Raw genomic sequence first — 102,648 nt, forward strand, 5'->3', positions numbered from 1 at the left:
TGGAACACAAAATGCATTGAAGAAGTGGACAGCCACTTTGAAATCTATAAGATGAAATTCAGTAGGCACAAGGCAGTAGTCAACCAAGTGAACAAGTGACTAAGTTGACTGCACAGAGGAGAATCAGTGACTACAGCAGGTCACAAAATGCATGTGATGACATAAATGGGATGTTGTTGCAGAAAGGGAAGGTCTGATACTGGAATGTTACTCAGAATTGCTGTGCAAAGGAAACCAGTCATTACTTCAATTCACTTCATGCTGGTGCTACAGCACAGATGATTATTGCCTGTTTTGAATGAAGTTTTCGGAAAGAAAACTAAGATGAAAAGTAATAAGAAAGATACAATGATGAACAGACATTGCTTATGAGGAAAAGCTAAAGGAACTGAAATTGTTTAGGCTAAAAAGACTGAGTGGAAAAATATATTAACATTATTCTATTTTACTATTAATGGCTATAAAAAGCAGACCAATTGCTCTCTAGCCAGTGAAGATAAAAGATAGCGTAGAAATGTTATTTGGTTTTAGAAAAAAAATCTTCCAGTGGGACACCAAAGGAAATCTAAACCATATAGAAGCCTGGGAAGACTTTCTAGGGAGAGCTGCAAGAGGCATTTCCATGGACCTTTATAAGAATAGGTTGAACAAATATGAAGTAGTGATGTTCTCAGTATATTTTGTGAGATAAAGAAGAGAAGGACATTTTAGTCTCCTGAGGTCTTCACTCATTTTGTATTTCCATGATTCAATGTTCACAGCTATCTGGAAGATTACTCTTAATCACAACCTGTCAGCTTGGGGGTACATTCAAAATTATTTACTGCTTTAAACAATATATACTGGTCACCTCATGCAGTAAGTGGTCATATACATACTACGGTATTAACTCTGTTCCTTGATGATTCAACATTCTCAAATATTGTTCAGTCAGCTTCTGCTAGAAATGCATTTTCTGTGTGTTTGAAATTGCTTCTCAGAGCTGATCAAAATGGTGAATGTTATCTATGGATTAATTTACTTTTAAAATTCTGATGAATTTTAAGTATCTCCATAAGTTGTTTAAAAATTATCCTAGATTATCAAATTCTTATGTTTCAAAAATATCTGATGCATTTTTAATGAAAAATCAGCATGATTGTACTTGTTTGATTTAATTAAATTAAATCTATATTTAAATTTATTTTTAAATTAAATTAAAAAAAATAAATTTAAATTTAATTTAAATTAAAAGTTTAATTTCATTTAATTAACATTTAGGAGTATTTTAAATGGAAACAAATTTCAGCTCTACTTCTTGTAACCAGAGCATTTCTCCCATGCAAAAAAAAAAAATAAAAATTGCTACTGGCATAGCAAAAGCAGAATGTTACTTGCTCTAGATGCTTCCAATTCATTTCTTCCCCTATTAATCCAGTTTTCTTCCTAGCAGAAACAACAACTGAAACAGTAGAAAGAAACAAACAAAACTGCCACTGCCTGGGGGAATTTAGGTTTTCCCTGCTTATACTTTTGAAATGGTATTTTCGTAAGCTGTATTGTTATGTCAAAGCCAACCCCAAGAGTGTCTTACTTTTAGCACACAGAAAAGTGCTCCTGCAAATGTGTATAGATTTGTAACAGCACAATAGAATAGTCTATTATGATAGAAAAAGACACAGTTTTGCTGGTATAGCTAGATCAACTGCCGGATGAATGTTAGCAGAGCTAAATCTGCTTGGGATCTCACTTCTTCCCAGGACTAATCTACACAACAGTGCTAGCAGGAGCCTGAGGTGTTGATTTGGCTTCAGACATTCTGCAGTAGGCACCTGGTTCATGATCTGGAAGTATCTATCTATCTCAATAGCCTTAAAAGGAAGCTCAGTATGACTGAATTGGAGTCACACAGCAATCTTTTAGATACACAAACAAAATTGCACTCTTTTCACCACTCTGAAATGGAACTAGAATTGCCGTCACTGTCTCAATATCAAACCTCACACAATGACTGTAAAATCAGAACAAAGCCTTGTGGACTCTTAGAAATATTACCAATGGAGTTGTTTCTTGATGAGGTGTGCAATCCTTGATATCGTTAGAGTGAAATAAGAACAGACAATTTCACTAAGATACCTGAAAAGTCATTTGCATTGTTAACACTGATCCTCTAAAAATAACAACAAAAATGGTTTCAAAGAAGATTCTGGCTCCCTTCCTTTAAAATGGAAAGGAGAGAGGTCCAAGGCCACAAAAGATACCTACAATGTACCCAATGACTGTGACGTCTGAGACTGCAGATCAGTCCTATCTAGTGCTGCAAGAGAGAACAGGATTGTCTACTTGAGTCTAAGCCTACCAAGGCGTACTTGTAGAGGCTTCTCCCTTTCATGCAGCAACAAAAGAACATTGTACTTGCAAGAAAAGACCCATTGCATTCATTTTTACCACACAGTGCCTAAAACTATACTCAAATAAAACCACCTTAGGATTCTGACTGTTGGTGAAGACAGTGTCAAGAAACTTACCAGTCTTAATGAAGGCCCCTGATGCGAGTGTTGCACATGGCAGTTGAGCACAATAAGTTATTTAACATGAAACACTTGAGTGCACTGAGCATTGATTTATTCTAAAAGCAGTACAAAAGGGCAAGTCAAATACAGCCCTGGAGAGCGGGGGAAAGCTGCCACTTCACACCTTCACACCCTTCATTCCTCTGCACTGTAAATGTCTGTTCTATCAAGAGTCTGACCTGGCATGCCTGCCAGCTCATGTGCTTTGAGATCTCTGTCAGAAACACTTGATCCCAGAGATTTAAATCAAAAAGCCTGCCATGTTTTGTGACAGGTGAAATTGACTTATTTTGAAGCCTGGTCAATTTATCAAGTTGTTGGAATGGCAAGATTGTCACTTGTTATTATCAACGACATACAGTTCAGAGCAAAGCTGGCCATCAAGTTAACTGCAGGCAAATTCATTGGGATGCCAGCCTCAATACAAACAACATCCACCACCCTATTAATTGAGGTTTTTAAATGTAAGTGGCTTCTGGCTGAAAGCATAAAGAAAATCATAAAACTCAGGTAACTGAGGAAGAGAAGGAGAAAAATTTGACAAGCTTGTTTTATTCAGAAGTCCCTTTACTATGTCTTGTTTAGAAAACATTGGTCATGGCAGAGGACATCAGCACTAGATAAGGTTGTGTTCCCCTTGTGTTACTCCACCTATAAGTCTCTGCGATACCACAGATGTCAAGGAAGTTTCATGAGTGCAAGGCAGTGAAGGCCAAACAGCTCCATTGGTTTTGTTTTGATGCATTTAAAAGGCTTTATGGGGGTCTTTTTTACCCAAGTTAAATATATTGCCATAAATTTTTCATCTGTAAAATATGCAATTCAGTGGAAAATTAGATCTAAATATCTCCGGTATTTTGAAATGTAAGTTAGCCAAATATTTTGGTTGTCAAAGAGCACAGTAGCCTTATTTGTAATTCCCATCCCAGGCACTAGTGACTAGTTGTGAGGTGTAGGATTTCACACACACACACACACACACACACACACACACACACACAGGGATCAATAGACAACAAAACATGCTTTCAAAAATGACATGACTGCTTCACTTTTCTCTGGCAGAGATAATAAATTACTAGTCTTAAAAAGATTTATGAAATTTACTTATTCAAGTTAAAGGGCTTTCAAATCTTCAGGAAGTTGAAGCATAGTTATTGCTGAAATAAATGCAGATATAAAAGAGCTGAGAAACAGCTTGTTAGAGAATATTTCCCAGGTAAAGAGGCAAAAAGGAACAACCTTCCCTCTCAAAGGATTCAAAATATTCAGTTCAAATAAGGTTTCATTGTAGAAAGCTTAAAATTCCTCACACTGATAGGACTGGATAACTTATCCTTCTTTTAATGTTAGAGATGGTATTGAAAATGATGAGGAAGTTCCCAAATCATACCAATAAGTTTCCAGAACAGTGGGAGAGAAGGACTACACCCAAGACAGGTGCAAAGCTGCAGTAAGTGACACGTCTAACAACAACACCAGAACCTGAAGAGCAGGGAAACAGAACATGACATATGAAAAGGAGACATTTAAAATTTCGTTCTCTTGAAGTCATCTCTCAGAAAGCATAGCCATGCCAAATAAGGAGACATATATGGTCACAATATTTTCAAAGAAAAAAGGCACAACATATTTTTGTTCTGGATTTAAAATTAAATCAGAATTGCTCATTTTTCTTTTTCTCTCCTCCCTCCCTGCTTTCCTTTTTTTCAAATGAAACTTCATAGGAAATAAAACAATATGTTGCTGTTATGTATTTCTGTGTTTGTCTGGCTTAAAATATCTGAATTGCATTGGATACAAATCAGTGGGATCTTCCACCTCTAGTTCTTTTTAAGACTTCATTTTAAAAGCAAACTATTATGCATACAGGTCACTTTTTTTTTTTTTTTTAATAATTCTCCCTCCCACATGCTGTTGTTACCTGTCACCCCCACCTCCTCTTGAAGTTCTCCACTTTTATTTTTTTTATTTCTGTTTGACAACTACAGAAACTTGTAAAGGACATTACCATGCTGTTTGACTCTTATTAGAGGAGACGTTGCCAAGGTAAGAAGAAAAAAGTTGCACTTTCAAAGTCAAGAAATCAAGCTCTTTTCCTGCAAAAACAGTTTGATTGCCCCGTACTAATACTTCCACTCTTTCCTTGTCCAGCTAGCATACGAGCAAGAAAACAGCCTGGCGAAGAGGAATCAGGTTGAACCCAAATCAATAAATAATTGCTCATCAGCTAGAGTTGAAATTTATAGTTGACATTTTCATTAGTATCTTGTTTTCTTTCATGTACTGCTGCATGTCATTAATTACAAATGCCACATGGATTTGTTACCATGGGTGTCTCTCCAAGCCCCAGATGATTCTATAGGTACCCATCTTTAAAATAAATCCCTTTGACATCTGAGAAGATTTTTGGGATTCATCATAGTGTGCTATCACTCAGCCATGCTACAAAGGCCTGAGGCTCAGCCCTTTTTCCTTCTTTTTTCCCCTAGTTAAAACTCCAAGCACTTGGGGTCCATCTGTCCTGTCATGGGAATATTTCAGATAACCCTTAGCTAGCTTGTTGTGGAATCCTGCTCCCACTCTTCCAGCTCATCCCTGTGATGGGGGGAGGAAGATATCCAACTCTTCTGTTGGAGACTCTCACAGCATCATTGTTTCAGACTGACAGATTGCCATTTTTGAGTGCTAGCCAGACAGGAGAGCAGAATCTCTTCCCTCTGGATATGTCTTTCCTCTAGCTGGAGCCTAAGATTAGCTACCCATTTCAGAGGCTTTCTTCCTGTTGCCAACCTTCAGATTGTATAGAGAACTAATCTGTTTTAGGCTGTTGAAGATGCAAACAGTGTTCCGTCAGGAACACACACTGGCAAGGTGAGGAATGGTTTTTCCTCATAACCTGATTGTGCAGAATTATTGTACACTGTGTTTTTTGCTTATATATGTCAGTACTGCTATATCATGCTTTTTAGCAAAAGAAGAAAACTTATAGGTGTTTATAACAGTTGAGCTCTTATTCTCAAAAGAAGGCAAAATTACCGACTCTCTCCTACCCAAGAGACTCATACCGTTATGAGTGAAAATAAATGTAAATTTCAAAGGAAAGTATTCCTGCATTAGATAATCACAGTAGCTAAAACACAGACGGGTGCAGAGACTAACTAGTAAATCTTTTACTTTTGTTCTAAAATAGTCACCTCCACCAAAGCAGAGGATGCCACAGTTGTTCTGAGCATGCATCATCAGTTGGGAGATGCTCATTTGATAGAGCTGCTCAAAACCAACAGCGACACTCAGTTTAAAAGAGAACTACAAATTTTGAAGACATTCTTGGTCCTTCAGAGCAGCTCTATCTTTACCTGCATGGGACACATGGGGAACATTAAGACAGATGATTGATTGTTAATATTTTATATGGAAAAAAAAATAGTTGTAAATATCTCCTGTTGATCAAGGCCTAAGGAAAGAACAAGGACAAATTATTTCAGTCTTGCAGATGTTCAGCTTCCATGGGTTGTTCTTCTGAAATATGTAAGGTATGACAGAGAGATGATCTAGATGTGGGTCAAGGATGGCCAGTATATAGACTATGATACTGCCAGAAGACTTTTATGTCTGTCTACTGAATTCAACACCCTTCCAGGTGATGAGCCATGTTAGGATATTAAAAAGTACCTTGTCTATATTCTCATTAACATGTCATGCCTAGAAACCTACTGAAAACATTTCATTTCTGGCCACAGATACATGGACAAAAAAAGTTTCCTTGAAGACTAGAATTTTTTTTTGCTCCCCCTCCCCTGCTCCAAAATCCAAATCTCCAGTTAGGTATTTCAGAGGATTTTCTTTTTCCCCTCTCAGCTGAATTTTGTACACACAATATGGACATCTTCCCATAACCCCAGATCTTTGTGAGGCTGGATTAATTTATCAGTCATTCAAAGAAACTGATCTATTCAAAGAGGGAGGGGTTCTAAGCATAACAGAACAGGTTCACAATAAATATTACATCACTCTGGTAGAAAGCTTAAAGGTTTTTTTCCTTTGTCATGGTACCATTAAAAGAAAACAGTATCAAGAACACCAGCCATGCATTGAATCTGTCCCCATTTAAATGCATTTTTCTGACTCAACAATGACTCATTTGTGCCTCACAGAGCAGGCAGGTACCATGCTCCATTATCCAAAGGAAAGAACTGATAAACAGTTTTGCTCTGCTCCAAGGCAGGGCCAAGGGACTGGGATGACATTCAAATATACAGCAAGGGGAAGAGGGTGAAGAGAGAAATGGGAGGAAAGCAGAACTCTGTATCTGTAAGTGGAAGAAAGAGTTGTCTCATGAGCAAAGCATCAGTGATACATGAGGGGGAGCAGAATTGTCCAGAGGCAGCTTGGTGTGCAGCCATTCACCAAATCACCTGAACTGCTTATAGTAGAACTTGGACTTCACTACTCCCTGTCCTCCACCTTCCTACCACCAGCTTCATTCCTTCTCCTTTGGGCTGGATTTCCTTCTACCTATAGGTTCCTTGTACAGAGAAAAACTAAGACTTTCTTCTGTAAAATACCACAGCATATTAAATATCCCCTCAGGAAGCAGCACACATACTTTCCTCTACCCCTTAAGGTTTGATACAATGCCCTTTCTACAGATACTGTTCTATTAATCCACACAAACACACCATGCTTCTCATTATGACAAGACAGATGAATCATTGAGTGCCAGGAAGACCTACAGAAAGCAAGACCTATGCTTTAATATGTGCACATGAGAAGGATTTGGGTAGCAGCAATGAAAAGGCTTTCTTCCCATCTCATCCCCACTAAACCCTTAGGCTGGAAGAGTTGTGAGTAGGACACAACTCAGGGAAAACACATTCTCACAGCCTATATGTTGATCCTTACTGGCTCTTCCTGAGCAAATAATGTTTTTTCATGAAAATGCATATACCTGCTTGTGTACATCTATCGTATGATTAATATTTGCAACCTGCAAAGAAGATTAACTGGAAACCTTGCCTGTGAATCCAGTGTTAATCTCCAATGAGCTCACACTTCCTCACCTTGTTAACCTCAGCTTAAAACATCTAAGATAAAATCCTGCCTAGCAGGCCATTTCAGCTGGGTGGTTAATCCAGGCTTCTCACATTGAAGGTTTAGGTTTAGATGAGGTCCTTATTCAGTACATCTGAAGTAATCTACCTAGGTAAAGGACTTTGGAAGCCCTTCCTCAGCCTGAGGGTAGGACTCTTCAACCACCTATTCATCTCAGCATCCACACTTTCTTCTCTATAGAAGAAGTTCTTTTATAAAAATATTTTTATTTATTTAAAAAAAAATAATCCACTGACATTCTGTTTAACAACCTTTTACAGCAAATGTGGAATGTATCATTTGCCCTACAGAACTACAGCTATACTAAAGAGTTCCTTCCTTATAGATAAAGGACTCAAATAATCCCTCACACATGCTTTTCCTTTCTGGGACAACAGAAAGTAAAAGCCAACATATTTAAAACTTTCTTATTTCATCATATTTTAAGCATTTATTAAGTAAACAAATAATCCTTCTTATTATTCCTTACCTTGGGTTCCTTACCACTTTGATTTTTCCTGTTGCTAGGAGGTACAAACCAATATTTTTTTTGACACACATTTCTAAATAACCAAACTTTTTGGATTGTTGCCCTCACCTTTTGTAAAGAGTAGAGATGCTAATTGATTTTCCACACACCTTGCCTTACCTGCCTCCTAGAATAATCTAAGGCAACTGCATCTCTCCATAACAAATAAAAGATTAACACCACCACCACCACCCTATTTTCTCCTCAGTAACCTGTGCAAGCAACATGGGTTGTACTTTCTGTGAGGAATATATTACATTTTGCAGGATAAATGCCAAAGATCAAATTTCTTTCAACCACAGTAGCTGGGGGAGGTGGTTCATATTCTATCCCCTATCTTCTTTTTTTTTTTCTTTCTTTCCTTTTCTTCAATTGATAAAATTCACATATTGATGGAATCTCAAATTTAAACTTTTGAGAGTTTTTCATTGTTAAAAGAAAACTCTCTCGCTTTCCTTGTGTGCTGTAAGGGATCATCTGAAGTCAGGGAGTGCTCCTTCAACTGGAAGAGTGAACAAATAGAGAGAGGAAAACAAATATATGTTAGGATATGTTTTACCTTTTGAAGGTTTGACAACAGCAGCAGCAGAGAGTTTTGGCTGACAGATATCCATGCAACCAGCAAAACTGTTCCAGAAGTTCCTTCTCACAACATCTTTTGTCTTAGAACGTTTCAGTGCTATTTGTTGGTAGTCAGTGATAGATAGAAGGTCTCCCTTCCTGTCATGAGTGAAGCAGAAAAGACTACATCCAGATATATAACCATACCCCACGTGGAAGACCATCCTTTTCATGCTATGCAAGGGGAGTCTTTCATGACATCTAAAGGCAGTAGATTTATAATGGAGAAAGGCATTATTTTCTAGCACAGCAATCAGTAAAATTAATCTGCTTATTATGCTGCTCTCAGTTCCACATTGTTATTTCCCTCAATAAGGCTAAAAGCTTTGTAAATTTGAAGAAAGGATTTGGCAGGTAAATGCATAAGATTAGCATCTGCTAACTGTTATCCAGGAACATATCACAAGAGAAAATATCACCACTCTATGTTTCAAGACACAAAACTGACTATCTTTGGAGGTCGGGGAGAATTTTCTTTATATTATTACATAGTTACAGAGCATTATTGCAGTGGCTTTTATATGAGGACTGGTCATGTATATTCAAAATGTGCAATTTTGATAAAGCATTCAAACAAACTGTTAACTCCACAAAATAAGCATTCCAATGAAGACTATTTTCCATTCTGTTAAGATTTGCTAAATTTGACAAGAAATCCCTGTATGTTGTATTTTTAGATGATTTTATAACATATCAGAATACTTACACAAAAATTGAAGATGTGGTGGTGGTTTTACTCAGCTGGGCAGCTGAGCTCCACCACAAATGCTCTCTCCTTCCCCATCCTCAAAGGGAAAGGGGGAAAAAATACAATGAAAAGGGTTCAAGGGTTGAGATAAGGACAGGGAGATCACCCATGTCCTCCATGGGCTGCAGGGTTGAGATCTGCTCCACCAGGGCCCTCTCCAAGGATGCAGGGGAACTTCTGCTGTGTGCCTGGAGCACTTCCTGCCCTCCTTCTGCACTGACCTTGAGGAATGCAGGGCTGGTTCTCACTCCTCTCTCTCCCAGCTGCTGTTGTACAGCAGCTTATTTTTTTCCCCCTTTCTTAAATCTGCCTTCACAGACGCTCAAACAACATCGCTTATTGGCTCAGCTCTGGCCAGCGGTGGGTGAAAATGGAACCAGGTGAAACTGGCCCTTATCGAACATGGGTCAGCTTCTGGACTCTTCTAACAGAGTCTACCGTGCAGCCCCCTGCTACCAAAACCTTGCCACAGAAATCCAATGCAGAATATTTTCTGCAGATTATTTTGCTCCGACTACTGAATGTTTACACAAAGCTTTGGAGACAGGGTGGCCACACAGTGACTCTTTCAGAACAGATTACTTATTCTGTCTTTTTCAGGAGTATGTCTTCCTGCCTTTAAACCTGTTTATGTATGTACCTCAAAATCTACTTGCATATCTGCATACCCTACAGTAAACACATCAGTGCAAGGACTGGTGTAGGTTTTGGCTTTACGTGTCTGATTAAAGGCAGTAGGCTTTAGCTTAGCATCAGGTTATCATTAGTATTTATAGCTTACTATTGTATGCTAATAACGTCTATCTTCTATCTTCTGCAGACCCCTAAAGAAAAGTGAGAAAGACAAAAAGCCAGTAGGGGGGGAAAACAGTACATTAGCATTTTTTCCTATTTTCTTGTCAGTTATGACTGAAGATTATTTCTGGTTTTGCCTATATCAGCATTTGTAATTATTTCAATTCCATACCTTGTTTGCTCTGTCTTTTGATACAGCTGGAAACAGACCATATCAAAAAGTATAGATTGGCTAACCCATTAAAGGAATCCTATGCTTGCTTGTAACAAGCTTTTTTCTTAGCAGATTTCTGCTAAGGAATCCAAAGGACAGTTGGGGTCATATCCTTATAACTGATAACTGATATGCATATGATATAATTAATTACTGAAATGCACCCAGTAGCATGTATCCAGACACTTTTGAACTTGGTATTTTCTGTATCATATGTTCTCCATAAAATTACCTGGATACTAAATGGTAAATATATATCTTGAAAGATGAATGACTTCTAGGCTTGATACCTCTGATTTCTAGAAGTAGGAGACACTGAAGTTTTGCTGTGAAGAAAATTCAGCTTTTAAAATATTGATTTCCTCTTGAACTCAAACAAAACTGTCATATATTCTCATTTCTGATAGATACACAAATTTCTGAGGCTTTTGGAACTATCAAAATGTTTTATTTTGGTAGTGTCAAATTGTTTTGGTTTGCTGGTGTTGAAATGTTTCATTTAATTATGTCAAAATAGTTTCTTTTGTTAATGTGAAAACACCATGGCATTATCTTAAATCTTCAGCATAAAATACTGCTTAAAATTTCATATACATTCAACATAAAAAATTAATAAGTATATAACAAAAATCAATTAATCAAAATGGTGCAGTCAAAATGAAATGTTTTTACCTTATCAAAACAAAATGTTTTGACATTACTAAAATAAAACAAGACAGCTGAAGTGATTTGTTTTAGCTTTTTTCCAATGAAAATTTCATCAAAATTGACATATTCTCGAGGAACATTTTGACGCTGATGAAACAACATGTCACAATGAAACACTGTTCTATTTAAAATGTTTTTGTCGTCCTTCATTTTAGGAAGGGGAAAAAATGCATCCAAAGAGCTAGCCACAATGACACAGCAGATTTTGCTGCCACAGTTTTACATGTGCCTGGAGGTACCAGCAAAGTATCTCTGGCTACATATGCTTTGACTTCTTCCAAAAATAACCCAATGGGCTTTCTAGGTTGTTTCTTAAATGAAGACGATTCTAAAAATCCTGCAAAGGTTTATATTTCTCTGTTCTTTGCTACAGTGAAAGAGCACAACTATAGCTGTAAGCATTTCATGCCATCTCTCTCTTGTCTTCTTTACTTTATGATTGGAGGTGATTTTCCCTCCTGCACACTTACCCTTCATGCCCCTTTCTTTCCTCATTTCCATGGTACAAAGGCTTGGGCACGCTCCCTTTTACCTTCTCCATGAGTATTCATAGTTCTAATTAAGTTAAATTCAGCTTGTCTGATTTGAGAATTCTTATCAGGAATACTTAACCTGTGCAAATAATATGCATAGACTGAAGTATTCATTCTGAATGCTAATTAACTATCATACAAGACTTCATACATAATCAAATGACAAAATACACGAAAAGCCTTAAAGCAAAAAATAAAGAAAAAAGCTTAAAAAAGGTAACAAACAGAAATCCTATGCTGGCACTTGAGCACCTTTCTTGATTTATGTTGTGACACTGGCTTCTAATTTTAGCTGGGAAAAGAGGGAGCCTAGCCATTCCTCCACCTGGATGAAGTGATTAAAAAAAAAAAAAAAAAAAAAAAGCTATGAGGGTCATTTAGCCTTCTTCATTTTCCAGGACCATATTTTTAAACTGAGTCTTGCAGAAAGTAAGTGATAATTAATTCTGTTTAGCTCTTTTTAGAGTGACTGCACTCCCAGCTATATTTTCACTTCAGTCTTTTTTTATCCTTTTAGAGCTTCTTGCCTTATAATATGTCTGTCTCAGGCCATAGCTTCTTCTTTTCATGGGATAGTCCTAATATTCAGAGAGGGGTCCAGCCAGGCAGACTAAGACCCAAGGAGCAGGCTGCCATGAACCTGAAGATCACTGAGGAGACCCCTAGAACTTAGCCACCACCACCAACTTGCAGGGGCACTTTGAGTGTGGCAGTGTGATTCATCTTGCCAGACTTAAATGTGTATGTTGTACATGTCAAAACAGAGCCTTTTGTTCAGGTGATGCCTACAACAGGAAAAGATAAATTTTGGAGCAGGAATCCAGACAGCCTGTTTCTCGTATCTGTATGTAAGTGAGCAAATCATGCTCCCAAAGGCTTCTTTCTCTTCTGTGGTTATATGGGACCTTAGCACAAATGTCTTCGAGAATTATAGAATAAAATCTGAGAATGCTTTGGGTTGGAAGGGACCTTAAAGATCACCTAATTCCAATCACCCCTTGCCATGGACAGGAATACCTTCCACTAGACATGGTTGCGCAAAGCCGCATCCAAGCTGGCCTTGAACACCTCCAAGGATGGGGTACCCACAGCGTCTCTAGGCAACCCATGTCAGTGCCTCACCATCTTCAGGGTAAAGAATTTCTTACTAATGAGTAATCTAAATCTGCCCTCTTTCAGTCTAAAGCCATTCCCCCTTGCCCTATCACTATGCTCCCTAACAAAGAGTCCCTTCCCAGCTTTCTTGTAGCCCCCTTTAGGTACTGGAAAGCTGCTGTAAGGTCCCCTTGGTGCAACAACCCCAACTCTCTCATAGGAGAGGTGCTCCAGCCTCTCCAGATCATCTTTGTGGCCCTTCTATGAACTTCTTCTTATACATTCATGTCCTTCATGTGATGAGGGTCCTGGAGCTGACATAACAACTATAGATACCTACAGTGTTAATGCGTGAAATCAGTCAAGATAATTTCTTCATCAGGCTTACTAACTAGACCTATAATGATCCATGGACCTATATTTATCCACGCTGTGCCAAGCAACTTCAGTCACACCAGGATCAGGCATAAGCATGCCCAGGCTCTCAGTGTCCCCGTGCATGAGGTCTTCTTTGAAAACAGGATGATGGATATGAAATGGATATGATGCATGTGAAAGGGCTGACACACAATGGGGCATGCCCGAATATGAAGTCAGAAAGTCAGGGATACAGTGTAACAGCTCTTTTGGACCGTCACAGACTTGTATATCCTGATGCATGAAAACCTGGAGCACCAAGAGTTACAAAGTACTTCAATCAACATGCCTAAAACACCCGAAGTCTTCTTTCTATGTATGTTTCTCATTATTGTCCAATTTCTTTTACTGTTAAGTAGGTCAATTGTTCCTCACTGTTAACGCTCCATCTAATTTCAGTGGCTCTGTACTGTAAAAATTCAATTTACAAATCTTTTGCTACTATCAACCTTATTTTTTTTCCTTCCAGAGTTTCCAGCTGTTTCTTCTTTATCCTTTCATCTTTTGATATGGTGAATTAGTGAATTAGTTTTTCCCTTCCATCATTTATATTGCTATTACGAATGCATCAGGTTATGACCACATCCTTTTCACCTTCCAATTTTATCAGCATTTCTTTTGTCTAAATCTGTATTTTTTCCCTTTTTTAAAACCATTTATTCTTTCTCGATCAAAGCATGGAAAAAAAAAAAAGGATTTTTGCAAGGCTACACAGGTCACTGTTATCTCCACAGCTTCACAAGAGGGCCTATAAAATGTATAATCCAATCTATATGGTCCAGATAGAACTTTCTGTGTTCTGTTACATCCTCCCCATCTTCGGGCACAAAGAATCTAGTTGTCTTTTATGATATTCTTCCAACAACATAATTTTTTTTTATTGTAATTCTTCAGTATACAGACATAATTGCCCATTACATCATGAGACAAAAGAATATGTTAAATTTTATTCTGATGGAAATTTTGTTTTTGATTTGTTCTGCTCTAAAGATTGGCTTCTTCAGAGGTGAATTCTAAAAATCACGGTAGGAATATACTATGGGAAGACCTACCATCTCATTTTGAGCAGGGACTGCTTGGCTTTATGTTCAGTTTTCGTTGCTGTATGTATTTCTAATTTTGCACCTAGAAATAATCCTTCCTTCTGTCTTCCTTTCCGCCCTTAGCTCAGTAAATGTTCTAATATGTAATGGTTTTAATCACGGAGAAATGTACATAATTAAGTGTGAACTAGAAGCATACAATATTACTGTGCATGAATGCTGATATATTAAGAGCAACTGGACAAAGCCTACAAAAATATTGACTGATACAAACATGGATGAGAAGACTTTGACTGATGGCTATATGTGAATGACTAATATATGGATGCATTAAAGGGATTAACTGTAAGTACAGATGGATGAGATGAATCAACAGACAAATGGATTGAAAAATGGACTGTAGCTGTACTGAAGGCAAAGACAGATAAATAAAGGAATATTAGAGAGAAAAGGAGTGCAAGCATCCTTGTGGAATTTGTTCTGCTAAAATGATCCCTGTTGGATCTCTTTGGAAATCAGCTAGTTAGCAGTGAAATTGGTTTCACTTCACAGAGGTGTGAGGAAGATAAGAATAACCTTTGAATAGTAGAGGGAATCAGAATTTAGAAATGAAAGCACAGAAAGGTCTTAATGAAAGGAACACTAGGAAAGGATTACATCTTAGCAGAAGACTTAAGGACATAATGAAGAAAAAATTTAGAATAAAATAATAAAGTTTCACATAAAATGGAATTCCTTTTTTTTTTTTTTTTCACAGTCACATGTTACTGACATTGAAGCTTGTCAAGAAACTGTGCCTTCTGTTTATAAAGGTGATGCAGTAATCTGTCTGTAGTAACACCAAGGGTGCAAGAGATAATATGCTCTTATTCACCTTGATGCTAGTGCTTGCAGCTAACCATTTCAATTAACAGAACTATATAGCTCAGGAAGCTGAAATTTAAAAAGCTTCTCCTCTAAGTCTCTGCTTTACATCTCCATGGTGTCATAGGATTGTAACACTACATGTATTGATTTATCATGTTTTGTTTTTCAATATGCATTTCTTCTCTGTGCACACAAATTGCGTAAATATTTGCAAGAATTTAGCATCCTAGGTCACAAATCCTGAATATCTCTTACTCAAGTCAATCACATGAAATAACCAGAAGTTACCACTCCTTAGAAACAGTAGCCTTCCCTGTGTAGGACCCTGCTTGTAGCTCTTTAGCAATCCACTTATTTATGCTACGGATAAAGTACAACTTCAGCATTTAGTAGCCAGTGACTGGTCAAAGTCATTCTGCACAGAACTTTTCATAAAGCTCAGAGTAACTATTATAAAACCAAAATATTTTTACATATTTAATCCAAGTATGTGACTCTTCTATTGCAGTGGATGTAGTCTTTGACCAGTATTTACCAAAAGACAGATGTATATGGGGTTGGCTATGCCAACTCACAGTAACAGAAGTTAAAGGGCAAGTTTCCTTCTACACAGAAGAGCAAGTAGACCTTTGAGGGAATAAATATACAATGGCAGAAATAACATTTTTCAGCTGACTTTGCTGAATTTATTCTCAGTTACTGTCAGACAATGTTTGAGGCTATTAATTTTAACATCATTTTAACATCTGGTTAAATGTGAGAAGCAACACTGCAGAAATGAACCATGGTACTTCCCATTATGTGTTCTCAGTATGTCTTCTGAGTCATTTCTGATTAGCTTGCTGGAAACATTATATTGTCAACAATGCAGAGAAAGCCAGCTGAGTTATCTTTTTGTCTTCTGAGCAGTGCAGCATCAATAATGACCAGCTGACTTCTGATTCTTCTCTATTTTTCACTGCAGTAGGGAGGTGGTGTGCTTTTCCTGCACTTGTCAAGATTACATTTCTAACAGGATGAAAAAATTAACTTTGAGCTGCAAACCAAAGCATCAAATTCACTGAGAAAGTATCCAGATAAAATGCTGTTCCATAGCCTCGCTTTTTGGCTTTAACTACAAAGAAGGGGAAAAAAATTTAAAAAAATATTTTTTTAGGTCATATATTAAATGTAATTTTACTGATGTTCCTGTGATTGCTGTGACTACAGATATCTTTTTCTTCTTCACAAGTCAACAACATCAAAGCTCTCAGCTTTGGCATCTGTTCCTTCATTGAAAATACCTTGTTCTCTTCCTCAAAAAAAAAAAAAAAAACAAACTTATTTTCACCAACATAGTTTCTCTTCTTTGCCTCTATTCTGCTATGAATGGACTTCTTCCCATCTTGGAAGAATAATTAGAATCTCATATTCCCAAATATTTATGTCCACCATTTATTTACAGTCATACCATAATTCATAAGAACAAATCTGTTAACCACAAAGTTGTCTGTGTATAGAAGCTTATTTCTGTTACATATAAAAAGCTATCAGACATTAATAATTGCCCCCACAGAGCTGACTCTTAAACTGTCAACTAAAATATCACTGAAAATTATCAAAAATACTTTTAGTTTTTATGGAAACTATGATGTTGTTGAGTTTTGAGATTTTACTGTAAAACTCAAAAACAAAATATTTCCATTTCACATTGGATTCCCTTTTCCACAGAGAATATGTTGTTGAGAAGTCTTTAGTTCCTTTTTTTCCCTAGTTGGACTATTTTTTCTTATTACTGTGGTCTTCCCTTTTGGCAGAAGAATTTGTCCATAATTTACTATGCCATTTATCACGCATTTATCTTAAACCTAAATGAAGATTTATAATATTTTTTATTTTCCTTCTCAAAATTTATTTATTGATTTTTAACAAGATTTTCTTCAGGGGTCAGACAGCAAACATACACATACATGTATATAAACAATACTAAAAGAACACCACCTAATCAAAAATCCACTTTCCTTAGATATTTCGAAGACTACTTTTCAGGGGAAAATTAAGATAATTTCAAATTTTTCAGTCTTCCTGAAAATGTCAGTGCCTGCCCAGCCTGGCTTTATCTGAATAACGCTTAGAGCTGAATGCCATCAAAGTGATTGCCAAGACTGGCAGAAGCAATGGTGGCATCTGGTCAACCTCTGGTTTTAAAAATGAATGAGTAGTGGAATAATTACACTTTATTGTACCTGCTAATTTCTCCTGGAAAATGCCTTAATAAATTGATTGCATGTTTCAAGCAAACCTGTAATGAGAGGATTATTTACAAAGGCCACGCAGAAGCTGCTATTAAAAAGCAATCAGAAAGAGAGAGAAACAATGACAGGAGGGCTCAGTGGGGGAACCTTAATAGTGGGGGGTTTAGTATTTGGTTTGTATTATCTTGCTGACATTTTAATTAAAATGTATTTCTCTCATTTCCTTACTGTCTCACACTTTATCTGAATTAACTTTCACACTTTGTTAAGGAGGAAGACATTTTCTTTATGCACCAGGACGAGGCAGTGCCAGTTGCTTCACTATCATTTTTCAGACCTGAGCCTGTAAAATCTATATTTTCAAACATGGATTCTGTTGACATTGAATTTGAGATTGCTGGGTGAAGGGTTTTCCTTGGGCATCTGCAAGCAGAAAGGTCCAACAAAGGAGTAGACTTATTGCTTGTCAAATGGCTCCTGCAATCCTGAAAGAAATGGAGGCTTTAGCCAGACCTTTGCAGACACTGAGTTGAGACTATTAGTTGATAGTATGGAGAAGACAACCAAATTATTCAACCCTGATCTGTTTTAAATGTTGAAATTTTCAAATGGTGACTGAAATAGACTTTACACTAAATAAAAATGACACGTTATTCCAAATTACCCTCTCTCCCCCTTCCAAATTGTAAATAGGTTTAAAAAAAAAAAAAGAAAAAATAGCAAGTTGAACAATTCGAAGTGTAAAAAAGAGATTAAATAAAGATATATAATTAGCTATAATTAATTAGCATATGTTTGCACTGGCCCCAATAAACTCAAGCACTACATAATTGTGATGGGGGAAGGAGGTCTAAATTATTAAGATAACTTTTATCTTAAGGGTTTATCTTAACGTTTATCTTAAGGGTTTAGGATAGTGTTACCAGCATCTGAAGAACTTAAAATTCAAGGAGGAAGAAGTATACAGGATATGAGTAATGTTCCCAGAAGAAAACAGCAGAAGGACTGGAGCCTGAACCCTGTGTGGATGCCAGACAGGCTCGAAGCCACTTCCCTGGGCAGTGATCTCACTTCTTTCCCCTGCAGTACTGCCACCAGATGGGCAATGATAGCTTACCCTGGGCCTACATGTAGAACTAGCATAAAGGATTTCTTGAATTCTTCTCAATGTGTATTTGTAGGGCTCACTAAGGAAATTCTTATAAAACATTTTTGCTTTTGTTTGAAAATAGTTGGAGGAGGGCTTCAGGGGTCAAAACAAGAGGGTTTTAACAGTGAAGTGATGACGCAGCATCTCATGGGAGTTGCAGATCAGTTGTGTCCTTTTCGTGTACATGCGTAAGACTGACAGGGCAGATGCTTGCTCTGGTAGGACACCATAATGAGAAACTGCCACTTCTTCGCTCAAGGAAAAAGACAGCAGACTATCATAGGAAATATGCACAACCACCTGCTCCACTCACAAGGCTGAGAGGGACCGTGAGGCCCCCAGATATTCTGGGGGACATGACAACTTTCCTGTACATAGTTGGCCAGTCTGTGTTAGGATATCTCTCAAGATAAATGGTAAGGTGACAATATCTGAATCATTTAAAAAGAGGCTGCATATAGTACTCTGTCACCACCAAGACCATTATCAGTCCAGCACTTTTTTTCTTATCCATTTCTAAGTTGATGTCACACTGTTTGTGATGCTAAAAATAAAACAAAGCAAAACAAAACAAAACAAACAAAAAAAGGTAGACTATAAAGCCCATAAAGTGAAAGCGAAAGAGTTGCTGTATGTAATGAGACCATTACTCATAAAACTCATTCTGTGTGTAGCATCCTTCAAACTAACTGTTGTCTAAAATGATTCAGGATTATAAATTGAGAGACAGCAGCGAGTATAACATATAGGTTACTTTAAAACAGTCTATAAATTGAAAAATTAACATATCTTTCCCCTATGAGTCTAATAAGAGACTGAAGAAAATGAGAAAAAAAACAGAAGGATGATGAAGCACAGTCCTAGCAGAGACTCAAAGTATGATAAAGACACAGCAATGTGAAGAGAGACAGGACCTTCTTCCAGGTAGCAGGAACTACAGAGAAAGAGCTCGCATTGAGAGCAGCAAGCCAGGAACAGACAGTGGTAAAAATAAGGAGGGAGAAGCCCTGGAGGGCTGCTGCAGCAGATCATTGGAGGACAGGTTTGTGTGGAGACTGTCAGCAGACAATAGTGTTGTTTCCCAAGCCTAAGCTCCTTCTGCAATGCCAGGTCTGAGTTATAGCAGCAAACCTGCCAGATATTCAGAGCTGCAGTAGCATCAAAGCCATCTGCAATCTTTCAGCAGCAGTTTGATAGACTATGGGTGGATGAAGTCTTGAGATATTAGAGTCTTGGCAACTAAATAAAATTGGAGGTTGAACTCAATGAAGATGACCCTCTCTGGCTCTTTTGATGCAGCTTTTCCCTCCAGTATACCTGCAAGCATATTTCCTGGCTACTTTCTTTTTTTTTTTTTTTGTTGCTGTTGTTCTTTAAGGTGAAAACAAATTTCACACCAAAGCAAATGTCACTCCCACTTGCATGAGTTCCCTTATCACCAACAGCAATTTTTCCAACAACCTATAAATCCTCAGAGACACTAAATGTGACAAAACCTTATATCTGGCAGTTTTCTTACAAAATGCACAGGCTTCTGGCAACTAATATAGTAGGAAATGATTATCATCGTTACACTGCTTAGTTTTATGGTATGTTAAACTACTGATATACTGATTCAGGAAAAATGCCCTTAGTGTATATTTGCATGCTGAGGCATTCTTTGATTTACAGAAAAGCTGATTGTACCAAGGATCTGCAGTACTGTACAATAAGCTCTAATCTTTACTCATATTAGAATCTGTCTATCTACTTCTTTACTGTAGTATCTAGGCATCTTTTATCATACCAAATGTGTAGCAATTTTTCAAATACGCATGACCTGTATCACTCTACACACAATATTGTATATAAGCCTAAAAATCACTGTGCAACTTCCCCTCTCCCTAAAACCTGGAGGGATGGATTGCAGGATATTAAACCGAATCATTGTAAGTCCACACTACTACTGCATGACACTTCACATGAAAATACATTTAGTGGTCAGCGCAGTTTGCTGAACACTGATACAATCTTCTGGTCTTAGAAAATGTAATTTTGACTTCTGGGGAGCTTCATTCATTCCCAGGTAGTTTCAGGAGCAGAGGAAAAGTACTTAATTAGTACACAATGATGACAAAGGTTTGACTATCTGGGACTAGATTTTCTACTGAAAATGCCCCAGCTGGCTTCTAAGCACCAAATAACATCATTGTCCAGCCAGGCCACTGATTCTGGCCTAACAACAAATAAACAGTAGGGTCATGAAGGGGGTTAAGAAATGCAAATATCCCCCTCTAGACACATTGCCTCCATTAGTAGTGGCAGAAACACAATATTTCAGGTTTCCAGGTTTTTGAGTTTTCAGGTAATACTGACATTTCAAGATTTCACCTGAAACCCTCTCAAAATGGTCAGATGTGACAGCTCCCCACCATCCCCCAGATTCAGAGTTGTCTGCAGCCAAAGATCTACATGTGACAGATCTAAGCTGCTGCTTCTTTTCTAAAAAAAAAAAAAACAACAATAACAACAGCTACAACAACAAAAATCCTTGTATTCTAGAAAATTGCATTTTTCTGATGCAACTTGATTTTGTTTGCTAAATTGTTTTCAGTGATTTCCTCTGGCTGTCTGCCATCCCCTGTTAGACAGTGAGCACCAATGTTAATGGCTTGTTTCGGACACCTCTGAGGGAGACAGCAATCACCTCATACGGTTCACTGAGTGCTCTCTTCATGTGCAGCAAGTAGTATCTTGCCAATTGCAAAGCCCTGGCAGTGATGGACCATCACACAACTTTTCCTCTTGTCCTCCTGCCAGCCTGCATGTCTGTGCTGACTTGGCATGTTGTGCTATCCTTAGGATTTACACTGAGTGATCCTTTTTAAAAGGGGAGATGATAAAAAAGAGGCTGCCAAGTAGTGTGGAAACACAGTTTAGGGCACTTCTACAAGTGAGACAGTGCAGAGGTGTGTTCTCAGCCCAGGCCTCTTGAGCCAATGTAGACCTTTAGCAGATTCCTTACCTCCTTCCTTGCACCTCTACAAACATCAAAACAGGCTAAGCTGCAATTCCCCTTATCCAAATAAATAAATAAATAAATAAATAAATAAATAAATAAATAAATAAATTGGATTAGCCATTAAGGTATGTTGGAGGGATACAAAATGCACTAACAGAGGTATAGGAGCCCACCCAAAATTACTCCACTGTCTTAATTGTGATATGGAAAGTTTCAAATATTTCCTTCCACATTCATAACTAGTAAATTCAAATAACCGTCTTCTCTCTCTTCAGTATCTTATGACTTTACAAAACAACCTCAAATCCTGCTAGGTATGTATGTATTTTGGTCTGAGAGTGTGTGTGAGTGCAGGCTATTTCTTTGTAAAATAAAAAGAGGTGTATACTTGCAAGTATATGTACAGATACATGGATCCAGATGTGTCCACGTCTTTTTTATAGCTTGTTTGTATACATACATGTCCAAGCAGGATCATATCTATCCACAAAGGCTAGATTATCAAAGTGACCAACAGCTCAGTTGTAACCCTTCATTTGTAACCCTTTTTAAAGTACCTGGAATTTCTAGACAATGATCCTTTGAAAATCTACCCCTTTTCTGATTTCTTAAGGCTGGCATTCAAACAGATAAAACCAGGATCAATAGGTCTTTTGTACAATGAATATTTATTCAAAAGCGCACGTAAGCAACACAATGTTTATGTGTATTGATCAATGTGCTAGTATATACATGTATGAATACCGTTGTGTGTCTATGATTTCGATCATGTAATGACATGATCTTTTAACTGAAATCTTGAAAGCTCAGGAGAAATATGGATGCATTTTATTTTACCATTTTAATGAAAAAAATGGTTGTGACTTAAGGGGCACACAGCACAACAGAGAAAGCTCTTGACATACAGTTCAAGCCTCCATCATTTTACAGCTGTCTGTGACTTTATAGTACAGCTAAATGGACATGTAAATGAAATGTAAATGAAATGATTAATAATTACAGTTGCAAGTTTACATCAGCATAGAGGAAATACACAGAAATTCCTGGATTTGAAATGCTCAGGAAACCAACTTTTTTAAAGCTGTTAACTTGCTGCAGAGTCAACACCACCCAACAGTTATGGCTACCCATAAGAAGATAACATTGGACCATTTAGGAGCTGTTTTGTTGTGATTTCTTTTTTCTATTTCCATTTACCCATATTAACAGTTGCTCCTTTAGGGACACCTGCAAGTTCTCTCTTTTGTGATAATGCATGGGCATGTGTGGCTTTGAGAGCTATTTATGTGATATTTCCATTAACAAGCTGTAATTAAACCATCTAATTAAAAAAGCAGTAATCTATTTAACAGGTTTTTTGTTGTATTTTTTTTAAAGAAAGCCTAGCAGAACGGTGATTAAGTTCCTCTGTTAGATGAGCATTATGGCTTTTCATAAGGCTCTTAATTATTCAACACAAAATGTTAAATAAATTAAATTAAAGGCATAATTTTATTTTTCTGGGAAAAAAAAATAATAAAAGAAAGAAAAGAAACAACAAAACACACTAGAGTAAAAAGCTGTTCCAATATGTCCATTAATACAGTAGGGATTATTTTTAATGTGTTGTGCATTTTGGCCTAGACAAAAGCTGATTAGAGATGTAAAATACAGTGAATAAAATCTTGCACTTACTAAACAGGGAGCTAACTGTACTTTTATCCCCAAGATGTATTGGAGCATAGGAATGGTCCTTCTGGGCCAGAGTGGCAGTGCCCCAGCCCAGCAGTCTGCTCACAGTCTGCTGGGACACAAGGAGAGGCTGTCCAGGGAGAGTGCACAGCCCCGGCCTCTTCCCTTTCTCTTTCCCTTACATTTCCTCAGCATTTACCTTTGTTGGGGCGGGATTCCCTTTAGCATCCATTTAGAGATTTGTTGTCTGGGAATTCATCTATTCCCATTTGGAGCCTGCTGATGCTGTTTGCTTCTGGAACCTGCTGGGCCAGCAGCTGCCAGAAGTCCCCTAGCCACTGTGTGGAGAGGTGCTTTCTTTCACTGTTTTAAACTGTTGTCCTACTAGTTTTTGTCAAGTGTTCTGTAGTTCCATTGTTGGAGGATTTATTGAATAACAACTCCACATTTACCTTATCTGTGATCTGCATTTTATCATAACTCTATCAGAAATACTCATTTTCTTTTGCCTCTGAAATGAGATTCTGTTATGCGCTAATATCAGCCATACAATTCCCACCTCCATGCCTTGTATTCAAACTGAAAGACATTGAGAAGGCCAAAACTTCTACCCACTGTAAAAAATAAAAATAAAAAATCCTTTAATGTGTTTGCTCAAGTACAAAGCTCTAGGAACCATGTTCAGATCATTTCCATCTATGTATTCAAGTGAATATCCTAGAAATATAAAGTTGCAGTAGACAAAAGAGAGGCGTCAGGTTGCACAATTGCACGCACAAACAAGAGAAACCTGCCAACTACACTGGACATCAGGTAACTGAAAATAAATTCTGACTGGCTTTTAGGATTTGTCAGGGACCCTGGAGCTAATTTTGCTAGCTATTAAAAACAAAACCAAACAAAGCAAAACAAAACAAAGAAAAACTTCTATAACTGTTATAATTTATTTCAACGGTCTCACATTGACTTCTGAGCATTACTACTAAAGCTGATAGCACTGTCTAGGATGAAGATAGTGGAATTCTTCCCAGTAAAAGTCCATGCCAAAGAGAGCGTATTTTCAGTTTTCAGTTACTTTCCCTAAGCATGATCACTTTCGTCAGTGTTTCTCAGGCTGATCATCTCCAGCCTCATTCACTCACTTTCACTAAGACAAAAGTTTCTGAGGCCAAAAGTCCATCAGCAAAAATAAGGTGCTGCTTCCAGGAAGGAAATTATGTCTTTTGCTCAGTCTAATAAATAAATAAATAAATAAATAAATAAGTAAACAAACAAACAAACTTGTACTTTACTAAGATACTTCAGTACCTCTGCTTTTTTATTTTTGCAAAGTTTAACAGGAATTAATTGCCTTACAGGAAAAATGCCTGCCTAAATCTCTCAGGCTGGTCATACTCAATACTGACATTGTGGAGCTCGGTGTTTTAATTTGCACAGGCTCTTAAACTCCTTGTGTGTTTGAAGGGCTCCTTGTGCTGCACCCAGTCACATGCTGCCTGGGGCTCTGGGAGCTGTGGTTAAGATGGAGTTTTTTGGCTGATGCAAGGCACAGTACTGCAGCAGACCCAGGGGCTGAGAGGAATTGGTTTCTCTCACCGCTTTCAGTCTGCCTCTGCATTTTACACACAAGTAGCATGGAAGAAAAAGAGAGATCAGCCTACTCAGAATGCAGATGGGAGAAGAAAGACAGAAAATGAAGAAAGAGGAACTACAACGGGAATTTTCAGAAACAAAGAATAACCCCAGAGCTCAAGTATATTTATGCGCCTGCTTGGTTGTGGTGGTTTTACCGTACTGGGCAGCTAAACCCCACAACCGCTCTCTCACTCCCCCTCCTTTAGATGAGGAGGGGGAGAAGTAAAGCAAAGAACAACTCACGGGTTGAGATAAGGATAATTTAATTAAAGGGAAATAATTATAATAATTAAATAAAGACTACCATGAACTAACAATTTAACTAAGGGGAAAATAAAAAGGGAAAGGGGAAAGGGAGGGGAAAAAAGGAAAATAAAAAGAAGGGAGGAAAACAAACAAACAAAATAAATGAAGGCTATATGGAAGTGCAGAGGAAAGAAATTACTCTCTACTTCCCACAAATGAGCGATGATTGACCACGTCCTTGAAGCAAGGCCTCAACGCACGCAGCCGGTGTTCGAGAGGAGGACCGATGTCTTCCAAACGAGAGCCCACCCCTCCCCTCTTCTTCCTGTTCCCACCTTTTATTGCTGAGTGTGACATCACATGGTATGGAATATCCCTTTGATTGGTTTAGGCCAGCTGCCCTAGTGATGTTTCTCTCCTCACCTTTTGCCCACCCCCTAAGAGGGTTAGAGAAAGGCCTAATACTGTGCCACTGCTGCTCAGCAGCAGACACAACACTGGTGTGATAACACTGCTGTTCCAGCTACAACTGCAGAGTACGGCACTGTATGGGCTGCTGCTGGGAAAGTTAACATTCCAGCCAGACCCAATACAACCTCCACCCCTTATTCCATAACATTTGTGTCACACTCAGATCCCCATACTTTAGCATACAAGCATCCTCATCATTATTCCTTGTCTTTTAACAGGACAAGGATTTAATAGGACAAGATTGATAGGCAGGTGTATCTTCTCATTCCATAGGTCTTTCTTGGAAAACGTTCATAAGAACTGTTGATGATTAGGTCTTCATCTGCCAAAGTGGCCACTCAAGGCAGGTGGAGTTGGATGTCTGGACGCGAGCACCAGCTTAGCTCAAGTCCTTGTTGCACTGCCCGGCTCCTTGCAACGTTGACCTGTCGTTGATCCTACAGCATCTTCCTACAACATATAACTTAGATTACAGATTAGTTTTCTCTCAGTGCCAAATCTCCTTGAGGCACACACTTGATATCCCCATTCCTTTGCATGACCCACCAGGTATACCCTGGTCCTTGGGCGAAGACAATCCCACGAGTGGGTTTGCCTTTTCCCGAGGCAGGAGCAACCCACGCTGCCTTCCCCATCCACCTTCCTACATGCACTACGGGAACTTTAGCTCCTTTCACAGTGTGTAGGGGTTTTGTTTCGGCAGGACCAGCACGGCTGTCAGACCCCCTATTGTTAGCTAGCCAAGTGGCTTCTGGTAGATTTGTGTCCCATTGTTTCCATGTCCCAGCACCTAATGCTCGTAACATAGTCTTTAACAGTCCATTGTACCTCTCAACCTTCCCAGAGGCTTGTGGGTGATAAGGACCCATAGCTTTTGCAGTGTTAGGGTTTGCCTCATCAAACCCCAACAAGAACAAAAAAATTAGGCCAAAGAAGGGTGTTTGCTGTTTAATTTGAGCACAAAGCAGCGATATGTAAAATGAATTTCTGTATACTTAATCTTAGCCAAATGGGGCTGTCAGATGTTTTTTTCTCTAACCTGCCTCAGCACTTTATAGCACGACAAAAATGTTCCCAGAGTGTAAAGCACAAGCAAGTGGAAAAAAAAATATAAAAACACCAAGAATGCAAATATTTATCATTTTCTTTCTCATTAGCATCCCTTGCTTAAAAACCAGAACATGCTGCTTGTGCCTCCTTCATCTCTGTAAAGGTCTGGCTCCCCTCTCGCTCTTCCTACAGGCAGCAGATATTTGAGGCCATTGTGCAGGCTATTCCAGTGCTCAAGGGGAGTATGACAGGGTGCCAGGGTTGCCCTGTGACTCTCACCCAGACTTCCAGAATCTGGCACTTGCCTTACCCTGCAGCAGGAAATTGGGTTGTGGTTCAAGCCACATGCTCCCACTTGGTTTCAGGAATATTGGCCAGGCAAACAAGAAGATGGTAGTACCCCAGGCTCTTGAGTGGTCCTTCAGTACCAGCTAAAGCACACACACACACACAAAAAAAAAAAGATTCTTAGGTGCAGCTCAAACTGAGGAATCCAGTTCAGTCAGTTTTCACTGCTGACCTTGTGCAGGAGATTGGGATGAAGGATGCAAATGCAGTCCTTGACAGGTTCCTATTCTCCATTACAAAACAAGAGTACCATTTATATAGGACTGATCTACTCACTTAGGCATAAATTCACTTTTCCCAGTATGAACTTTCTGATGCCAAGTGAATGGCAGGTTGGTTTCCAGTTCAGCCTGGGTCTTTATCCATATTGATCCCTCTGGAGAGAGACCTTCTCCTACAGATCTCCCACACAGGGGGATATCACATCTTCTGTATGAACTGAACCATGGAAGCCACATCCAAAACATCACAACTGTTTTCTCTATGCATTTGCCCCTCCAGAGAAATAAACTTGGAGTGAAATGCAGAAGATATTGCTGACCCAGCAATGTCCTATGTTCTGCTGCCAGACAACACTGAAGAGAACACAGCAGAGAGTGAAGCATAGAATAGCTTAGGGTGGAAGGGACCATAAAAGACTAACTAGTTACAAGCCCCTTGACATGGGCAGGGACACCTCTCACCAGACCAGGTTGCTCAAAGCCACATCCAACCTGGCCTTGAACACCTCCATGGATGGGGCATCCACAGCTTCTCTGGGCAACCTGTGCCAGCACCTCACCACCCTTGAGTACAGAATTTCCTCCTAACATCTAATCTAAACTTCCCTTCTTTTACTTTAAAACCATTTTGCCTTTTCTTACCATTCTCTGCCTTTCTTAGATTGCACTCTCCATCTTTTTTGTAAGTTCTCTTTAAGTATTGAGAGGCCATAATGAAGTTTCCCTGGAGTCTTCTCTTCTCCGGACTGGATATCCCCAGCTCTCTCAGCCTTTCTTCATATGAGAGGTGTTCCAGGACTCTCATAATCCTCATGTCTCTCCTCTGGACCCACTCTAACAGGTCCAGAACAAAAAAAAGGCCTGTGTTTGGATGGTAAAAGAAAAACAAAAACACACACACACACACAACAACAACAACAACAACAAAAACACACACAAAAACAAACAAACAGAAATGTAGTTCACATGTTCTTTATTCTCTCTCTCTCTCTCTCTTTTTTTTTTTTTTTTTTTTGTATGTGGGAAGACGAGCTTGTTCCAGTTTCCTGGGTCATCACAAATGAGCACCGAAAAGCCTAATCTAGACTAGTGAATCATAATGCAAGAGTATCAGCTATATTGAGTTTTGCTAGATATCTCAAGGACAAGAATACATTGTACCTCCCCATGTCACAGAAGGATTCATACAGCTCATGTACTTAGGAATCTGCTCTCAGAAATTGTTGTCAAAAGCAATTGTTGTGTTACTATACTTGTCCAAGCCCCAGTATAAGACTCTTATTTCCAGTGTGGTATTACCTCTTTTAGCATTACTGGGAGAATCTTAAAAGATAATGGCCTACTTCTCAACTTGTTATGGTTTCACACTGTTGATTTCAATTAAGTTATTGAGGTTTGAACTGATGTGATGTGAGGTTAGGGCAAAACTACTCCCCTACAAAAACATTTAGACACAGTACAATGAAAGAAATTGAGGTTAAACACCAGGAAATAACCTTATAACAATAAAAAGACTGTACAGGAACAGATTGCCTGAGGAAGTTGTGGAATATCCAACAGTAGAGACTTTAAAGCACATATTAGCTAACATTTTCCAAGCATAAGATAGTTAGATGAGATTCTGCATTGGGGCAGGAGCAACTGTATTCCTGAGGTCCTTTCCAGACATGTTTTCTGTAATTACTCACTTTGTGTTAACCATATTTAACCAAGTTGGATAACAACTTTGGCAATAAGTCAAATTTCATATCTGACATTTGAAATTGATGGACTGCTTTACTGTCCCTAACTCCTCCTGCACCGTTTCCTCAGCCTAAATCTCACAGACCTGTATACAAATCTGATTAATTAAATTCTTCCAAGGATCCCAAGGAGATATCCTTTTAAGACCCAGCAGTGTAGCGTTTGAATTACTTTGTGAAACTTCCATTTTTTTAGTAGCAGGCAATAAAAATATGTCATCAGAGTCTCACATCAAAGAGAATATTGAGGGAGAAAATGTCCACACCGCCAGCTGGTTCTTTCCAAATCTCATTCATATACTCCGTATGTGAGTGCTTGGGGGAAAAAAAGAAAGTACAAGGAAGGAAGTTTTAGACGGAAGCTGAAAGTTACATAAATCTGGAAAAAAGATGAGAAATAATGAAGCTTTTAATGCTGCCAAAGTCAGGAAACCTCATAGAAGGCAGAGATGAGTTTGGAAGTTGTAATTATATCACTGTGTTGCTGAATATGAATTCTTCCTTTTCAAATACGTTGGTATTAAAATGTACAGGAAATGGGAAATGAAACAAATTGCATACAGAAGGTGAAGCAGGTTTGTCAAGTTTCTTTGTGCAAAAATGTGAAATAGAAAATGAGAAAAGATTTGACAGTGGGGAGGGGAGGGGAGGGGAGGGGAGGGGAGGGGAGGGGAGGGGAGGGGAGGGGAGGGGAGGGGAGGGGAGGGGAGGAGAGGAGAGGAGAGGAGAGGAGAGGAGAGGAGAGGAGAGGAGAGGAGAGGAGAGGAGAGGAGAGGAGAGGAGAGGAGAGGAGAGGAGAGGAGAGGAGAGGAGAGGAGAGGAGAGGAGAGGAGAGGAGAGGAGAGGAGAGGAGAGGAGAGGAGAGGAGAGGAGAGGAGAGGAGAGGAGAGGAGAGGAGAGGAGAGGAGAGGAGAGGAGAGGAGAGGAGAGGAGAGGAGAGGAGAGGAGAGGAGAGGAGAGGAGAGGAGAGGAGAGGAGAGGAGAGGAGAGGAGAGGAGAGGAGAGGAGAGGAGAGGAGAGGAGAGGAGAGGAGAGGAGAGGAGAGGAGAGGAGAGGAGAGGAGAGGCTACAATAGAAATAAAACATAAGTTGTAGAGAAAGACAGCCTTCCTTCCTTCCTTCCTTCCTTCCTTCCTTCCTTCCTTCCTTCCTTCCTTCCTTCCTTCCCTCTCTCTCTCCCTCCCTCCCTCCTTCCCTTCCTCCCTCCCTCCCTTCCTTCCCTCCCTCCCTCCCTCCCTCCCTTCCTTCCTTCCTTCCTTCCTTCCTTCCTTCCTTCCTTCCTTCCTTCCTTCCTTCCTTCCTTCCTTCCTTCCTTCCTTCCTTCCTTCCTTCCTTCCTTCCTTCCTTCCTTCCAGTTCCTTTATATTGTTAGGGAAAGAGTAATTTTTTGCACTGGTAGCTCACAGTGTATAGTAACCGCATGCATGCATGGTTTCTGACCATTAGTTTACAACACTATTGTTTTTGAAGACAGATTTCAAGCTAGCTTATTAAATGCATGTGTTGTTGTTAGCATTATTTCTTCAAAGGAAATTAAACCTTATATCTGAATTTCAACTAATTCTTTACAACAACAACAACAAAAGACACAATTTGATCCAATTCTGCTCCTAGAACGTCTGGACAAATCCAAATGCACATTGTTATTGCAGATTTAAACTAACTGAAAGCTCTTGACATGAAATGGGAACAAACATTTTGTTTCCATAGAGGGGATAGAGAAACAAGACATTTGTGCATTACAAGATGTTTTCAGTCCTACCTGGAGCCTTAACAGAAAGGTGCACTGAAGACTGAGAGTTCTGCTTGTCTAGGGAAGGGAGCTGGGGGAAGAAAAGAGAGAGAAAAAGACAAGGACTCTTTTGGGGAAGAAAAGAAGAAAGACTGTCAAGCCTGCATACCGATTCATTTTTTGAAGAGCACTGCTTTTGCAAAGAAGTAGATGTATAACTCTAGGGAAAGTATACAAAGGTGCAGGAATCAGAGCAGTGTCTTTTTCCTTCTTATTTTCTCTGAGCTGTCACAATAGAATTTTATATCTGGACTCTGATAAATGAAAAATCCATTTCCCCTTGGATTAATGACACAGAAAACACTTTGGCTTGGTACCTAAATCTAAATAGGACTTTATTCCATATGTACTCAGGAAGTAGGAATAATCAGAACAGCAGTAGCAAAGCTAATAACCACCAGACCACACCAATGCCTTTGCCGATGCGAGATCTCCATTACTGATTCTGCTGCCATTGCTTTTCTTGGATTTGGGATACTGTAGAGAACTGCAAAACCATCTAAATTTGCTTATTTTGGAGGTGCTACATGTTTCATAAGCAGATGACGTCTGAAGCAGGGAAGCTTTCAGGGCAAGAATAATTCTTCTGCAATGTCTGCACGGGGTCTGGCACAGTGGGTCCACAGCCCAATTAGATCGCTTGCAGATACAGGAATACTGCACCAAGTGATAAGTAGGATGTGTGAGTGACACCCACAATATTCTTCAAATGCAGATTGATCGCTAAGTTTCATTAGTGTTAATGGTTGCTGCCTACAGAGAACGATTTATACCCTTAAGCCAAAAAAATCTTTTAGTTAGATCACGGAACAGTAATAATGTAGAAATGTACTGAAGTAAAATACAATAGCACATACGTGACCCACGTGTGTTTTCAGTCACAAACTGCCTGTGCTTTTTCAACATAAAATGACAGTTGTCTCTGCAGATGACAGAAATGAAAGAAAAAAAAAATATGAAAAAGCCTGATACACAGAATGCAAAAAATCATAATACTTGCCTAGCTTCATACTGCAAAATCACATCGTGTCACATTCCAGCGTTTCTCCTGGGTCCATAGCTGAGCAATTTTTGTCTATATTCAGCTACCGCAGCTGCAACAGAAGGATACCTGTGATTTGAACCTCGGCTTTTGTCATAGATGAGAAATATGTAGCTAATAACCCATTTACTTAAAAACATACATGGTAGGTAACAGAAGGGTCATCATATTTTTCTTCTATCACCTGGCCAAGGGATTCCAACACATTGTCATAAAACTCATTTTATTCAGTTGACTATAGAAAAGTGGTAAAAAAATGTCCATTGAAAACATTCCTTATAATCTTAATGAAGTATGGGGAGATAACAAAGACTGCACCCTTATCAGAATAATACAATTAAGCAAATTCGGCCTGCAGCAGAACATTATTTTGCATTTTGAATTATTTTTAAACAGCTTCCTCTCCTGCCTAAGGTATTAGTTGATAATTAAATGGTCATTCCACATGGTATCATGAAAATAACAACAGAGTGAGTACTGGAAAAGTTTTAGACCTCTTCATTTTGTGCCAGAAAATTGGTTCCTGTCTTTGACAACATAGTGGCCTTAGAGAGGTGTATTTTCCACAGCCAGCCAACACATCCACCTTAAATTGTCAGTTCTTTAGGAGGCCCCATTGCCTTCAGTAAACATAAAATGTGTTTCTGAAAGGTCTGTATTGATTTTTCATTGCATTGGAACTGAAGTGACTCATTGCTTGTAAAATTTTGATTAGTCAGACTTATTTTTTAATAATGGTAGGCATACATGCATCTTTCCTGATTTTTTTTAATAAAATCATGTAGGGAGACACCCTGAAAGTTAGCTAAATGGGACTAGTATAAAACTGGAACATCAGCATCTTCCTGCATAAATTTACAAGCACTGATTCCAAAAGGTTAACAATACGGCAGATGGATATCAAGATGTATCAACTCAGAAAAGTGAAGAACTCAAGGTTTGGTTCCAAAAGCACTTATAAGTTCAAGCATTTCCCCAGTCCTCTTGAGCAGGCTTTCTTGACTCATGAAAACCACCTGCTGCTTCAGTTCAAGCCAAAACCAGCCCAAGAACGGCACTTACATGTCTTCTGCTCTTCATCTCATTGAGAATGTGAAAGCATGAAAGCAGAGGCAAAGATGCACAAGTGTGAGCTCCCCATTTAAACTAATAAATGTCAGCCTCTAGAAAAAAAAAAAAAAAAGTTAATCTAGTGTCCTATTTTGAGTTAAGGTCTAGTGTTTTCAGTACTCATTTTATGGTGAGATTCTTTCACTTGGAGAAACACTTTTGTATACCAGGAAAAATGTATTTTCTAGATTCTCAGTGCAGAAGTTGTTCCTGCATCCACATACCTATGATTTCACACTGTGCAACTTTTCTTCCTGTGGATGCTCTCTTTTCATATGGACAGCCTGAAGCAAATGCAGAAAGCTAGAAAAAAATGTTGAAGCTAAAGAAAAAAAAATATTTTTCTGATTTTCCTGTACTTTTAGTGTATTATATTGCTGTGGTTTTGTATTGTCATCAGGAAGAGCAAGGGTAATTCTCAGTTACCTTGGGTAAATAATTGCTGGTAATATGAGGACACAGGATAAAGCTGTGCTTTGCAGATGCCAAGGTGGGTATGAATGAATGGTAATGAATGGTCTAACTATACTCTCTAAGCCTCCATATATCTTGGTCTTAGGTTGTGTATGAAGTTGAGTAAGATTAGCATCTCAGGCACCATGGAAAAGGAAGTCCTGGAGAAAAAGGCTAACAGTTCTTAGACAATCACGTCCTCCACAGAGTAGACTTACCAATACATTTCAGATTTTCCACTTCAGGAAAGCCAAACATGTTACTCCTCCTCCTCAGCATGGGGCTGTGTTTCCCTCTGATGGTATCTGGGCCACACTTTCAGGCAACTGAACATATTGATGTCTTGCATTACAGAGGAGTTCTTAGCTCAGTTCATGGATATATTTAGATCAGAGGTCCTAGGTTTAAAACCTACTACTCCATCAAAATGGGTTTTGTTTTTCATTCCTCTAGTGAATGAAGTCACAGGGACAAATTTTCAGAAGGCAGAGTTCTCAGCCAACAATTTAACTGATTTTTTTTTTTCCAGCCCCACAATGATAGAGGGACATTTAGCAGTCTGTACTTACCAGAAAATCTGTAAGGACGTTAGACGTTTCAAAGTGAACACTACCAGGCTGCTCTGAACATCCAGTCTGTCTCAAGACTGTAAAACTACTATAAGAACCTATAATGTCCCTAAGTCCCTCAGGACTTCACAGAGTCACAGAATCACAGAATGGCTGAGGAAGGGATCTCTGAAGATCATCTAGTCCAACCTCACTGCAGAGCAGGATCACCTAGAGCACGTTGCACAGAATGGCATCCAGGAAGGTTATGAATATCTCCAGAGAAGAAGAGTCCACAAAGTCTCTGGGAAACCTATTCCAGTGCTGTCACCCTCACAGTCACCTGACAGCAGACTTAAGGTTTGAAAGTCTTCCTAGTTACCTACAGCTTGTAATTGGTCACCTGAGGACCCCAAAGAAGCTTTTCAGCCACCATGTGCTGCTTTACTGTTCTTCACACACTATATCCTACTTACCTTTGAATCACCACTTCATCACAGCTGGCTGCAGAGAGGAGTTCATTGGCAGTAATCTCAAGATTATTACTTTGTTTAAAATCCAAGTATTTAAACCACCTCTCAGTCAGTAGTAGCTCAGCCCAGCATGATAAAGAACTAGTTAAGTTTGTTAAGAAAAATGAACTGTGTGCATTTGCTGGTGATCAGAAGACTTAGCCATGAAGTGTTGAACCTTAGGAGAATGGTCGCCTTAAGACCCACTTGAATATTTTTCTGTGATTAATACTTCTCAACAGGTCATAATACGAAATTTTGACTAGTAAGTGTTTTTTCATTGGTAAAATGGTTGTTTTGGCTATGCTGAAAACCAACGGTATGTTGAGGACCACATTGCTTTATTCCAAGAAGAAACTATGTTTATGTAGTGTTAAAAATGCCATCTTCTTGTATGATGAAAGTACAGCACTTAGCAAAATGTCTTAAGGTACTAAAAACAACAGAACAGTAATAATCTTCACATAATGAAAACACTTATTAGTCTAGGATCTGGGGATAAGGATGAAGCAAGTATTTCTTGTTACAGGACTCATCATTGGTATGTTCCCAGAAAAAAAAAAAAAAAAGGAAAAAAAGGAAAAAAAAAATAGCAAAACGTGATTAAGATTAGCGGCATCGCCACTGATTTCCATAAAGTCAATCATATTTTTTATTATTTTGAGGAAGTACCATTGAGCTTCAGACTGAACAGCAACATCCTAGACCTGCTTCCTCTAGGTCTGAAAACTTTCATCAAATCTGAATCTATACTACTCCTTAAAAATAAATAAATAAATGAATAAATATCACCAAAAATAACCTTTATAACACAAAAGACTGATATTATTAAGAGGAGTTTGGAATGCTAGAAATGTCTCTGCAGGAATCAAGACTAGTGCCCTTTTATTCTGCTGGGGGCATTGATACAGAAATTCACAGGAAACTGTCTAATCAGAAGTAAATGCTCTTTCTGCAGAGCATTATTTTGTTTCTCTAAGCTATGTGTTCATGGAGGGGTGACTGCCTGGTGCTAATGATTAAGCCCAGTGGGGCTCAGCGTCTTCATTTGTGTACCCATACAAATTTCCCAATGAAGGCGGAGTCTCCTTTAGAAAGTTCACATACAGAGATTGCTGCAAGCATGTATGAATCTACTTTTCTTTGCCACTTCACACAGAACACACAGAATTAGTTCATTGAGCACCTTATTGAAAAGTACTCTGATGGTGAATGTTTTTGTATTTTGCAGGTGACATAAGCTTGTTTTTCCCCTGCTGTGAGGGAGAGGAACTCCCTTGATTTATATTCAAGCTGCCTATGAGTTGAATCCTGCAATTAGATGTTCACAGCAGCCTGACCATTGCTGTGTTTCTGACAAATGGCATTGGTCTCTGTACAGCACCAGAGACATGCAGATGGAAATGTGTTCCAGTTAGGGTAAAATTTATGCCTTGGTTTAAGATCTCCCTCAAGACTGCTGATGCTTAATTGAAGAAACTGTTTCATTGGCAAAGGTTAAGACCAGTGAGTCTTCACCTAAGCCAGAGTGTTTTTAACTCTAGGAATAGCAACCAAGACCTGGATTCCTTCCCTGGCTGGGCCACTAGTTTGGATGCTTCTCTGGAGATATCAGATACTCAGTTAATGATGTCAGGATTTCTTCTGCAGTTTGGGTTACTTTGTATAAAAGTTTATCTATATCTTCCTCTCCCTAAATTAAATAAACTTAATTTTATCTTCTGTATGACAGGCACTAGTAGGCTTAACTTGTGAACAACTTTATGATGATCATAGACTGATATTTGGAAATGTAGGACATAGAAATGATGACAGGCAGTAGTAATGAACTTGCTCTGGCAGGGCAATAATAAAAGTCTTTTGTGTCTTCCAGTCATTTGTTCTGCAAAAAGTATAAGTACAGGAGCATTGTGTAGGGTACAGCTGAGGAAACATTAGCATTTGTTAGGCTACCAACCCCTATCTGATTAACCTATTGCATTGAAGTGATAGAAGACCAAGGTACACATAGCAAGGAAAAGAACAGCTACAAGAAGCTGAGCACCTTGGAAATTGGGATGAGCTAGTTTATTTTGCTCAGATAAAAGGAAAATATCACATCAGGTAGCTTGTGAGTCAAAATACCACCAAGAAGAAGGAACTGGTCAGAAACTGCAGGACCAAATTAAAGAGGGATCCTTTGGGTCAAATACCAGCAAACACTTCCGGTCAGGGAGACATAAGGAATTAGGCTGCCAATCTAGATCTCAGCTTTTCTGCTCAGAGCATACCATATCCTCCAGTTTTATTCAGAACAATGTATGCCAGGACATGAGGAGAATATGTGTCCCCACTGGAAACCACAGGATTTCGTTATTCACTTAGTGCACCAACATACGCATATTTATCCTGTCACTTTCTCTGCTGCCATCTTTCTCTCTTTCATACACTCACCACAATAAATAAATAAATAATTTAAAATAAATTAAGTAACACACATAATAATCCCAGTTTTTGAATATATGAACTGTATGATAACACAGGGTACAAAAGGCTTCTGATGAAGGCTGTCTTGGTAAGAGCAAAGTATTGCTCTGTGCACAAAGGCCATTAAGCCATAGGAAGGCGCACATATGGGGGGCACTAGGCAGGCTTACACATTTGGAAAGAGAAATATGTACAGGCTGCCTTAAAGGGAAAAGCAAAGAAAGCAAACCCTAGAAATAAAATGTGAAAACTTCCGAGCTGCATAGCCCAGGAGACCACGGTTGCTATAGCGTAAGATGGCACTGCTGCTTTCACAAGTAACGATTAAGATGAGCTCCAGTCTAGATATGAACCCTTGAATTACTGTGCATTGTCACAGTGTCAGTGCCTAAGCAATCCACCCACTCATGCTTTATAGATTGTACAAGAACAAGGATCACATTGGTCTGTTTCAAACCCCTGAACAGTTAATCTAACTGAGGTTTTTAAGGTTTTAGCAGGTCCTTCTAATAGCTGCCGTGGTAGTGTGCAGTTAACCTTTATTGCCGTGAGGGCCCTATTAAGAATGAGTTATGTTCATCTCCTTTAAGGAAGGAAGGATTATGTTTCCAGATGTGTTGATACACTTGACATATGCCCTGTGATTGCTAGGACTCTCAGGCACCAGAAGACTGCTGTCTTCACAAGTCTGCAATTTTTGTTTATACAATGTATACACGTTTGTAATGGTAATTTGTGCACAGCACTTAGAAATTGAGTAATGAAACTCCAGAGAGAGAGAGAGATTGAGCGAGGCAGTAAGACCACACTGTATATAACATTGCATACTGAAAACCCATCCTCACAAGCACAGACTATGTAAAACTGGTTTCTTTTTGCTTGTTCCAATTAGAATATCCATAAACATTTTCAGTTGTTGCTATCATCACATCAGCTTGAACACATAGAATAGCTTGATTTGTAAGTATATGCAATTATATTTGTGAATGAAAGCATCGAATTTGGTTCATTTAGGCTAGTAGATGCACATTGTGTCTTGCTGTTCACCATTCAGAAAGCAGCAAGTCAACTGCGTGACTGTTGATGTTGCAGTTGTTACCACTAATAATTACTCATCCAGAAATCCATACCCAAGCCAAGGGATTTTTTTTACCCTACACTTTTTAAAAAACATTCTCATCTTTCTATGAGAAGAAATATAGTGGCTACATGCTCTACTCTGTAGGCTGAGGAATCTGGGAGTGACCTGAACCCCAGAGTCCTGCCATCTCATCTCCATATTTCTTCTATAGGAAACATAAAATAAACCTAAGTTCATTCAGCTGACATCTCCCACCCTGGTGTGCTTCATGGAAGGATCCTGGGGCATCCTCTGTGCTTAACACCAGGCACTTAACAGTAACAAAAAGCAGCCGTAGACAATGGCTGCTGAATGAAGCATGGGGTGTTAGGTAACATCCATTGAGGAAGAGCACATATCCAGCTTCAGACAGGGGAGGACCCAGGAGAGGATTTCATATGGGTCATCACTGGGTTAGTCATGAGATCCAAAGTTCATGTGGATGTATAACTAATCTAGCCTCCAGACTGTCCTTGCCCAGCTATAATATGTCTATATGTCCTCCATAACATGGTAGACACAACTAATGGGACCTCAGTGATCAATAGACAGTATGAGTTGGTTAATAAAGAATACGTTTTGCAGGCAAATCTGTTCTTCAGCTAGCTCCATAATTTATCTTAGTGCAAAAAATATTTCCAGACAAAGAGCAAATATGCTTTCACAAATCTGGATCAGCCCACAAACAATGTGCTAAACAAAACAAAAGAGAAGGCAAGAGAGAAACGTATTATGAATCCCTTATTGATGGTACCTGATCAGCTGAGATAAGCATTAGAATAGGAACTTGAAGGTAGACCCTTTTATGAAAAAGATGGTCCTCTGCTATACAAGTACCATATTTCTATTTATGTTTCTACCTCCTCACTTCCCTGTATCTCTTCCTTGTTTATTCATTGTTTTATTGCTTGGTTTTATTTTAGTCATTCTAGTTTGGTTTTATTTTAGTCTATGTAAACAGAACATCTGTGCTCCTCCAAACTGCTGCTGCACCACAGAATAATGTATGGGTAACAAGCCTGCTTGGGATGGCAGAATCAACATCAGCTGCCAAAGGTGCAGGTCCATCAGTCTCTAACACTCCCAAGTGAGAACTTTGAGCCAGCAGCCCAGCCAAGTAGCAATGCCATTCCTGAAGAGTTGTGGGCTCCTGCTGCATGCACCATGCAACCAGCAGAAGGGGAAAAACTGTGTGGTGAATAGATGAATGAAATGAATCCATGCTCCCAGAGATGCTTTTGAAGTGAAAGTATGGAGAGCACAACGTTTCCTCATGTACCCAATTTTTTTCAGCTGCGTGTACTTCACTTCTGCAGCATTAGCCCTGTTGGAACAGCACTGCAGCAAGATAGTATTGATAATATCATATGACATATTTTGAAACTAAAACAATGAGCTGATATCAGCATTGGCTACATAGGGCTTGCAGGTTACCTTCACATATCTATGACACCAGTCATATGTTTGCTGTGCCAGGGCTCCAATCTGTGAGTGCAAAACAGCTCAGTCTTGGAGGCTTTGTGAATAGGTTATCCCTGCTGAAGAGCTCTACTGTCTCACAAAGCATACCTATCCAGAGTAAGATTGTTACCATTGCTCTGCCTAGATTTGTCTCCAGAGACCCTCTGAAGTATAAAGCTGGCCTGCAGGGTAAATAGCAATGACCTGGAACTCAGGGCACAGTGCTGAGCTGTGACCACAAACAAGCCACTTACAGCTAGGTTTGAAGTCATTTAAGTTCCCATCAACAGGAATCAAGAACTTCTATTTTTCTTTTCCTGTCTGCAATTATGGGTATAATTACGCTATTTCATAAAATCATAGAATAATTTAGAGCAGAAGAGACCTCTGGAGATCCTCATATGGAGTTTAAATTGTCGTACATAGCTAATTAAACCCACTTCTTTTTTACGTTCAAGCTCAACAGAGACAAAACTGTCTTGTACTGCCCCAACACACAAAAAAAAAACTAACCTCAATTAAATGTTCCTACAAGTAGTGAATAAATAAAAACAGGAAACAGGAACAAAATAGTCTCAGGGGATCTACCTGGAAGACTTAATACTTTTTGAACTTATCTTCCATCTGCAAACCCTACTATTTTTGTCTCACTGTGTCACTTGGAATGATATTTAAATGTCAATGCAAAATCTGTGGTTGTAGTATAGGGCAAAAATACCCTACCTTATTGTGCCTAACCTGACAACAGCCAGAAGACAAACTGAAAAATGCTGAATAACATAGCTCACAAACAGCAACACAACTGTTGTATGAACTGAGAATATGGTTGAAAATTATAAACCTGACTGACCTGTATGAAGAATAGCTACTCATTATGAGAATGAACTTGAGAGAAAAAGTACCATACAGCTTAGGTGCTGAGTCAACAAAAGGAATCCAAGGCTGTTTAATTGAAATTACCTTCTGAAATCAATGCAAAAAAAAGCCCATCTGATTCATTTTATTTGGAAGCAAGTAAAAGCTGGGGGATCACTGCAGTTTTGTCATCCTCCTGTTAAAGACAGGCATATCTCGGCTGTGTGAACCTCTGCTTTGCAGTAGCCTCTCCACTCAGAGGCATGTAATGATGGATCTCATCCCACAGTGGGGACAGAGTGCTTGGAAGAGCCCAAGGAAATATTCAGACAAGCAGTATCTGAGGAGTTAATGATTCTGCAATATACCCATGGAAAGGTCAAATGCATATGACCATTTTACTGATTGATCAATGGATTACAGGTACTGATTGCAAACAGTCTAAAGAATATGATCTCTCCTGATTACAAGACAGCTGCAAATGATGTAAAAGGGTATTAGAGAATATGAGTTCACAAACGTTATTTTTTGATTCTCCTGTACCTCAGCTCCACTTAGGATGACAACACTGAGTCATAGCCTTTGCTTTATTTTAAACCCTGTGACATTTGTGATTTTCCTTGTAGCTCAATGGATAGTAGGCAAGAATTGCATGAAGAAAAGCCTGAGAAGTCAGATATTTAACAGGCTGTTAAACCCCAAAACTGCTCAAAAAGTCCCTGTGACTGTGGGGCTGGGAGTATGACCATACTCTATGATCACATCTTCCTACCGTCCTAGGAAGGACAGTAGGACACCGGTAACGTAGAACGTAACCGTCATAGGATGGCAGGACGGTAGGACAGCAGGTAAGACACCATCCTAGATGTCTGAAAGGGGCCGCTGATGTAGATATTTAGCTAAAGATACTTTTGGCTAGGTCATACTCTAGATGTTATTGGAAGTTTTGGCTGGCTCAATTTCTCTGAAAACCAAGAGTTGTATTCAAGTCTGCTGAGCAGATTTTGGGTGCTCATTTTAAACTATGGCTTTTAAGAATATTCTATTCCTATTCTGACCCTCCCTCTTTTTACTGTGTTGGCAAGTCCTGTTTCTTCCATAGTGCCTTCCAGAGAGACCAGGTTAAGGTGCATGTTGATAAAATAGTGGTTGTTCCAAAGCAGAACACGCATGCATATATGTATCTTTCACACTTAACTATAGTTCTTCCCTTTTTATCTCTTACTCTGCTTTTAAATCCTAAGACAAAGATTCATACACGGCAAGTGTGTATGAATGTGAACATCAGGTGATCAGGTGGGAAAAAAAAAAACAAAACACAATAGCACAAATACCAAATAATTATGAGCATTAATAATTTGATTAAATTCCAGTCCAGTCACCTCTCACTCTTCAGCAAGCTCTGAAGTGTATTTCTGATGCTAGAATGAGCATAATTCATTTGCTGAATAGAAGTAGGCTTAAAGCATGTTTTAATGTGTTCCTGACTAACAACCACTACCAGTATTCCATATTAGAACCATGTGTTTTTTTCCTTTTTTCCTGAACAAAAGTAAAAGAAAAAAAAATAAATCAATCAAATGGTAAAGCTCTTCAGAGTTTTTAGATAACTTAAAGTATAACCCTCAGAGTTTTAACCTGAATATACTAAAATAATTTTTTCACCTCAACACAAAATATTGTTCTGTTTTTGAGTAACTTGCTCTTTCTAATATTTTTTCTTTATTTTAGACTTTTGTTTAAAATGAAATAAAATGTTCAAAGTAAAAAGGAAAAAATCATTTATAAAATGAAGAAAATTCTATTTCTAGGATTTCTATACTTGCTTTTTTTCTATACTTTCTTTTTTGTCAGTAAGTTTGACACAAATCAGCAAAATATTTTGTTCTCCCTGAAGTCTGTCTATGATTAGTTTGGCAAATCTACTAAACAACAAAGCTTTCCAATTGTTATTTTATGGTTCATTGTATTTGTTCTTCTTGAACATTAACACAAGAATATTTGTGCTCATAAGAAAGTTTGAGTGGCATATGAACATGCTGCTTGTGTTGGAGCTGACATCATAAATGTTGCTTGGGACCTATACAAGTAGCATGCAGTAAAAAGCGCAAAGTGACTGCAGTGATCACTCACCAAGTAGTGGCTAGCTAGTGAGAAATATGCTGCTGAAACACATGCACACCAACCATTGATTTGATCATTTCAAACAATGAGAAAAGCCTGTTTGTAAACACATACTAAAAAGAGTGGCTAATCCATCAAATAAATTGTTTGCTCCAGATGGTTCCCCCAGTGCTATCTATAGGTGTGCAAATAAAAACAGATGACCATATAAGCATGGCACACAGACCTATTGGGTTGTCTTGTCTACCTGTTTATCATCAGTCAGGGAGCCCCAGCATGCACACGTGAGCCAAGAGTACTCATAGACTTCTGATTGATCCTGGCAAGGTTTCACTTTTATCTTTTCTGCAGGAGTGTTTCTTATCCTGTGGGGTCTCGTACTTACTTGCAGCCTCAGGATCTGCAGCATGAAATGATAAGGAGCCAGGAAAAGTAAAAATAATGCTTTTTTAAGACTGTGGTTTCAAAGAAACAACAACAACAACAACAAAGGGCAGACTGAAAATGACATTATATGACTAGCTGACACCAAACTATCAAACAATACTATCCAGTACTAACCTTAAGAGACAGAAAGTTAAAGAAATTAAGACAAAAATGTTCTTCACGGAACTGTTACATGTTGTCCTTCAGGTTGCCTGTGAGCACAAAACCAATGGCAGTGGCAGGTAACATAAACTTACTGATAAATCTTATAAGCTCTCTTGTGCTAATCTACTTGCAGCTTTGTGCACCTCCTCTTACAGAATTCAAACGGGGGATGCACAAAGGCATAATAGAAGTCAATAAGGAATATGGTGGAAAGGTTTAAAAGCTGACTGGTTTTGTGTTTAGTGCCAGTGGAACATTATGGTTGGTACTGAATTCAACATCTTGAGGCACGACCATACTAGTTATGCTGTGAACACCCAGGAGACACCAAGAAAAAGGCTACAGGCATCAAAAATCTTAGATCCATGTTCATTAGGCGTCAGCAGCAAAAGCCAAGGCTCTCTCTGTAGTCAATGAAGCTCAATAGGCAGGGCCACAGCGTGCTCCAGCCTACCTAGGGTCTGATACATCACCAGGGTTTTCCTCGTTTCCCTTTACATAGTCCACCAGAGCAAGTAGTTTCCTAATTGGGTCCCTCAGTTAGGTATCTAAAATTGCACAGGATAAGTGTGGGCTTCCATGATGATGTGAACAAACTAAGACTTCAAATTTCAAAAACTCAGAGAAAGCTCAGTGTTGAGATATATTCTAGCAAAATGATGCATTAGTCAGAGGTAATCAGCAAAACCCCAGCATTCCAGTTATTTAAAATTAAGCTCACAAAATCATTTCCAGACATGCCATAAGGAAAAATGCTGCACAGGAACAGACCAATCAATCTGGGGCATCACCCTTGTTGCCTCCCAAGTGCAAGGCACTTGCGGCCTTGCTATCCCAGGAACAGAGGCTTCAGGCAAGCTGGCCATGACTAACCATGTGAGAAAGACTGGGGGGACCAGGCAGTGTAACTCCTTCATCTGCAGGTAGAAGGTGAAGCAGGAGTCCAGGCTGGGACACCATTCAAGCAGCAACAGTCCTCAGTGACGAACAAGCATAGAAAGGCTCCTATTTCTGTGTGCACCCTGTATACTGAAGGCACCTTTTCCTGCCCTCAGTAACCACACCACAGTTATCCAGGACAGAGGACTAGACAACCTGCTCTTTCCATGCAGCTACACCTCAAAAATACTCAGTCTGAAGCCAGCACATCATGCTGCAGCCTGACAGGCTGTGCACTGGGAGCAATTTAGACCTTGCTCCACACATTTCACTGACCTCTAGTAAGCTTCCAGGTGGAATTCAAGGTGATGGCTTTAAACTACACAGCTATCAATGTTTTGAGACCTTTTTAGCTTAGAAATGCCCTCCTTTGTCCATATCATACACTGACACTGTCTCTTAGGGGACCTGTACCCGAAAGGTGTGTCAGATCCCACCATTGTTTCTGTTATCATTCTATGCAAGACATCAATTTTGTGCTTTCTCTAAAGCTACGCTGAGCAGCAGTGGATCTATTCAGAGGTACACCCCTTATTTAGCCTATGATTTGTAACTGATTGTTAAGGTGCCTGAAGCACAGAATAAGTTCCTACACATATATTCTAAAAAGAGCAAAAAATGAATAAAAGAACAGTTGTTTGCTGCTTTTGCTGTTAATTATCCACAAACTTACTTTCCTCTCTCCCTCCCCAGCACCTATGCAAGAAAACTGAGCTTTCACATCAGATGCCAGGTATTTTGTGCCCACTGTGGCGTGGAGGAGCTTCAACAACATGTGTTCACCACTCAACTGCACTCATCATGTTCAAAATTTAACATCAAACAGCTAATGAAGGAAAGAGACATTGATTCCTTTGACTGCCTTCTTATATATCCCTAACATGCTCTTTCTGCTCATCTGATTTCCATATGATTTTCTGTCACTTACCAAGCTATAGACTCCTCAGCACTTGCTTAGAGGTCTCCTACGGGCCATACCATTTTCTTTTTGTTGCCAAAGAGCTCTTCAGAGCCTCGGTCCCCAGCCTAAGCCCACACCCTCTCTGTAAGCTAAATTATAGCCATGGAGCTGAAAACCAGACAGAGCAACTCACAAAGCCAAATAATTTGCGCACACTTTGATTTGTGGTGCTATGTTAAGAATAGACCGCTTCAGCGTTATGTGAACAGATGCCTTTTGAAAGAATAAGGAGAACATTTAGGCCAGCACTTTAAACACTAAACTGATAGGTGCTTTAGAAATGAGATAAAGGGTGAATGATACCTTCTACAGCTGTTGCAAAGCCCAGCTCTCTGGATATTTAGGGTTCATAATAATGGCAGTTCGATAGCTACCCTTCCCTGCATTCAGAAGTGTAGGCAGAGCTGGCAGATGCCTTGCCTGTACATTAGGATACAGTGAGTTGACTGTTTGTAGATCTTACCAGAGCAATCAATAGCCTGGAGACCTCCAACCAGCTGGTTATGCAGCTGTCTAATAACTGTCATATGGCTTCCCGCTAGAAGAGAAAGGGAGCTGAGAAAGATGGAGTGAGACTAATTAAAAAAGAAAAACATTGAATATGTTGCTTTTAACTTCCCTCAGCCTGGTAATTCAAATTCCTAAATTAGCACAAGATAATGGAAAAAGCCAGGAAGTGATCAGGGGCAATCAGTGAAATGGCATTAGAAATCTATCCAATGTCCATGTCTTCCATATCTTTCATTGCAGTCATGACCATTATAGTATTTTCAATCTTTCATGCAGTCAATTCTCCAAAAATAGGTGGGTGGCAGTGAAAGAAATAAGTAGAAAGAGCTACTTTCCTCTTGAAGGTTCCCAAAATTCTACACACATTAGAGAGGAAGATTACATTAAAGTGGAGAGTGCATTGGAGTGAAGAGAAGAGCACTTTATTAGCACTTCACAGTTGGAAGGGGAGGGATTATGCCTAAGGATGTGTGGAGGTGCTGAGTTTTGGTCTATGGCTGAAATAGAAAACACATCATGTCAGCCACATTCTTTTTTGAAAGGTTGAAATTATATTTGGGGTTCAACAGTACCTTTCTTTAGAAGTAGAAATAAAGCATTTTGAAACACATTTGATTAAACAGAGTAGATTCAGAAAGTGAATGAAAAGAAAGAGTGCAGTACAGAATGGCTGTTATTCACCTACACTTAAATGGGGTTGAGGCTTCCTCTAACACTATTCAAAACAAGGATTTCAACCAAAATCTACTTTTTTTAAGCACTGAACTGAATGACAGCTGAAGACTTGCCTATTTCACTCTTGTCTTTTGAAGATAATGCAACAGTCCTTTAGATACTGGCACAGAGTCTCTGTGACGTATAAATATAAATATATGTAACCTTAATCTTTTGGCTAAAAGCAGTTTTTCATTTTGTGTCAGGGAATATTTAAGGCAGACACAAAGTAGTTTCACTTTGAGCTTCAAAAGGACATCTCAATTCATAACATGCAATAGCAAGCAGTTAGGCCACCCTCCAAAGGGACAGACTTACTTAAAGTCCATACATTCTCAAAGAAGCAGGGAATGGCACGGACAAGTCTTGTATCTCAGACAGCCTACCCAGATACGTTTTAAAAGGACAAAAGAACAGATCCTCCTGTTATATCTGGAGTGGTAATTCGTGTCGAGAAAATGGTTGATATTAATAAAGAAGGGGGAGATTTGGGAGTATGGCCATGGGGGTGGGCAAGCCCCGTGGTTGAGATAACATTAGACTCTTAATGATGAGGCCATCAGGAATGTAAAAGAGTTTAGAGAGAACAAAGAAGGGTGATTCAGGAGACTCCATGCAGTCTTGGGTTTCTTGTTCTCCAGCTGGTTTCTTGTTCTCCAGCCCTTAAGACATAGAAGTTTCTGGGTGTTTGCTGTTGTTATATTCAAAGTTGTTTGACCAATGAAAAGTTGTTTTGAAAAGAACTGCTGTGGGGTGAAGGGTATAAGAGAGGAGCCTGCCCTCAAGATAAAAAAAAAAAAAAAAAAAAAAAAGGCAACACGATGAAGTTATGTCATCAATAAAGAAGCAGGAAAGAGGAAAGAGGACGGGAACAGGCACATTGATTGCCTCATGAAGATAGGTTCGGCCAAACTCAGCAAACTGCTCAGAGAAGCTCGCACTGAAAGTCGCTGGAAATAGGTGCACCAGAGCTGGAGAGAAGCTCAAGCTGAGAGAAGCGGACCCATGGCCACAACTGCCCCTCGCTGGTAAGCAGCTGTGCATTATGGGGAATCATACGCCCTTAGAAACAAAGACTGTCCTGGTAACCTTACAGCTTATTCTCCTTATGAGCAATCGGTCAGTTTATGATCCTGAAACATGGAACCAAATTGATGTCAAGGTGTGGGACTCTGCAACTAAAAACACGATTGCAGTGGGATTGCTCGGCACCTGGCGAGCAGTCTCTGAGGCCTTAAAGAGCCCTGTGGGACCACAGTCAGACGTGTGGTTTGCCAGACAGTGAGGGAACTGCGGGCTCCTTTACTGATCCGACTGCTACACCATCGGCCCCCCCACTGCTACTGCCATCGAAGGCTTTTGCTGTTACGCCCCCTGTTGACCTGAACGTGCCTTTTGACCCAGGCCTTATTGGCCTTGAAAAGGAGATGGATATGCTTTTCTTTGGTCTGGGAAGAACAGGATACATAAGGCCCAAAGACCGAGTTGATTGACAACTTAAAGCAAGACATATTGTTCAAAAGGAATGGAAAACTGAGACTTGTTTGTAATTAAGAAAAGGAATGGAAAATGTAACTGTTAAGTCATGGAACTTAAAGGATTGTTTGTTACCTTTCCTGATTGTACGTATGTATAGGCATACTCGGGTTTAGTATGTAAAGCAATGTTCTGTATATTTAGAACGTTTGATGTTTGTGTGTGAGTGTTGGTGGAGCATAGACTCCCCACACACCCAGCGCTGTTTACTTGCCTTTTATACCTTTTATACCTTTTATACCTTTTATAAATATTTCTTTTATAAATATTACTGAATTCAGATTGAGATGAGACTTCATTTATAACACTCCCAACTTATTTTTGTGGATGATACTTAAATCCACAAAGGTTTATTTGTTAAAAATTATACAGAGAAATGTGTATGGGTTTGTTATTAATTTTAAATGGACCTGAATTTTTTTATTTTTTTTTAATGGAGTATTTTTTTGTGCGTGTGTGCATATTAAGCCACACATGATTGTCTACCTTTAATTACACTGAAATCCCCAGATCTAAATTAGATCAGATACAGATTGCATTCAAAAGTAGAAAAGTCAATTCTGGAATAATTAAATATCAGTATAGTATCTGTTCCTAGGAGGTTTCAGACCATGATGGAAGAACCCGATATTTAAAAACCCTAATGATAAGTACTGTAAAAAAGATAATAAAATAAAATAAATAGAGAAGAAAAAAGAAAGGGCAATTTACTTCTTTCAAAATCATTTGAAACTCAGAAACCCACCACGAAACTTCATCAGACTAAAATCCCGCCCCAAACCTTGTTCTGCTACAGTCTCAAATCTCTCTTCAAGCGGAAACATTGGTGTAAAACCACTTCCAAGCAAGAAACAAGGGCCTGCAGGCAGCTTACTAGGTCTTCACATTCAGATAGCTCATTTGCCAGTTATCTGGGGAGTGGAATCAAGGGCCAGAGAGAAAGCATGGAGGAAAAAGCAAGTTTCCTTTTTAAAAGTTAAATTGAATTTGTGCAGTGTTTTCATGCATTTTATGACAAAGTGAGAGAGGATGAATTAAGTTATTTATGGTCAAGCCCAAACATAAAATATGCTGTCTGGCATTTCCCTCACCTTTTTATCCCTTGAAGTAATTTACTTTACTTCAATGTAAACAGTATTGAGTGAACCCACTGCAAAGCTGCTCAGAACCAAAGGCTCCACAAAGGTCTGTGCTCAAAAACAGAGCAGAACATGAAGCAGGAAATAGAAACAATACTTATCAAACATTCGTGCCAGGAAGGTGCACAGAAGACCTCCCTTTTAGTGATTCTGGGTCTTTAGGGTTTCTGAAGAAAGGGTGCAAGTGGGGTGATAATGCATGCAGGGATGAGAGAAGGGAAGAAGCTGGGGTGAAGCCTTCTTCTCAGGACTCTACAGATGAAAATCTTTTCAGGACTTAAGATGTAGGAGTTAGTGTTAATTTTCCCTTAGAAAACTGGGGCTGGACCAGGTTGAAAATACTTGGCAATGTTTCAGCCCTGAACGGTAAAATATCACGAGGCAGGATGCACAGAAGTCATGAGATTTAAGATATTTTTTAAAAGAGGCTCCTCTGATTTTTTTTTCTACCTTTGGGACACACAAACATGGATTGCATTTTCCAGTTTTCCTCTACAAATATGAACAATAAGGACTCTTTTATTGAATTATTTATTCTTAACTGAGGGCTGATATTTGTGCAGCAGCTCCACCTACACTCCCTAGCTCCCTTCCCATTATTATACCACCAAATATCACAACTTCAGGATCACCTTTTTAATTTTCTTGGAAATCATTCATCCTTCCTCAGCAGCAAGCCAGTAGCATTTACTCTTCTCTGTGGGTTTGCCCCAGACTGTCCCAGCTCCCTCTCTTATGTACAATTGACTTCCTATTGCCTCCATTACTTCAAAGACTAAATCGTGACACTAGAAGTATGACTATTAATAGAAAAGAAAAAGAACTCCAAAGCAATTGGCACTTCTTGGACTATTATTTTTCTTGCTGAGCAAGAAGTTCGTGGGATTTATTTATTTATTTATTTATTCCGCTGGTATAAATACAAAACACATCCATTGAAAAGGAATAGTAATGAAAGACTGCTCCCTGAGTGCCTGCAAACCTTTCTGAAATTAGATCACAAAGGCCCAAAGTCTCCTTTGCAGTACATCAACATAGCCCCTTTGAATCTCATGGTGCTGCGTACATTTACAATAGCTTTGAATCCACCTAACAACACAGACAGATAGCCTGATGAAGAACTGCATATGGAGGGTATGGGTATGAAGTTGATGATGGGGAGTATTAATTGTCCTAACATTCTGTTCTACAATTTTCTTCCCTTCCACCAGTAGCTGTAACACCTCATTTTAAAGCTGGAGGTGAAAGGAAGGCTTCTTTGTGGCTCTTGATGTTCTTGTTTTATTTACTCCCCACCTACTCCTGTCATAGAAATTTGTTGCTCCTATCAGGAAACATGGCATGGAAAGCAGCCAATAAAATCTGATGCAGAAGGACCTCAGGAGAAACAGGAATGGAAAAAACATCCAATGCAGAGTGATCAGTATACTTCTGGGTATTGAATATTTGATGACACTGCCTGTTCAAAAGAAGAATTAGCTTTGCTTATTTCAACCCATAAAAGTGCTTTAATGGGTTGAGAATAATTTGCGCTGAGACTCTCTCTGTAATAATGTGCTATGGGGAAGAGATCTGCATTTTCTCTCTATTCTTGCCCATCCCCTCACGCACGTATACCTATGTAATGTCCACCAAGACGTTCAAAAAAATGCAAAGAGTGATTGCGTCAATTTTGCAGAGTGCAATATTTCTTTCTATAGAAGAAAAAAACACCCACTATATCATCTTTTCTTGAAAGAGAGATTGTGATCCTCATTAGCTGTATCATTGTTGGCTTCTCCATCTCTAATATTCCTAAGTTGCCAGCACATAAAAATACCCCTTGCAAATTCACTGGCAAGACCTAGTGTAGAATGCATTGTATCTATTTGCGTCTAACTGATAAATGTAGTATTATGGCAGGAACAGCAAGCAAGAGTGTAACAAACCAGCTCTTCATCTCTACATTAAATATAAGTTTCAAGTTTTATTGTAAGAGTTCTGGAAAATGTCAGGGCTGCAGGAGAATTTCAAGTGCAAAGTTCTTGTGGCTTTCCTACAAGCATTTTTCCTGAATAAACTTTTTTTTTTTTTTTTTTAATTTGGTTGGAAATATTTGTGCATGTTCATTATCTGAGTGAATCTAAGTATTGTAAAAAGAAACTCCACTTTCTTTAACTTCTTGTCAGTGATGCTGGTTTTGGAAGTTTCTGTCTGAAGAAAACCCTAATAGACTCCCTAGAAATTCTGTGACACTATCCAACAATGAAAAAAGAATGTGTTCTGAAAAAGATACATGTCAAACTGGTACTTCCTCCATGGAAAGCTGAGTTTCCAGTGGCTTACAGTCATAATCTAAATCTTTTCAGTGATAAGTTTCACGTACTTTTTCCTTCCTGTACCTCAGAGACAATCCTTACAAGAGAAAGCACTGAAAAATACCTGACTCATGTACCATCATCAGAATTATTAACTGATATTCAGCTATAATGTCAAACTTCACCCTATGTCAGTCATGTGAAAAGCCTCTAAGAAAATGGGCATTTATTGGGGACAGAGGACAGAACTTCATTCTGGAGAGTTAACACAGAACAGAATTTGTCTTGCACAATTTACATGACTGGCAAGAAAGGTAAGTAGAAGAGCTGTTCCTTCAGCTGTTAAGCAGGCAGCCTTGAGGTGAGTATCTCTACAAGAACCTGACCATGGGACCTCTGAAGATTTCCAAATAAGTTGAAATTTAAACCAAGCATCTGCTTTTCTTTTCTCTGTGGTGAGGGAATCAACAACAGTCTGTGATCTAATCGGGCTCTGTTGGCAGGAATATCAGCAAGGGCACTGGGTGATCCTTTCATTAGTACAGAAGTCTCAGCTTTCCAGGAAAGAAAAGACAATAAAAACACAACAGAACATATGTCTTACTTCATATTTCTCCTATTCAGAATAATTCTGTCTGTATACTTATCAGCTGGAATAGTAATAGTTGTACAGTAATTACTGGTGTAAAGACAGTAGCATAGTAGTTTTTTGGTCAGGGTTTTGTTGTGCTTCCCTCCAACAAGCAGTGTCTGAAAAAAGGACAACATAAATTTGTGGGCATGCACAATAAGTTGGATTGCTACCAGAATAAAAAGAAGAGAATTAATGGGACTTTAGTGCATTTCTATATGTATTTCCTCCACTAATCCCAGTCAGTATAAATGTAAGCTTCTCTAAGCGCATTTCTCAATTGCGGATTTCTTTTTTTAAAAAAATAAATAAATAAAAATTAGATTGATCTGAAAGACCCTGAGTACTGCACACTGTAGTGACAGTTAAAGAGTGACAAAGGGAACAGGATCATACCAACTTTGGGAGTGCTGCCAAACCTGAAGAGTAAAAACACCTTAATTTGCCATAGAAAATTCTATTTCTGAAAAAAAAAGAGACAGTTTGTGATACTAAACCTTTAGAAGACAAGACACTAGTGTCCTGACTGACATAAAGACCAGATTAAGTGTGGGCATCAGAAATTGAAGAGAAGCTGTATAGAGGGGAGCAGGTGAAAGCAGAATGTTGGTCAGCACGGTTCCTACTTTGACAGAGCTAAATGATGCTGAGGATCAAAGTCTATGGCGAATGCCTGTAGTGAAGCACTCGGACCTCAAAGAGATGTGGGCAGAGGTGGGCATAGCAGATGATGAATGAGGTGCATAGGCTGGCACTGTGAAAAGATAAATAGTGCAATGTCTGTCAGGCCAGCCTCCCCATGTGTAACCACTACAGTCAGCCTCCCATCAGCTGTAAGATCATTTGCAAATACTTTATAAACAAAGGAAAGCATTAAAAATTATACTTTCCCAGGAGAATTATCCTGACTTTAGTATCCACAGCATGGTACCTTCTGTTTTGCTGCCTGTATCCTGCGCTTAATGAGCAAATCACCCTAGTGTGAGATACCACTTAACCAGTCAATATAGGCAATATAGTAATGAGCATAATTAAAACACCTTATGGCATATATGTTTCTCAAACAAAAACCAGGGCTGAGACACAGAGGCTGCTGGTGGAACAGAGAACAGCCTGCCTCAGAGCTCAAAAAGAGCTCTGATAAACAGATCTGATTATATGATGCACCAAGAAAGTGTGAGACTACCAAAACTGCTAAGGATTTGCATGCTGCTACCACAATCGATGGTAGCCTGGCATTCTAACCAATGACATCTTTATTTTCTGTAACTTGATTTCACATTGAAGCACATTGTTATTTGTCTCTTAAATGTATTTGGTTGAGGAGATTATTTATGAATCTCATCTCTGTTGACAGGAACTTTCCTCTCCCCTTGTAGCTTCCAGATGGATTTATGGTATCACCATGGCTGGCTGCCCAGCCTGGTCAAGAAGTTTAGTGGGGAAGATAGTACTCACACAAAAAAACAACCTCCACCCACTCCCAACAGAAAAAAAAATAAATTAAAAAAAAAAAAATGAAAACATCCTACTGGCAAGCTCTCTAAATCTAGATTCAGTCCAATTAAATGAAAATCAACAAGGGACTGGGTGGCATATGGATTCAGTAATGGCTCACAGAACCCTTCTTCTCCAGGGGGTTGGGTTAAAGAAGTAAGAGAATGATTCACCGTGGTTTCTACTTAAAGTTACATGCAGAAGTCACAAATAGAGCTCAGGATGGAAAATAGCTACAGCAAGCACAGATGTTTTTCTCTATAACAGCACGGCAGGGAGAAAAAAAAAAGACACCATTTCAAATCCTGAAGTTTGAAAAGCCATGATCATTCCCTACACATTAACTCCAGCCTTGCCAGCTTGTGAAGACACTTAAGAAAACAGAATGCAAGAGAACTGTTGTTTGTGCTACAAGATTATGAGGTGCTATAGTTACAAATCTTCTTTCTGGGACATCAGAAGTGCTGCTGATAAATCTTGCTGCCTGTGCCCAACACCGGAATAACTGAGGTATGTCAGACCACCCGCCATCCCTGAGATTCGGTGGTTTTCCATTGCCTAAAGAGGATCCGGTAGAATGGGGGACTGCAGGGATGACGCTGATCAGAATTGCCTATTTGTTTCCTACTTGGTGATTTTCATTGCCTTTTATATTTACAGTGCATGGAAAGGTGCCTTGGACAATAACAATAAGGCAGCCTTTCCACACTTTGAAAGACTACTTGCTGGATGTCAGGCATGGAGCAGATTCAGCACTTGACAAAAAGGACACCAGCTTTGAGGGAGCTGGCAGAAAAGTGGTAAGAAAATGCACTTCTCCCTGCTGTAACCCAAAAAAGGAAGTGACTAAGGAGTCTGCCTGAACAAAATGATGATCCCTATTTAAAGACCATGCTCCCTCAAGGACCTTAGGTATTATTAGAGGAGAGCAGGAGGTGGCATCCTGAAACAGTGAGCAGCAGTGTACTGCTTCTCCTTTATTGTTAAATTCAGAAAATATTAAGGAAACACGTTCATCTTAAATTTTCAAACTCAGTACAGGCAACACAAGAGAAATAGTTTGCTATGCTACAAGTGCATTTTGTGTGTGCATGTAAGGGTTTTAACATGGGCAATGCATTCATTATTTTCACAAACCTGCAAGAAGAAAAATAAAACAAAAAAATGAAAAAATAAGAACTGTTTGCTATAGTAATACCATTTTTTAAAAGTACCATTTTAATTATGGGCTTGAGTTTCCAGTGCTGGGCACCATTCAAAATCAGTGCAATAATCGTCTACTGAATACCTTTTGCCTTTCAGTTCTGTAAATAAGAAAGGACACTGTTTGGGAAGCACTGTAATAGGTAACTGAATGTTTGAGACACTGAAAAAATGCACTCACTATGACAATGATTATTCATGTGAGTGTGCTGAATAAGGAATAATTATCTATATTCAGTACAAATAACTTTACTGGTCTACACACTGCAAAATGGAAGACACTGATAAAAGCAAAAAAAGAGAAGTGCTAAAAGCCCCTAAATATGCAGCAGCCTTTAGAAGCATATTTTTGTGTAGCACAGTCAGCATGTGAAGTTTCACCTTCCCTGCCAGAATGCTTTACCCTACCTGGGAAAGAATGAGCTCTTTGATGTCAAAGACGAAAACAAGGTTTTGGCAAGTTTAAGCCTTTGTTGTTGTTATTCTTGTGAACTATCATGAGGCTCTGGGACAAACATTATTCAGAATTATTCCACCAACATTTTCTGTTGAAATAATACATGATACAGGCTTTTTGAGTGTTATCTACTCTAACCACTTACAGACAAACACTATCAGTAAACCATTATTCAGGTTGGGTGAACAGTCATCTGCAGAGTGTACTATTGTTACTGATCTCTAGCTGGCCAACATATGTCACTTAAAAGGTGGAAAGCTTTAAGAAATCATAGTACACACAGCCATGTACAAATACACCTACTGTATCTAACTCCAATATTTATAGGTTTGTAAAGATTAATGCCAGAAAGACAATATCTCAGCTTACCTGACCTTGCCTATTACAGGCCATTCAATTTTAACCATTTGCGCCTGCATTAAGCCCAATAACTCATGCTTGACTGAAGCATACCTTTCAGGAAGGCATCAAGTCTTGATCTGAATATAGCAGAAGATAGGAAATACATCTCTCCTTTTGTAATTTTTTCCACTGATTAATTCACCATACTTTTATATGTGTCCCTCATTTCTCATTTGAATTTGCCTGGTTTCTATTTCCAGCCATTGGTTCTTGTAATATTTTTCTCTGTTAATCAAAGTGCCCTCTCACATCTAGTCCTCTCCCCGTGAAGGCATGACCTTTAATCACCTCACCTCTCTTTCTGCTTCTTAACGAGCTTACCAGCTCCAGCTCATGTGGGATGCGCTGCCCTGTTCAGCAGTGCTTCCAGGTCCTTCCTGGAGCCCCTGCTGCCGAAGCTTCTGCTTGCAATTCCACACCGAGACTGAATTGCCTCTTCCTGTGTAGATCTGACTTTGTTTTGGGCTGGGAACATACCCAGCTGATCCAGTGAAAACTGATTGCCCTGTGTGACTAGCAAGCCATCATTTTTACCACTTAACAGTACATCTCTTATGATTTTGTTATTATTATTATTATTTACTGTCACATGGTTGATGAAAATATTGAATAGAAGTGGATTTAATACTGAACCTTCTGGTATTCCATTTAGAAACACCCTCACTCATTGATGTTTTCTTACTGATAGCTAGCATTAAAAATTGTCAGACAGCCAGCTTTCATCTCTTCAATGTTCACTTTATGATATTGCATAGCACTTTTTGTTAAAAGAATTTCATGTGGTACTGAGTCAAATGCCACACAAAAGTCTATTATGCCTGTGCAATTTCTTTCATCGACCAAACTTATAATCACATCAAAAATGAAATTAGGTTTCCTTGACAAGATCTATTTTCCATGAAAAAGAATATCGACTAGTATTAATTCTATTACCACACTTAATCTTGTATCAACTGACTCTTGTATCAATTTCTTCATTTTTTTTAACAAGGAACCTTATCAGGCTAATTGCTCTACGCTTATCTTAGCTATCACACTTGCCCTTTGTGAACACTGGGACAGCATTAATAAGCATCCACACTTTGGGAATTCTAGTAATATTCTTATAGTTAGGAAAAAAAAAAAAAAGTCATTGAAGTAATTGAGCCAGCTAGTTCCTTGGCCAGTTTCTTTAGGATTCTTTGGGAGAAGTTATCACCATTGCTGACTCTAAAGTTACTCTCATACACAGTTTTTACCCCTCCTTAAGATATCCACACAAATAGATGTGAATAATCACATCACCATGATAGCCTGACTCACTATTAGTAGTAACCCTTATTACAAGTTGACCCCACAAAATCAGGTTGGCTATCTAATAAAGCAAAGTAAGAAGGGCACATTTTTTCTATTGCCTCAGATTAACACACCTCAAAGCACCAGAAACAGAAACCTGTGGGGACTCCTCATACAAAGTGAGACAAGTTATGCTTGTATACAGTGTGGTAGAATGAGACTGGGACTTGGAAAATACTCAAGGAGCCCACAGACCATCTCCTCTTTCCATGGAAAATGTTTGTCCAGGGTTGATAGCCAGTGAAGAGACAAGCTACAAACACTGCTCATGGAAATGTGGGGTGATTGCTTGCTCAAATGTCCAGCCAACCACAATTCTGTGTCAGTACCAAACTCACTACTACTTTTTCCCCCTTTTCAATAACTTTCTCAGAAGTAATATAAACCCTTCTGGCATTGTAGGGTGATGATAAGATTGACAGAATACATGCTTCCTAACCAATATCTTTTTTATGAATAATCAATAGATGGAGCCAAGCTGATTCCCACTAGACTTTCCTGAGGGGCAGAAACTGAATTTGTTTTCATTGAGATCCTGTCCCAAACATAACACCTCCTGGGGAATTCAAAGCAGAGGCATATGATACCAAATTTCCTCCTACTGATTTTTTTAAAAATAACTCCATTTGGTGGACTGAGATCATTTCAGATAAAACCCAGTGTGATAATCACTTCCCTGCCACCTGAAGGAGCAGGATTTTGCACACTCCTGCTTCTCCTCTTGCACTCCAGCAAGAGGTGCCCGCTGAGCATTCTACCAGCATGTATGCCATGCTGACATGGCTTTACAGCTACAGCTCTCTCTGAAAACTCTGCTCATCTTTGGATTCATAGATCCAGTGATACCTGAACTCATTAAGATATCAAGTTCCTGGATGTCTGGACAAATTAGATCGTGTTGTCAACTCTCTCTGTTCCTGAATTTGGGCAAGAAGGTGGAGGTCCAACTAAAATTGAAGTAATAGAACATGAATGCAGAAAGCCATAGGAATGACGTACATAACACTTTCAAAATCAAATAACAAACATCCAATCTATGCAAACAATTTCCGTTACCTTCAGCACTGTACAAAACAATTCAAACCCTCATTAAGATGAAACAGAGTTAGGAAATAAAGGGTAGAAAGTGTTTGTGATTTGTCTGATGTCACACAAATTTTCTTCAGAGTTCACATTTGGACTTCTTTGGCTGTAGAACACAGGATGATATGCTCTTATCTTTTGTCCTCTTGCACATTCTCTGCAGACTAAGAAAGCTATGACCACACATCGTGTTCATGTCAGTATATCAAGTCTTCCCCAGGTCAAGACCTGGTGATTGGATTGAAGCCTTTCAGAAGAGAGGAACTACTTATCTAATTCAGATCTGGATCTAACCTGGAATTTCAGTTCTCAGGTATGTATCTTCCTGAGAGTTTACAGCACAAATAATTCACACCGTATGCTGAGACAACTATGTCTTCACCTTAATAAAACACAACCAGAACTGAAAAGAGAGGTTGCAACTGAAAAGAAGACAGAATTATTTCTGTCATAAAACCTGCAGAAGACCCAATTTCTTCTCAAGCATGACAGCAGAACTGAATGTCTAACTGGTCAGCAAAGTGTTGTTTTTTTTTTTCTTCCACCATTCTCTCAGGCTACTAGAAAACAGCACACTGGGTGGACATAAGTCAGATTTTAGCTACAGTCTTACAACAGGGTCACATTAAGCGCTAAAAAAACCTGCAAGCATTTACCTTGCAGCAGCTCAGTATTAGTATCTTCCTTATGACCAGCACCTGCATGTTCTTCCGTTCAGTAACTTCTCTTGCCTTCATGATCCAAGCAAGACACTACTGTATTATAAAATATATATATGTTTTGCTTTGTTTTAAAGTGAGTTAGAGATGACATAACATTATTTTCTGCTGTAAAATGCTCTGTGAGCAGCTGGGGGGAAAAGGTTTATTGCAGCTTTATTAAAATATATTAAATAAATTGAAGACAAGCTATCCAGCCAGCTGATTGAGGCAGAGACTCCCTGTAGATATTTTGGTTGCACATTAAGAAAGTTGTCACAAGTAATTTGGACTGGAGCGTGGAGTTATAGACTGCCAAATGTTGATTAATTAAGCCGATGTTTGGATTAGTTCTGCTAGATTGTTTCATTAGGGAAAATGACTGAAAATATGGAATAAAGCAATCAGGGGGAATCCAGGAAGGATTTACATGTAAGTGAGACCTCCAGCAAAAAACAAGGGACTGGGCCAATCTCTCTGTGTTTTATGATGCTCTATAACCCTCCTCCTTCTCCCTGACTGGGGCAGGAATAGCAGTAGGAAAGCCAACTTGTGTTTGCTGTAATAGACAGTGATCTTGCCGTAGTCATTCTCAACAGCCTAGGAATGGAGTCCTTTCTTTGATGTGTGATGTCTCAATTTTACGGAAAACTGTCATCTATTGTTATATCCACAATATCAGCCTAAAGATGAAAAAGAATATATGATCATAAAAGTAATAATTGCATAATTATTGTTTATATTAATATCAGATTTTTCCTCCATATGTTTTTCCCCTGTAGTACTGTAGTAGAAAATGCCTTGATGAGAAGACCTCCTGCACTGGGAAATCCTTTTCTTATTTTCTTAGGCGCCTGTAATTGGTCTGTAAATGCACTGCCATGAAACTTCACTGAATTTAGCTGCATTCCAAAAATAGCAAGACAGTTAATAATAATAATAATAATAATAAAAAATCCAGCATGTCAAATTAAATTAAAACAAAATAATCTGTTAGTTTCAAAGCTGAAACAAACTGTTACATACTCAAAGTAAATAATACTACACTGTCTGAGCAGTCCATTAAGAGAAGCACATTTTCCTCCAGCACATTTAGCTTTAAGGGCAGGGAGAGAGAGGTGGGAACCTGGACTGGCCCCAGCCAAAAGTCTGGCCCAGCTTCACAGCCCTGCAGGGGAGAGAGTGTGCTTGCCAAAGGACAGAGACCAAATCCAAATTTCACGAAAGAAAAGTGAGTGAGGCAGTAGCTGAATGCCAGAGTGCCTCAGCTGGAGGAGGTGATGCTGCAGGTGCCCAGCACACTGCCCACAGAGCCGTAAGATCCCAAAATAGAGCATCGCGTGGCTGAGCCGCTGGCACCATCATAGGAAGCTGGTGCTTGTACCGCATAAGTGAAGTTATAACACGGAAAGTGAACTCATCACGCTTGTCATGATTCATAACATAAATCACTCTGCCTGATTCTAACTACATTTCACAGCCGTTGTGCTCCTGCTCAGCCAAGAGAGGCACAGACACAGCTGAAAGGAAGGTGCTGGGTAAGCTCCAGTATCAGCCTCGGGAAATCAGAAAAAGACAGGCCACCAACTTTTGGCTGGCCTCATAGCATGGTCCACAGGTCTCATTGATGGTTGAGGTGCATAAGAGGTCAAAAGTGTTCACATTGTGATAAATCAAGGTGAAATAAGTAACTGGGCTATTTGGCCATTTTTTACTAAAATGAAGGAAAATAAATAACACTTGTATACTATTCACTCTCTGAAAATAAATAAATAAATAAATAAAATCACAGCTGTTTCCAGGTAGTCAGTTCAAATAGTCAAAGTCCTAAGTCATTCTGGTGAACATAGGCTCTATTTCCCTTCTTTCCAAGCTTGCTTATACTGCAGCTTAGAAGATAAAGACAATGAAAAAAATCAAGAGAAAAATTCTAAGTCTTATATAATATCATCTCTATATATCAAACCCCCAACTTAGACTAAGCAATCTAATAGGACTTTCACCTCCTGAAGTCCATTGTCAGTTAGACTCACACACCAGGCTGGCACAGAGAAGAATCACATGGAGCTCAGGAGCATTCAAAGAGGATGTTAAAAAAAAAAAAAAAAAAAGCCACCTGCATTCTCACCTCCAAAAAGAGAAGTGTGAGATTAAGCCAGTAGAATATCACTTTTTTGTCTTGGCTAATGCAATTTCCTTCCATTTAATGGATATGGAAAATCAAAGTGAATGGGCAGAGAAATTTTTTGATATGCTTATTTGCTCTGCTCACATATGTCACACTGCTCTTATGCTGGGCATAACCCTCTGATGTTATTCTTGTACAAACTTGTCACAAAAATCTGTATTTCACTCTGAGGTTACTCCAGGAAAACTACCTCTAGGTCAGTAAAATTACACTAGCAATTAACTAGACTAATTCAGCTCTGCCCCAGGTGGAAAATATGTTAATGTTTCAGAAGTTACAAAAATATTGTCTCTATTCATCGCTCATGCTACTCATCAAAATTCAAAAATAGATAAAACAATGAACAAGAGAAAAACTTCATGTTTAACCCAACCCACCTCAAAGTATCCACCAACCATTGTGTTTACAGTACACTCAGCCACTCCGCTATGTGACTTGATGCCACAAAAGCTGCTACATTTGTGGCCTACAACAGAAATGTAGTAGGAAGCAGAGTGGGTTTTTTTGTTTGTTTGTTTGTTTGTTTTACTTGACAGCAGGTAACTAATTCTGAATCCAAACTATTAACAGTGTATCAGAAAACAAACAAATAAAAAAAATAGAATTCTGAACCACTTCTTAAGATCTGTCCAAATTGTTCATATATCTTCTGTTAATTTAAGTAACATATTGTCTAACATATCATAATTTTGGCCTGCTTCTAACTGGTCAAATTTGATCTACAGCAACTTAGATAAGAGGCAGAAAGTGTGATGGGCAGAGCAAGGATAAACTACCACTGACTGCAAAAAAGAGATCTGCACTTTTCAAATGACTTGCCTTCTCACATTACAAAGGATTTGTACATGGGCACGTGCTTTGGGATATGGAAAATTCAAATCTGCTTTTGAAATTATGGATCGCTTCTCATCAGGAGCTGGATTCAGTGAACTGTTTAAACATGCTCAATACAGCTACTTTTCCAGCTGTTATTAGCTGAAGGTCTTCTGCTGACCGTACTTTTGCATTTATATCATCCTTTCAAGCTGAGGAATTCTAAAGCACCAAATAAATCTCACATATAGATGCAGTCCAAGTTGAGGAGGAGGACAACTATCAGCTAACATTCTTTCTAGAGCGTTTCCAGTTATGACAACAGTACAGATTCCTAGTCCTAGTGGTGAAAAGAAAGAAAGGAAGACAGACAGAAAAAGAAAGAAAGAAAGAAAGAAAGAAAGAAAGAAAGAAAGAAAGAAAGAAAGAAAGAAAGAAAGAAAGAAAGAAAGAAAGAAAGAAAGAAAGAAAGAAAGAAAGAAAGAAAAAGAAAGAAAGAAAGAAAGAAAGAAAGAAAGAAAGAAAGAAAGAAAGAAAGAAAGAAAGAAAGAAAGAAAGAAAGAAAGAAAGAAAGAAAGAAAGAATTCACATGGCAAAATCTCTGTAGTTGACCTCTTTATGTACTGTATGAATGGGAAACACAGCTGAAATACCTAAAATTCTGAGAAGTGCCAGAACACCATATCACAACTTAACAGTTCTTTCTACGCATCCAGAAGGCAATATGAAGTCACAACCTCAGATTGGACCTCAGATCCAATTAGCATTATTAACTTGGGCCAGAACTCTGACACTGAAATGCTCAGGACTCCTCCAATACAGGGCTTGGCTGACCTGCACAGGATGGAAAAAAGGTGTTCAGTAATTTCCTTGCAGCTGCTCATCTGGGAATCTCAGAACACCTGATTTCTTTGCTCATACAAAAAGCTCCTCGGTTCCCATTTTCAAGGCACTTACAAGAACACGAAGGAAATACAGATTCTAAAAGAGAGTGAATGTACAGTTTCCTCATTATACCTTCTTGTGCCGGTGCTAGTGTTTTATTAACTGCAGTGATAAAAGCTGCTTAGAGGATTGGCAAAGGTCATAAACATTTCTCTTTTTCCCTCTCTCCCAGTGTTGCCTCAGGGACCCACTCTGGTGGTGCTTCAGCACATGGCATTGCTGAGCAATGATGGAGGATGGTGAGGAACAGGGAAAAGAAGCATCAAAAGAGGCAGAAATTGCTACAAGTGCTTCAAATGTGTAGGAATGAGAACAGGGAAATCAAAACTGGACCTCTGTGCATGTTTCACAGCAGTGACCAGAAACGGCTCACATCCCTGGTGCTGTTCAGAATTCACCCAAAGGGCTTGCAATCTTCAGTCAATGAGTTATTCCAATGTCTTGATTGGAATCAGCTCTCAGGGAGACTGACAGAAGACTCACTGTGGAGATCCTTAAAAACAAAAAAAAAAATGGACAAAATGCTGAAAACAATGTGCTGGGTCCTTTTCCTGCTCTACCTCAGGGTAAAGCAGAATCAATGTAAACTCGGGAGACCTTTTTAATTCCACATCTAGATTTCCAGCAAGAACAATGAGGCATAAGCATAAATTTACATTCTTTCCACATTCAGGAGCTGTGTACCCATGAACTAAATGTTGCATCTGTAGTCCTATAGATTTGGAAGAATCCTGCTCCTGAAACAAATGCTGTCAGCAGTCAAGGATGTTGTACAGAGTGCTAACGGTATAGATAATGCCAAAAGAGGGCTTGCAACCACAGCAAAACAAACTATTGAGAATGAAGCCTGCAGTGGTGAAAGGATAAATAATTTATGCTTTTAGGCAGAATAAAGTTTTCCCCATCTTATTTCAGCAGATTGCATTTCTGGGAGTAAAATAAGAAGGGAATTAGCAGCTTTCTGTCAATCACAAGATTGTCCTTTCCTTCCCTGCAAGATACAGTCATCAGGTGTTCTGTATGAGGAATAAGCCAGGAGAAGGGAGGGACATGATATTTTTCTCTATTCACTGATTTTTATTCCGAATAACATGAGACTTCATAGCACAGATGTTCATTCACTCAGTTTCATCAAGTCATAGTACTCCTCAAGCCTGTGACAGAAGAATCATGCAGAAAACTGCATGTGCAATCTAGTCAGGATTTTGGTTTCTGACTGCTTTTGTGCAGATACCCACTTTTTACTGTTTTATTTAAGTCCCAAAATGTAAGGTTTTTTTTTTTTTCTGAATTGGAGACACATGTCCATTCTCCTATTGAACTGAAACACTGATTTCGGAATCTAATTTAAGGCTAAAACAAGTCAGTGTTTTGATTTGAACTGAGCATCAGTGTTTTGGAGATTGTTTTTAACATTTCAGGTAAAATAGAGAAGAGAGTATTAAAATTGTTCTAAATGCAAATGTCAGAAAGTTTAATTTTAAAAAAGGCAAAACAAAAATCAAACATTTTGATTTTTTCAGTAGGTGTTTCTGTTGATACATCAAGTAAAGAAAGTGAGCAAAATCTTGTTGTGAAATAAGTATATTTGACTAGAAAAATACCCAACACATTCCCATAGAAAAAAAAAAAAAGCTGCAAATTCTACTGCCAAAGATAGTCTAAATATTACACTGACACTGTCTGTCTCTGAAACTTGAGGTCAAGGTGCTTCAAATGTAAAAGGACAAACCCTCTTGCCACCTCTCTGCCCTCTTGGTATTTCTGAAATTAGCAGCACACTGGGCCTGGTGATGTTTATGATGTTTGAGCTGTAGGAACAGGAAAGCTGCACAGGAGCAGCAATTTCACCCTAAACAATCTAACTGTTGTTATTATTACAAACTATACCTTGTCAAGGATACATATATGTGTAATTTGGGCTTCCTCGGGTGTCATTTCCAGGGTTCAGAAACTCATAGATGGCAGCCCTGCTCGGTCTTGCCCTTGTATGTTTAAGGTCACCACTTGCATTACCAAACTCATTTTACGGGGCTGAATTTAGTACAGCAGATGGCAAAGCACTCTGCTGCATAATGTGCCTTTGTCCTGAGCCGGAGGACTCAGGGGCACTCCAGAGGCCATTTCCTCTGACTTTTGACCTGCTTCTGGAGGCTGGTAGCAGTCACACCAACTTCCGTGGGCTGCAGGGACCTCTCCGGATGGGAGCAGTTGCCTTGCTGCCAAAACCTACCAACCCACACCTGGGAAAGACTTTGCTCTCTCCTTCCTTCTTAATGACAGGCATTTTGGCTGACTGCTGCACATTCGTGTCAACAAACCCCAGAGGGGCTGTAGGCTTTGGTCTGGAGGATTACAGAGGTGAAAACTGCTGCCAGGTGAGCATCACAGTGGTGCATTTGCTGCTGTTGTTGTCCTGTTTGAAAAGATGTTGTTTGCCAAATCAAGGTGGGGAAGAAGCATCACCAAGGGGCTACCAGCTCCCCACCCTGCAGCTTAAGAGCTGCTTTCTGCTCCTTTTGTACCACAGAAACAGCACAAAGAGCTGTGGCTTCTTATTCCCAAAGAATAGTTAAAGCAGCTCTGTCTGCAACTATCTTCTGTTTTGGGTAATTACCTTCTAGCTCCCTTAATTCCCATGCACTTTCAATAGAAGTTATTCTTTTCTTCCTATAAAAGTTTTGTTGCTTCATTATGCCCCAGAGATGACTATACGTCACTGGTGGCTGAGCGATTCCATTATATGCAATCAGCAAAGAGCTTAGGGTCCCTTCAAGATGAAAGATGCCATCTAAATGTAAGTTATATATTTCAGTAATATGCACTAAAGTGTAAATTCTGCTTTGCAAGGAACACTTAAGGTCTCCATCAAGCTCCATGGAGTTAATAAATTGACAGCAGTGGCAATCTCATACCATGCTTATTTCAAAGCCTCCAACTTCTCACAGGCAACTGCACTTTGCCAGACAAAAAGCCTTGCTTGCTGCAGTGCCTCACTGTTATTGTAATGCTATTGACATCTTGGCTTTTTTGTTGCACTCAAACCTTATTATCAGCACTGTAGTTTTAACATCCCCCAACTGCAGCAGAGAAAATTAGCCCTTGTTTGCGAATCGATCATTCCTTCAGAGGTGGACACCACCACTGCCACCACGCTGGTCTGTGGGAAAGAGGTTGGCAAGCAGAAGCATTCATAATTTATTTAACTTCTTGTAATAATCTGAACAGTGGGCCTTTGTTTCTTTGCTTCATAGGGTCTTTCTCAGTATTAGGAAGACAAAAAAATAAAAGGAGCAGGGAAAAAAAAAAAAAAAAAAAAAAAGCCCTTCCCCTTCCGACCTGAGAAGATGCTCAAGGGATTTGTATTTATAACCCAACAGTGAGTCAATTGCTATGGAGATCCCTGAGCTGGCTCATTTCCCTTCTCCCCCTACCTCTATTTTGTCAGAGTCTTACCTTTGCCCTTTTGTTCAGAGATCTGGATTCCTTCCAAAGCCTGTTTTGAAACACGGTCCATACTAGTAGAATATAAGCTGGCTGCTACCAGTCCCTGGACAGTTAACCTCAAAGCTGGAGGAAACAAAAATAAAAACTGTTTCATCCTCTTGGGCTAGACAGCTGCTTGGTCAGCATATCTGGAGGTGGTTTCTTGGCTGAGTAGCAAACTTAATATCTCAGTTGCCAAGTATTACAGAACATAAGAAATCCCAGAGCAGAAAAAATAGTCGGTGATGGTGGCAGCAAGGCAGATCCATTTTAACCCCATTGTGTGATCTGTAGATGGTCATTAATGCCTGGTGTAATGGCCAGGCAAATGGACTGGGTAGGTGGTGAGGTTGTTTAAGGCAAAGAGTAGTTTGCTGGGGACCTAAAGTTGTGGCTGTGTCCTATACCTGGGAACAGCAGGTTAGGAGAAGCCTTATTCATTTATTTGTTCTTATTGAACTTGAATATAAGTTATTTAATCATCACCCGAGAATCACACTTTCCCCTGTGTGGCTCATGTCAGGCTACATTTGTCACAGAATTTTGTAAACCTTTTCAGAAAGGCTTTCAGAGCGCAGAGTTCATTTTGTTTTCTGTGCATATATTTTAACACATTCTTCTCAACACAACAACAAACCTGTCTCTCCCTGCTTTAAGTAAGCACAGACCTCAAAACCACACATCAGCTTCTGTGTGAGTTAGGGTTGAAATGTATCCATCTGAGGTACAGAAAGCTTCCCTTTGCCAGCCAGCACTGAGGGGACTCTAATGTTTAACTGAGCAGCTCCACTTCCTCGGGTAGGGTGATGGAGGCCTGCACCCACACATCCACTGCAAAGCAACACAAACTGCAGGCTGAACAAAACCTTTTTGGTGAGAAAAGCTAATGGTCAACTTTCAAATGAAGGGTGCCCTTAGCCCAAAGGTATGCTACAGCTGAAACTCCTCCAGCAACACAATGACTGCTTAACGTGCTGTGCTGCGTGTGGAGGAGCTGACCAAAAAAGCACACTGAGTTTAGTGGCAGGGCCTCCATCGGCTTCGGTGCCTGCAGACTAAGCCCTTTGCCTGATGCTGCCTCATGTACTAGGCTGCTTGGTGAGCTTCACGCCACGTCAATTCCCCCCCTCCCCCCCAGCCCCTTACTGCCTGACTATCCTAATTGCTCTGTGGGAATTGCCTTTGGAAAGATCCATAAATAGTTGGGAGGGGAAGCAGGGTGCATGCTAGGCAAGCCTTACCCAGCCGAGACAGTCTTGAAACTGTGACTGTTTGCCACCTTGTGGTGAGCAATTTCTCAGCTTTCATTTAGTTTTCCCCTGCAATGCTGCATTGGTATTAAAGTATCAAGCAAATTTTCTTCATGTCATCCTTTTTCCTCTTCTATGAAATCTCCATCTGTTGGAAGGCCTTTGTTCTAAAGCTCTTTTCTTTTTTTTCCTTAGTGATTTAATGATGTCCTTTAACTCTTACACAAGTCCAAGCTTAATGAGACAGTCCTTCTGTTCATTCACGGGTGTTAGCTAGCAGGTCCCTCACCTCAGTGAACGGTCAGCTGTATGAAGTGTGATGGTGCATCTGTTATTGCCTCAACATAGGCTTCTTTATTCTGGTTCTAAAATAATTTTCCTCCAAGAATACTTTTTAATTGCTCAAGGGTACTAAGGATATCTGCCCTGATTTAGGTGGCTGAAAATGCAAAGGAAAATCTAGGCCTCTCTTTCTCCCCAGATTGAAGGAATTCTTATGATTTTTTTTTTTTTTTGCTGGTTTTCCTTATTTTCATTGCTCCTCTGAATCCTTGCTTTCTACATTGCTATGTCAGTCTTGGTCTTCTAGCAGTACTCTAGCAGAGATGCCTGCAGCCATACCACCATCTGACACTGCCAAGTCCAGACTGAGAGGTACATTGGACTACTGTTGCATGCATCTGGACATAATACGGATTGCATGTGTGTATGGGGGTTTGATTTGTCTCTGAGCTGATGGAGTCATGCAACCAGCTTGGTATTTCTGAAATAAAATCGAGAATAACCTTTCTTCTGCATGGGCAGGAATAATCAGCAGATAAAAATATCGGTACAACCTAGTCCTCATATATTACAATCATAAGAAAAGGAAGCTAATTTCCTCTTCTATTTCTAAAGTTTGGCCATGATTTCAGATGGTGATTATGTCTATACTGCTTGATGAAACAAAGTCAAGGACTCTGCTTTTTGGTACTGAGGCCAAATAACACAGAGCAACTGTGTGCATGTGTTCATGCACTTATGACACTTCACGTTGGGACTCCGATGTGTCCCATGTAAGGCTGTGTGGCCCTATTATTTCCTTTCCTTTCATTTAATTTCAAGGTGTTTCAAATACCGAGAAGTCTGTGTTGCAGCCCATCAGAAGTCAGCATTGGGATACTTCTTACAGTAGAAAATCAGGGGATATTTCTGCATGCCCAAGTGGTGGCACAAAGGAATATACAGATGTTCAAAGGCACAGAGTCTCCTGGAACTGGGCTGGAAGACTGTGGAGCATGGAAGGACCCAAAGCTGGCAGCATTGTGTTCACACAGCTGAAACAGCACTTGGCACAGCCCATCCCAGTAACCCTTACCTGGACATTATTTTGAAGACTGCAAGCTGGCACAAGGCAAAACTGCCAGGATGCATATTAGCAGTGAAACAATTTGGACAATTCACTTGTTCAGCACTGAAGCACTCCTTGCTAAAATAATAATAATAATAATAATAATAATAATAATAATAATAATAATAATAATAATAACAACAACAACAACAATAACAATAACTGTAACAATAACTGTAACAATAATAACAATAATAATAATAATTTTTAAAACTGCCAAAAATACTTTTAAATACATATCTTAAGAATTTCCAACGTCTTCTGAACTCTTATACACAGATGTCCTAAACTGTCACAGTGACCTTACCTGGGTTATTTTTTTTTACTACTCAGTGGCTAATAGTGGCCGTAAAACAACAATTTTTCTGCAGCTTGGCTTGCCCCCACATGAAACTTCACCCAGCTCTGTGGGCAAATGGATCCTGAGGGACCACAACAGGCTGGACTCGTGCAAAGGAGCCACTGCTCTTTTAAAGTCTCCACTTAGAAGAAAAAGTACTCAGAGAACAAAATTTCTGTCCTACCACAGTTCACTTGCATTTATATTTCACCCTGCCCTTCTCTGCTATTTCACCCCTTTCCTTACAGAATTTGTATTATGCCTTCCCTCCCCCTTTCTCCCTGCCATAGTTCTTCACTCTTTGGCAAATACAGCCTAAGACTGGTTATTTCAGCTGATCCTTCAGTTACAGGCTGTTGAAGAGTTAAGCAGTGGAAAAAACTTGCCCAGTATTAATTTCTAATCAAACGCAGACATAAACAGTGAGAGTGGAGTTCATTCAACATACTTGAAGCAAAGTTCCATGAATAGAAGTAGAATAAAGCTGTGCAAAAAAAGCAATAAAGCTGGAGGAATAACACAGAGAGATAAAATCTATAATCAGAGAATACATTCAAAGCCCTATTTTCGAGACTGCAATGCTAAACAATTAATTTAATTTCAAAGGATGAAACATGAAGCAAGATGTCACCAATGGAGACTACAATTTTTATGCAATTCAGGAGTATCTGTGTTCTATTTAAAGATGAATAAATGTGTAAGACAAGAAAGATATACACATCAAATTTGGGTATAAACTAGGAAAACTTACTTTCTAATCAGAGGACTAAACCCAGTCAAAATTCTGGATCACTTATGGCTGCCCAGCCAGCTCATCCTGCAAATTTATACTAGTTTTATATAAGTATTTTGGGGGGGATTTAATCCTATCTTTTCATGAAGTGATACTTACCCACAGAGGAGAGAGGTAAATTCTTTAGCTAACTGAAATTTGCATCACTTCATCACAATCAGTGGTGCTATGCTGATCTACACCATCTGAAAATCTGGCATAAATTATTCTCTTTAGATCATTAGTCTGATTTCCTTAAATAAATTCAATGCGTATATTTAAAAATAAAATAAAATAAAATCAGCTGTCAGCATCCTGGTACTGCAACTGACACCAGTGATTTATTTTGTTCACTAAGATTGATTACTGTCCCTGATGTATAAGCATCCAAGGGCAGAGACCATCTCTTTTTGCATAGTGGAAAGCCATTCACTGCAACAAAGTCCCAGTCTGCTCTCATTGTATGGTTATCATATGCAGGTTTGCATACAGAAAAGCAACTAGAAAGGACAGAGAGAAAATTCACAGTAAGGCAGAGCTGTGCATGTCTAGACAACCAGCAGAAAGAACAGTAAAAAACATTCTACCTTTGTTTAACATTAGAGCTAAAGTAAATACACAGCATAATGCTGTTTTATTTTCTTTTTGTTTGTTTCTTTTGAAGAGATGCAATGAATTCTCTAACATTTGAAGTTTTAAAAATGCATATGGATCTACTTCTTGAGAAAAGCCATCATTCAAATGTTATTGGTGGTGGTGTTTCATTTTGTTTTGTTTTGTTTTTTCATTTCAGCTCTATAACCTATGTTAAATGTGCCAGACAGAATATTAGATCTCTTGCTGGCCCTCAAATGCATGAATTTATAAGTTCGGCAAGATGGCCTGAAAAGCATTATTAGTATTCCCCTGACTACCCGATGGGTACTAAAGAACAGCCCTGGAGCTTCCTAGTGAAAGGGAAAAATCTCAGCCCAGCACCATTAGCATGAAAGGCTACTGGTTCTGAAGGTGTTAATGTGTTATTCACATCTTCCTTTTCTCCAAAAACATTAAACAGTTAATTGTGGTTCAAGGTTTCTGTAACAGGACACAAGCCTACTTTTACCATAGCAACCAATGGTATAGAAATCCTTTCTCATATTATTAATCATAGATGAAAAGTAGGCAAAACAGAAACATTAAAATAGTTGGAATTCAGAAGTGATTTTTTTTTTCCTAAGTTTGGAAAACCTCCTTTTTCTTTCATTTGCATTCAGTAAAGTCCTTCAGAAAGAGTAATGCTTAAGAAGTCTGCCTAGTACCAGAAGTTTTTCTTGTTAAAAATAACAATGTATTTTCATTTACAGTGAAACTGTCTTATGCAGCTCTGTAAGTAGAAGAGGTCTTCATAATACACGAAATGTATGAAGTCCATCTTAAGCTAAACAACTTCCATTTCCCCAATTAAATGATTTCTACTTCTTAAAAGTTCTTTAATGTACCTGTGTGTCAGTTGTAAAGAGTTTATTAATTATTGGTCTTTGGCTCAGCAATAATGCTTCATAATGTCATTCCTCTTCTTGAAACAAACTCAACAAAATACACATAAGGGAAAGAACAATGGATCCCACCTCACTGGGATGATCACCACATGACATTGGCACGCACAGATAAGCCAGTAAGAGATGAAGCCTCCCCTTTTATTCTCACTTGTGCTGTTTCACCTTGAGATTGTATTTCCTGTGTACAAATGCATAACCTTGCATAACTGTGACTCCGAATTTACCACTTCTCACAATCCACAATGCAGAAGTCAACAAAGAGACTCAGAAAGGAGTCGCAGATGCAGGCTTCAAAATCTCAAAGGTGGTTATTGCTTGTCATATCCAGGGGGATTAGCTTGCTGCTCCAATGGGCACCTGCTCAGCTTCAGCATTCAACAGAAAATCCCTCTACAGGATGAGGTGGAGGCACCCTAAGACCTATGCCTCTTACCCTAGAATATTATAGAAGATTTGTAAAAAAAAAAAAAAAAAAAAAAAAAAAAAGGAAATAAACATTTCTATCTGTTCCATCCAACACTGGTTCTGAATTTATGACCATCTCTGACATGAGAAGGTTCTGGGAACAACATTTTGGACTAAACAGTCAGTTCATGCAGTCCCTGTGACTACAGTTTTATGGTTGAAACTTAAAGGGTGAAAGTATCTTTATGAATCTGTAGTCTGACTGCAAGCTGTAAAATTTCATCAAGTGGTTTGTTTATCAAACTTATAACTTTTTTCTTTTTGAATTACATGTGTTTTAGAAAGCTTTTCATGTAAAGAATTCAAGAGACAGTGCTTACATCAGAGAATTGTATAAATTCTTCCAGAGTTTAATGAATGTCTCTGAAAAAAAAAATAAAATAAATAAAATCCATATTTTTAGTTTGAATTTGATTCATTTTGGCTTTAGGTGTTAAATATTTCTATGCATCTCTGCATTAGGCTAAAATAATCCACTACTCTAAAGATCATCCTAAACGTATATTGACATCTTTAATGCCATAAAAGGTAGTAATACCAAGTCTTCATCTCTGTTTATGATTCTGCTACCTATAAATATTTTAAATTTCCTTTGTTCCACACTAGAAAAACACCTAGCTGGTCATCTGTTATCATCTACTTTTTTAAATTGGTGTCTTTTCAAAAACTTTTTTTTTAATGTCCAAAGCTAGATATTGTTATTGTTTTTAGAATTTCTGTATTTCACTCAACTCATAAGCCAACAGGTCAAGGTATACAAAGAAAAAGCAACTTTTTTTTTTTTCCCCCAGAATAAGCAACTAACAACAAAGGTAGCCCAGAGTCCTTTTTAAAATACTGGAATATGCTAAAATTTTAAGCATAATTTTCCCAATTCTTCCATATCCAAAAGAAAACAGACTGGGGAGAGAGCAATACAGATTGCTAGCAGAACTCTTCACAAAATACAGTATGTTCTTAGCTCCTGATGAATTGCAAAACTTGTCAGTCATTAGCATAAACTAAGCCCAAGAGTTTATGGGCCAGCAGTTGAGAATATCAATCAAATTAAAAATAAAAATACAAGTGGCCATGTAAAAGGAAAAAAATACCTTACCAAGAGATGTTTGTTGTCTTTAACTGTACAATCACAGCTTGAAATTTTCAGAGTATAAAGAAGGAGACTTGCTCCTGATTAAAACAGATAGGGAAAATATAGGGCAATATGATCTATTGTAAATAAACAAAGCATAATACACCTACACCACCTTCCTACAGACTGTGTGAAGTCACGTTCATAGAGAAAGGAGATAATCTCCTCGTGAACAGAGGGAAGAGAATGCCACTCTCTTACACTGATAATTCAAGAAAAAATGTTTTACAGACAGGAGGGACCATGACTGGCAAGGAAAAAGTGGACTCAAATTCACTCTATTCTTTCATATTGTTTATAAGGAGGAAAAGAAGATTACAGGAGGGTAAGTAAACTGAACTCTCACAGAGCAAGGAAATACTGCCTTAGCCAGTAGTCCAAGAAGTACAGAAAAAGTAAGCAAATTAGCTTTAAGGCTAACACTGTTTTCCTTGCTCTAAGTAGAGCACTTGCTGGTAATAAGATGAGAGACTTTTTGTGATATATACAGGACTTTTTTCAATTTCAAAAAGATTGAGTAGGAAGCTGCATTTTTGTACAGAGTTGAGAGAAGGTGTATTCTGAGATGATACTGAATATATATGAGCAACTGCTGTAGAAACCCCTGATAAATTGACTTGGGACACATTCACCACTTATGCTTTCTGTGGCCATCACCCTAAGTAGATGCATTGTTTATTCCTGAATCAATTGCATTTCAGCTCCATTTCATTCTAATCAGATAGTCAATAACCCCTGGATAGCATTTGGCAGCTGGGAAACCACTAGCTCTCTATTTTTTTTTCCTTCTTAATTGCTGTTTGCAAACTAGTGTGTTCAGGTTTTGTTAGTACGGGTCTTCAGGATTTTATTTTTTGTTAAATGTATCATGGAATTGCCACATCAATTGCAGTGGAAAAAGTCCATACTACAGTCTCTTTTTTAATCTTTTTAGAATTTGTGCAAATTGGGAAATCTGCTAGTCTGACATGCTTTAATGTTTATAGTAACAAGAGCAGATCAGGACAAAGTACCAAAGGGATCTAGGCTCTTCAAGCTATCTTCTATGGTGACAGACAGCCATTTAAGAAGGATGGCTGTAAATTTATGTTGAGTGCTGTTGCTGGGCATATGCATTGAAAAATGATGAAAGCTGAAACCAGGAATGTTGAAATAACAAACTAGTAAAATACAGTGTCTACAGGAAAGCTTAAATGATTTATCTCTAGATTTCTCCTATGGTCAATTTTTGCTTTTTTATTCAAGAAGGGACAATTCTTACAGAGTTAGTGACTAACTTTATTACTTTTGCCTACATGAGTGGTGCTTACTCAAAAGAGTGACCCTAATGTTTGAGAGACAGCTCCTCTTACGCTTCCCCATCAGAAGTCTTAGAAAGGTAGTATCACTGAACAGATGGAGGTTACATTCATGCTGTGAAATCCCTGCAGATCACACAGCCAGTTCCCTGCTTTTGAGAAAAATGGGTAAGTCATAAAGGCCAAACACAGCTGCCTTCTCCAGTTTCTCAGGCAAGCAGATATTGGTCTGTACCACACAACAATACTAAGTGACATTTCCTGATTCATATTCAGCCATCCTCTACACACAATAGAGTGTTCCACTTGGTGTTAGTGTACTGGGCATCTTGTGTCAGTGCAACCAACTGGATTTTGAAAGAGTTTTGTCTCACAAGAGGATATCTACCACTTTAAACACAGAAGTTCAAAATTATTTCATGTTCAATCAATTAAAATGAGTTGGCAACCAAAGGGAAGTTACAGAAACAAACAGACCTGTGGTGAAAGAAACTTTGTCATCTGGGCCTGAGATGGGGATGTTCCAGTCCCAGTGACATTCAGAAATTAGGGTTAGGGTTGAGTGAAAAAGTGAGTTTAGAGGTACCATTGGAGTGGACCTAGCATCAGGTAAGCACAGGAAATTGGAGCACCAGAGTGATCTTTGTTAGGAGAATCTTTGTGGTGGGGCATCTTAGTTTTAGTCTAAGACAACAGTTAGAGTCAGCATTGAGTGAATGAGAACCTGGAGGTGCTGTTTGGGTGGGGGTAGGATCTGGCATCCAAAGGTGAGTTTGGGCAATAATGGGATCTGTAGTGAGAGGATATTTTTGTTTGGGGCCATGGGCGACTATCTTTTACTCAGCCTGAACTGGAAGTTAGTGATAGTGTTGAACAGAAGACCAAGCATAGGAAAGTATTCCCTGCCCCAAGATGATGGACATGTTTGGTTTTGGGCCAAATCTTCTCATCTCAGCTGTCCATGGTCTGCACCCTACATCTATGCTAATCACCTCTGCCACTGGTATAGCCAGGCCATAGGCTGATGCTTTCATTTTCTTTTATCATAATATTAGAGTTAAATGTGTTGCAATGCTTCTGGGAAGCATACGTCTTCCCCCTCAGATTATACAAAATGATAGCCTAAATGCTTAACTTTTTGTTACCTAGGTGAGAGGGGACTATTGAAATTTTCTCAGAATCTTAGAGCAGAAATTTCTCCATGGCCACCATCATTTGATAACACCATAGTTTTTTGTTTTGTTTTTTCTCTCTAGTTAGAGCCTGTATAGGCAAAAAAGTACCTTAGACCCCAGCTCAGCAGCCCAAAGATCCAGATACAAAAAGCTGTATGGATCCACACCCAGAATTCAGTGCTGCTTGCTTCCAAGGTCTGCATTGTAATCAGGAGGGCAAGGGTATCCACTGTTATATCTCAGTCAAGGCTGAGAGCAGTTTCACCTGTAAACAGAATTTCAGCTTCTGTGAATTATATCTTGCCCCAAAGAGCAGCACTTACACTTGGAATATAAAATCAAGAGGCAGAGCCCAGCTCTCAAATTAATATCTTGTCTCAGGTCATGTTGGAACATAAAACTAAGCTAATTTCCTGTGACTGCTCTTTAATAAGTTTTAAAAGACAGTTGTAAAGAAGAAGATGACAACACAAATCTATCCAATCAGCATGTACCCCAAAACAGAGCTATACTGGAAAAGACCACTGCGGGAAAATCACAGCAAGGACTCTGCAAACAGCCAGAGACTCATCACCCTGCCCTGCACACCTCAGCTGTCCCCACAGAGTACTATTTCCCCACACCTTGTTCATCACCACACAGTGTCACTCCACTCAGCTGCCAGGCACAGGAGGCTTGAGTGCACGGACTCCTGGTGCAGCACTGACAAAAGAGTTGAACACAAGCCGCTCCACATGTTGGCATCACTCAGCAGCGCATGAGAGACATTTCCCCGCCACTTCTGTCTCTATTTGGCATCACAGCCTCAGAGTACACTTCATGAATAACATGAAGGCTTTCTCTTTAAACCTTAAAGTGCCACTGATCTTAGGATGAAGTGATTATGACGTGCACATTTTCAAGTTTTACAAATATCAGCTATAAAATCTATCAAGGTAACGCTGACCCCAACACATGCCTTTTCAAGCAAGATAGCCAGTAAAACTTAGCATCTGATGTTACAAAAAGAGGGTCAGGAAAAAATAAATAAGTAAGTAAATAAACAAAGATAGAAAGGTTTTGCTATTCTAACACTTTGTTAGTGCTACTAACATCTTACTCACAAGCCATTAGCTTGAGTTTTGTTTCAGGAATTTGCCTTCTCAAACCCTTTTTTTCTTCCTTTGTGCAATATAAAACCAACGTATGTGTATCAATAGAGATATTTACATGCACTTTTATTTAGCCAGCATAAACAGCATGAAATAATTTACATTAGATGAGTAGATGTGCACTGGTACATATTCCCCAGATGCACTTAACTTAATCTATTTTAATTTTAAACTAAGCTATATTTTCTTTGAAAGTAAAATTCTGGAGCTGGTTGAAGAAATTACTTTGGATGTAATAAAAATGCATCATTACATTAGGTTTTGCAGTTTAATCTTCATGCTGTCTAAAGCCCACCTGCCCACAAGACTATATAGGAGTCTGAGTTATTTTACTTTCTGGCAGATTCCACTAAATGTAGAACCTCCTCTAGGGCACACGTTTAGAAATCAACTAAACACTTCCAATTTGAATTTTCATTTTTCAGTTGGGTGAATAATAGTCTAAGTAGGAACTTACAGATTGCTAAGAAGCAATGCAGCTGTCGGTAAGATGAAAGGAAAAAGTTCTCATTTTCAGGCAGGAGAAGATGGGGTCCAGCACCAGCTCTGGAACACTAGATGACCAACGGAATGATGAAAAGGGACATCATTTTCTAATAGCCCAGATGAGCTGAATGGTTGTTGAAGGCTGTTAACATCTGCCAAGTATTCACATGAAGCTGTCAGGTGGTTTGTTTGGTCTTTCCTAGGAGAAGAGTTGTTTATTTGACTACAAAGCATCTCGTAGCAGGGTAACAATTTGTCTGAAACAAGTTGGCAGAAGCTACTTATCCTGTTATCCCTTGAGCTGTGCTTGCTCTGTCAGCATCCCTGATGTCTAATCTCCAGGGCAGTGTTGCTGTAGTCCCCTGAATCCACTCATTCCCATCCACCATCACTTTTTTCTGAAGAGTACAAAATAGAAATTACAGTTTTTGTTATTCAACGAGATATCTATCCAATGACTTTCTATGCACAATAAATTGATGATGTCACATAGAATCGTTAAGGTTGGAAAAGACATCCAAGATCATCTAGTCCAACCATCACCCTACCACCAATATCACCCATTAAGCCATGTCCCCAAGCACCATGTCCAACATTTTCTTAAACACTCCCAGGGATGGTTTAAGAAAACGTTGGACCTCCATGGCTAAAGCCTATCCAGCAAAGTCTTATGTGGTCTTAATAAACAACAAGCCCAATCAATCTTTACTTTTTAAAAAGTAAAAACATGTAAAAGCATGAAAGTGGTAGAGTAATATAGTAGAGTATAACTGTACTCTAAGTATCCCAAAGCCATAGTGTTGATTCACGTTTCCTGAAATGGGAGACTGGCCAGCAATGTTGCAGAAATTTTTTCTTACAATAGATTCTGAGAACTTCTTGAAGTTTCATATATCAGAAATACTTAACTTTGGATTTTCTTCTTGGCATTTCAAACTGGATGAAATGAAGAAGAAACTTGCTTCAAAACCAAAGAAACCAGAAATGTTTCAGGTGAGCTTAGAGAAAAGGCCAAAATGCTGTTTATTGTGTTTGGAGAAGTTTACATGTCCCTGTAGCAATAAATTTTATAAGACATGAATATTTCAAGATAGCAGGAAACTTGATGAATACACAAAAGGCCAGACCGGCCTTGTCATTTGTCCGACTATACAGACAAAGAACTTTCTATCTCATCTGTCTCAGATGTCTCACAGTGCCAGAGTTCTGTCCTACCTACAGTCCAACAGAAATGAAATTTAAGTAGACTTTTCAACTTACCCAGCTCCTTTTAAGACTTCCACCAGGCAGGTCATAGAATCATAGCATATCACAAGTTGGAGGGAACCCACAAGGGACATCAAGTCCAATTCCTGGCTTCCCACAGGAGCACGTCAAAATCAGACCCTATGTCTGAGAGTGTTGTCCGAATACTTCTTGAACTCCAGCAGGCCCAGTGCCGTGATCACCACCCTGGGGAACCTGTTCCAGTGCCCAACCATCCCCTCAGTGAAGAACCTTTTCCTGATATCCAACCTGAACCTCTTCATGCCATTCCCTTGGCAATCTTCTTTCACATCTGCTTCCCTTTGCCTTCTACTCTGTCAGACCACTTTCAAGTGTGCAGAGTGGTCTTAAAACACTGTGTATCAATTTTAGTACAGGATTAATGGTTTCAACCATCAACAGCTCAATATCAACATGAATTCACTGCAATCCACATATATAAATCCACTGCATAAATCACACCACCCTAGCTTCATGTGGACTAAGAGTCCAGCATTCAGCACAAGCCCTGGAGTTTCTTCATATGGTGCCATCTCTCCCTGCCTCACACACACATTCCCATAGAGGAATGAGAGGGCTCATAGGCAAAATTAAGCTTCCAGCAAATTGTGCTGAGTCAGACCCAGAGCATATAACACTTTTATTGTACACAGAATGCACAACAGCTGCAGGGAGGCTGTTCTGGGATACCTGGAAAATGAGAAACTAAATATGACACTATTTCAGAAGCACAGACACTTTCAGATTCAGATCACCTCCTGTTTTTCTTTCTATCCACGTGGTTATGGAAAAAAACATTTGTCTATTTCCATGAATTCTACTAGGTAGTGTAAGGCAAAGAAAGCAACAGCAAAGGCATGTAGTTCTTATCCTTTTACGAGATGATAAAAGCAACTGAGAAGTTGTTGCAGCATGAGTCAATCTAGTATAATACGTCACAGACAGAAGGTGTCTGAAATATGCAGCACTGTATCTAAAATGCATGATAATATAAAATATAAAAGGGTATTACAAAATTGTACAGTTTAGATGACAGATAAAATATATGATTTGACACACCATATATTTTCATCCTTCCTCTCTAGGAAAATTGTAATCTGAATGTATTACTTGTAGAAGGGAGTTGAACTATTCTGCTGTAGAGTCACACAGTCTAGAGACAACAAGGCGAAGGGAGAGGAGAGAAGAAGAAGAAAAGAAAGGAAGGGAAGATTTTGAGCTCACAAGTAAAAAAGTAGCAAAATGAGTTGCTTCCTATTTTTCACTCCCACTAATGAGATGTATATCTGGCCCATGTATCTTCCTAACTGCTTATCAGATCCTTTGCAAAGTGTTGGTGCAACATGGGAGAGCATCTATTAAGTGCACAGGTAAGCGCAGACTCTGCTTACACTGGTTTACAGAACGCAGAGAAGTTCAGGCTCTGGGGGATGAAGAAGCAAGGAGGAGAGGAAGCTGACTGGACTCTGAACTCCATTTCCTTCTTGATCTTTCATCTGACTAATAAGCTAGACAAATAAACCATTTGTGGTTTATTATTTAGACCCTAAGATTGAAAGTACTTGGGAAGCCACATCAGGAGTACAGGTTGGAGAACATGAAAAGGACTGGGAATCAAAAATCTGTGACAGAAGAGCCACGAGTGCATTCTCCAATAAAGAAACCTTGTTGATACTCAAAGGTCCTTTAACAGAGTGAGTCTTCAATAACATGGCCAGATGCACCTACACAAAGTCGCTTAAAGGGATCCTGTTCTGTACTACTAGTACCCAAGCTTTAAAGAGGAGTTTACATAGAGTTAAAGAATTAAACACTAGAAACACAGACAGTAAGAGACTGCAGTGTGTGTTCTTCTTAAACATTTTTAGCTCCACTTCCATCCCACACTGAAGTGACAAGCCTCTGAAAATAGTGGCAGGGTCCTGTGACACATTTAAGTCACCTGAAGTCTCAGAGGGGTATCAGACATGACAGCACAGTACCTCTGGGAAGCCAATGCCATCACTTCAAACAGTTTTCTGTTCTCTTAAAGAGTGATTGCAAAAATAAAATAAATGTGGTAACATTTCCAAAAACCTTTGCAAGACAAAAACATAAGGCTTATTTGAAAACTCATGGAGGGTCATAGCAAGTCCCTAAGACACAGTCCACCTTGAAGGACAGCATATAGTTTCCTCCTCCAAGAAAAAAACGTGGTAAAAGAATGGTTCCAAAGAACTACTTACTCTCTGTTTACTAGTGCTTACATTGGTACATCCTCATTATACCGGCTTAACAGATGTCTTTAAGCATCACAGACTCATTATCAAGCACATACTCAAAACATAATGCCTGCATTTACTTTTCTTAAAGGCTGACCATGCCCATGGGTGCATGATTATTGGTTATATATGATTATATGCATGATTATAGGATTACGTAATGAACTATTAAGATCATCACCTTCCTTCAGAGGCAAAAGCAACATATTCATGCTGGCAACCAACATGGTGCTGTGAAGATGCATCACCAATCTAAAGAGCATGGGTGATAAATGCCAGGTGGAGACAGAATCTACTCAGCAGGGACCCATCCCAGCTGACGGATGAAGGAATGGAGAGAGGGAGTACCTGGATTTAATCATCTCTGGAGGTACCTTTATCTCATTTTGACTCTTGAAGGAGTTTGGGGGCAAGAAAACTCCCAAAGAATGTGCTTATATGTGCTTATAGTTAGGTGAAATGAATTTTTGCTGTACTTTTCTGTTTCAGAAAGGGCATCTTTGTTAAAATGTCTTTGCCTAATGGCATAAATGTTACCATGGAAATAAAGTGCTATTTATTAACACTCATTAAGCACCTGTCTTCCCTTTTTCTTTCGTGGGTGAATGGGCAGAACAGTGTCTCATCAAACAGTTTTCAACGGCTTGGGAGCAGGGAAGATTGATTTAACTCAAAATAAAGCTCTCTCTGGGAGGCTGAGTTGTCAGTGGGACCTCAGTTCATCCATCTCCCTCGTGCAGTCAGCCACCATCTAAGGAAACCCCTACCCAAGTGGCCATAGCCCCCACAACCCTAACCAATTCAGTTAGCAGAACTGACTCCTAGCACTGTTTCAGTCACTGTAAACCTTCCTTTGTTATCTCCTTTTCCTGCTGCATACTGGAATGACACAGGTGTGAGTGAGTTTTCTAAGGTGCTGACATGCAACTTTGCCCCTCTGTGGTTTTCTTCTCCCTTTATACCAAGGAGATATTTATATCTTAATAATCTGGATGTCATAATAGAATTTAACATTTAGGAGATGTTTCATCTCCTTGTGAGGGGTGTATAAGTGCTTGCATACCAAATGAAGAATTGCTGGCAAGCCTGTGAGAGAAAATGACCAGCAGAGCCTAAAAATGCAGTCGAGACAGGGCAATAGATGCAGTAAAAGTGACCCACAGTAGGCAAGGTCAGAAGCAGCAAAGGCAGAAAAGGTGAAGGGTGCATAGAAAGGGGAGAAAGAATAATGTCTCTTCTAAACACTTCCCAGTCATGCTGCAGAAGAAGATTAGTTCCTAATGAAGGGGTCAGGGAAGACATTTGAGTGTGGCCATTCAAGGAAATTTATCCATTTATCTACTTGATTGCCTCCATAGTTACAGGGTGAATCTTTATGGGCCGTTGTTTCCCAAGCATATATAACTCATTCCTATCCTCACACTTATGTAAACTGAGCAGTGCCAGAAGATGACCTAAATCCCTGATTAATTTCCCGGTTAAACATTAGGTGTGAAAACTCAGGCACCAAACACAGGCAGTCATGCCCAAAATGCAGGACTCCCATGCACCAGCGAGATCATCTTTCCTCTCTTTAAAAATTCCCTCTTAAAACGTTTTTATAATAGCCTCCAAGAAAGATGGAGGCTGAGGGAGACCAAAGAAAGCAGCATATCTTTTTGTGAGATTAGCAGATGAGGGGCTCTCAAGCACAAACACCATGAGCCCTTGGCAGAGGGCAGGCAAAGCAACTGCCCTCTACAAGGTGAGTGTCAGCACGGGCTCACACCGCTGCTGGAAGAGAGCACAGACTATGCTCTGAGATCCCCCTGTGCCCTGCCAGTTTGTTTCTGGGAGCAAGGCTGGCGAGAACAGGTAGCACTGTTCTCTGCTGAGCCACCAGCATGCAGCCAAACACCAGCCCTTGCAGCTCAACATGCAAGGACATCCACAGTGGGTGGTTTCAGCATGGGCTAATAAATGCCATTACTGAGCCCATGCTTTCATCAGGATCTGTCACACCCACAAGCACAACCTGCTTCCACTGCCAGTGTCTTTTTGTATCTGTTGTTGTTATTATTATTAATTTTATGGGCCTTTACCCATAAAAGGTAGAGATGATTTCCATGTGCTTCAAACCACATTCTGTTACCACAGGTAGGCCATACACACACAAACAACCCTTACCTATTAACGCCCAGTTTACCATGGCTTCTCTCATCCCAGCTCCACAAGAAACTCCAACACTTGCCCTTCTTATTCAACTCCACCTCTAACCTGACCTCTTTTTCTGTCTCCACACCCCCTTACATGACACACCCCTATTTTTTTTCTACCAGTGTGCTTTTATAATCATATCCACTTCTGCTGTATTCTCAAGTGTCCCATGTGCACCAACTTCCTTTAGCCCAAATAATTGTGCATGATTCCCTTTTCGTCTTTGCACTTTATGTGAATTGTTTGGGGGATGAGGATGAGGTAGAAGAAGCCTAGAAGCTCAGGAAGAAAATGGTGTGGCAGACAGTTCTGCCCAAGAGCACATGTTTTGCTGTGCCTTGAAAGCACGTGGCTGTCTGTGAGGAGTACTGACAGGTGTAGGTGGCCTGCCTAGCAGGATATCCAGCCTTCTGCCAGGCACAGAGGTGTGGGCAGAGCCAGCCTTGCTACGCAGCTGTGCTCTGTCTGACATTCTGCAGGTGATGGAAGGTCACTGAAGTGCAACTTGCTCCTGAGCATCCTTGGCCAGCCTGGCTTGTGCTGCCTGGGGAAGATCCGCAGAGGATATGATTCAAACAGCCCTTTGCGTTTTCTTGCAAAGTGCACTTTCATAGACACCAGTAATGACCTGGAAATGCCAACAACAACTGGTTAAGCCACAGGTTTCCCAGCGGAGAAGGAAAAAAAAAAAAAAAAAAAGCCTTTCTCTCCATGTCTTTCATTACAGCTATTCAGCACAGCTATTGTTCGCGTGGGCCAGGACAAACATGTTTGCTAAGCAGAGCAAGAGGAAAACACAGAAATATCCATAAAGCACACACAGCAGGCAACTGACTGGCTGTAGGAATATGAAGGAGATGGGTATTTGCAGACAATGCAAAAGTTATTGTGACAGCTGCAGAGTGCAAGCCTTCTGTGGTAAACTCAGGGCCCAACAGAGAGCTTAGGAAAAGGAGAGGAGAGGAGAGGAAAGGAAAGCCTTAGGAGAACTCTGCCAGGCCCAGAATAATCCTCTCCTGAAATGTGCAGTAAAAATACCGTGGTGCAGCAGAAATGGCCATAACAGCACAAGGACTTTGTGGAGATCAGCAAGGAGATACATGTAATTCTACTTGTGCACTCTGAGAGTCAAACACCACTGGTAGCACAGAAACCTTTCCTTGTCCATCCTTCTTAATGTCATGGCTAAACTTGTTTAGGGAGGGGATTTTCTCAGACTGTATGTACTCAGGGCAACTAGCAGAGAATTTGTAATGGGGACATCTCCTCTGGGTCTCAGCTGGCCCCAGCAGACACAAGGGTCTGCAACATAGTCATGTAGTGTTTTCTCAGCTCAGAAAACAGCAAGTCATTTCTGGTGTCGTGAGTACAAGCATCAATTTCTGCTGACTTACAGCACCCACAGATGTGCTGCCTTAGCTGGTCACAGTGACAGCTGGCAGTAGCTCAACAGAGCACTGCACATCCCAGGGGAGCAGGATAGTTGCAGGGAGATCTGTGTGTTACCTTATTTATTTATTTTTCCCAGATGTTAATTTTAAAAAGTTTGTGGGGCGTTTGACTGCATACCATTTGATAGCTTTGCCAGCAAGGAATCCCAAGGTTTCACACAGATTGCACCTCAGACAACATACAATAGTCCCCCATTCCTGCTATAGCTCTACTAGATACACTGGGTTAGCAGTTACCATGGCTTGGATTAGTGGTAAAGTCATACCCAGAGTAGATGCACTGAGTTTTAATACATCTCAGAAAAGAGTCCCACTTCACCATAGCAGTTTCACATCCTTGTGAGTGCACAGAAAACTCATCCATGACAATCTCTTTTCCACCTGATGGCTTTATTGAGGTACTGCCACAATTGTCCTCCCATCAACATCTTCAGCTGTGAGTAGACTACCCATGGATTGCCACAAAAGCTGGGTTAGAAGCAGCTCTGTCACAGACAGCCACCTGTAAGAGCCTGCTGCTGACTGGTAATGAAGCAGAAGCACGTTCCCCCCAGGAGCGCCAGCCGGCAACCATGCATAAAATCAGCCGCATCACCACAGTGCCTACAGTGGAGCGTTCAGTTAGTCAGTGGCACGTTCTGCATAATAATTAATACTTACATTATCAACTTAGTCTTGGGAGCTAACAGGCAGCAAAGACTCATCCGGATGACAAAGACATCAAACCACGAGAGGAAGATGACTGCCCCTGCCCAGTTCTTGTTTCAATGTGCACCTCTTATTGCTCTCACCACTCAGCTTCTGAAGGGCTCTCAGGCTCCAAAATGAAATGATAACACAAGTGCACGGCTGCAGTTTAGAGGAAGCTGGCACTCACTGCAGACCGTTAGGCTGGCCCTAATGAGCAGGGAAGCAGATGCAGACCTGCATCTTCTCTGCCCTGGCACACTCATGCTGAGTGTCCTGGGCAGCCTGTGGCTCCAGAGAGGAGGAGGGAAACACTGCAGTGTATTGGAAACCTTTGGAAAAGCAGTAGTTGTTTGCTGGGAGCACCCTGCCTCATGATACTCATTGAGGGACAGGCATAGTATGGTGTAGGTAACAGAACTCAACCCAGCCCCAGTGCCTACAGCTTTGTGTTCAGGGGCTGCTTCCCTCTGGCCTTTACCTCTGAGCACTGTTAGTACCTCTCTGAGAAGTCAGTGAGAGAACAGCCTTGCAATTTCTCTTAACTTCCCATTCTCATTGCAAATCCCATGTGAGAATTTCACTTTTGTTCTGTTCTAAAACATCTTTGTTGTTCTCTCTCTTCATATACATTTTTTTTTCCTTTTAATTGTGCCAGTACTTTGAGGGAGGAGGACCTGGGCAAAAGGGGGGAACATTCTGTAAGGTGAAGTAGTGTTAGGTCACAGTGTTGTAGCTTACAGTTCTCTGCAAGGATCGTGTCATGATCCATGTTAGTTGGAGAAGAAGAGTGGGAGAGGATCTGGAAGTGCTTTTCCTCTTTTCTGATTTATTTTCAGTTTCTTAGGAAGATATGTCATTCTGTAACTAAAGAAAGATGTAATTAACTATCTGTAAAAGATCTGAATGCCCTTCCTTGCTTTCTTTAGGCTTCTTCTGCAGATGTTTGTGGGCTTTGGACTGGAAACAGTAAATCATATATGCCAGCCTTCCTATTTTTCCAGTGTATAACTAATAGTTATACAGTCCAATCAGGGAGATCAGGGCTGGGACTGTCACACAAAATAAATACACATATCTGCTGCAGAAACTGTTCTTCATATTTAAGGTCCCATACAAGTGCTGCTAATTACTTTAAAGTAAACATTTTAAACCAAATCTTGTGGTTAAGGATCTGAGAGGAAAGAAAAAAGTCCAAGGTACAAGAAGTACATGGGAAGAAATCAAATTGTAAAATTAAGACTCCATGTGCTAAGCTCAAGTTTCTGAGAAGATCATTCCTCAGTAAAGCTAGCTGAATAATTGGTAGTAAAAAGTGCCTGATGGTCTTCTCTCTGTGCTAGTATAGACAGCCACTAGCAGATTGTGATCACTTCAGATGACTTTATTATTCAAAATTATTTGATGACATTTTTGCAAGACAACTTTTATCGGCAGCTTGTTATTCACAAGAGAGCCATGCTTAGTGGTACTCACCATGATTAGTGGTAGTGTTTCTATTCCCCAGTTGCAGAAGCATAAGTCTTAGTTATCTAATACAAATACTTCCAGAATGTGAATTTAAAAGTGGCTTTCCCTGGGTGCAAGAGCACAGAAGCTTCAAACTGGTTTTCCGTGAGTGAATATACAATTAAAAGTACCTTGCTACAGTTTGCTGACAATGGTCCTGAAAGGGCTGTGTTTGCAGCCTCTACCAAATCATTTAGAAGGTCAAAAAACTACAGAGAAATGCTCTTTATGTCATTCAAATGGCTCTCACCTCTTCCATCGTTATGGCCACCCAGACTGAAGAACAAGATTATTCTCCCTTAAGTAGATTTGGAGATATAATTTGGCTTTAGCTTTCCCCTTCAAGGTAGCTCTATTTTCATACATTCAAATTATGCTGCTTTGGAGTAGTGAATCATTTCAGTTCCAAGAGTTAGTTTCTATGAACACTGTAGTAGTGTGCTGTGGTATTGATCACTATGTTTTCTTCAATTCAGACTCTTCTTTTCTGTCTGCTTGCTTTCATTTTCTGTTCACAACTTTAATTGTGCATCATGTTCATCTGTCAGGATACAGAAAAAGAAGAGACTGTCAGGCACAACACAGGCTATTTGTGTGAAGATTTGCATTGTCCTTCAGGTGATTTTCTCTTGAGCTTTTAGTATTTTCATTATCATCCTGAAGGAAAACAAAGTGTGTACCATGAGTATACGTGTATGAAAGGAAGGTAAGGGTGAAGGCTAAAAGGGAGTTGTTCTTTCCTTGTTACTGAAAGCAGAATGTAGACAGATATGCATATGGCTGTATATTTCATCTTGCTAGTTATACAAAAGACAATAACATCTGATGGAGTTAACATTGAACTAAAGTAGCTGCAGCATCAGTGTGCATAACTTTTCCCCTTTCTTTCTTCCCCTCATCAATACAGTTAATGACATTTGGCTGTTCGATAAGAAAAGTGTTTGGGGACCTATACTTTGCTGATGTGTAATAGAAAGCTTCAGGTCCTGGTAAGCCTGATTCATTCCTCCCATCTGAGTAAAGGCTAAATGTTCTACAAGTAAAGGTTGAATGTTATGAAATTGTTAGATGAAGCATGACCAATTCCTTTGAATGGAAAAGGTATCATTGAATCAGGCTCCATCAGGCTCTTAGGAGAGATTTCTATCCCCAGATTTGAGCTATTTGAGAGCAATACATCCTGTGTAATCTCTAAGTTTTCCCTATAGTCAGAGGATAGAGATAGATGCCTCCAAATGGGCATGCATTTTAGTGAAATGTCTAATACAGATAGGATGACTTGCAGTTAGTTGACTTTTTCCTCTCTGGGAACCTAAAGATTACCTTAATCAAGTTACCTAAGATTCAAACTATGGAAGATAAATAAGATGAATCATGCATGAACTCAGAATTTGCTCTCAGCTGTGTTTGTTCCAAAATGTTCTGTTCCCTTCTCCAGCTTGGAGTACTGCTCACCAAGTAAGGAGATTCAGGAATTTTTGACCCCATTAGGCTTGCCAAGCCCAAAAACACATACAATGGGAAACTAGGTTTCAACATGTCAAATGAATTGATGAAGCTCCACTCCCAGAGCCTATGACCAGCAACAGTGTTGGAGCCAGAAATAATCCAACTTTCTAACCAGGATAAGATTTAATTGCATTTATTGAATATTTCAGTGCTACTTAAAGTACATTTGATTGAAATGTCTTCAAAGGACAATAAACACAAATTCCAATAAGCATTGACTGCAGCAACATTATGTTCATATTATGTTCATAGAACCATTTTTGTAACAATTGTGGCTTCATAATGCTTGACCAAAATTATTCCTCTCATCCATTTATGCATTAGGTTAAAGACTTTTTGACTTTGCTGTTATCTCTTTTCATTCCCTCCCTCCTAAAAATTGTAGGAATCTGGAGGTGTTGCAATACAAGCTGTACAGTATTTTGGAATCTCTTTTAACAACTTGTAAGTAAAAAAAAAATAATAATAAATAAATTAATTACATTTGCAGTGTGGAACTTGTCTGTCAAGAAATTCAGAGCTAAATTGTATCACTGCACACAAATATAGTGTCTCAGTTTACCAGGGTATACATTAAAAATTCTTAAAATACTGAAATACAACAGAAACCTCAGTCCCTCTGATCCTTGTAAAAATTCATCATGTCAAAAAAAAAAAAAAAAAAAGCCTCTAGCAAATGGTTACCTTTCGAACTTGGACCATTTGCTATCATGCTGTCAAGTTCCACCTTGGCTCCACCTGGCAGGATTGTGCAAGAGTACAAGGAATTTGTGTGGGTCACTTTTAAAATGCTCAGACCTTCATGCTATGTGGCATGCCAGGGATCATACCTTCATCACTTCTCTCTTCCTCACTTGCAGAGTATACATGTATCTCTGTTATGATGCAGCTTTATGGACCCATGTTGACAAATTTCATATACCATAGTATGAGGTATGAAGCTCTTAGACTTGTTGCCAGGTTTGAACTCCAGATCCTAAGAAGGAGCCCCAGATCCTAAGAAGGATCACTCTTTGAACTCAAGAAATTGCCTTTAAGACAAACTAGAGCAGAACCTGAGGTTTTTTTTCCTTTAGTTTGTTTCACAAATATCAGCCATTGGAGCAACATGACAGCAGCTGTATGAGTAAGAAATTGATAGCACCTCAACATTTTCAGGGCAAAGCAACTATGATCTCTATTTGTCAGAATGGAAGTAAAGGCTTAGTTATTCCCTGCAAATGTAAGAAATAAAGTGCAACTAAGATTTTCCTGGACAGAACAAGGAGACAGACTGACACTGCAGACAAAAAGGAAATAGGCAAAAGCAAATAAGAATTGGAAAGAAATACTGGTCAACACAAATGCTCTTATATTCTTCCCATGGTAAAAATGCTTGACAGAGAACATTTTCCAAAAGCACCTAAATAACTGTGGAGACCAAATCCATATTTCAGAAGAGATTTAACCCTGTGAAACCCATATTTCCTTGACTTTCTATGCTGTTTTCCTAAGTGACTTAGACACAACTCACGGTGAATACTGTCACTGTGGTAGTTACAAAACCTGTAGACTGGCAAAGTTGGGCATGTTAAGGAGCCAGCTCATCAGCACTGAAGCTGACCTGAACTCATCATGACCTGCAGAACTCAGAATGAATAAACACCTAGCTATCCACTCAGGCAAAGTGCTGTGCTGCTCTGCCTATGCTGAGTAAAACATCTACCAGCTTGTGTCTGTGTTTCCAATATCCTTTCTGAGAGCAGGACGTCAGCTTGCAATCCTCTCAGATCAGTGTGGGAGGAATCCCTGAAATACAGCCATCTGAGGAGCCGTGTCTGCACAGCGCAGCACGTAGCAGGTCAGCTCTGGAAGCAGTCACATCGGTGAACTGCTGTCAGTAGTCTAATAATCCCGGTTTCCCAACACCTTAGCAAGTCAGCAGGGTTAGTTGCTCTCTGACTGGATTGTCACCAAATTGGGAACCCCTATGTCCTGAAAAGCTGTGGCTTTTCAGCAGGCATCAAAGCAGCAAGCCTTCCTATACTGCTGCAAACCGGAGCAGGGCAGACCCACAGCGCTGTCCCACAGAGAAGCAACTCCTGACACAGTTGTGGAGCTTTTAAATGTTGTGCATGTATCCCATGACAGACAGTTTATGGGGAAGACATTGCTTTCAAGAGGTTCCTTATTATCTACTTAAAAATACATAGATAAAGATTATTTTTTTCCAAATTCTAGTCTTACTGTATGTTCTCTTGTTTCTAAGGACATAACATACTTTGTTAGCTGCTAGGTGACTTTAATGATCTATTTCTTAACGATATTGCCTCAGCCCATTCAGAAAAGATGTCTTTTCTTTTATTAATCAGCGTGGTTTTTAGTTGACCTCTGTGAAATGCTTTCACTAATTAAATTCACTGCTCTCCCTTGTATCTACAACCATTAAGTATTTGCAAAATGCCACCACATTCTGTCCATTTCTCCAGGTGTGTTGCCAATTAGCAAAGTGGTTCATGTTTATCTGACTTGCAGTCCATTTCACAAAATGCAAAGACTGATGTATATCAGCCTCTGTATCAGGCCAAGATCTTCCTGCCCCAGTCCCCTAAGACTCACACCTCTACCCCTATTTCATACTTTCCCCCTTTCCTTTCTTCCATACCCCAGATTTCTCTCCTGAAGAGCCATGTCTGCTTCTCAAGCTAACTTTTCTATAATTTTTTGAGTTCAGCTGGTTTTCTTCTGAAACTGTTGCTAGGCAAAAAAGAAAAAGGACTAAGGTATCTGGCAGAAAACTCCACATATCTGAGTTACGTGGATTAGGAAGAAACTGATGCTTCACATTCAACATCTACAGAAAGTGAAACGAGGTGAATATGAGATAGGTAATCCTTGTAATTCCTTTTGAAGGGTTTATTGTGGGGATATGCTGTTCAATTACCTATAGGCCAGCAAGGAGATTATCAAGGGAAAGATTTTCCTCTGTAACATACAAAGGGACTTAAACCTGAAGTGCAAGTGAGAAGATTTTGCAGGCGAGCACTGTCTTTTCTTAAAGTAGGAAAGGTGGACTTTTCCCCTATAGATCCACAGGTTTAATTTTAATTCAGTCTGTACATTTTTAAAGTCTTGTACAAAGTGGGAAGTGGCCATCCCACTCCTACCCTCTCTCCTCTTTCATGTGACTTATGCAGCATAAACTTTTGTACAGTCACTGCAGAGACAGATAGGCTTCATCATTTGCCCAGGGCTTGATCTTGGGAGGAGCTGAGCTGGAATAGTAGAGCAAATTCTTTTTCTTAGGAGCCTCAGGGAGTGTCAGTATCTTGGATGAGTATTGGTCTCCCATGAGAACAGGGAATGCTTTGAGTTTTGTGAGATTCGAAGGTTGAGCATAAAGTCAAAATCTCCATCCTTTTGTGGCACATAAGCGTAGAACTTTCCTGCTTCTTGTAAGAAACACAATATTTGTGAAACCCACAGATGGATAACCAGAATCACCTACCAGCCCCTTCAACAAATGGCTATTACTCTGGTAGTGTAAGACCTCAGTAAGTCTCTGGGCCTGTTCTCACTCTTTTCCCTGCAGTCTCGAGTCAGAGGGAGCACATGCACACATGAGCACTGGAATCAACTACAAAGCTTTTCTGCTTGCATAGCTGAATTTAGTACTTCCAGAATAAAATAATTGCTTGTGGAGTGAACCAGAGGAGGGCCTCAGCTCAAATACAGTAACACCTTTCCCATAAGCCAGGACTCCCTGTGCTGCGCTGCACACTGACACTGGGAGAAGAAGAGCAATGTTCTAGCCCTTGTCTCTTTGGCTGACTACGGCTCCTTTCTGCTTGGCTGCCTCTGGCTTTGTTTTAATAACTCAGCTCTCTGAGCATCATTAAAATGTCTCTAACTGGAGCCTGCAATAAGATAGCAATCAGCATAAGAACCAAAGCAACTCACTCCACAAATAATATTTGCCTCTACTGTTATGAGAATAATGAAACCACCACTGTAAGGCTTGCAGGAGCCAGGTGACAAGGAGAGAGTGGAAGGAATGGTTGTGAATCTTCCTAGAAAGGTGGACAGATAGGGACTTTGCAGTGCTGGCCATTTAATATAGTAGTTTTCCTCTTGGGCAGTTTTGCATAGTCATACACGTTGGAAGCTTCAAGCAAACTCTGTGTGGATTACAATTTCCCCTGAAGGAAAATCAAAACCAGCACGTCTGAGTCCTGTTGAAGGCTCTGATGCACACTGATGTGAGTTAACCTCGGCAGACATCCAAGGCCCACCCAGCCACTCACCCACTCCTCCCAAGTGGGATGGGGGAGAGAATCAGAATGGTAAAAGTGCCAAAACTCATGGGAAAAAATCTCATAAAGAGAGTTTAAAGGTAAAGCAAACACTTCATGTGCAAGCAAAGCAAAATAAGGAATTAATTCATTGTTTCTCATCAGCCAGAAGGTGTTCAGCCATTTTCGGGAAACCAGGGCTCCATAACAGGAAGATTAACCCCAAATGTATCCCCCCGTTCCTCTTCCTTTCCACAGATCTGTTTGTTTTTTTTTTGGGCACAACATCTGCTATGGGATATCCCTTTCATCAGCTGGGGTCAGTTCCCCTTTCTGTTTCCCCTACCAGCTTCTTGTGCACCCCCAACCTACTCACATAGAAAGCTTTGGTTCTGTGTAAGCAGTGCTCAGCAATAGCTAAAACACTGGTTTGTTATCAACACTGTTTTTGTCCCAAATCCAAAACATAACACCATAGTCACTGCTATGGAGAAAATTAACCCCTTCCCAGCCAAAAGCCAGTACACACATGAATATGCATAGTGAATTCCTATGCGTATACTATGTTCTCAGGACCGGCTGGATCTTGGCATGCCAGAGGGTCTGTGTTTTGGAAGACAAGATGCAGGCTCACATGGCTCTAATTTAATGGTGCTTCTTTAGCAAGACAGAAAAACTTTCCTATTCACAAATTCTCTGGCATTCCTGACTTTCTGTATCTCCAAGTAACAGGGCTTGTGTGCTCACAGTTCATACGGGATTAACTGAAGCCTGCTTTGAACTTGAAAATACTGCTGCTGACCCAGAGCCCAAATCAGCTGCATTGGAGTTGAGGCCAGATCATATCAACATATGCCTATGCACAGTAGGGCTGAAATGTCAGGGCAACTTTGCATGGTCCAGGCTGGCCTAGTATTTGCCTGTGCTGATGCTGGCTTTACCTGCTGCTCTTTTTCATGAATACCAAATTTAAGAGTACAGATCAAATAGCAGAGGCATGCCTCCTGCTCTGCCTGTGAAGGGACATCTCAGAACATCTTTATTTGAACTATGCAGATATAATTAGTCAATCAGTGATAGGAAGAAGGGAAATATTCCTTGTTAATAACCTGCAATGTGCCAGCAGAAGCTCTCTGAAGTCCCTAAGAAGCCATTTCTTTGAATCCTACCACAAACTGCAATAAAAGTAGGGGTGTTTCCTTGCTTCTGACAGTCATCTACCTCTTCCCAGCACAGTCTTAGTCAATATTTATCAATTGTTCAGGAGTTTCATAGGTGGAATTCAGAAAAAGAAAACCCAGTTTCTGTTTGTATAGATTTTGTGACACCTCCCATCAACACCAAAGAGTATCCCTGTGGAGAATTTCTCACCATCTCCAGTGCTGATGCTGCTGAGCCTGTGCCTGCTGATCTTGGACTTTTTTGTGTATTTTTGGTGAGTCCCTCAGCCCTCTCTGGCTCCTTTGCTTTTTCTCAGTATCATGGTACTAGGGGTACTGATGCAGCATTCTTGTTGCTGTTACTTGAGGGGGATAGCTACCTTTCACACATTTCTGCCTCCAAGACAGAACTGGTACTAGAATTATGACTTCCTTTTTCTTCTTCCCTTCACTACCAAAAACTATATTCCCTCCCTCTGTGCTTGCTATTGCTCCTGACTTCAGTTCTTTCTGACTCCTTTCTTCTTCTTACTTAGGAAAGGAGCTGCAGTAATAGCATCAAAAGCATTCTGCTGATACTCCAAGAGTAGCTTTGTGTAAACAACTGGGCTACTGCTCAGGATATGTGGATTTAGTTTCTTTTCCTTGTGTGACCTTGGGTAAATTAATTCTGCTCAGATCTAAAAAGGAACATGAGCACTTAAAGTGGGACATAGGAAGATTTTGCAATGCTCAAAACTGCCACTCATCTGCTACTTCATATTGAGAGGTTCCTCAAGTTTTTTCAATATTTAAATCCTCTTCTCACTCCATCTTGGCCAGAGATGACACAGTCTTGACAAGGCTTACACTGATGCTCCACCAGAATCCAAAGGCTTGTCTGTCTTCTCTCTGCCTGGCCAAAGCCTCTGGATTCAAAAACGCATTGCTAAAACATTTAACAGAACAGCCTTTGGGAAAGGAAAAGCAATTCACTTTCTTCCGGGTGACGGTGGGGATGCTCTGCAGTGAACAGCCACCCACCATGGGAAGTTTCTTTGAGCAGTCTTAGAGTTATTTCTCCCTAGCTCAACATCCAAAGCTCAAACCAAGGGCATCTGAGCTTCCTATAGCCTTTCTGTTGAAGATGGTCCTTCAGGCATGAATAAAAAAAAAGATTCACTAGCCCTGAAAACGAAGCATCAGTGAGACTGACTTTTCTACTAATGGCTTTCCTGGAAGGGGAGAACACTGCATTTGAGTCCCTCTTCCAAGAATGACTTCTGCATTGTACATTGAATGGTTTGTAACTAGCTCATATGGACTAGTATGAAGAAAGGCTGGGACATACCTCTATAATCATCCTAACACATGGGTTATATTGCCTGTTCTTGCATTCTTTCACCTTCTGGCCCTAATAATCTTTCTTCAGTGCATGGGAGGTGGGACAATTTCAGCAGTCCATGAAACAACGGAATTTGGATTGACCAGCCAGCCGGCCCTCAGCACTGCTCCACTCCTCTGCCACCTCCCTTCTCACCAAGCACGCTTCTCTAAGATTTAAATCCTCTGAGACAGAAGATGACAGTGTAACTATTTTATAGCTGTTGAACACAAAATCTGAGGAATAACATGAAAGACTGCCCCTGACAGAGCCTGGAGTGAGAGGTAGCTGCTGCCCAGTGAGACCTCATCTCCCCAAAATCTCCCATCATAGAAAATAAAGATATTTTTCTGTTCTCCCTGTTTCTTTATCAACTGCCCACTTGGTTCCTTGCTGAGGCTGCTGGTTATTTTCAGTCTCATCCAGGGACTTTGTGCTTCACCTCCAGAGTTCACTTTGGTGAGCAGCCAGAAATTCAGTCAGCTGCTTGCTCACTCCCCCTCCTCAAGAAAAGAGGGTGAGAAAATAGGATGATAAAATCTGTGGGTCAGGATCACTCACCAATTACTGCTGTGGGCAAAATAGACTTGGAGAAAATGACATTTATTGCTAACTAAAATAGATTTAGGTAGTGAGAAACAAAGACAAACTAAAACAATACTGTCCCCCAACACCACCACCACCACTTCTCCCCATGCTCAGCTTCACTCAGCAATCAGATGTCTTGTGATGCCAGAGTTTGCACATCTACATTACTCATCATACATGTTTGCCCTCAGGACCAAATTTCCCAGTTATACAGACTGTCCATACATCATCAGAGAGGAAAAGCTGGGGAGAGGAAGGGGACCATTCAGCCCCAGGCCTCCTGCCTGACTGGCAACATGGGTGCAACAGTCCCAGCCTCCCATATCAGCTAATGTCTTCACACACAGACAATGAGCTCGGTGTGGACGCAGCTCATGGGTTTCACCTTCCCAGCTTGAAAATAGGAAAAAAACTATCCTCTCCGTTTAGTGGTACCACTCTAAATCATTTAGTTACTTCATGCAAAGTGTTTTGGTAGGGATTGCCTCCTACTCTGCGTGTGTATAATATCTAGCTTTGTGAATCCATAAATTATGCTGGAGTCCTAACGTGTGCTGTAATATAAATAGAAAGGGTGACTAAGTGAATTCACCTCATTTTCTTCCCCACCTGTTGTTCACAAACAACTTCAGAGACACAATCACTGGAGCAAACAGAAGAATGTGCATGCATGTCAGAAGAGCATGGAATAACAACACACGACATCTTTCCAATTAAAATCTGCATTTAGTTGAAATTTTGCATATTCATAGCAAGCTGATCAGAGAAATGATGCAGAATAAGGATTATTTACAGAAATTATTCATCAGCAAACTAACCAAGAAAAAAAAAAAAAAAAAAAAAAAAAAAAAAAAAAAAAAACGTCTGCAGGTAGTTCAGGAACAGGAAAAGAAAAAAAAAAAGATGTAGATCATCTAATGAATTATTCACCATGAATTAACTAAACACCAGTTTGTATTTATACAGCATTTAGTAACACAAAGTGATGTGTAAGCATTATCTTTATCTACAAAAAAAAAAAAAAAGCTGGATGGGTTAAATTAAACCAGAGCTCAAAGATATGAACAAAATGCATCAGCTGACCCACATAAAAATTGTAATTATTTCTAAAAATATATAATTTTCCTATTTATCATTTAAAACCTGGATGCTGAATGCTTCCTAAAATTACATCAATATATCGTTTTCCTGCCCATCTCAACTGCAGATGTAAAGGGAAGTTATTGATGCAGAGTTTATGTATCCTTTGTAGGCTGTTATTAGAGTTCCCTCTGCTGCTGACTATGCAGCTCTACTTGTGCAGCTCAGGTGCTGAGTACTAACAGAGGTAGGTTGAACAGTACATATTACTGAAGTGAATAATGCCTCAATTACAGACTGCTGGTCTCCAGAGATAGCGCAGGAGCAGCAGGAATAAAAATCCTGAGTCTCTTCCCCTGGACCCATGGGTCATAGTTCTGGTATTTGAAATGAAAAAGAAATATGAGTAACAGCGCGTTATCATTTATTGTATTTGCTCATCTAACAGTCATGTAGTTTTTATTCCCCAGACTTTAAAACCTCAAAAATTATTGTGCAGCCACTAGACACATTCCAGAAAGTACAGTGCAATGCTTGCTGGCACCCCAGCAAAACAGGTATCGTATGGAGCTGCATGATGAGTGTGACCATCACACAAACAACCATATGATGAAATGTCTCAGAGCCCATACCTCAAGTCTCCTGCTCTGGAGACCACAGCACCACCAAGACCCCAGAGCTGGCAATGCATGCTCTGCCTACCAACACTTACAGATCAATCCTGTAGGAGAAGGAAAGCAAGAGAAAAGGGAGATGACTTACTGATGACAAAATAGAAATCGATCCCACAGTAATGCTCTTGAGCCCCTTTGTGGTATGCTGGCCTCAAAGGAGTGCTTTTAACTTGTGATCAAGATAGAAATTTGTCCCAGGGAAGAGATTCTGACTGACTGATCTGCCAGGATATCAGTGTTGAATTATTTGACTTTCACTATCTTCCAGGAAAAAAATAAATAACAAAGGGATAAATGGCCCTGAATGAAACCAACAATATTTTCTTAAGAGACTTCATGGAAAAAATGTATTTTCCTATTTCCACATAGACCCAGTGAGGTAAAATTCAGCCAGCTTCTGAACACAGAGAAATTCTTTCACTCCTCCTCACTCTACGGCATTTTCTTGGTCTCATCCTGTTTTCCCTGAGATGTTACATTGGTCTTACTTTTGCAATTGCTAAATTCTACCCAGACTCTCAGAGCATGAGAAATCTGTGATTACACCTGGGTGTAAATGAGGCACAGGCACAAACTGTCCCAGGAGAACAAGGACGAAATGGGAAGAGAGATCCAGAGAGTAAAGTCTCACGTGCCACAAGTCTTGAGGCACCAGAATGAAAGTCTGGAGAGCATAGGCCAGCTTGTGTTTGGAAGATCAGAGGATGGGGTCCATCTGGAAAAACATAGACCTCTGCAGCTGAGCTAACCAGACGTAGGTGCTTCCAACGTGCCCACACAGGTATCTTAAGTGTTACTGGTAGTGTCCACTGGAAATAGTCCATGTTAAAGAACAGAGACTGACAGCCCATTAACACCAAGAGTTTTATTGAGTTAGTTTGATTCCTTACAATGAGAGAAATGCCAATCCATCCACAAAGAGTAGCATCGCTGTCCTGCAGGCAGCTTTGAGGAGGATTTGGTTATGTGTTACAATAAGACATTTAAAATTGCACTCATCAGTTTTCAGAAATCTCACTCATTTAAATTGTCACAGTTCAGTAGCCCTGGGATTTAAGTGTTGGAAAGGGTAAGAAACATCAGCAAAAACTCCTTACTAATTTATCAGAGAACAGAAAGAAAGCAAATTTTTTAGTGAGAGTTTAGAAGAAAAAGAGGAAGCTGGGTATGTTTTCCACCCTACCTACTGGATGCCAAGTAAAAAAACACAGTGGTATGGCTGCTGCTAACCTCGGAGGGCTGACAGCAAGGACCCAGGTTGTCTGCTGCTGGCTTTGGACTGGCAATGCCGGGGGAAGATGGGTCTAGCCGTAAGGAGGCCTCACACTGGCTCAAATCCAGGTTGCTCTGGTGAGGTGTAGCTCAGCTCCTGAACTGGAGCTCCTTTGAAGTGTGAATGATGGTTTTGGGAGCAAATCTCTCTCAACTACCCACTGTTTAGCTATTTTTGTCTTGACTCTGTGGCTTCAGCCCTGTGCTAAGGGACAAATTCAGCCTCATGGCCATCACTGTCTCTGGTGGGTGAGCATCTGTATGTCTCCCCAGGCCTCTCCAGCTTTCTGCAGATGAGGTCTCTGACCTGCAGTATCTGTCAGCTGTTTCTCAGGCAGCTTCACCCCACCTTGCCCATCCTGCATTTTAATCTTAGAGACATGTCACTTAATTTTTTCTTCATCTGCAAGTCTGGTAAACATCAGCAACACAGTCCAACCTCAGGCTTTGCTATATGAATGTGTTTCTCAAATGATAAGACTCAAATTAAGGTCTTATTAAAAGCTTATGCAGTATGTCAGCTTGGGAATATTTTCTTCTTACTTTCGTTTGATTGTAAGTTAACAGGAGGTGACAAGAAAGAGCTATGTCATCTCTGGATGGAAGACAGGATGGAAGAAAGGTGAGATGACTGAGAAAAAAAAAATCCCTGCTGCTAGTGTGTTAAGAATTCAACAGATGAAGAATTCCACAGTGAGGCATGGGAGATCACCTGTGCCCAAGACTCTGGGACATATCACAAATATATATGAAGAGAGATAAGGCTCTTTCCCAGAGTCAGGGAACAGCCATTGCACCAAGGACCGTGATAATAAGGGATAGAGACCTAATAAAGTCCAAAGGCTAACAGAGCCATCCCTGTCTAGTTTCTAGTAGGCAGGAGTTAGTTACCTGCAGGCAGTTATCTCTTTGTCAGTATGAGGAAAAAATAGGCAGAAGTTGATTTAACCCTGCCAGAGAGGGCTGTAGGGAGCAGACTAACAGGTGCCAGGGCAGGAGTGTACCTTACCACAGCCCTGCCACAGCATTCCTGTAGATAAACAGGAGCTGTCTCCTGGTTTCTTCCGGAGGGTCAACCTAACACCTTGTAAAAGCTCTAAATGCACTTACAAGAAGGATGGAGAGCAGAATGGCAGTGTGCAATGTTGGTAAGATGGGTGAGTAATGAGCCACAGGCGCACCCCTAGACTGCAGCATGGCTCCTCATCAGCATCCACCCCATGAACACTGGTGGAAATAGCCTCTAGCCACACTGCTGGAAGGACTACAAAGGAAGGGAACCATACGAACAGGAGGGTACCTTCTATCTCTGCTATTTGTGTTCTTACCCTTCTAATCTGTTGTGCTATTACATACATCTTGAAATTAAACTAATAAATAGGACCCAGTTGTGGACCACCTCCAGAATCCTGCTCCTTACACTTCTGCCAGTCCCACTGGCCATAAGAAATCACAGCCATGTCTGAAGTGGGCAATTCTGTCACTCCAGCTTGAAGACTCTGGAGTTTTCTTGTGCTCCAAAAGACTCTGACTTAGTTTCCAGATTACAGCATTTTTAGGAATGAAGAATAAATTATGGTGTCTCTGCTCAGCTCTCTAGCAGTGCTTCACAGGCTTTGTACCCTGCTGCTCACTGGTTTGCATGCCATTCCCTACAAGGCAAACGAAACAGCCAAGCAGGTATTCGTAAGAATGTGTAAGGGAGTAAAATAGGTTGGAGGCATGGGGATGAAACAGGACATCTCTTCAAGACTTGCGAAAAATCTGTCTGTAATGTTCTTTCCCAGCTCTGCTCAGCTGCAAGCAATGCAATTTTTCCTCTGTGTCACTTGCCTGTTAAGCAAGGAGCTAATACCCTTCATAAATAATGAAAGAAGAAAAAAAAAAAAAAAAAGAAAGGAAAGCAAGGCTACTTGCATTCATGACTAAGTCTTCTTAACTCAAACTCTTCTTCCCTTTGTGTGAAGGAAAACTTGGCAGGCCTGATTCAGGACTTCATTACCTTGGATGTATGGCTGTGGCTGTGCTGCACAACATGAAGGCAGGTGATAATTGCCTTGCCCTGATTCAGGTGCTCACATTTTCCCAGTTATTTCTAACCAGTGCTGCAATCTGAGCTGTGCTACTGCAACACCAGTAGTGTCGGTGAGTCTGGTGTGAAGGCAACTACTCTGCTCTGCAGTCCCAGTCCTTTATATCAATATCAGGAGTGGAGCTCAGTCTTTGAGATACTACTGAAGTTGTACAGTGCTGTAAAATGCATGATGGTTCAATATTTCACAGCTGCAGTAATTCATTGGTGTAACAGACTTTACATACACTTTAGTGATCTTCATATCTTTGTAATGCTAATACTTGTGGTAAGTAAAATAATAGATAAATAGATTGGTTTTGTGAAACGTGTTTACCCTCACCACCCTCATATCTGATGGCAAACTCTGTACTGTCCTTTTACTGATTTCTGGTTTATTCATGATCATGAATCACCAAAATTTTATAAACTTTAGCATGAATTGCCATTCGGCTGATTTTGTTGTTGTTGTTGTTGTTAGAACTGTATCATTTCTTAAAAACTGCTGGCTGTATTTTCACTCATAACTGCTCCTAGCATTTACACAACACAAAAACAATACAGTATGAGTTCAGAAGTTAATCGCAGATTGCACCAAATAAACGCTGCTGAAGCTCTGAAGTACAATAAAAAGCGCATCACCATTGCCAGAAACAGGTCACATGTTTTGTACTGACTTTTCTAGGCCTCAAAGATGAGGTTTGTCAAGCTTTCTTTGTTTGAATTTGTCTTAAACTGCCGGAGGCTTAATCTTACCTTCTCTAGCAATAACAGCAGGTTTTATAAGGTTGCTTTCTTTATTTTGTTTTATTTTTGTTCATTTTGTGTGTTATACCCATAATTTGTATAGATAGAAGCTACAAGTAATTATTCTGTGTATAATTAAATATTTATGACTACTGTAATGCTTCATTGTGGAGGCGTACAGGCCTGGAATGATAGCAGATTACTTGGAAGCAGGGATGGAAGGAGTACTGGTTTGAGATAATAAGATACAGCGTATAGGCTGGAACTAGAGACCCCAGGCCCACAGGAAACTTAACAGTGATCAGTCAAAGTAATATGGGCCTGGAGTATTTAAGTATTTAGCATACATAAAATGCTCCCAATATAGTAAATCTACATGTAACATGAACCTGCAGACCAGTGAAGAAAGAGCAATGTATAAAGTGTGTTATAAACACATAAAAAATGCATCAAGTATATACTAAAGTGCAGAGGAAGAAACCATCACCATCCCCAAAGGAGCTAGGATGCTGATAACTCCCCATAACAATCCCCCACCTCGACTGAAGCCATCAATATGAGGATGCAGAAATGTGTGGTGTCTGCCAAGATGCAAGCTCTTAGAGGGGAGCCAGGAGTTTTATATAAATTTTATTATCTTCTAGCTCCTAAAAGCAGACCAAGAAATTTTCTGAAAAGGCAAAAAAACAAGGTCATTGTAGTGGTTCAATAGCATGAACAAGGTAGATAAAAACTCAGAAAACGCTTTATGCTTTGTGTTCCTTTGGACCGGCTCTAACAAAAACTGAGATGAGCTCTGGTTCTGCCATTTACAAAGCAAACTCAACAGCTTTTGCACCAAATCAGTGTTTTCTGAACATTTCTCTAACCTTCTACAGATGTTCATAAAGACCACGAAAACATTCCTATTCAGATGAGATTCCGTAAAATCATTTCATTTTACACAGCATAAGCTGTTTAGCAGTCCTTACCACTGATTCTTTTCAAAGTCGGTTCTCTTTTCCCTGTCCTCATAAACAATTTTCTCAGTGTCCCCTCATCATACCTAATCTCCTGTAAGCAGATTGTTCTTCCTCGCAAATTCACAGTTATTGAGGGGCACACATCTATCACATCCCAGGCAAGACACCTGGGAACCGACTTTCATTTGCAGAAGGGCTCCTTTTTATCCTGTTCTGATAAGGGAAAAAGGACAGCTGTTTCTACCCATTTCAGGGTAAGAAGACTTTATTGGCTGTAAGACGTAGGTTCTTAGTTGAAATGAAATGGACCCCGGTAGATTATTTTCACTACAAGATTGTGTAGAGGTCTCAATCTGAAAGTGTGGCAGTGTTCACACAGGTAATGAAAAGACTTTACGAGTATATGATCTTGTAATTGGACTCTCGTGGCTGGATGTTGGTGTCTGCACTGAATTTCAGTGAAAGAAGGTAAAACCACTTGTCCACCCAGCTTCAGTGATTAAACCAAAGTAAAAGCTGAGAATTAGTTGAAACTGCCATTAGAAAGAAATAAATGGGCACAGAGAGTCTGGGAAAGAAATACCACATAGTCAGAAGAATATTTTCAGATTGTATTCAGATCTTAGCATTACAGTCTAAATTGAGTAAAATCCTTGGATAGCCCAGCATATTAACCAAGCAAATATTA

General features: G+C 39.7%; 2 long non-coding RNA genes across 2 annotated transcripts; both read right to left on the reverse strand.

Moving 5' to 3' along the window:
• Window positions 1-31,777: 31,777 nt before the first annotated feature.
• On the reverse strand, window positions 31,778-55,762 carry LOC137853128 (uncharacterized). The gene is made up of 3 exons (XR_011094260.1): window positions 55,667-55,762; window positions 32,882-32,982; window positions 31,778-31,871 (listed from the first exon to the last, which is right to left on the reverse strand). It is a non-coding gene; the product is annotated as an uncharacterized lncRNA (long non-coding RNA).
• Window positions 55,763-70,968: 15,206 nt separating this feature from the next.
• LOC137852988 (uncharacterized) lies at window positions 70,969-80,629 on the reverse strand. Its single transcript, XR_011094132.1, has 4 exons — window positions 80,385-80,629; window positions 78,154-78,249; window positions 76,865-77,291; window positions 70,969-71,620 (listed from the first exon to the last, which is right to left on the reverse strand). It is a non-coding gene; the product is annotated as an uncharacterized lncRNA (long non-coding RNA).
• Window positions 80,630-102,648: the final 22,019 nt, after the last annotated feature.

Source organism: Anas acuta, chromosome 3, assembly GCF_963932015.1.
Source record: "Anas acuta chromosome 3, bAnaAcu1.1, whole genome shotgun sequence".
Classification (NCBI taxonomy): domain Eukaryota; kingdom Metazoa; phylum Chordata; class Aves; order Anseriformes; family Anatidae; genus Anas; species Anas acuta.